Source organism: Thrips palmi, unplaced genomic scaffold, assembly GCF_012932325.1.
Source record: "Thrips palmi isolate BJ-2018 unplaced genomic scaffold, TpBJ-2018v1 HiC_scaffold_7, whole genome shotgun sequence".
NCBI lineage: Eukaryota > Metazoa > Arthropoda > Insecta > Thysanoptera > Thripidae > Thrips > Thrips palmi.
In genome coordinates, this window is record NW_023144634.1 from 11,184,020 (window position 1) to 11,317,896 (window position 133,877).

At 48.7% G+C, this 133,877-nt stretch overlaps 14 protein-coding genes across 28 annotated transcripts in view; 8 read left to right on the forward strand and 6 right to left on the reverse strand.

Moving 5' to 3' along the window:
* The first annotated feature begins 33,471 nt into the window (after positions 1-33,471).
* On the forward strand, positions 33,472-35,676 carry LOC117652226 (chromatin modification-related protein eaf-1-like). The gene is made up of 2 exons (XM_034396966.1): positions 33,472-34,050; positions 34,153-35,676. The coding sequence occupies exons 1-2, from the start codon at positions 33,472-33,474 to the stop codon at positions 35,674-35,676; spliced, it is 2,103 nt and encodes a 700-aa protein (XP_034252857.1).
* A 1,293-nt stretch (positions 35,677-36,969) lies between these two features.
* On the forward strand, positions 36,970-49,101 carry LOC117652334 (serine/threonine-protein kinase atr-like). Its single transcript, XM_034397168.1, is given in 46 exon segments — positions 36,970-37,168; positions 37,406-37,623; positions 37,706-37,873; positions 37,966-38,136; positions 38,209-38,369; positions 38,450-38,672; positions 38,751-38,866; positions 38,939-39,057; positions 39,139-39,295; positions 39,385-39,416; positions 39,418-39,478; positions 39,599-39,872; positions 39,962-40,271; positions 40,345-40,599; positions 40,684-40,965; positions 41,047-41,218; positions 41,318-41,557; positions 41,654-41,770; positions 41,851-41,988; positions 42,077-42,238; positions 42,331-42,419; positions 42,487-42,732; positions 42,806-42,968; positions 43,044-43,170; positions 43,240-43,364; positions 43,443-43,609; positions 43,696-43,856; positions 43,937-44,260; positions 44,345-44,490; positions 44,590-44,706; positions 44,821-44,972; positions 45,069-45,344; positions 45,419-45,712; positions 45,805-46,027; positions 46,118-46,296; positions 46,366-46,583; positions 46,663-46,835; positions 46,919-47,065; positions 47,159-47,319; positions 47,391-47,514; positions 47,621-47,728; positions 47,853-47,991; positions 48,069-48,183; positions 48,270-48,423; positions 48,494-48,746; positions 48,749-49,101. Coding segments are annotated over 45 exon segments (8,001 nt in total). The 5' UTR covers positions 36,970-37,168; position 37,406; the 3' UTR covers positions 48,994-49,101.
* Positions 49,102-49,442: 341 nt separating this feature from the next.
* LOC117652333 (dynein light chain Tctex-type) lies at positions 49,443-50,827 on the reverse strand. Its single transcript, XM_034397167.1, has 3 exons — positions 50,667-50,827; positions 50,200-50,365; positions 49,443-50,117 (listed from the first exon to the last, which is right to left on the reverse strand). The coding sequence occupies exons 1-3, from the start codon at positions 50,685-50,687 to the stop codon at positions 49,969-49,971; spliced, it is 336 nt and encodes a 111-aa protein (XP_034253058.1). The 5' UTR covers positions 50,688-50,827; the 3' UTR covers positions 49,443-49,968.
* Positions 50,828-52,422: 1,595 nt separating this feature from the next.
* LOC117652227 (fibroblast growth factor 1-like) lies at positions 52,423-54,581 on the forward strand. Its single transcript, XM_034396967.1, has 4 exons — positions 52,423-52,550; positions 53,951-54,108; positions 54,195-54,298; positions 54,372-54,581. The coding sequence occupies exons 1-4, from the start codon at positions 52,423-52,425 to the stop codon at positions 54,561-54,563; spliced, it is 582 nt and encodes a 193-aa protein (XP_034252858.1). The 3' UTR covers positions 54,564-54,581.
* Positions 54,582-54,690: 109 nt separating this feature from the next.
* LOC117652208 (short coiled-coil protein B) lies at positions 54,691-57,205 on the reverse strand. Its single transcript, XM_034396942.1, has 4 exons — positions 56,703-57,205; positions 56,435-56,560; positions 56,259-56,345; positions 54,691-56,154 (listed from the first exon to the last, which is right to left on the reverse strand). The coding sequence occupies exons 1-4, from the start codon at positions 56,776-56,778 to the stop codon at positions 56,012-56,014; spliced, it is 432 nt and encodes a 143-aa protein (XP_034252833.1). The 5' UTR covers positions 56,779-57,205; the 3' UTR covers positions 54,691-56,011.
* A 32-nt stretch (positions 57,206-57,237) lies between these two features.
* On the forward strand, positions 57,238-60,659 carry LOC117652207 (cysteine-rich hydrophobic domain-containing protein 2). Its single transcript, XM_034396941.1, has 4 exons — positions 57,238-57,394; positions 57,867-58,077; positions 58,160-58,276; positions 58,414-60,659. Exons 1-4 carry the CDS (start codon positions 57,276-57,278, stop codon positions 58,462-58,464), a joined length of 498 nt encoding a protein of 165 aa, XP_034252832.1. The 5' UTR covers positions 57,238-57,275; the 3' UTR covers positions 58,465-60,659.
* Positions 60,660-63,050: 2,391 nt separating this feature from the next.
* Positions 63,051-68,986, reverse strand: LOC117652206 (annexin B9-like). The gene is made up of 8 exons (XM_034396939.1): positions 68,830-68,986; positions 65,003-65,034; positions 64,510-64,891; positions 64,350-64,429; positions 64,191-64,263; positions 63,932-64,105; positions 63,672-63,853; positions 63,051-63,584 (listed from the first exon to the last, which is right to left on the reverse strand). Exons 2-8 carry the CDS (start codon positions 65,027-65,029, stop codon positions 63,534-63,536), a joined length of 969 nt encoding a protein of 322 aa, XP_034252830.1. The 5' UTR covers positions 65,030-65,034; positions 68,830-68,986; the 3' UTR covers positions 63,051-63,533.
* A 260-nt stretch (positions 68,987-69,246) lies between these two features.
* Positions 69,247-75,916, forward strand: LOC117652203 (palmitoyltransferase ZDHHC15B-like). Of its 2 annotated transcripts, XM_034396936.1 has the most exons (9): positions 69,247-69,599; positions 69,758-69,784; positions 69,873-69,967; positions 70,052-70,172; positions 70,253-70,476; positions 70,551-70,680; positions 70,805-70,931; positions 71,526-71,606; positions 75,179-75,916. In XM_034396936.1, exons 1-9 carry the CDS (start codon positions 69,461-69,463, stop codon positions 75,381-75,383), a joined length of 1,149 nt encoding a protein of 382 aa, XP_034252827.1. In that variant the 5' UTR covers positions 69,247-69,460; the 3' UTR covers positions 75,384-75,916. The 2 variants fall into 2 exon arrangements, with proteins under 2 accessions (XP_034252827.1, XP_034252828.1); XM_034396937.1 differs by lacking the exon at positions 71,526-71,606 and having other exon boundaries at positions 69,249-69,599.
* Positions 75,915-77,853, reverse strand: LOC117652205 (DNA repair protein RAD51 homolog 3). The gene is made up of 9 exons (XM_034396938.1): positions 77,780-77,853; positions 77,555-77,699; positions 77,326-77,438; positions 77,112-77,239; positions 76,903-77,009; positions 76,607-76,797; positions 76,391-76,525; positions 76,107-76,301; positions 75,915-76,035 (listed from the first exon to the last, which is right to left on the reverse strand). Exons 2-9 carry the CDS (start codon positions 77,652-77,654, stop codon positions 76,006-76,008), a joined length of 999 nt encoding a protein of 332 aa, XP_034252829.1. The 5' UTR covers positions 77,655-77,699; positions 77,780-77,853; the 3' UTR covers positions 75,915-76,005.
* A 454-nt stretch (positions 77,854-78,307) lies between these two features.
* On the reverse strand, positions 78,308-99,099 carry LOC117652202 (midasin). The gene is made up of 48 exons (XM_034396935.1): positions 98,846-99,099; positions 98,404-98,645; positions 98,075-98,326; positions 97,840-97,994; positions 97,668-97,768; positions 97,286-97,576; positions 97,042-97,205; positions 96,521-96,930; positions 95,639-96,409; positions 95,317-95,530; positions 94,906-95,238; positions 94,660-94,801; positions 94,330-94,570; positions 94,033-94,241; positions 93,798-93,944; positions 93,563-93,713; positions 93,374-93,484; positions 93,167-93,286; positions 92,874-93,055; positions 92,660-92,792; positions 92,242-92,569; positions 90,073-92,169; positions 89,811-89,983; positions 88,935-89,717; positions 88,539-88,845; positions 88,289-88,450; positions 88,058-88,212; positions 87,561-87,976; positions 87,282-87,478; positions 86,934-87,198; positions 86,735-86,848; positions 86,444-86,641; positions 86,134-86,361; positions 85,788-86,056; positions 84,156-85,707; positions 83,880-84,071; positions 83,573-83,802; positions 83,291-83,453; positions 82,938-83,182; positions 82,300-82,852; positions 82,022-82,209; positions 81,755-81,896; positions 81,472-81,672; positions 81,226-81,393; positions 80,903-81,137; positions 79,045-80,803; positions 78,706-78,952; positions 78,308-78,614 (listed from the first exon to the last, which is right to left on the reverse strand). Exons 1-48 carry the CDS (start codon positions 98,945-98,947, stop codon positions 78,435-78,437), a joined length of 16,218 nt encoding a protein of 5,405 aa, XP_034252826.1. The 5' UTR covers positions 98,948-99,099; the 3' UTR covers positions 78,308-78,434.
* Positions 99,100-99,219: 120 nt separating this feature from the next.
* LOC117652144 (death-inducer obliterator 1-like) lies at positions 99,220-115,717 on the forward strand. 9 transcript variants are annotated; one of them, XM_034396819.1, is made up of 27 exons: positions 99,222-99,517; positions 100,127-100,265; positions 100,391-100,534; positions 100,614-100,843; positions 100,926-101,108; positions 101,190-101,369; positions 103,670-103,748; positions 103,958-104,050; positions 104,274-104,467; positions 104,557-104,715; positions 104,807-105,437; positions 105,537-105,682; positions 106,035-106,085; positions 106,838-106,927; positions 107,009-107,274; positions 107,364-107,498; positions 107,574-107,644; positions 107,718-108,679; positions 108,769-108,975; positions 109,067-109,162; positions 109,237-109,383; positions 109,474-109,580; positions 109,670-109,940; positions 110,028-111,043; positions 111,136-111,387; positions 111,473-111,581; positions 111,690-114,191. In XM_034396819.1, exons 2-27 carry the CDS (start codon positions 100,145-100,147, stop codon positions 114,189-114,191), a joined length of 8,442 nt encoding a protein of 2,813 aa, XP_034252710.1. In that variant the 5' UTR covers positions 99,222-99,517; positions 100,127-100,144. The 9 variants fall into 9 exon arrangements, with proteins under 9 accessions (XP_034252707.1, XP_034252710.1, XP_034252706.1 ...); XM_034396816.1 differs by having other exon boundaries at positions 99,220-99,517; positions 100,932-101,369; XM_034396815.1 differs by having other exon boundaries at positions 100,926-101,369; positions 111,690-115,717.
* A 255-nt stretch (positions 115,718-115,972) lies between these two features.
* Positions 115,973-119,367, forward strand: LOC117652145 (activator of 90 kDa heat shock protein ATPase homolog 1). Of its 2 annotated transcripts, none has more exons than XM_034396825.1 (9): positions 115,973-116,189; positions 116,586-116,680; positions 116,878-117,154; positions 117,236-117,356; positions 117,447-117,550; positions 117,635-117,766; positions 117,851-117,952; positions 118,028-118,164; positions 118,275-119,367. In XM_034396825.1, the coding sequence occupies exons 2-9, from the start codon at positions 116,601-116,603 to the stop codon at positions 118,360-118,362; spliced, it is 1,041 nt and encodes a 346-aa protein (XP_034252716.1). In that variant the 5' UTR covers positions 115,973-116,189; positions 116,586-116,600; the 3' UTR covers positions 118,363-119,367. The 2 variants fall into 2 exon arrangements, with proteins under 2 accessions (XP_034252716.1, XP_034252717.1); XM_034396826.1 differs by having other exon boundaries at positions 115,973-116,137.
* A 5,875-nt stretch (positions 119,368-125,242) lies between these two features.
* LOC117652228 lies at positions 125,243-127,540 on the forward strand. The gene is made up of 4 exons (XM_034396968.1): positions 125,243-125,510; positions 125,644-125,840; positions 127,077-127,208; positions 127,291-127,540. Exons 1-4 carry the CDS (start codon positions 125,243-125,245, stop codon positions 127,339-127,341), a joined length of 648 nt encoding a protein of 215 aa, XP_034252859.1. The 3' UTR covers positions 127,342-127,540.
* Positions 127,541-127,679: 139 nt separating this feature from the next.
* LOC117652389 (muscarinic acetylcholine receptor DM1) overlaps positions 127,680-133,877 on the reverse strand; it is a 56,225-nt gene continuing 50,027 nt past the window's right edge. For 2 of the 5 annotated variants that reach the window (XM_034397251.1, XM_034397249.1), the window contains exons 6-9: positions 133,362-133,673; positions 132,486-132,521; positions 131,976-132,220; positions 127,680-131,887 (exon numbers count right to left, since the gene is read on the reverse strand). In XM_034397251.1, coding sequence (XP_034253142.1) covers positions 131,521-131,887; positions 131,976-132,220; positions 132,486-132,521; positions 133,362-133,673 — 960 coding nt within the window. In that variant the 3' untranslated portion in view covers positions 127,680-131,520. The remainder of the gene's footprint in view (positions 131,888-131,975; positions 132,221-132,485; positions 132,522-133,361; positions 133,674-133,877) is intronic. The other 3 variants (XM_034397254.1, XM_034397253.1, XM_034397250.1) reach the window with 2 other exon arrangements.

The following is a 133,877-nucleotide window of genomic DNA, read 5'->3' on the forward strand; positions in this document are numbered from 1 at the left end:
GATAATGCACAGCGCGGCGGTGATTCGAAGCCAACGCCTTGCAATTAATAATTTAATTGGTGGACCGGGAAGGCGCGGCCATTCAAACAGGTGGAAGGGGCGGGGCAGAGCGGGGCGGGTTGGTGGTCGACCGCTGTCATCCGAGGCACGCTGACCCCGACCGGGCGGGCCAGCCCGGCCAGCCCCCCGGAGTGCTGCCGCTCTCCGCGGCCACCCGCTATTTGGCATTCCGTTTCAGTGTGCGGTGTGTGTGTGTGTGTGTGTGTGTGTGTGTGTCGCTATGTCCTTGATGCACTATCGGCAGCGTTCCCACTCCGTTTTCTGAAGCTCGCGACCAGTCTCGCGCTGGAGTACAGTCCGTGACGAGAAGCGAGGTATCTGGGACGCGCACTCCCCTGGGGAAAGGCATGGCCTGTCGATACCCCGTGCTCTCAGGCCCCTTGAGGTCCGGTATTAAAATTCACTGGGGCGAGGAGTATCTACGGTTGAGTTGTTCTGGCCCGAGGGACGAGGCTGCAGCCGCTGCTAATGAAGTTGTTCCCGTTTTCTCGGTACCGAGGGCGAAACGGTTCACGAGGTTCTTGCAGTGCAGGAGTGCTCCCCCGGGAGCGAGTCAGGGCGCGGATCGGTACGGGGCACGCCGTGCGCGGGGCGGCGGGGCTGGGGCGAGTGCACCGCCTCACCGTCTCGGTACTCTCTATCTCGGCGGCCCAATCTCACGTCGAGCCAAAGCAGGGCAGCAAGCGGCACAGCAGCGACAGCGGGCCCCCGAGGCCTCGGCCATGCCACCAGGGCCGCCGGGGCCGCCGGGGCCACCAAACGAGGCGGATACCCCGTCATCGCCGAGCCTCGCGCCTCGCCGTCGTCCAGAAATATCCGGCGAATGGAAAGTGGAATGTGACGCCAGCGATTCGGCGCGTCGCTCCGTCTCTCTCGCACCCCTGCGGGACGCCCTGTGAGTGCGAGAGAGACGGAGCGGGGCTTGCTTGGCGTTGGCGGCGCGGCGCGCGGCGAGGAGGTCGAGCCTTTCGTCTCGGTGACACGGGAAAAGGGGTGCAGAGGGTTCCTGGAGGAGAGGGGTCCAGGGGGCTCCAGGGGGTGGGGGAGGGGGCTTGGCCGCGTGGAAGTCGGCCGATCCGGGGGCCCAATGGCGTGGAAGATCCTTGCTCAGCGGGGCGTAAGCGGAGATAGGCCCCTTTCGCCCCCTTTGGCTGCCCCCCGTGGGGCCCACCCCGCCCCGCCGATGCAAGGGCGGACGCGCGGTGTATTGTGTTTACCGGAAAACACGCCGGAATGTCTTGATTCTCGGACCGGTCAGGCCAGCCAGGCCAGGCCACGGCCACCTGGGCAAGAAGCAAGGCGACGCTGGGGCCAGCAGAAGCAAGAGCAATGGCGGCCGATCGGAGCGACCCCCTGGGGTTTTGCGCCGAAAATTTGTGTCTTGCTTTCAACAAGAGGAACAACACTTTTTGTGTGTTTCGTACCAGTTCGGTTTTTGCGCGGTACCTGCTGGACTTTGCTCGCAACCTAATCTTTCGGCCTTAGTGTTGCACATCGTGTGATTATCATTGTAATTTTAGACTGGCACCTCAAGGCATGAATAACAGTGTACCCGGGCACGCCCACGGGACGAGGGCCGTGCCGTGACAAGGTGCACTTATCCGCGCGAGTATCACGATGCGACAAACGAGGGTTCATGGCAGCGAGGCGCCCGCGACCCCCCCCCCCTCTCTCTCTCCTCCCAAGAAGGGCGCACTGCGTAATTACAGGTGGGTCGCGATTAAAATCACTCTAGGAGCGCACGCAGTACAAATCATGGGGCGTTTAGGCTCCGCCTTGCAAGCAGCCTAGAAAAAGGAAGAAAACTGTTTGCAACGCGCTTCGCGCTTATCAAAATAAAAAATATATTAATGAGAACCGAAAGTACGGCGTGAGCAGATAAGGGAAAACATGGAATGACGTCAGGGCGCGACAGTGTGCTCGCCGGCCGAGGAGGAATGGGACCGCAAGGCCGCCGTTATGCAACCCCTTTCAAAGGCAGTTTGAAGTTTTATCTTGTACCGAGGCCTTCTCTTTTCTCAGTCTCCCTCTCTCGCTCCCCCGCGCTGCTGCTGCGTCTCTCTCTCTCTCTCTCTCTCTGTCTCTCTCTGTCTCTCACTCTCTCTCGCAGCACCCGCAGCCATTAACGCTGCTGTGACATCATTTTACAGGCGCCGTAAAATAAGATATTCCCGCGGCGATACTCCGCGCTTGTCTGACCACTACGTCTTCCGCAGACAACAGGGAGAACGACCGGGTCCGTATAACGCTCAAGTGCCCGTGAAAATTCGCCGGCCGCTGTTCCGCGTTCCGCTGCACTGCACGGCACTGCACTGCAAAGGCACTGCACTGCAAGGCGGCCTGCCGAGGCGAGGGCGGGAGGAAGGAAAAATTGCCGCGACTTTCAGCCGGCGACGTTTTTAAAACAATGCGGCTTTCGCTTCCTTTACGACGGACTTCTTGTCCGCCGCTCCGCCGCGGGGTCGGCTGGAAGAAACGGCTCCTTTCTAGCTGCGGAAGAAAGGCCGTAATGCGCCATTAGCAATTTAAACAATATTTTCCCCTGCGTTTGCGAAACTGCAATTTGCATGTCATAACCATATCCGTGCCAAAGGATGATACATCCGCCCGGCCAAAAGAGGGGGCCCCGCCAGATTACCCGCAGAGCAAATGGCAAAGAAACACAAAGGAAAAGGTCGGACGTGGCATTTAACTGGGGTCTGGAGGAGAGAGAGGAGCCTTTTCTGTCAGGGCCCTGGAACATTCCTGTCTTTCTTTTCTTTGAAGCGCGCTGCATGTGCGCGAAGGGCGGCCACGTCTCGCCCGCGGCGGCCCGGGCTCGGAGCACCTCGCCGAGGAGGGCACGGCGGGGCACGGCGACGGGGGGCGGGGCAGTGCGGGAACCATTGCGACTACGACCACGGCGGTGAGGACCACGACGACGAGAACCTCGGCGATGAAGGCCACGGTGACGAGGACCTCGGTGATCAGGACAACGGCGACGAAGACCACGGTGAGCCGCGCCGAGCGGCAGGGTCTCAAAAGGACATTCGTCCAAATGGGCGCCTGTTTCATTGCACAAGTACCGCGCGCCATGCCACCGCGCCATGCCACTTGGCCGGCATCAACATGCAGACGGCGCCGTAACTTTGCGGGGTGACTGTACCGCCGCAACTCCGCGGCCGGGCTCGGCACTTGCAGTGGTCTAGCGGGGCAGGTGCACTGCGATATGTCCCCGGGGCGGGGCCATGGCGGCGGCGCGCCGCGCAGCCTGGCAGCGCTGAGCATTGCTGGACCGGACTGTGGGACTCGGGGACTCCCCGGTGAGGGGGGGGGGGGCACCTCTGGCCGAGGATAAATATTCAAATGTGATTCAACACAGATTCCTTGGGGTAGTGATAATCAGCCTCCACGGCCCGCCGCCCTCTGGCCAGGCCCTGGCCACCCTGGCCGCCCTGGAGGTCCCCGAAAGTCGGTTTGCGGCTCTCGAGGCCAACTCCGACTCAGGCGGTGTGTCGAAGGCACAGCCAAAAAATACCTTCGGAACGCAAAACCGCAGAACACTCCTTCTTTTACAGCTGTTTGCATGGTGGTTCCCGTCCTTGGCCGTACCGCGTAGACATGCTGGACTTGTCAACGTAGAGCGAACGAGGACGTGCTGAGACAGGGCCACGTAGTCGTGCCTGCCTTTCTGGTGAGGGCCTGTCAGCGACTTCGCCTGGCTAGGCCCCATCACACAGTCGGGCAGGCAGGCGGGCAGGCGGGCAGGCCACCACGGGGAAGGCCTCCGCCCCAGACGTATCCATGGCCTGCTGTCACCGCTGTCGGTGACATAATCGGATCTCGGAGGCCAAGACCCTCATGCTGCTCATGCTAACCGGCCGGGCCGAGCGGAGGCGAGGCGGGACAGGGCGTGGCACACGCTGACGAGGTGCCCGCAGCCCGCCCCGCCCCGCCCCACCCGTAAGGCTTCCAGACAAAGTGGCACCTCCGAAGACCGCGCCGAGACACGCCTTACACTGTCGTCGCATTGTCAAGCGAAGCCCGGCGAGGCGATGGAGCCCCTCCGCAAACACGTGACGGGGCGTTGGCCGGGCCGAGCACCCCTCCAGGCACTTGCACTTTCTTCCCAGCGAACAGTGCCGCCGCCGCCGCCTCCCCCGCCCAGCCTCGGACAACCTTTGGCATGTAAATGCAGCTCGAATAACTGAGAAGTGGGCGCCCCACGGCCCACGCCCCCACGCCCCCACGGCCAGGGCCCTGTCCTGCGAGTCCTGCGAGTCCTGGGTGGCCGACAATCAGGCGAAAGCGGCTGAGGACGACGGCAAGGACGACGGGTGGGGCGGGGCGTGGCGGGGCGGGGGATGGGTGCAAGTCATTTACATGCTAAGCAGAGGTTCACGCACCGTGAGATGTTTCGGGTTTACCGCCCGTGTTTGTAATTTGAAAGGGTGCGAAGGCGAAGAGTGCGGCCCGTAAGAAAATGCGCCCCCCCCCTCCCCCTGGGCAGCCACCCTAATCCGCCGCGAGACCCGCGCCCCCCATTACCGGACACGCACGGCCTGAGAAACAAAGTGGCTCGCCTCTTTTTCGCAATTTTTTCCACAATTTATTCAGAGGGGAGGCAGGGGGGCGAAAGCCTCTGAAGATGAGTTTGCCGCCGCCAAGAAGGCCCCCTCGGCGGATGACTGAGGCGCGCGCCGCCGTGCCGCGGCCGTGCCGCCCCCTCCACCAGTGCAGGCGCGTGGCAGCACGCCAAGGAACACATTCCGCGCCGAGCGCTCAGCGAGAGGGATCGAATCCCGACCCGGCGCTCTATTTGGCCGTGCGGTCCCATTTCCGGGAAAGCTTTCCGCTGTCCGCTTCAATCCGCACCGAGCTGGCCGCGTCCAGTGTGCTGGCACTGGCTGGCACCTGCGGGCGGGGCGGCGATACCCCGCGCTGTGGTCCACGCGGTGCGCCCGCATTCGGGGAGGGGAGTTCTCCCGCGCGCGGGGTAGTGACGAAAAAAACTACTTGTTTTGCACTCATCTGCAAAACAAAGCTCGGGATTCGAACCCGCGTCCGTCGCGCTGTGTCGGACCTTAAGCACGGGGCGGGCAGGCTGGCAGCGGCGGGTAGCGAGCGTGGCCGTGTGTACAGTGCCGCGACGTACACGCGTTAACACCGGGTACGGTGTGTTCAGTCACGCCTGCCCCGCGGCGTCCGACGGCGTCGCTGTCCGCGAGGTCCGCGAACATGCATTCGCCATTAGGGTGGCCGGCCTGGCACCGCGACACGCCGCCCGCTATTTTTTCGCGGTGTCACCCCCTCGCCCCCCACCCCACTGGAAATCCCTGTCCTGTCTCGTGGATTATTGTTGTATTTTTATCTCGCTTTTGTGGGAACGCGCCGCACCTGTTGTGATATTGACATCGGCATTCGATGGATGCGGTGAGTGCTGTGTTTGGTCGCGCCGACTGCCGACACAAGTAGGGCCGGAGTGTGTTGTTGGGGCGGAAAAATGAGGGGGAATAGAGCGGCCGGGATCGGGGAACCAGTGCAACCCCCGCGCAGCGCTGGAGGGATAAAATTGCGACCAAAATAAGGTGTTCTCTTTTTTGCGCTTCGCAGAAAACTCGCAGTAAAAAATATCCAAACGTGAGCAATTTTTCCCATGAAGTGGATTCGCCGACGTTCGACCGAGAAATTGAAGCGAACTGTTCTTCCCCCGTTTGCACCGAGGACGCGCTGAACGCGCTGAATGCTGAATCCGTGTGGGTCCGGCTAGCCGCGGCCGGGTCGGGCGGGCCAAGCCTGGGCCAAGCCCGGGCCAAGCGACCCACCTGGATCCCCGCCTGTTTGTGTGCACAGGGGTGAGCGCTAATTCGCTTTAGAGAGCCTTACATGCAGGGCTTGTGCAGGGCCGGGTGGGGCGAGCGTGAAACTAACGCGTGAACCGCCACCCTTTTCACCCGGAGCTGTTACCCGCGCGGTCGGGCTCTCGTGCTTTCGTTCGCCAGGTCACAGGTTCAAATCTCGACAAACTTTTTCCTCCTCTTTTTTTTCGACAAAAATCCGGAAGCCGCCCGGAATTCTGCAGAGCCGGAAATAAACCACGGTCCCGTGCGTTTGAAGGCGCGGCCTCGTTTTCCCGCGTTTTCCACCGACCATTTTTCTCTCGCTCTCTCATCCTCGGCCAAGGCGTGAGATCTGAGTCATCGGAAAGAACTAGACGTCGGCTGCAGCGCGGTGGGCCGGCGCGGCGAGGAGGCCAGAGCTAGTGAGTGAGTAGGAGAGAGAGAGAGAGAGAGAGAGAGAGAGAGAGAGAGAGAGAGAGAGAGAGAGAGAGAGAGAGCGACGGCAGGCTCTCCACTAACCTCCACCGCGTCCAAATTTAGTGAGGGAGGGAAGGGGTGGCGCACCGCACTGTAAGACGGAGAGGACTCAGCTAAGGCAGCCGGCAGCGAAGTTGTCCCGTATATTGCTTTATAAATCAACGACCGGGCTGAACAGTTCGCCACGGCTGTTGTAGCAATAGAGCGGGGGCGGTGGAGCGCGGCCGGGCGTGGCGCGGCGCGGCGTGGCGAGGCGCGGCTCGGCGTAGAGCGCTCAAGTGGTGCTTCTAAGAGTGAACCTCCCCACCGTTCAATAGGCCTTGCACCTTGGAGATTGCCTCTACAGTTTCCGGAAAGCAGCGCACACACACACACACGAGCACAGGAACACGCGCCAAGGGGGCCCCCTCGCACCCCCACGCCCCGCCCCACTTCTGAGAGCAACTTCAACAGGTCATTCATTGGGGGCGATGCTGAGATAGCGCCAATGCGACTTCGGCTCCACTCGGCAAACACTCTCCAATACAACCTGTTGCAAATTGGCTCTCCGAGTCTCCGAGTCCTGGAGGCGACCAGGGCGGCGACGAGGATTAGGGCGAACCGGACCGGCCGCCGATTCCGAGGTCGCTGCTCTCGCCATTATAGTGAAAGAGCGGTAGAAGGACACACTGTTCAAAATAAAAAAAAAACGAAAAAATTTATGGTTTTGGTTGACTAAGTTGACTGTTTACAACTCTGTGAATTTGCTAATTAAGAAGATCATGTGAAGAAAAAAAATATCATTCAACGAACGTTAATGAAAGCAGATGATCCATCGCGTTTCACAACAGCTGTTATAGCCGAGAGGTTAGAGACGTGGGATCGAGTTACCGCAGGCGGGCGTTCGAATACCAGCGTCACAAACGTTTTTTCGACTTACTATCCTAAGGGTGGTGGTTCGAGGCCATCCGAGCGGAGCCGTGTGCAACAGACCCACATGCCGGAGGTTCGACTCCTAACAAATGTTTCCATTTAATTTTACTGCCTCACCCAGTGCGGTTCAAAGCCGTAAACGTGAGCCCACTCCGTACATGGGACGTGGTGGTCCAGGGAGTAGAGGCGTCGGTTCCCAGTGCTAGGGTCGGCGGTTCGACTCCCCCAACTTCTTGCGAAATTTTGACCGGGTCGGTCGAGTCCTGTTGCGTCAAGAACCCACCTCACGCCGATTCCCTCATCATGGGCCGTGGTGGCCGAGAGCGTAAAGTCGTGTGACTCCGATGGCGGGGTCCGGGGATCGAATCCCATCATTTCATTACATTTTTCGACCGCCTTCCTCCCAGTGCAACTCAAACCCGTCGTCCAACACGCAGCCAGACGTACAAGCGTGATAGCGTAGTGGTCAGAGTCACATTCACCTGGCCACTCCGCTGTGGGTGTCTAAAAAGCAATCCGCTTCGGCGGGTTGGCCTCGGCACTGGAGCGATGGAGTATTTGATCCATCAATCCAGACCATCCGGTGTGTGGTTGCGGGTGGTGCCTCCTTGACTCGTCGGGGAGGCGATGATAAGTCCTTTGAAGCTGGCCTAAAACGCTGTATGTTCGGTACGGGAGCGCCGGACAGTGGGGGTACCATGGGGTACACAACCAACCCTACGAAAACAAGAAGCTCCCACCAAACCTCTTCTCTGTCTGAGTCTCTCTCTGTCTCTCTGTCGTCTCACTCTACGTCCCGCCCCTCAAAGAGCTTCGTACTGGGTGCTCTCACCCTACTGCCTGAGCTTTGGGGTCCTACTGGGTCCCCCGGCGAACGCTTGGGTCGCTGACGGGATTAACCCCAGGTACCTGATAGCACCGGTTCCCATCCCGAACACCGAAGTAAAGCAGGAGGCCTCCCCATTAAGACTGGGGAGGGGGTGTAGAGTTCAAATTTTTTCTTTTTCCTTTCAAATTTCTCGGTTAATACTCGTTTGGTTTCCTTATACGGGGTAGTATGCGGGCTCATTCCAAAGATAGTAGTTGTTTCAAGTGTGAAGGTATCATCTGCTAAAAAGCATGAGCGATGATTTTGACACAATAAAAATTTGAACGTTTCAAAAAGTATCTTTTGACGATCCATTGTTTTCAGCCGTCGAGCTTCTGTCGGCAATCACACCTAATTAAAACGGGCGTTCGGGGCGCGGGAGTGTGGCCATCGCGCACCACCGTACCGATGGAATTGAATTTAACTTTGGAGCAGGGCGCCCTTTTGTGAGAGCGACCCGCGTGACCTTCACTCTCCACTCCACGCCATGCCGCCGCGGTGGCCGGCGGCGTGACAGCCATGCGTGACACGGCCGGTTCACGACCCGCGCGTCAAACGCCGTGAATCACCGTGAATCACGGACCCTGAAAATAAGGACTTGGCATCGGGGGTTGATGAAGGCCGCTGGCTGGCCGCTGGCTGGCTGGCCCACTGGGGCGGCTCCCCTTTGTCTCGCACCGCGGTTTCAGGGGGTGGGGGGGCTCTGGGGCGGCGGGAATGGCACTTTCGGACCGTTTTCTTCCTGCCTCCTCCTTGGCGGCCCTGGCTGGCCGGGCTGGCCGGGCTGGCCGGGCTGGCCGAGCTGGCGTCCAGGCTGCGGGCGAGGCGGCAAGTTGGCACGGAGCTCTGGGCGCCGCGCCCCGCCCTGCCCCAACGCCAGCCGTTCGTTATGGGGCGCGGCCAGCTGGACGTTCAAACCCCGCGCCGGCGTGCCGTCGCTCTGTCTCTCTCGCACCCTTGCAGGCGTCCTCATGAGTGCGAGGGAGACGGACGACGAGCCGCTGTTTCACTTTTCACTCGTTCTGCTCATGCTTAAAACCTTGCGAAGAATTTTGGGGCATGTTGAAACCGTTTTTAGTGAGGTACGAAGAATAAGTTATCCCGAATTCCGAAGTATTCTTATTGTTAGCTAATGCAAGCTCAAAGTACTTTTCCAATATCTAACTTTTCTCGTTGAGAGGATCGAAATACGAAGGTTTTGAGAGTGCTCGCGTCCACGACACCAGCGCGTCAGCGTGTCCCTGTTCCGCCGCGGGCGGGTCGCGGCGGGTCGCGGTACACGACATCGGCGGCTTGAAGCGTCCGCTGCGTCCGAGGGCGGCGTGGCAGTGTGGCGCCTCGAACGCGGCCGTCGCCGGGGGCGCCTCGGACCACAACAACTACACTGGGGGTACATCAGAGGCAGGCGGGCAGGCACCCCGCGCGGCCAGCAAGGGCTCGCAGGGCACAGTGGGCCAGACGACCGGTGGAGGCGGACAAAACTCGAGACGCGTTTTGAGCTCCAGAGTTGCTGAAAAGGACTCAAACCGACCGCGTGACCCCACCAATGGATTCCTCGTTCCGAGAGCAATCCATTGGTGGGGTTACACGTTCGGTTCGAGTCCCATTTAGCGACTCTAAAGCTCAAAACGCGTCTCGAATTTCGGCCGCTCCACCGGTCTTCTGGCCCACTGTGCAGGGGTTCCTCTTTGCGGCCCTTCGCCCTACGGCCCGGAGGGTCTCCAGGGCGGGGCCTGAGTGGCCCTAAAAGGGCTCCAAGTCACAGTGTCAGCGCGGTTCGGCCGGTCAGCCTTGGCGTTTCCCGCGCTTTAAGTCGGCAGTGCCGCAGCCGGCGCAGCCAGCGCCATCTAGCGGGGGGCGGGCGAACCTGTTCCGCGGCCCGCCCCGGCGAGCCTGTCACGCGCCGCAGCCCAGTGCACTGGAGGCCGGCTAACCGGAAACTCGGCAGCAGACTCACTCCGCGAGTCGCTTTCGTCGCTGTCTCTCTGAACTCATGGGGCGTCCTGCATATGGGTGCGAGAGGTGCCTCACCGCCCTCCGTCAAAACCCAAACGGGTCGCAGCGGATTACGCCTGTTGTTTGGGGAAGGCGGTGCCGATAAACGAGTCCGCGGATCGCCCCTGTTGTTTGAGGAGGGCGGCGAAAAGAACAACAACAACAGGATATGCAAATGAGCAGGCGGACAAGGTTGACCCGGAACGGCCTACTTTTTAGCCGCGCCATATTTCTCGGGGGCTGTTTCCCATTTTGCAGTGCCGAGGCGGCGGGGCCGGCGAGGCCATACAGCCGCAATGGCTTCTGGAGAAGGACGGGGAGCGAAGGACACAAGGCGCCGGCGACGCCCGTTTCTCCTCACTTTGTGTCGCTGCTTCGCGTTGGTGTACGTGGTTCGCGCCTTGGTGCGCGCGGCGCGTCCTTCGGGCCTCCAGGGCCTGGAGTCCAGGCCTTCGGGGCGGCCGCAGCGGACCGTGTAGTGTGAGCAAGCGGCCAAGGCTCGGCTGGAGCGGCTGGAGCGACTGGGGCCCATTACGGTTTAATTATGGGTTGTTGCTGAGCACCGTAAAAGCTTCATTAGAATGTCTGGCCGTGGGCTGGGCATAGGCCGTCCTATGGGCCGCTGGAGTGGCTGGAGCCTGGAGCGACTGGAGCCCCATGGGCCGAGGGCAGCCGGGGGATAGCGCCCCGCGAGAGCCCGGCAGGCCCGGCAGCACACCGCAATGAGCACTCAGCGGCACCCACTCACATGATGGCCAAACGGTATGTGTCTGCTAGGCCCGGGACGCCCCCAGGGTGGCCCCGGGATGCCTCCAGAACGCCACCAGCAGAAAAAACACGCTCCCGACCTCTGTCGTGTAACGGGCATTGGGCCATCGGCACAGTCCGAAACCTATTTGCACGTGTTTTTCGTTGTGTTGCTTTTTTTTTCCACCGCGGACACGCGGTCCACTCTTTTATTTGCTTCGTTAACCGCGATGTTGTTTATTGGAACTTGTTTTCCCTCCATTGGCATGCGTGGGCCGCGCGGCGGTGTGGCTCCCTGCCCGGGCCACAAGGACGTGGGGCGGGTGGGCCAAAACTCCAGACGCGTTTTGAGCTCCAGAGTCGCTAAACAGTACTCCAACCGAGCGTGTGACCCCACCAATGGACTCCTCGTTCGGAGAGCAATCCACTGGTGGGGTTACACGTTCGGTTCGAGTCCAATTTAGCGACTCTGGAGTTCAAAACGCGTCCGGGGTTTGGACCGCCTCCACGGGTCTTCTGGCCCACTGTGGGGCGGCTGGTCCCAGGCGGCTTCAAAGATGATACCCAATGCGAGCGCGCCGAATTTCTCATCTCGGGGAAGCCCTCATTCCGTCAGGTCGCGTCCTGTTTGCGTCGTGTTATGAGGAGCTTACTCCACGAGACTCTGAGAGACATGCTCCCGCGTCGCTGCTGCGCGCTCCTGCGGCAGGCAGAGACACGCTGAGGCAGTCATTACGTCGAGGCTTGCGCCCCTGCGTCAGCAGCGCAAAATGCAGGGCCCAACATGCCCCTCAAGACGTCGATGCCACGCCAGGTTATTTATCGCCGGGGTGTCTCTCGCCAGCGTCTCTTGTTTTGTTCTTGTTGTTTTTTCACGGGGTTTTTTTCTGTTGAGAGTGTTTACTTTTCCCGCATCTTATTTTCAATGGCCGCGGCGCCTGCATCGCCATCGCCCCGTGACGAAGCACGTCATCACCAACAGAGGGTCGGTCATCAGGGCCGCAAATCCACCCCGGGGCTCAGCGGGCTGCTCATTCCGTCGGTCTGTCTCTCTCGCACCCCCATGACTAAGTGAGAGAGAGAGAGAGAGGAGAAGTCGGAGTAGAGGGACGAGAGAGAGAGCACCAGCCGCGCCTGTGGCGGCATACGGCGAAGAGGCGGCGCCCGCGACGCGGGAAAATGCAGGGCGCTACTCCACCACAAAAAAAACACACAATAAAAACACAGATGGAAACGCGCGGGAAAAAAACATCTGGCGACGAATTTGCTCGCGAAGATGAAGACAGCGCGCGCTGTGGCGACGCATAATGCGCCGGGCTTTGCCGCGGTCCGGCCGGTCCGGCCAGGGCCATGCACGTCGGGACGTCGAGGGAGTGAGTCAACCCAAGAAGACCGTTGCCGGGTCTCTGGGCCGTCTGTCCGCCTGTCTGTCGCGGCTGCTCTGTCGTCTGTCCTGGGTCTGTCTGCTCGCGCTGTCTGTCTGTTGTCGTCTGTCTGTCTGTCTGGCTGTCGCGTCGTCGTCGGGATCTGCGCGTCTGTCTGTCTGTCTGCTGCTGTCTGCTGCTGTCGTCTGTCTGTCTGTCTGTCTGTCCTGTCTGTCTGTCTGTCTGTCGTTGTCGTCTGTCTGTCTGTCTGTCTGTCTGTCTGTCTGTCTGCTGTCTGTCTGTCTGTCTGTCTGTCTGTCTGTCTGTCTGTCTGTCTGTCTGTCTGTCTGTCTGTCTGTCTGTCTGTCTGTCTGTCTGCTGTCTCGTCGTCTGTCTGTCTGGCGGTCTGTTGTCGTCTGTCTGTTGTCTGTCTGTCTGTCTGTCGCTGTCTGGCTGTCTGTCTGTCTGTCTGTCGTCTGTCTGTCTGTCTGTCTGTCTGTCTGTCTGTCTGTCTGTCTGTCTGTCTGTCTGTCTGTCTGTCTGTCTGTCTGTCTGTCTGTCTGTCTGTCTGTCCTGTCTGTCTGTCTGTCTGTCTGTCTGTCTGTCTGTCTGTCTGTCTGTTGTCTGTCTGTCTGTCTGTCTGTCTGTTGTCTATCTGTTGTATGTCTGTCTGTCTGTTGTCTATCTGTTGTCTGTCTGTCCCGTGTCTGTCTGTCTGTCTGTCTGTCTGTCTGTCTGTCTGTCTGCTGTCTGTCTGTCTGTCTGTCTGTCTGTCTGTCTGTCTGTCTGTCTGTCTGTCTGTCTGTCTGTCTGTCTGTCTGTCTGTCTGTCTGTCTGTCTGTCTGTCTGTCTGTCTGTCTGTCTGTCTGTCTGTCTGTCTGTCTGTCTGTCTGTCTGTCTGTCTGTCTGTCTGTCTGTCTGTCTGTCTGCGTGAGTCCGTCCGGACCGCGCCCCTGCGGTCCGCGGGGCGGGCCAGCCCGCCAGACGCCCCTACTGTGCGGGACAGCCTACCTTGCAGGCGTCCCGCCACGCGAGAGCGAGAGAGACGGACACTGCTACGTCACAAACGCAGCTGGATTTTTTCCTCCTTCTCGCTCTCCCTGCCGGCAGGCCGGGCTGACAAGGCTCTCGGGTTGCGCCGCGTTGTTCTCGCGGAGACAGAGCAGCCGGCAGCACGCGGCAGGATTATAGGATTCCTAGCGTGGCGGAGCGGGCGAGGCTGCAAACGAAATCTCGGTGATTTCTTGTATTTCCCTGGCGGATAGCCCCGGGGCACGCGCGCGCGGGTGTGTGTGTGTGTGTGCGCGTGTTACGTGCGTGCGCACTGCGTATTGGATTGCCTCGGGCACTCACGTATGCGCCGTATAGCCCTTCCCGTTCGATTCCAGAGACGCAACAACAAAGGCAGGGAAAAGGAGTGTCTCTTTGCATCGGCGTGCATTCTCCAGTGGCCCGGTTAGTTAGTCAGTGTCAGTATCGCTCCCCACGTGTGCGAGAGAGACAGAGCGACGGCGAGGTGGTCGCGCACCGCACAGGGGAAGCTGGGCGCAGCTCGGCGTCTTTGGCCTTGATTACATGAGCATGGTCACCGGAGAAGAGAGGCGGGCTATTCAGGCTGGCGGAAGGGGCCACGGCAAGGCGGCAAGCCAGGCAGCCAGCCAGCCAGCCAGCCAGCCAGCCAGCCGTCAGGGCGTTGCAGGGCGGGGCGGACGAGTAATCAGCTTCAAAGGCAAGCGCTTGTAGTTTGCGTATGGCCCTCACCACGCGGCCGCGCCGTGCCGCCGCGCACCTCGTCAGGGTCCCAGATACCTTGTCGTCGGCCAGAACTAGGTCGCACACACCCGGAGGTGCACACACGCATAAAAAGATAAACAAGGAAACCAGGACGAAAATTCGCGCTGCGAAACTAATATCCTTTTTTTGTGTTGGTTCATTTCCGATTCACTTTTAATTCATTACACACAGCGGCCGCCATTTTGGCCGCTCCGCCATTTTGGTGATGCGGCGGCATTCGCGTTAACGACCCTCCCGTTAAATGAACGCATTCTCTTGAAAACGGAGCCGGGAAATGAATGCGAGCAGCGCACACACCTACACACTCACACACACATACACACAGAGTGCCGGCAGTATGCCAGTATTTATTCGCATTTTGTTTGCCGTCTGCTAATTACATGTTTGTCACTTATTTCCAGTGCGAGCGCCGAGCAGGGGCCTCCAGCTACAAGGGCTACACGGCCTGCTGGAGCCACAAGGGCGTACACTGTGACGACGGCAAGGCCTTCCTGCCGCCGCCGCGCCGCCTCCACTGCCGGAGTCGGGCGGGGCACTCCACTGCAAGCTGAGTCGAAGCGCAACTGCCGCCCAGGTTGTGCTGGAACGCTGGAACAGGTACCGATACAGTGCAGGCACTGCAGTGAACGCCCCTGACTACGTTTCAGAGAGAGAGAGAGAGAGAGAGAGAGAGAGAGAGAGAGAGAGAGAGAGAGCAGGAAGCAGGCTTCGGAAGCAGTCCCCGGCTGCGTTCTGGCCGGGGCGGACCGGTCCTGATTGCTTGCGTTTCCCGTTCCGACACACGTTACCTCCCTCTGCTTATTATGACCCACGTCCAGTCTGGCTTCCAGTGCCGTGCCGGCCGTGCCTGTCGGTGTGCTTGTGCAGCAAGCGGAGCACCCGCCCCGCCCCACCCCGCTGTGACGTGCTGTTAGCTCGCAAACATGCAGCGGGCCGCACTTACGCCCACTGCCCCGCTCTTTCCGTCCCTCCGGCAGTACTAAATAATTAACGACGGCGACAATGAAGGACAATGAAGGCGTCGTCAACTTTAGCACCAATCAAAAGGCGAGTGCTGCCGCCGCTGCCCTGCTTGTCATCCACTCGTTGTCGTCCTCGTCGTCACCGACCTCGTCGTCCGTCGTCCTCGTCGTCGTCGTCCCCGTCCGCCTGGCATCCGCCGGGCGTCCGCCCCTCCCTAAGCCCCGCAACAAATCCGCTTCGCGCTCGCGAACTTGTCGCGCGGAAAAACACGCCTGCGCGCCAAAGAGGGCCAAAGAGGGCCTCTCCATGGCCGCCTTTTTACGGCGCCCCGCCTCGCCCTGTCTCGCTCGCGCTGCAGCGTCGGCCGCCACCTCCGTCTCACCCTTGTTCTAAAATGATGTGACGACGGCGCGGGGCTAACAATGACGAATCCCGTTACACTGTTACACCGGCTCTCTTTGCTTCTGCCCCATTTTGACGGTGGATCCCCGCAGAGTGGCAAAGGGCAGAACAACGCGACACACTGCGAGGCGGGCGCGGCGGGCGGGGAGAGGAGGCCGAGGTAAATCACTGGAGTAACAAGCCGGTCGCTAAGGGCCGCGACTTGCTCTGTTGCTCTCGTAATTGGACAGACATACAAGGCACTCTTTCTCTCTCCATCTTTTTCTCTATCCGCCCCCAATGACCCCGGGGCCGCGTCTGTGCCGTCGCCGTCCCGGCTATCTTAGCGCGGCCCAACAAGTCACTCATCAGTCTCTTCCAGCGTGCAGCAGCAGCCTCCTCGAATTAAAAGCGCCCTGCACGCGCTGCGCCGCAGTGTCTCCCTTCCTTGTCTTTCCTCCTTGCCCACAAGCCGAGGTCCACGGCCGTCTGTGAGGTAGCGATGAAACTGTCCTTCGGAGTCAGCCTGCCACCGAGGCCGGCCGAGGCTCCCGCCCACGCAGGCCCACCCAGGCCGGCGCGCAGTTTGTCATTCGCCTTGTTTGTCTCTCTTTATTTTAGTATTATTTTCCTCGGCCGTCGTCAGCGTCATCTCTGTTCCATCTGGCCGCTCTGACCGACCGAGGGGCTTTTATGCTCCCTGTGTGTCCGCGCGTGCGTGCTCTATTCGTGTGTGTGTGTGTGTGTGTGTGTGGTCGCGCGCGTTTGGCCATCCCTTCGGTAAATAATGTGAGCCGCTCCTTTGCGTGCCTCGCGGTGCCTGGCGTCCCCGTTTGGCCAGACGTCTGGCCGGCGCTGCCGCGCTCGCTATCGGTATCCAAACAGTGCAGCGCCGCCCCCGCGTCGGTCCCCGTCGGTCCGCAAAGGCACCACGTCCTTTCCATTATCCACCCGCCTCCAAAAACCACAAAACCGGAAAAAAAAAAGCACTGCACAAACAAACGAAAAATGGATGCGAAATGTGTTTGTTGTCATTCCATTGCCGGCGCCAGTTTGCGACCCTCGTCGGTGCGGTCTGGTGGTCGGCAGAGACTGGGCAGAGATGGATTCGCGCGGACCCCAGCCCAGCGCCCAGCGCCCCGACCGTGGCGACCGAAAACGGGAGCGATGAGACAAAGGACGCCGGTCGCCCAACTAGGCAGGCACAAGTGGATCGCAATCGCCCACTCCGCGATTCAAACAAAACTAAAAGCAAACCGAGCTCGTGTGTGCCGAGCCGCGCGCGCCCGCCGCTGTTTCCCGATTTTATTTTGATTTCATTCGATTTTTTTAAGGGGAAATAAAAAGAAACAAAACAAACAGAAAATTCGTCGTGCGCGGCCGTCCAGCCTGATTCGTTGGACTGCACTCCCCTCGCCACCCACGCGGCTCAGGGAAGTCCACCTGCATTTCGCGCGAGGCGCGGCGAAGCGTCTATTTGCTTGGAGTCTGTTTCAATGCGCGCCACTCTCTCTCTCTTTCTCTCTCTCTCTCTCTCTCTCTCTCTCTCTCTCTCTCTCTCTCTCTCTCTCTCTCTCTCTCTCTCTCTCTCTCTCTCTCTCTCTCTCTCTCTCTCTCTCCATTCACATTCACATTCACGCTGGCCGCCTTCGCGGCTGACCGGCGCGCGGGACCGAGCAGGACGGAGGCGGCCGAGTGAGTCCGAATCGCAATATGGTGCTAACCCAATGGCAATCCTTGCCGTCCTTTGTTCAAAAAGGGCCGTCCAGCTTCGGAACGTTAATGGAAAAACGGAGCGGCGTCATTCAGCCGTCAGAGTGGGACAGGAATGACAAGCGGACGGACAGGCAGACGGACGGACGGAGGCACACAAAAATAGACCTCAAGTGCGCCATTGTGATAGAACAACGCCAGGTCAGGTCAAGCGTTTCACTTTACGTTTTCGGTGTATTTATATGTTTCCAGCCCACTTTGTTTTCCTTTCCCTTCCAGTCGAGTTGCCAGAGCACGGCCAGGGCACCGCCAAGGCCGGCCGCACCGCTCCGCTCGCTCGTCCGCTCCGATTCGTCTCTCTCTTTCTCTTCCCCGACCGAGCTTAAGGAAATGAGAGTCGAGGAAGGGCCGCCGAATATGGAAGGTCAACATTCACGAGAAGATCAGGGTCAGGGTGCTCCCCCACTTTTTTCCGGTCGAGCCAAAAGGTCCGGCCCGCAATCCAATCTCTTAGTAAAACCCTTTCTATCGAAGGCCTGCCTTTGGCTGCCTCTGGCTGCCTTTGGCCTGCCTCGCCCGCCTTGCCTGCCTTCAGATCTCTGGCGAAAGCGAACAAGAGCGCCCCAGACGGCCGCGGTCCCTGCCAAAGGACACCCATCCGCGCCAAACCTTGAACCCGACACTGCAAAACCGACTGGAGGAGACTTGCCTCGACAAACCTTGCAGGTTTGGCAGGGTATGCTTTGTCGCAGCGCTGATTTTGTTCTCCCCTCTGTAAAGCCGCCTGCGCGCGAAGCGTTTCAAATGCTTGCTTTTTCAAGGCCAATCCGTCCCGATCCAGCCGATTCGCGCGTCACTATTGATTGTTCGCCACCCCTTCGCAGCGAAGCTCGCCTTTCGCGTTGACTCGTTCACTCTGTGCGGGATTGCCGCGCTCCCTGCACTGTAAAGACAGTTTGGTCAACAAATCGACCGGAACTTCGGCTTACAAAGGCGTAGTAAGGCACTCTATCAGTCAAACAAGGTTCCGTAAAAATATGAACCGAATTTGAGTCGATTTGACTTTTTTTTTCACAGTGTGGCCCTCGCCGAGCTGCGCCGCCCTCCCTGCAGCAGACGCGGCCGGCAGCCCGTCGCGCTGCATCGCATATTTGCCGAACGGTTAATCAGCAAATCCGGCAGGCAAACAAATCGGTGTGCGCCTCCTCGCCTGGGGCTGGGCGCTGGGCCTGCTGGGCTCGCTGGGCGGGCCCCGTCTCTACTCGGCCCGGTGCAGCCACGCATTGTGTCTATGGCTGCAGTGAGGGGCGGAAGCCACTCGCAAATGCAGTCGTTGGGCCGGTTTAGGTGCATGCCCAAAATACTTTGTTATGATAAGCTGATTTTCTTTGTAAGGCCTTAAATAGTTTGTAAGGTTTCCTCAATGCAAGTTGGCCGTGGCATGACGAAAAATGCTCAAATTCGCTCCCTTACCGCTGACGTGCGGTCTCTGACTGACCGAAGAAATTCGCTCTTCTGGACTGAAACCGGAACTCGGTTTGACCCCAGGGCTTCGTTGAAAGACCTCCGTTTAAAATGTATTTTTAGAGAGTGTACAATGTTTTTTGTGTGTTGCGTGTCTTGAAAACGACGCGGCGCCGATGCCTGCCAATTACATGCTGCCCCCTCCCTTTTCTTTTTGGCCGGCGAGTCGCGCTGTCGCCGCCCCATTTACATCCCCGGCGCAAACAAGCAGCGCGTCGTCGTCGCCGTCGTCGCCCCCGCGGCGGCCCTCCCCTGCCTCCGCGGTAATGGACATGGTGTTGCTGACGAGATAACCTGATGTCGGCCCGAGCCGCGCCGCGCGCCGCCGCCTTTGAGGCTCTGATTGGGATGCATGGAGGGGTGGCTGCGTGGCGCCGAGGCTCGCAGTGGCGTGCCGCCGCGGAGGGGAACACGTGCGAAGCTCGGCGTCGCGGACACGTGGCGCCAAGGCGAAGGCCGTGGCGGGCTCACTCCTTGTCTCTCTCGCACCCACACGAGACGCGCCATGAGTGGGAGAGAGAGTGACGTCAACGGTCCTGGTTCACGGATTCGAAGACCGACACTTAACCGGTGTTCAATTATGTGTTAGGTTAGGTTAGGTGTTCAGTTAGGGGTTCCGACTTGGGGTTGGCTTCACATCCGTGACTCGGACAGTACATTCTCTGTGATTAGTAAAGCGGGGTGCTGCCGCCTCGTAGTGCACTGTGCGCTGCAGTGTTGACTGCTCGCGAGCGCGTCTGTTGTTCGCCGTAATTTCGTCTCGAGAGGTGGCCGTTGATTGCGGATGCAATGATTGCAAAGCTGGTCCCCCACTCTGTGCGGACGGGCTCACCGCCCCGCGCCCCTGAGGCGTCGCGACAGATCCCTTCGTTTACGGTTTTTTGTGCTCCACTTTCCAATTAAAATTATTTGCAAGTAAATTACAAGGGCGAGGGTGTCCCGGGATGTCCGCGGCGAGGGCCCGTGTGCTGCGCGCTCCAGCCGTGCCCGCAGCCTGGTGTCGCTCTGTCTCTCTCGCGCCGACGCGGCACGCCCCATGAGTGCGAGAGAGACAGAGCGACAGGCCGCGGCACACTCAAGATGCAGATGAAGGGCGCGGGCTGCACGCTGCACGCGCACGCCATATTTTCCAGTGTGCTGCGCTTCGCCAGCGTGGCGTGGTCGTCGGTGCGGACATCGGGACCCGCCTCGTGCCCAAACACGAGCCCGCCGCGTGACAGTCACTCTCGGAGACAATGAGCTCGTCGGCGATACTCCTTGCGCGAGGGACCGCCCTCGCGCTCAGCATTGACAGTCGGTCGCTGGCTCTCGCGCGCGGAGTATCGCCACAGACAAGCGTCCCGGCGGCGGCGTGCGTGGGAGAGCGGCATCTGCGTGAACGGCATCTGCGCTCCTGTCCTTTTATTGCCCAATCTAACTTTCTCTTTCATTCGAGCCGCCCCGCCCATCCCCGAATTTCGGAAAGACGGGGTGGAATTAACAAGTTTATAGGGTGGTGGCGAACACCGGCCGGCCCGAGCCTCTCCCAATCAGCTGTGCAGGCCGCGGCGCGGAGGCAGTGGTAAAAAGAAAGGGCAGAGGAAGAAAAAATCGAAGCCCTAAGCAGCCTCCTTTGAAGTTGCTGCAGGTGGTTTGGGATGGTACTAGAAATTTGAAAAAAATTGCTTTGCCGATTTTTTTGTTCTGCGTGTTTTAAAACTAAGTTCCTTGCAAGGTTTTTGTCCTGTTTCCAGCACAGCGGCAGCGGGTTGCTCGCTGCGCCAACCGAAGTAACCGCCTTATTTACCCGGCGTGGCGGTGCAGCTCACTGTAAACAAGTGGCAGCATTTTCCGCCCCGGGAACCTCCGACAACTTTACGCGCGCCAATTTTATGAATGGCACTCGAGGTGGGAGGCAATTGGGCGACCTGTTCGCCGTGACTGCGGTGGCGAAGGGCTGCTGAGGGCGCGGAGGGGAGCATCGCGCGTGTGCCGGGTGGCATCATCGCCGTGGCCGCCGCGGCCGTGGCGCGCGCATAAACAGATGGGATGGGACTGCGCGTCAACCTAACGCAAAGAGACTGCCGCGCTCCACCCTGCATCCGCCGCCATCCGGCCTGCATGTTATTATTAGCCCTGTTTGTGCTCGCCGGGCGAGGCGCGGCGAGGCGGGCAAGGCCGTGGTCCTGGAGGCCCGCGTTGCGCGGGATGCGCCACTGCAAGCACCTCGCAATATGTGGGTCGCTGTATCGGGGCGCCCCCAACTTCGCCGTGCTTGCGCGTCCTTCTTCACTACACTGTCAAGAGGAACGGCGCGTTTATTCCGCCGCAGACGCTAACGGTGTTTACGGTGGCGGGGCACGGCGGACCGGGATTTAAAATCCGCGCACCGAGTTTCCGCAGCGTGCCGGCCTACACGGTGCACAGTGGGCCAGAAGACCGGTGGAGGCGGTCAAACTAGACCAGTTTTGAGCTCCAGAGGCGCTAAGCGGGACTCAAACTGAGCGTGTGACCCCACCAATGGATTGCTCTCCGAACGAGGAATCCACTGGTGAGGTCAAACCTTCGGTTCGAGTCCTGTTTTGCGACGCTGGAGCTCAAAACGCGTCCGGGATTTTGACCTCCACCGGTCTTCTGGCGCACTGTGTGGTGGAGCCCGGCGAAGCATGGCGATGAGGGACGCGGCGGGGCGGCCCTTCGGCGGGGCGGCCCTTCGGCGGGGCCAGGGCTGTGTGGGGCCGCGCGCCGCCACCGCCGAGTGGGAGTCTAGGGCAGTCAATGGGCATTACCGGACCGCAGACCCTGTAAATCTGCCCCGAGAAAGGCAAGGCCAGCGAGGGGCGGGCGAGGCAGGGCTAACCGCTCGGACGGCGGCCGAACACGCGCCCCCTCTCTCTCGCTCTGTCATCGGCACCGCAGCGAGTGCGACGAGGACGCCGTCGTCACGGCGCTCCGGACGCAGCCCGAGTGTTGGGGCTCGGCGGGCTCTGCTTCGCCGCTTCGCCCTTCTGCCACGCGGCCGCGCGGCAGTGCGTAGAGCATCCGAAGCGTTATCGTCCCGACCGCACGGCGGACAACGCGGCGAGCTCGAGGGGTTGCCTACCCCGCAGGTGCGAGGGGCGGGGCGGGGCGGTGAGGGCCACCGCACAGTGGGCCAGAAGACCAGTGCAGGCGGCCAAAACTCCAGACGCGCTTCGAGCTCCAGAGTCACTAAATAGGACTCGAACCGAACGTGTGACCCCATCAATGGATTGCTTTCCGAACGAGGAATCCATTGATGGGGTCACATTTACGATTCGAGTCCAGCTTAGCGACTCTGGAGCTCAAAACGCGTCTAGAGTTTTGGCCGCCTCCACCGGTCCTCTGGCCCACTGTGCACCGCTCTGGCGGCCGCTGGCGGCAGCCAAGCCTCCCCCACCACTCCGAATCCTCGCCGTCTAACTCCTGGATGAGCAGCAAGCAGCACTCTCCTTAAATTGGAAGCAGCCTCCTTTTATTTTTACTCCCCGAGTTAATTCGTTCCGCGGTTCGCAAACAAACCGAGCCGGGCCGCTTTCTCATTATTTCGTCTACTTCATTACACGCCGAGGGCGCGAGACGCTAATCTGCAGTCCCCGCACCGCCGCCATCACGATCACCATGACCACCACGGCGAACACCGCCAACATCATGGCCATCGCGACCATGGTGACGCTTATCTTCTGGCAGTGTGCCGGCCCTTGGCATGCGGGCCGCGGCGCCGCGGCAGGCAAGAGTGACGCGCTTAGCATGCACTTGAGGAGTCGCTCTCTCGCTCTCTCACTCTCACGCGAGGTCCGCGTCATACAAATTTCATTGTCCACCCCCCTGGCTGGCGCTCCGAGAGGGGGCCCACCCGGCCGGGAAGGGGGAGGGGGCATCGGCGTGTTCGGTAACGCTGTTTGAAATGTTAAGCAGCAGGGCCCTGCGCCGCCCTGCCCCGCCGCCCTGCGTGCAGTGCCCCCGCCGAGGCCCCCGCGCCCCCGCACGGTCTGCCGGACTGCGGGAACAAGACAGCAGCCCCCTCGTCCAGCCTCGGCAGCTACTCGACAGCCAGCCGGCCGCTGGTCGCTGGCTTTGCATGCCTCTCTCACATACGTGCGACAAACACACGCGCACACACAATACACAATACACGCACTCGAGAAGAACACACTCGTTTCCCAGCGCGCTTTGTTTCCGAGGCACTTGATAGGCAAAGCCGACACACCTGGAGCGCGCGGCGCACACACACTCAGAGGGGCTGCCACCGCCACCTGCACCGACCGCGGGAAGGATGTCCTCTATTTATTTCTCATCGAATCGCTGGCGGTGTTTCGATTTCCCCGGGGGACCGGCGGCCGGGACGGGGATGGCTGGGGACCGCTGCATGCACTGGCGACGGAATGGAGCAACAAACTCCAGCCTGGCTCCAGCCTGGCTCCAGCCTGGCTCCAGCCCCGGCAGGGCGGAGCTGCTGGCAAATGGAAGCTGAGAGTCTTATCAATTCCTTGTCGCCGCCAATTTCAAACGAGGCGGCGCCCTCTCCAGCCTTCTGGAGGCACGCTGGAGGCTGCTGCAAGGCGGGACGCACAGGTGTAGTGGCCGGGGTCGGAGTCCGCCCCGCCCCGCCCCGCCCCGCCCCGCCCCGCCCGCAGCGAGGCAGCCGGGCGAGGGGGCAAAGGCGAAACCAAAGCAGATTGTTTTGGTATCGGAAAGTGCGTGTGCCGCTGCCGAGGCCGAGGGGTGAGCGAGGCGAAACGCACAACGGTTCCTCGGCAGACTGATTCCGAGAGTCGCTTTCGTCTCTCTCGCGTCCATGGGGTATCGCTCACGGGTGCGCGAGAGACAGAGCGACGAAAGCGACTCTCGGAATCAGTCTGCTGCGGTCGGTGCGGGTCGGCGGCGCGGCGGCCAAGCCGCGATGCCCAGCGGCGGCACTGCATTGTTCAGTGTCGATTTACGTGGCGGAACGAGCAACGCCAGCCTCGCCAGCTACCAGCCGAACACGCCACGGCCAGCCACGGCCAGCCACGGCCAGCCACGGCCAGCCACTGCATCTCGAGGCGCCACTGGTAGTCGCCGCCATCGCGGATAAGGAGGTTAACGACCGCACGATAAAGGCAAATACAAAAGGGGCGTGAGCGCGATTGCGATTGCGAGTGTGTGTGTGTGTGTGTGTGTGTGTGTGTGTGTGTGTGTGTGTGTGTGTGTGCGCGCGCTATCGCTCTCGGGATTAATTGATTCTATTGCTTCTGGTCCAGCCAGTGCAGCCCTGCTGCCGGCCAGGCCATCACTTCCTTAAGGACCAGAGCACACCCCCGCCGTTCATTCTGGCTCGACTCGCCCGGCCCGGTGGCCGGGACGGCCGGGGTGGCTCAGTGGACCAGAAGACCGGCGCCGGCGGTCTAGACGCGTTTTGAGCTCCAGAGTCGCTAAACAGGACTCGAACCGAGCATGTGACCCTACCATTGGATTCCTCGCGTTCGGGAAGCAATCCATTGGTGGGGTCACACGCTCGGTTCGAGCCCCATTCAGCGACTCTGGAGCTCAAAACGCGTCCGGGGTTTTGACCGCCTCCACCGGTCTTCTGGCCCACTGTGGATGGCCGGGGAGGGTCGCCCTTGGCGCGCTCTTGGGAATGACACTCCACACGGCCGGGGAGGCGAGGCAGGCCGGGGCAGCCCGGGGATTAGCAGTTTGGAAAGAGAAAGACATTCCGGAGGCCAGAGAGATAAGGAGGGGAAAATAATTAATCCCCAGGCTGGCTACAACGGGGCACGGACGGCACTGCCGGCACGAGGAGACGCCACGCCAAGACTCACTCCCCCGGGGCGATACCCCGCGCTACAGGAGCAACACCAAACTTCGTAAAGGTGTTCTTTTTTGTTTGTTTCATCGCTTTTTTTAAAAAGAGATTGTTTGTGAGATAAGAATTTTTGCTTTATTCCAGGGTCGAGGAAGAGAAATAACTTTGGCACGCACATCTCGAGTCCGGCTGGGCGGCGCTGTCCAGGGTACGTCGCGACACGCGCATTGGCAACACAGCGGAGGAGAAAAGCAACAACAACAAAACTGAGAGAAAGTGATTCGAACTGGGCGAACTGGCCGGCCACGCACGCACACTGCTTGCTTGACAGTCTCATCACGGCCGGGCGGCCGCATTCGGAGTCCTTCCGACTGTCCGACTGTTCGTCATCCTCGCCGAGGGACGACGCCGACGCCCTGCTCGGCCTGCTCGGCGGGGGTGAAAGGATCCGTGCGGTCAGCAGCGCGATCGGGGAGGACGCGCACAACGCGCAGGACTCGCAGAGGGAGGGGTGGGGGAGTCGCCGATTAGTAGTCGGATCGCGTGGCCGGCCTGGCCGCGTCGCGAGATTTAAACGAACCGCCACTGGAGGGGGCTGTTCCTGTTCCGACGGTGTAAAGCCACTCAGCCTATCAGGGCGTGCGGGCGGGCGGGCGGTGCGGGCCTTGGTGCGGGCCGCGGCCCCTCGGCGGGCTGCACTAAATTGAAGTGCCACAAAGCGAGAAGAAGGAGGGCAAGGCGCGGAGAAAGAAGGCTTAATTCTGTGGCCGGGGGCTGGGCCTCGACGGGAGGGACTTGGCAAACACCGCGCCCGGGAAACGTTTTCGGATCGAGTTGTCGGGCCGGCGGTTGGCCCCGATCCGATGGCGATCCGGATTCGGGCCATTGGCTGCCGCGGCGCCCGGGAGCCGTCACACGGCGTGCAGGCGCGGCGCGCACGGCTGCGGCGGGGCCGCGGCCCCTCGCTGCCGAGGCCACAAGCGAGCGAGGGGGCACGCGAGAAAGAAGGCTTAATTCTGTGGCCGGGGCTGGCTCTCACGGAGCTTGGCAAACAGCGCCCGAAACCAAGTTTGATCGGCTCCCGCGGATTTGGCCGCTCGTGGCCCGCTGATCTGCCTCGTGCTCGCCGGGCGGCCGGAGCCGTGGCGGCGAGCCTGGACGGCGAGTCTAGCCGCTCGAAGGCGCGGCAGCCTGCTAGACGCGACCGAGCGAGCGCGCCGGGGCCGCCCGCCTGCTCCGAGAGTGCCGGCGACCAGGCTCCCGTCCGGCCCCCGCTTCTCGCCCGCGCTCGCCGGGCCGAGCCGAGCCTTGGCGGCCGAGCCGAGACGGCCGAGTTAGCCGTTTGAGGCAGGTCTTGGCACTGCCTTGGTTAGACAAGTCCTGAACACAAAGGTCCACCGCCCGCTGCCCGAAAGGCCCGCAGCGTGCCGCCCGCTCCTGCCCTCGTGCCTCCCTGGGCGCCGCCGTCGCGGCCCCGCGTCGGGAAACGCCTGCCGGGTAGGCAGTCCCGGACGCAGCCCTGTCGGCGCGCTGCCTACCCGCAAGGCGCTCCTCGCCGGGGCGGCTGCTGCTGTTGCTGGTGGTGCCTCGACCGTGGAGAATTCAGCATTCTTGTCGTCAACTTGTCCCCTGGCCGGGCGGGCCGCGCGGGCCGTGCCCTGGCCTCGGCGCAGGAGGGCGCCGGGAAGGTGGTGGCACGGTGCCACGGCCTTGGGGCGCGCGGTACGGAATTGCAGCCGGTCAGGCAGGCAATAAGGACACGCCATTCATTGAGGAGGGTGAGGGTGGCCGGCCGTGGCGGTGCACGCGGTGCGGGCCGTCCCCGTGGCCACCACCGTGAAAGTATCGCCATTATCCGGACACCAGGGCCCACCCGCCGTCCGGCCCGCCCTCCTGGGGCACGGCATGCTCCGCCTGCTCCGGCTTCCCCGGCCAGGCCGCCAGGCCGGTGAGCGTCGGGGCAGTCGGCCACTTCTCGGCCTCCTCGGCCTCCTCGGGAAGTCATTGAAAGAGATAGGCAGGGCGGTGCGTGGCGTGGGCGAGGAGGGCGTGTGTGTTGATTGCTTGGCCCTGCCGGCCTGCCGCCCTGCCGGCCCTTGCCGCCGCAGCCTCGGCCAGCCTCGGCCACAGCGGGATTTGCCAGCTTAGCGAGGGGCGGGCCTGGCGGTCCGCGCGGAGCATTGCGGGGCCGGAACGCTTCCCGGAACGGAACGACGCGCAGGCCGCAGCGACGGAACCAGCCCCGGAAAAGTTACTTCCCACTTTATTCGAGTCCTTTCCTTTTTTCTGTTTCGCGCCGCTGTTTTTTCCTTGCTTGTTTATTGCGTTTGTCGAGACGCATGGCCGTGTTTGTCTGCTTTTAGTTTTATTTATCATCAACTCGGCGGCGGGCGCTGCTGCTGCGCGGGTTTGGCAGTGTACTCGCTTCAAGAGCCACACATACATTGTTAATTACCACGCCGAGCCACAAAACACCCCCCGTCCGGCGGCCAGGGCGGCAGTCCGGCGGGCCGTGGTCGTTGCGCATGCAAGCCGCGCCGGCCGCGCCTAGCCAGGGCCGCCAGGGCCGCCAGGGCCGCCAGGGCACTGCAAGGAGGCCGACCTGCCGGCCGGGGCCTCGGCCGGGGCCATTTGTACCTGGAGATGTATGGACCCCGCAGAGCATGCATTGGTAAAGGGGGAAGGGTGTTTGCGGCTCCAACGTCGCCTCATTTTGTTGTTGTTGTTGTTTTAGGAAAGCAAACCTGCAAAAGTCTCAAAAAGCGGGAAAGAAAAGCTTGAAAAATGCACTAGACTCGAACCCGCGATTATCCCCTCGGAAATCGGCTGCTTAGCCCACGCAGCCACGCGCGGTATACAGCGGTTGTGGCAAAACCGGTCTTCTGAGAACTGCGGCGCGGGGTTTCGGCTGCTCTGGGGCGTAACTTCCGGTCCTTGCCGGCAAGTCGGAGGCCGAGTCGAGTCGCGGATCCGAAGGCATGTCGTACAAGGTGGTGCTTGGGGCTAGGCGGGGGGGGGGGGGGGGGGGGGGGGAGGTTCCGATCGGACATGACACGGAGGGCTCCCCGGCAGCTGCCCTGCACCGGGCCGGCCGGCCAGCAGACTGATTCCGAGAGTCGTTTCCGTCGCCCTGTCTCTCTCGCACTCATGGAGCGTCCGCTATAGGTGCGAGAGAGACAGAGCGACGGAAAGGACTCTCGGAAGCAGCCTGCAGCTCAGCATTGCAGCAGCGGCTCTCCGGCTGGGAGGAGGAGGATTTGATTGGGACAAACTGGACAAGAACTGACAGCCCGCGCACGATCTTGGGGGCGATCCTTGGGTAATGAGGCTTAGCAGACCCCGAAGGGGGGGGGGGAGGGGGAGGGGATGGGGGTCCGGCCGCCCCGATGAGCCAGCTTGGCCTAAGTCTAAACATCGGCAGCAGATGTTGTCTGGAATTACGTTTCCTTGGCAGAACGCAGGACGCCCCTGGCAACGCGTAGCAACGCGGGGCGTGTACAGCCAGCAGCAGCGCTGGTGTCCCTTGTACACTGGCAAAAGCAGTAAGATGGAGAGCAGTGCGGTGGCACCAATGGAGTGGAAAGCGTGGCGGGGAAGTGCGTTGACCGCAGCGCTCAGAACGCGATACGCTTGTGGCTGCTGCTGAGTTATTTCTTCATTTTTTTCCACTCTCGCTCCATCTTATCTTGCTCCAGATGCGACCGCCACGGGGGAGCTTAGGCAACCCAACGTACCCGTGTGTCTGAGGGGTAGTAGCTCTTTTCTCGTTTCATCGTTGTTGTCATTGGAAACCGTTTTATAAACGAGTAAGTAAAAAGTATTTTAGAGGAGATTCGAACCCGCGAACTTAGCAGCTGCTTAGCGCAAGCAGCCCTGTAAAAGCAGCGCAAAAACGGCGCGAATCTCACAGGTGTCTGGCGCCTCACACGCCGTGCTGCGCCGCGCCGCTGCGACTGCCGCACGTCAGCCTGACGACAATTTGGCGGGTAATTCCTGCATTCATTAAAAGTTGGTCGCCAAGTTTTCGCGGGTGGGTGCGGGCGGCGCCGGGCGGCGCTTGCACTCGGGCGCAAAGTAGCCGCAAGGCAAGACTCGTCAACAAGCCTAACTCCAGGGGACGCGTCGGCACGGCGGCATGGCGGCACGGCACTGCAAGGCAAGGCGCCGGCGACGTGCAACACAAGAGTGAAGCGCCAGGCGCGTCGTGGCGGCGTATCCGGTAGCCTCCAGAACTTGAGACCGCCACCCCGCGCGGCCCTGCAGGCCCTCCTCCAGGCGGCAGGCGGGCGGGCCCTTCCAGAAGGGTGTCCTGGAACGCGTCCAAACCGAAGCCACCACCCCTCTCTCCCTCCCCGAGCTGCGTTCGGGATGGTTCGGGATGGTTCGGGATGGTTCGGCGGCGCGAGGTCCTTCCGCCGGATACGGCCATATTCCCCGAGGGAGACACGAAGCGAGATGGAGCCCCGGACGGCCTGGACGACGTGGACGACGTGCTGGGGGCGTGGCGACGGCGACGGCGCCGCGCCCGGGGAATGTGTTTACTGCCGGCCGCTCAAAACAAACGAAAATGTTGGAAACCGCGGGGACGCTATGGGGACGCCATGCGGACGCTATGGGGACGGCTTGGCGCTCCCTTCGGCCCGTCCGGAGTGAGGGAAGATCGCAGGACAAGTTGGGCCTGTTTCCCCTCAACTCACTAACTAGCGCCCTCCGCCCTCCGCCCGGGCGCGCCCCCTGGGAGTGAAGGGCCAGGGCAGGGCAAGCCGGGTACGGCGGCACGGCCAAGCAGGGCTGCTTCGGGGAGCAATTCAAGACGAACACAAAGACAGCGATCGGGGAGATATATGTGACCGGCCGGCCCGGCCGGCCCGCCCAACCCCGAGCCCCACGAGCACTCGCCCTCCGCCCTCCACGTCCCGAGCGCAAGTTTGGGAGCCGGGGTGGGGTGGGGTGGGTCGCCGCCACCGCCGCCTGGAAGCGCTGCGAGCGCAGCAACCCGCCGTCTGCTGCACTGGCCGAAAGCTGCACCGATAATTCCGTCGGTTGGCAATGCCCCTCCCGCTGCCGCCCCCGCTGCCGCGCCCCCGCTGCCGCCCCCGCTGCCCGCTTTACGCCCCCCGAGCGGCCCTATTCACTGCCGCGCCACTCCATATCCTTTCCCTTCTGGTAATTCTATCTCGATCTCGCCACCTGTTACCCCTTTGTTTGAGCCCGCCGCACAAATCTGCGGAGACTGGGGGGCCGACCGGATTCGGCGCCGTGGCTGGCTGCTGGCTGGCTGGCTGGCTGGCAGGCCGGCTGGCTGGCTGGCTGGCTGGCTGCTGGCTGGCTGGCTGGCTGGCGGCTGTTGGTTGGGGCGCGTGAATGGCCTGCGGCACTGTGGCGCACCAGAAAATTGCCCCTCCAATCCATTTACGCCTTGCAGGGGCCTGGGGCCGCACTGCTGCGCAGCACTGCGCACTACTGCACCGCAAAGGCCGTTCTGTTCCATTCTGTCCCCGCTCTCCATCAAGCAGTGCGTCGCGTCGGACTGCGCCCCGTTCTGCGATTCTGCGGGGCCTTTTATTATTTTAGTGTCGTCCCGGCGGCGCGGCGGCGCGGCCAAAGCCAGCCAAGCCGAGGACGCCGCCGGTCCCCTTGCCAGGCTATGCCAGTCCCCGGGGGCCGGTCGCGAAGAGGGCGGCGAGTCGTTCATTGACGGGCTTCCGGCACGCAAACAGTCCGAGATGATCCTGCAGCCGCACTGCCAAAAACAAAAACCCTCACACTGGAGAAAAGGCAAGGGAATCCCACAGGGTACCGGCGTGCTCCCCTTTTCGCTCCAGGACCGCGCGTGAGGGCAGTGAAAAACAAAAACAGTTTAAAGACTCGACGTCGTTTCGAGCCGGCAGGTCCTGCCCCGCCACGCCCCGCCCGCGGCCGGTGGGCAGAATACATAAACAAGGCGACAAACGTGGAAATGGCACGAATGAATGGCGTCGACTCGTCGGCTCGCCCCGAGCAGCCCGAAGGTGCACGCTGGTGCGGCTGGCTGCACCGGATGGCATCGGACCGCTGGAGGGTCACTTGGCGGAGGCGGGGCTATGGTAATTGCCCCGATAGGGGGAATGCCAAAGAACAGCGAGACGGAATACGCAGATGGCAGGAGGGGAAGTGGTCGAAGCGTCCCGCTCAGAGTTGCCACACGAGTGGGCGAAAATTCACCTCAGTAGTATAGACGCCCCATTCGGACATACCGCCATCCTGGATGGGGCATCTATACTATGTACCTCAGCCTGCACTTTGCAATATCAGGGCTTTGCCGTCGAAAAGTTTCAGCCTGGTAGGCGGGCTGAGGTTGGCAACCCTTTCGACACTGTTGCATCGTGGGAATTTTCGCTCACGTGTGTGGCAACACTGCGTCGAATCAACACAGACGGCGGGCCTGGCGAGACGAGCAGATTGCCACAACAACACCGCCGAAATGAAAGCAAAGACAACAGCGGCCTTAAGTGAGCCGCTCGCGGTGTTTATCCTCGATTTGTATTCGGCGTGCAATGGCGGCAATGGTGCGGAAGCGACGCTGGGGCACGCCTGAAACGCCACGGCGGCCGTTAGTCTCGGACCGCGTTGTCGCTCTTTCTGTCTTTCGAGGGCCGGCCGGGAATCGATCCCGGGCCGTGTCTAAATTGTCGTGCCGCTGAATATGCATGAGTCGCGCGGCGCGAAGCGAGAACGCGAACCAAGTTCGGTTATTAACATGTTTGATAAATGATGGTGTCCGCCGCGGCCACACTTTTGCCAATCTTTCACCGCCCCGAATGACAAACAAAAGAGGGGGGGCCTTTTCAATTTGCAGTTCGGATCCGCGACGGTACCGCTCGGGGTGTTTTGTGTGTCAGTGTTGCCCAACTGGGTAGGCGGAATGGCCGCTCGGTGCGCGTCTGTGTTGTGCGTAGGTTACCGTTGGTAGGCAACCCGTTTGGCTCGGATGCGCCGTAGTTTTGCCCGCCCAGTTGTGCGTAGCACTGCGTAGCGGCGGTGTCCGTCCAGCGCCGCGCGGTGACCAGGGCCACCAGGGCCACCAGGGCGTGCCGAGGGTGCGCGCAGAATGTACGACCATTGTTTATGACAGGCTAAACTATGCAGGGCTCATGTACTCAAAGATGCGGCCGCCTCGCTGGAGCGACGCAGGAGCAAAGCAAGGCAGAGCGGTGGGTGCGGTGCTGGGAGGAGCAGGGCGGAGCAGGGCGGAGACCGCCACGACCACACCGCAGCAAGGCAAGCAAGGCAAGCAAGGCAAGCAAGGCAAGCAAGGCAAGCGCAAGGGTCGCCGCCGCCGGCTGGACTGGACCAACCCCGGACAGCCCGGCCAGCCCGGCCATCCCCTGCCGGCAGAAGCAAGGCAAGAATGTCCCGACATTCATCGCAGCCGAAAAACGTCCCGCGGGGGAGCTCAAGTTGTGTCCGGCTAGGCGGGCGCGGCGTTTCGAGGAATGTGCGCCAAGTTTCTGGATTCTTCAGCGTTGGCCTTGGCGTGGTGCGCCGGCCTCGTGAGCCTCGTGAGGCGTCTCTAGTCTCTAGTTTCTAGTGCGAGGGGTATTGGCGGCGGGTCGTTGATGGCACTCTGCTCCCTCTGCTGGTTGGCGTCGTGCTCGCGCCGCGCAACGCCACGCCGCGACCCCGTAACTTGGAACATGCCGGCAGGTTGATTCCAAACTTGGTCGCCCCGTCTCCCTCGCACCCTCCGGGACGGCCCGTGAGTGCGAAAGAGACGGAGCGACGAACGCATTGTTCGGAATCGGCCTGCTGGCCGCCATTACGTGGACGTGAAATATTTGCGCAGGAGCAGGCGGCCAAATAGGTCACAGGCGCCGCCCTCTCCCGCCCCGCCTCGCCCGCCGCGCCCGCCGCGCCCTGTCCATATCCAAATTATGTGCAGTCTCCTTCACGGACGAGATACGATTCCTTCGTCCAGCGAATCTGTCCAGTCCACGGGGCCCAGGGTCCAGGGCCCAGGGCTCGGGGTCCGGGGTCGCACTTACTCCGATCGAGTCCGCTGGAGCCCGCTGGAGTCCGCTGGAGTCTCGAGACGACTGCGTGCTTGGCCTGCTGCCACACACTGCCTCCAGCGCCTCCAGCAATGGCCTCCAGCGCCGCTGGCTCCATATGCACATTAGCAAACGAGACTGCTGCCAGCGGAGGCGGAACGGCGGAACGGCGCGGTGAAGCGCGCACAGCGCGCCCGCCGGAGAGAAGCCTCCAAATCTTCTTCCCCGGACCCAAAGTCTCTCCCCCCCCCCCTCGATCTTGCCCGACGGGCCTCTGTCTCCAAAATATTGCTAAATGATATTTTATAAAAGGAAATTGAGCAATTTCCGACGGGCAAGTTGAACCGCCGCGGGCTGTTCCGGCGCCCCAAGAGGGGTAGCCTGACCCCACCACCCTCACACTGCTCCGCCGCGCCCCGCCGCGCCCCGACCGGGCAGACCGTCTTGTTTATTTGGACAAATCTCGCGCAGAGTTTGGCTTTTTCCGCCGTCCGTTCAGCCGCAGGAATGGATGTGGCTCGGTGTAGCCGCACGCGTCTGTTCATGCGGCGAGGTGCGCACAATGGACGGAACTCCAACTTTCGGGAGATGACGTCACAACGCTGCACTTTTCCGCGCGATAATCCAGCCAGCCAGCCGCAGAGTCGTCACGCCGTCGGGGCAGCGCGTGCGGGCCGTGCCACCGGTGCCGGCTATATCGGACGGCCAAAATGATAAAAGGGTACATTCGGACGTGAGTGTGGTTTCAAGTCGATTCGGGCGCTCACTTTCAAAAAAAACTACACTCGTGTTTTCTAACTGTGCGCTGTGCACGAAACAACCTCTGTCTCTCTTTCTTTCGGTGGTCAATTGCGTCACCGGCGACCATGTGAATGGCGGAACTAGCTAAAACTGTCCATGCAGATTTAGAAAGGGTCATCAATGCGCCTTGATAGCCGCAGCAGGGAGGGCTAACGACCGAAATGGTCGGCTTGGCCGTTATAAAACGCGGCGGCGCGCGCATAGCGCGACACACGGTGACACACCGCCCGCCGCCACCATGCGCCACACCGTCTTGGCGCTGAGCACGGCCCTGTGCCTCACGGCGGCCCTCGCCGTGCCGCTGGAGGTCGTCCACCCCGGCGCCCAGGACGCCGTCATCCCCGCCGCCCAGCAGGCCGTCACCGCTGCGGATGACACCACGCGGCAACAAACCGGCGCCGAGACCACGGCAGCCGCCATCGAGGCCGTCCAGCACGAAGAGGTCGCCGCCATGGAGCCGCAAGGCTTCGTAAAGCGCGCCGCAGTCCCTCTCCAGGACCAAGGCCTTGTCGACCTGGCACAGCTTGGCGCCCATGCCGTGGGACAGGGTGTGGAGAACGGGGCTCACAAGTTCAACGCGGTGTTCGACGAGGGCATCATCAAGAATCAAGCGTCGCGGCGCGGCCTGATCGACGTGCTGGACCTCGAGGCCACCGCCATTGGTAGCGGAGTCCTCAGCGGGATCAATACCTTCAACAATGTGATCAACAATGGCATCAACAAGCGGAAGCACCACCCAGTCCAGGCCATGATCCAGCCCCAGGGTGTTCAGCAGCCCGAGATCCAACCTGACGTTGTTCAGCAGCACTCTCAGTTTGTCCAGCAGCAGCCTCAGATCATACAGCAGCAGCAGCCTCAGATCATACGGCAGCAGCAGCCTCAGTTCATACAGCAGCAGCAGCAGCCTCAGATCATACAGCAGCAGCAGCCTCAGTTCATGCAGCAGCCTCAGTTCATGCAGCAGCAGCCTCAGTTCATGCCGCAACAGCCTCAGATCGTTCGGCAGCCCGTGTTCCAGCCTCAGATCATTCCACAGGGTGGCATCCCCTACGAGGTGGTGCAGCAGCCCGCAATTCAGCGGTACGCGTTCCAGCCAGAGGTCACCCCTCAGGTCCCTCAGATCCAGACTGAGGTCTATCCTGAAGCGGGCACACACCTCGCCCTCGCTGACCCCAGGAACCAGCGCGGCCTTTTCGACGTGTTTGACATCGGGGCCGCCATAGGCTCGGGCGTGCTCAGCGGAATCAACACCTTCGGCAACGTGATCGGGGCTGGGCTCAACAAGCGTCCGGTCCAGCAGACTGTGGTGCAGCCTCAGGTAGTTCCACAGGCCGCTTATCACCCTGAGATTGCTCAGCAGCAAACCACATTCCAGACTCAAAACTTCCCGCAGTCCCAACCTCAGTATTTCCAACAGTCCGGGTTCCAGCCTCAGAACTTCCAACAGTCAGCGATACAGTCTCAGATTACTCCAGGGAGCACCTTCTACGAGACGACTCAGCAGTCCGGACTCCAGCCGACCACGGTTCAGCATGTCACGACGTTTCAGCCTCAGATGATTAGCCAGCCTGAGGTCCAGCCTGAGGTTCTCCAACCACAGGGGCAGCCACAGATGCCTCAGATCCATCCTGAGGCCCATCCTGAGGCCCATCCTGAAGCAGCCGATCAGATCGGAGACCCCCGGACCCAGCGAGGACTGCTCGACGTGTTCAACGTTGGGGCCAACGCTGTTGGAACAAGCGTTCTCAGCGGGATCAACTCCATCAACGCTGTGCTCGGGAATGGTCTCAACAAGCGCCCGGAGACGGTTCAGCAGTCTGCGTTCCATCCCGAAATCATTCAGAGTCAGCAGACCTCGTTTCAGTCTCAGAATTTTCAACAGCCCGGATCCCAGCCCCAGGATTTCCAACAGTCAACAATCCAGACTCAGACTCCGGAGAACGGATTCAGCTATGAGATGGTTCAGCAGCAGCAGCCCGGACAGAAACCGACTACAGTTCAGCAGTTCACGACGCTCCATCCCGAGATGGTTCAGCACCCTGAGGTCCAGCATCAGATTCCCCAAGGACAGACTGATGCCCATCCCGAAGTTCAGCACCCTGAGGAGGAGCATCCGATTGAAGTCCAGCACCCAGAGATCCAGTCCCCGATTCCCCAGGCCCAGACTGACGTCCAGCCCGAGATGGTTCAGCACCCCGAGGCCTCCCACGTCAAGTCCGAGCCTGAGACGATGCAGGACCTTGTGCGGCCTGACATCTCCCAGGACGAGGCCCATCCCGAAGCAACTCGTGAACTGCCCGATGCCGCCAGGCCAGACCGCAGCTTGGTCGAGGGCCTCGACAAGGAGGCTGCAAAGGCCCAGGTTGAAGCGGCCGAGGCGGCTGAAGCTGCCGTCGAGAACGTCCAGCCCGCTGGAAAAAGCGAAGAGGCCATCAAGGCCTGAGTGAGCGAGAAGAACATCAACCCACCCCTAAGAATACGAAATGCACAACATGACCTCACTGGACGAAAAACCACTTTGTTTTTGACTTCTTTGACTGCTACTTCATGAGTGTTTCGTGTCCTTGGGGCTTTGGGGCCAGCCGCCTCCGAACCTCTCCTCGGTTTGGCGATTCCGGTTTTTAGGATATGTCTAGTAGGGTCTGTACTGCGTCAAAATAAACTGTACAATATTTCCCCGCGTTTCGTTTGGGCGTGCTTTCTTTCCCCTGGCCGGCATTACCTCTTTACATCGGCGGAGACGAAGCCACGCTCGCCAGATAGCAGTAACGACTTGGCATGATAGCGGGAATGGACGTCGTAGAGCTTCAGTTCGACTGTTCGTCTACTTTCACCTCAGCTACCATGCCGCTACAAATTGTGATAATTTTCAGAAAAGAAAACAACATGACTCTGAACTTGGCGTTTATTTTCTCGTATCTGATAAACTGGCACAGAAACAGTGCAAGTAGCTTCCTCTAGAGTTTTCTCCAATCTGTCACACGACCGCTCACTAGGCGGAGCGGTATTCCGTCGGCTCGTCGTCCACGTCGGCCTGGGCCTTGATGGAGTCGACGGGGTAGGGCGGCACTTCGCCCTCCAGGGCGTCGGCGCTCATCGCGAACCTCGCGGCGCCCTGGAGGAGGTGATGCAGGTCTTCGTCCTGCACGTCCACGCCCGCCTCCTCCTTGAAGCGGCTGCGTAAGAAGCTGATCTCGTCCGGGTGCGCGGGGTCCACGGCGGCCTCTGCCGGGGTCTTCTCGGCCTTTGTGGCGAGGGAGTCAACGTCGTCGAGAGGCGCGGCGAGGGCCGCCGCGAGGCACAGGGCGCCCAGGGCGGCGGACAGCGCGAAGACAGCGGGGCGCATGGTGGCGAAGGCGGCTGGCGGGTCTGGCGGTGCGCAGACCGCCCCTGTGTTTATATACCGAACCGTGTGCCACTTTGAACTGACTCATGCTGTCGTCGCTCCGTCTCTCTCGCACTCACGCGCGAGACAGCAGACTGATTCCGAGAGTCGTTTTCGTCGCTCTATCTCTTTCGTACTCATGCAGTGTATCGTATAGGTGCGAGAGAGACAGAGCGACGAAAACGACTCTGGGAATCAGTCTACAGAGCGGCCCGCTGATTAAGCCAGCCACCGCAAAATGCAGCGATCAGCTCGAGGCTGCGATGACACGAATGCAAAGAGGGTGCCTATGGAAAAGTGAGGGCTGGGAGCAGGAGCACGCTCAGCGAGCGCAAATGATAGAAAAAGCGTCGAGAATACGGCAGAGCGAGAGCGGCCCATCTTGAATCCCGCGCGAGTCGCCGTACGACTTCGGGTGGCGTGATTTCTCATAGTGTGTTTGTCACCGATGACAGTATGAGAAATAAAACGTCAGGCGCATAGCCGCAGCGCGCGAAACCCGAGCGTTTGTGTTGGTGTTCATTGTGATGGGGTAAACTTGTGACTCGACGTAAGTGATTAATTGTTGTTTACCTTTAGCTCATTGCGTGATTCACGTCCTCTTTACGGAGTGGAAGTGCGACGCATTAGAAGCACTGGCCCAAGGTTGCCTGTGCTTTTGTGTATTACCGTAGGGAACATAACCTACCGCAACTGAAAGCGGAGTGCCCTCTGGTTTGAAGTCGTTTAAATATATTATACCACTATTGTCACGATGTCATCCCGGGTTTTATGTTTGAATTTATAGAATGGAATCCGGTTCAAAACCACCTCTTGAAGTATGGGAACTTCTGAGGGACCCTATTCTTACCTTTTATCAAGAGGGTATGGAGAGCAGGAAGAAAATAGAGGGGTTCATTGCTGTTATTAACAACAGCTGCAGATTCAAAAAGAATTGGTACATCCCTGCACCGAAAGCCAGCTGTGACCAAGAATCATATACATTGTTAGAAGAGCAGTACACTGGTGAGTTGCTGTTCGAGTGTTCTAAGTGTGTTGAGTGTCCTTTAAATCGCTTTCCATGTTTCAATCTGTTGCTTTCTTTCAGCATTTTGCACCTGGCTATTAGGACGTCTTTTTTGTATTCTTGGAAGAGACTCTCTGATGGATATTCATCCATCATGTGTCAAAGCTCAGATTGAAATACTAGATGTTTGTGCTGAAAATCGATTCATGACTCGGTTCTTCTTCATGGAATATGTATCATGCATAACTGGTAAAAGCTCAAAACTAGTCTGTCTGGCCAACCAATCATTTAAACAAAGAGATATGTTTTGAGATAACTTTACCTCGCTACTCTGTCCACAGACCTGTTAACTCTACAAACTTCTGAACCTTTGCTGAATAATAGATCTCATCTACTTAAGAGATTCACTCCATTGCCAGAGAAACTAGACAAACTAAACCTGACAGCTAAGTATATTCTGCTTCAGTCACAATCTATGATAAACAATTTACAGAAATATTCAGTGCAGGTAAGAGTTACTCCTCCAATTTTGAGATAATTTCCAATAATTTCATTTATACTTCAAGAGAAAATATTCACAGATTTTAGACTCATGGTTCCCAATGTACAAATGTATGAAGATCTATTAAATGAATATTGGTTGGTCCTTTGTAAGTTGTTGCAAGTTGCAAAACTTCCTCTAAAACTAGATGTCCTCAAATCGTTGTCTAAAATAATTTCTATTGATGGTTGCTACAACAGAATGGTGAGTATGAAAAGAGGTATTGATTTATGAATGCCAATTGCTTTATTCATTTCAACCCTTTATTTTTTTGCTGCCTCTAGGCCTTAGCAGAATTGTGCAATACGCTAAAGTGTGTGACCAAGTCTGTGTCCACTCAACTCAAAGTTGACAATGATTCTGAAATTATGCATAATGTGTTAAGTAGTGTTGTGGATCTCGTCAATCAAGTATCAAGTAAATGTTGTCTACGTGATGTTTTTAGAAGCAAAGACTTACTAACGAGCCTACTCTCTGTGATATGTCATTTGAGTGCAGATAATGGAGGCAAGCTTTTCAAATTTTCTTTTTAATACCTGTAGACAGAATTTTGGTTGTGACATTATTTTTTAATTTGTGGTAAAGGAACCTGCCTGGAAACTGCTTGTAAAAATGTTGTCCTGCTGCTGGATACTCTACCTCATGACTCAATGAACCCTGAAAATTTCTGCTTCTTAATAAACAAATATGAAACACAGGAGGTATGTTCTTAGGCACATTTACTCTGATATCATTTTTCTTCTATATAATATCTCAGATGTCTCTTCCTGTAGTTTGCTGTGAAGTTTTTAGCAAAATATCTCTGTGATAAATTAGTAGCTTATGTTGAGACAACTCAAGAATACCAAACATCATTGAAATTTGAGAAGATAGATAGGACAGAGAACACAATGTAAGTTATCTTTTTATTTCTTTATCTTGTGACTCCTATGCTATTATTTTATTGTCATTGTACTCTTATTTTATTTTTCAGTCCACCTCTTAATATTGATGCAGTTGCCAAGCTACCACTCTGGACTGCTCTTCACTGTCAGGTGTTAGAAGAAATAAATTCAATTCAATCCAATTTCCCTTCGGAGCCAACCAAACAAATTCTTCAAGAAATAAACGACATAGTTGCAAAGTTAAAGGTTTTCAAATTTTAACCTTTTCGACCATTTTGTTCTGTTGCATGTCTCAGTAATTACTAATTCTAATTTACCTTTTCTTTGTCACTCAGTCATTAGTGGAGTGTGCAGTGAAAGTGAATATGATGTATTCAAAAAGCAGAAGCAAAAAAGCTTCCAATTGGGATTGTTTTCTTTCCAGAAGAGGTCTGTTTTATTTTTTTATCTAAAATAACCCATTAAAGTTCTGCTCATTTTTTTTTTATTGAAACAATTTTACAGTATGCTCTTTTGTTCTGCTGAAGATGAACACTCTGATTGTTGCAGGTTGAGCTATTGGTCTCATTCCTATACTTCCTGATTCAACAGCTTGTTTCCATAAAATCTTCTGGGTCAACAGTGTTTTTTTCTGACACAATTTTCAAGTCTGTGATTTTGACTGTGAGATACCTGTTTCTGCTGCCAGAAGTTTATTCAAAAGAGTTGACTTGTGCAGATCAAGCCTTTTCTGTATTAGCTCTGCCATGGATTGAAAATAATGATGAAAGTGTTGTGGGCAAAACCCTGGCCCAGGTCCCTGAGTTGTTTCCAGAGGTTACATGTGAGTACTCTAGTCAAATCACCCCATTGACAATACTAAAAGTGGAAAAAGAAGAGGTAAAGGTTGAGTTGACACTGATCTGTTTCTAGCTAATGAAATGAAAATCAAAAGCTTGCATGCTTTGGCTAATATTCCTTGCTCATTTCAAGCAAATGATTGGAAACATTCAATTTTTAGTGGAATCATTCATACATTTCAAGAGCACAGCAATACGCAATTAGTGGTTGAAGTTATTCAATCGGTGCCAGCACTGCTTTTAGACTCAAGCCAGCCTTCATCCATCCTACAAAGTATCCTTTTGCCCTCTCTTGAATCCAATAGTGAAGAAATTTTAACAGCAGTCTCTGAGGTGTTTGCAACAATTGTTTGCGTTTTATCAGGGGATGTAGCAGTAACAAGGTATAAATCTAGTCTCTAAAAATCAAATTATTTGTTTTTGTGGAAGTTCTGACCTTGGTTGGTGTTAATTCAGCTTGGAGAGACCTGGAAACAACATACAGAGAAGTTATGTTTGCTTGACATGCTGCAAAGATTTCTTAGGGCCTTCAGTCAATTCAGGAAATATTCTACCTGGATCTCAAACTGTTGTCAACAAATTTATGTCTTTATTGACTTGTCCTGTGATCGCTGTGAGAAGAAACATGGCTGCTTCACTTGGCTCTTTAGTCTTACATCTCCCTTCAATGTACAAATCAGACACCGTTCAGACACTGATGAAATATGCTGAGTATGTGCAGTGTATTTTGTTTGTTTTTTATCTGTGTAGTACCTTTAGTGCTTTGTAATAAAAAATGAATTTTCTTTTTAACAGAGATGATGACCGTCAAGTGAGGATAATCTTTTCTGGAATGGTGAAATTTTTAATATTTTCACGGGACTGGATGGAAGGAAAAGGTGTTGAATCTGAGGTTTTGCGCGAGGAGCACATACCTTTAACTCAAGCTGATCGAGTAGAACTGTCACATTCTCGACCGAGGATGGAGCTTGTACTTCAAATGCTATTTAAGTCAATATATTCAAGATTGAATGACAAATGTAACCCAGACTCAGATGTACAGGGGACTTTATTGTCAACAATTGTTGATATTGGCTGGTAAGTTTTAAATCAGGTAAAATTTACTTACCTTAAATGTAGGATTTTACCGATGTATTCCTTGTTTCTTTTATTTGGTAGTGTACCGTTAGATTGTGTCTTGCTGCCTGTTTTGAAATTATTGTTGGCATGTGTGGGACATCCAGCATGTAGTCAACCCTCATTGGGCGAGGTGTATTTGAAACAAATTGCTGTTGCCCACAATACCAATGTGGGTAAATTGTACTTTCGGTTTCAGTCTGATATATGCCAAGTAAGTTTTTATTATGATTATCAATACATAAATGTTCAATAACTTATAAAAAGGTTTCAGTATTTTTTTTTTATTTTTTTTTCAAATAATGTTTTCCAGGTTTTGATAAATATGATGGGAATGAATCTTCATGCCTCACGTTCATGGATAAAAGTTATGGATAAAGTTGTGTATGGCTTTGGTTTTGAGTCAACTATTGCTTGGTTAAGACAGTCCATGAAATGTGTGTTACCGAGCCTTTTGGTGTTAGTTGTGAAATTCAAAGATCAAGGCTTCCTTGCAAAAATTGTTGAACTTTTGTCATGCAATGCAGCTTCTTTGATCAAGGACTCCTTCCAAGTGATTATTTAATTTTTATTGTCTTTTTAACTTAAAGCTTTAATACTGCAATTCTCCTCTTTTTCTTTTATTTATGTTTTTGTGTTTGTTTTTCAGTATATATATCCTTATGCTTTTCTGAATGAATCTGATCAAGTTGTTGACGAATGTGTCAGAATGATGGAAGAAATGTCTGGAACAAGTGCTCAAGAGCTTGTAATTGTGTCATTCAAGGTATGAAGAGAAGTCAGTTTGTTTTAAAATTGTAATAAAGTAGTAGCTTTTAAAGGAAAAAGATCATTTTCCCTTTTCAGACTTTGCACAATCAACTGCTTCTTCATTATGATTGCAAGCCAGAGCGTGTTGAGGAAGGAATATGCCAATTAATTGATGTCCTAGAAAATAAGAGCAAACCAAAAAAGTTGGAGAAACCACCAAGCAAAGCTGACATTGTGAGAGATTTCATTTAAATGCAGCTCATTTATCGAGCTATTGGTGTTACTGGACTTCAATTGATTATCTACAATTCTTTACTTATAGGCAAAACACTTGGAAAAACGTTTTCTCGGAGTTCTTGTACATTTTGACTCTCTGCTTGAATGTTCAAGTTCTGAAGAGAGTGATAAAATTAAAGCTCTCCAATCATTACCCAGAATTATTCGCCTGATGGGGTCGAAGTACATCACCCCAGTTCGGCTCAAGGTGATTCTTTTCTTTTCCACAACCATTAATCAAGGGGAATGCACATCTCACACCTTTCCTTGATGAATTTTCTTGTCTCTTGTTCTTATTAGGTTCTTTCTACATTAAGAACAGCACTTCGCCTCACACATTGTGATTTTCCCCATTTGAGTTGTGGGGCTTGGGAGGCTTTCACTCAAAGGTACTTCCATAATTCAATTTGTGTTAGCTGCTTTAGGAATTCTTCTCTGATTCGTCTTGTTTTTCAGTGTTGATATTCCTGAGCTGGGACCTCTTCTTGGAACAGTAGCAGCATCACTTTTACCTCTGCTGGATCAGTTTCCAGATAAGATTTCTTCAATGCTTGAGTGGGTCGTTTTAAGACATGAGCGTGAGCTTGCAGAACATATACCTGATCTTTTTTTTCTACCAAATATTCCAGCTCTACAGAAACTCTATCAAGTAGTTCAACGTCATGTTAAAAACAAAAGAAGCACATTCAAAGACAGTCTGAGGTATGTTGAAAATTACACTGAGATACACTAGCTGGTCCGTCCCAATGTCTAAAGTCTAAATGTGTTGTTGCAGTCTAGCAGACTACCTTCAACAGCCATTACGTTTCATAAAGCATGACAATGTAGATGTGCGTCTGCATGGATTGCAATATCTTCTGTCCCTCCTTAAGGAAAAGCAAATTCAGTTTACCAAGTCGTTGCTTCTAGAGGAAGTTGTTCATGAAGATGTTGCAAAGGTGTGCCTTATCTGTGGTTTGCAAGTTGTGTCTTTGTTTTGATGGAAAGGTAACTTATTTTTCTGTCTATATTAGCTTTTAAACCTTTTAGTTGAGGGCTGTCGAGATACTGACCAAAGTATTCAGTTGCTTTGTGTTGAAAACCTGGGCATGCTTGGAGCCTTGGATCCAGGCCATCTACCCCACAAGAAGCCTGAAGAAGGTAGTGTAACAGTTTGTATCTCCGCTTAAAGTAACAGCATCACTTTGGCTTACCACCCTGTATGTATAGGTATACCCCAAATCTTTTCGGTGGACGATGATCAGTTTGCTGTTCAAGCATTGACTACTCTGGCAAAGGCATACCAAGCAGCAAGAAATACTCGTTACCTTGATTCTTTTGCTGTTGCAATTCAAGTAGGTTTCACTGTTAAAGTCAGTTCCTTTTATTTTTTAAGGTAATCTATATCACTGATTTTTAAAATTTTATTCTAGGATTTCTTATGTCGATACAAGATATCTTCTCAACCTAGCCCAGGTCAAAAAAATTTGTGGGATCTCTTTCCAGTTAATATTCAACAAGTAATGGCTCCACTAGAAGATTCATCATATTACATGACTTCTCTGCAAGCAAATCTTGTGTGGCCACATCCTGTGTTCGGGTGTGTAAATTTTGTTGGGATGATCAAAATCAATTCTTAATCTGCCTCAGTGCGCGAAACTTTTGTCCTTGATTTTTTTTTTACAGTACCCGACATGCTTCAACTTTGTCAAACTGGGCTCATACCTGGGCTTGTCGTCTTGTTACATTCATTACTGATACAAATGCCAAGGATCTGTTTACATTATGTATTCCAAGCTTGAAGAGAGATATCAACTGTGTCCTTTTCTTTCTTCCATTTATATTGTGTTCGTATGTTTTTATGTATTTTGGCAAAGAGTATTGTTCTTCAAACATGCCCTAAATTATTATTATTATTTGTTTACAGTGTATGCTGTTACTTCAGGAAATGAGGAACAGCACAAAATGATGATAGAGGAGATGATTTACATAATACAGCAGCGTTCACTTCAAGAAAAAGACATTGAGGAAAGGGATGTTCCTAGAACATATGAAAAGTATCAAGTTGGTTTCAATCGGTCTGTTGATCTTCCTGGAGCCACTGATTCAGATAGCACCACACATGCTCTCTGTGCCAAAACTGTGTTCTCTCTGCTTGATTTTTTGGAGAAGTGGGTGGGATGTTCAAGAAAGAAGAAGGAAGAACCACATAATGAAAATTACCAGCCTATGAATGTGCCAAATGTGCGAAGTAAGTTTCATTGTAATTTGTCTATGATTGGTCCTTTCTTCAATTTGCCATCTTTAACCATTTTCTTCCTCCCAACTTCCTCAGAATTTTTGAGCCAGTTTTCAAAATTGGATTTAGCATATGGAAATTATGGGGTAAATGAATATGCTAGAGCATTAATGTATTTGGAAGACTTCTTAATGGATCAGAAGGATATAATGAAAAATGAAGACCACCTTGGCTTCTTAGAGGTTCAATTTACTCTTACAAACTGATGCTTAAGTTTTAGTGTCCTCTTTTTATTATTTACACCAGTTGTAATCCTTCCTTTTCCTACTGTCTGTTTTTAGAATATCTATTGTCAGCTGAAGGAACCTGATGGAATCAAGGGAGTACTTGCTATCCAATGCACTCAACCAAAACTACTGGACACTCTAGTTTACCACGAAGTTGCTGGACAGCACCAGGTTAGTTCTTTCATATGCTGTAAATGTAATTTACTATCTTGTTTTCATTTTACTACACAAATGTGTTCAATATGTTAATAAACTTGTGTTTTCTTTTATTATCTTTTCATTTAGGAAGCTCTTGCTTGCTATGAACTTCTCGCAAAAGAGTTCAGCAATGATGATCTGGGCTCTGAATTGGTCCAAATGAGTATGATACGATGCTGCCTGAGCCTTGATCAACCATGTGCAGCTCTACACATTGCAGAAGGCGCCATTTTTAAGAAGTAATATGTCCTTTTACTACATGTTGTACGCTATGATGTAGGTCTCCTTCGTGTTGGAACAGCTTCTCTAAATCAGATTTGCCTTTTGTATTTTAGGGCTAAATATTCCTCAACTTTTTTAGAGGCTCAAGCTGAATGCTTTTGGAGATTAAATAACTTTGAGAGTTTAGAGGCTGCCCTCCAAAATCCTCAGTTTCAAGATTCTACTGCATGGGGTGTCAGCATTGGAAGAGGTCTTGTAGACATTCGCCATGATAACAAAGACTCACTTAAAGAGGCCCTGTACTCTACTAGAAGCTACTTAAGTAAAGTCCTAAGCTCTGCTAGTCTTGAAAATGGAAGCTATTTACAGGGATACCCTCATGTTATCAAGTAAGCCTTTGTACTTTTTAACTGTACTGTTGTAACTTATTTTTATTCTTGCTATTACAATACCATTTATTCAGGCTTCATATGCTGCAAGAGTTAGAAGAAGCCAGTAAAGTAATTTCTATGTTGCGTTCTTCGAATGCATCCGAGGTACCGTGCATCAATGCAATGAACAATCTAGTCCAAGTGTGGGACAATCGTTTAGAACTTGTCCAAGCCTCTTCTTCATTTCAAGAACCCCTCTTAAGATTGCGCCGCTGCTTATTACAACTAGCCTCTTCCTTTGTCAGAGAAAGTCATTACACTCTAGCTCAATTGTTACGTCAGGAACTAGGAACAAGCTGGCTCAAGAGTGCAGAAGTTGCTCGCATGTGAGTGCACCCTTAAAAAAACCTTCCTGAGGATATCCCAAATAGATGGTACAACTTTCAAAATTAATTCCTGTTTTGGTTTTTCCTTGTAGAGGGAAACAATACCAACAATCCTACATTTACCTTCTGAATGCTGAAAAGTATAAACCTAAAAGACACTTCATTGAGTTAGCAAAGTTACATTGGGCAAAGAATGAACAAGACCATGCTTTGGCTACTCTTCGCAGAGGTTTGGATGAACATTTTCCTAAAAGCAAAGAATATAAAAAGATGGGTCCAGAGTGTCAGGTAGAAGACCGTAAAATATGTGCTGAGGTTTGTTAATAGATTTTTCCACTGATTTAGTGTAAGTTTTGTTTCTGTTCTCAGGAAGACTAAATTCATTTTGTACTCTTACCCTTTCAGGCAAAACTGTTGGTCGCAGTTTATAATGACGAAAGTATGAATGTAGATGTTGATGTGAATGTTTATAACTATAAAGATGCTGTGGAGGTCTATGCTCAGTGGGAAAATAGTCATGCCTCATTAGCAAAGTATTATGATACTATTTCACTCAAGAAAAATACAAGTAGTCACTCTGCTGGGTAAGGATGGCATCGGACTTAAGGTATGTTGCTTTTTATGCAACTTTCTGACTCATTGTTTGTGTTTAGTGAGTTCCAGATGTGGGCGATCCGCTCATACACCAAATCCTTAAGATACGGATGTAATAAGATTTATCATAGTATGTCACGGATGTTGACATTATGGTTGGACTATGGGAAAAGATATCATAGTGCATCTTTGCTTTGTGCCAGGACAAAGCCATCAAATGAGTCATCTGAGATGGCTGAACAGAGAAATTTTCTAGCCAAAATGAATCAGTTCATAGGTTTGCATTAATGTGCAATTTAACTTGACAGTATTAATAACGACTCTTTTCTTATTGACACTCTTTTGTTTTTCGGCAGAGGGACATGTAAATGTGCTCCCATCCTACATGTTTATGACAGGGTTTTCACAACTGGTTTCTCGACTTTGTCATCCTGTGTTAGAAGTCTATTGTGTAATCAAGACAATTATTGTTCAGCTTCTTATATCTTTTCCTCAACAAACGTTATGGATGCTGGTGGCCCTAAAAAGAGTATGCATATTTTGATTTAAATTAAAGAATGTGTACTTTTTGAAAAGAAATGTTATGTGTTGCTGCGAATGATTTTGTTCTAGTCTTCATATGCCCAAAGGCGGACTCGCTGTGAGCAAGTATTCGGGGACTCACAAGTAAGCCGCAATCCTTCCCTGGTGCGTTTGACATCAGATTTTGATAAATTAGGCCAACTGCTTGCAGATCTGTGTCAAAAACCTGTTGGTAAGGTAAGTAAAATTTTAATGAACCTTAGTTCAGACATGACCTGGGTTGAGGCCTAAAAAGTGATGCATTACAATTTATATCTCTTGCATTTGCAGAACGTCCGTCAGACAAGTGTGAACGCTTTATGTAAGCTTTTGCCAAAGCTCTTGGCCGCTCCTTCTTTCAGTGAGATCATGATGCCTTTGCAGCACTGCCGCACATTAACACTACCACAAAAAGAACTAAGTTCTGTGGGGAACCATCTTCCTTTTCCATTGTAAGTTTTCTCACTTTTGTGGAATTTTTTTGACCTGTACTTATTATTTGTAAGACTCATTTCTTTTATAGAAATGTACCCACCATCACTGGAATCAGAAATGAAGTGATCATTCTTCAATCATTACAAAAACCCAAAAAAGTAACCTTAAGGGGATCAGATGGAAAGGACTACGATATGATGTGTAAAGACAAGGTATATTTTTTAGGAGTCCATTACCTTTTGCAAATTATGCTTTAAAATCAAGTTCCAGTATTTTATATCTTATCTACATTTATGTACCTCTATGGTTGCTTTAAAGGATGATCTGAGATTAGATGCTCGAGTTATGGAGTTCAACAGCCTCATCAATAAGTGCTTGCAGAAAGACCCTGCATCACGTTCACGGGGGCTTAACATAAGAACATATGTAAGGAAGTTTGACTTAAAAATGTACTTTTATTGCAGCTACAGCAGTACAGTGACGACATGCATTGTTTAGTATTCTTTGATTAACTAATTTGTTTTTTTTCTTTTTTGTTTTTCTTTCTTAGAGTGTTGTTCCCTTGAATGAGGAAACAGGACTAATTGAATGGGTACCAAATCTGTGTACATTCCGAACGATAGTTTCAAATCTGTACAAAGAATTAGGGTGTAACGTACCACAAGCAGAATTACGGAAGTTCGTAGTTGGTCGGTGTTTGTTTCTTACAGTTCGTGTTATCCTCTTTTGAATTTATTTGTTGCTTATATGTTCTTCCATTTGACAGAGAAGGATGCCAGACTCCAAGAATTTAAAAATATGTTTGTAAATCATTTGTTACCCATGCATCCTCCCGTCTTCAGACTCTGGTTTAGGAATAGTTTCACTGACAGCCGCAGCTGGTAATAAACGAAAACTATGACAATACCGTAGTTATTTTGTTGCAAATATTTTATGGGTGTAGACACTAATAATTTTGTTTTTGTAGGTTTGAAGCCAGAAATTCCTATGTTCATACAACTGCTGTAATGAGCATAGTTGGTTATATTTTAGGTCTCGGAGACCGACATGGTGAAAATATTCTCCTTGATACAACATGTGGTGATGTTGTACATGTGGATTTTAACTGCCTTTTCAATAAGGTTTGTGTTTCTAAGTAAGTGAAATTAATTGATTTATGTGTAGTTACTTTCCCTTTGTTATTTCTTGTAGGGTGAACGATTTGATTACCCAGAGAGAGTACCATTCCGATTAACACACAACATGGTTTCTGCAATGGGACCCACAAAAGTAGAGGGATCATTCCGCACCACTTGTGAAATAACTCTTCACATGTTGAGAGAAATGAGGGAAACTCTTTTATCTGTGTTGCAACCATTTGTGTACGACCCAAAGGTGGATGATGTGATTCATAAAAGAAATATTAAGCATAATGCCAATCAACCTGAAGTAACAAATGACTTAGTAAGTTAAATTGTACCATGTGGTTATCTCTAGATGTTTTTCAGCCTGGTTTTCATATTCTATTCTTTTAATAATTGCAGGCAGTTGAAAATGTCAAGAACATTGAACACCGTCTGAATGGAATTATGAAACAACAGAAATGCACACTTCAGTTGTCTGTTGAAGGACAAACTCACCTTCTCATACAAGAGGCTACGAGTATTGACAACTTGAGCCAAATGTACATTGGCTGGGGAGCATACATCTAACTTTGTTCCATCCTGTATGTATTTTATTCATTTTGTTTGTTAGTTTTATCAACAAGTAGACAAATCTGATTTCAGGAGAACAGTAAAGAAGACTAATTAATCAGTTCATTTTTCTTTCTTTTTTTTTTTGTGCGTTTAAAATTTTTATTTATTTAACAAGGAGCTTATTGTGGTTGTTAGGGGAAACAGTTAAGTTTTACTTCAAAAGGCACTACAGCATTTCTTACAGGTGCATTTAACAAGTGTAGTAGTTTAGGGGTCTTGGAGGGAAGTCGTCACGCGGGCCAAGAGGGATCTCTCCTTGCTTGCACTTTGCACTCCTCCTAACATCATCTCTTTGCCGCTGGAGGTGATCCGGCCCGCCTGAGTCGTGTTGTTGAAATCCCTGCACTATTTCATGAATTACAACAAAACATAAAAAATGAATTTGTGAATCAAATAGCCACATAGATAGCAAAGCAAGAGCTTTACATTTATTAAATAAATAAAACATTACACTTAAACAACCATGTCTTAATCCACTTGCACTTGGGTAACAAAATACATATCACATAAACTTCTGTTTTTAAAACAAAAAGAGTTAGCAGAACATAATTTTTAAAAATCTTTAAGGCCAAACAATACAAACCAGACTGCCACGAGAAACATAGGTATGAAATTAATTACGTAAATTTGAGACATGTTTCTGTGGGTGGCATCATGCAGTGAAATAATTACAGGTCTGTACTGGAGGCCCTTCATTCAAAACAGTTGCTTTTAAAAAAATTGGTTAGAGGAAAGGATTAAGCTTAAAAATTGGTTCTCATTTAGTTCCCATTACAATGTTACACAGCACAACCTGTTAATTTAGAATCATTTGCAAGGACTCTGTTTCTGCTAAATTCAAATAAGAAACAACGGTACTCAATTTCAGACCCGACCAAAAACAAAACAGTCAGTGACCAAGTCCATGGAATGCCTTGAAAAAATTGTGCATTAAATTGCCAAACCAAACACAGACACAATACAATACATGCTTTTATTCTCCCAGCGAACTGTGCAGCTTCCATCTGATGTGTTGTCCCAGTAGCAGGATGAAGCAGTGTGTAGACCTGCCCCATTCTTCTGCATTATTGTGCAAGTAACTGCAATTAAGAAGAAAAATAAATTAGTTCATAAATTTTTCCAATCAAATTCACAAAAGGAAATAAAACCAAAAGAAATTACCGATATATTTGAAAGGCTTTTGCTGTTTTGTGAGGGTGCCCAACAATGTTTCAACTACAGATGATGTCCATTGATTCACTTTGTTATGTTGATAAGCATTGCCACCAATGGTGCTTTCCACAGCTTCCTTTATTATCGTGCTAACTTCATCGACAACAAACTGGCTCTGAAAAAGAAATGAATGATTTAAAAAACAGCATTGTTCATTCCCAACAATGGGGAAAGTAGTGTCGTAGTTACAGCTGTAGGGTAATATAAACATACAGCGGTGATCAAGAATGATGGTTCCAAAATTACGGACACTTAAGAAACAGTTTGGCGTGCAGGGGCAAGAAACTTTTGAAACAAAATAATTATGTCATTTAATGAATGGAACCTTGGTTGAAACTAACCTCTTGATATGTAACAACAACACACAAGAAACACCCACATATTCTATGTACATAAAAAGTTAATTACATTCTTACCTCTTCACCGACGTCATCCATATTGGTTACGAGATTAAATACACAGCAGCGCGCAGAAGACGACAAAAGAGAAGGGCTGAAGGGACTTCACCAGGAAAAATCAACAAACTGTCACTGGTTGGTTTGGAAACGAACGTTATCCGCCCCCTCAGATTCTCATACTCCCCACCCCACCACTGTTGTCGACCTTCAATTGTCGACTTCCCTCCGCTGTCCGCTGGGGGCGGGGAGTTGCCCGGCTTCGAAATGGGGCGCGCAATGAGCTTTGCCGGTACTCCGGCAACCTTTGTTGGCCGCGCCGCTGAACCGGGCTGAACGGGAGAGCAGCTTTACGGTGTGGGTGCGGTCGAGTAGGATGGCGGGGCGATGGCGCTGGACCCGCAGCTTTTCCGCCTCAAGTTGACGGTGAAGGAGCTCCGCCGCGAGCGCGCGCTGTGCGCGGCCGAGGAGGCGGCCGCCAGGGCGCGCTGCCGCGCCAGTCTGCGGGCCGGCGACGACGCCGAGGCCCGCTGCCACGCGGAGGCCGCCGTCCGGAGTCGAACCCGGGCCGACGAGCTGCGCAGGTGGATGTTTGCGAGTGTTGCGGGTACGGGGCTCAGGGAAGTTGGCAGGGCTGCGTCCCAGAGTGCCCACATTGACGGCAAGGGAGGGTGGAGGGTGGTTCCGGACGCAGTGCAAGTCCAGGCCAGGACATCGCCAACCTCCTCGCTGCACTCGGTCCAGGCTTTGCTGCGGCCTCGACGCCGTGGCGCGCTCCATGCAGAGCGCGCTGGCGCTGGGCCGCGTCTGCCCGTCCATGGAGGGGCTAGCGCAGGCCCTGGACACGGCGGCGCAGCGGCGCGACGCGACCGGCGTGCAGGCCATGCAGGCCCTCGTGGACAGGTACGCGGTGGCCTTCCCTCGGCACGACCTCGACAACCACACCCCCGGGTCGGGCCTGGCCGGCCTGGCCCCGTCTCCGAACGCCAACGCAAGCCACAGCCAAGACCAGAGCCCCGAAGGCGGCCGTCGAGGCCCGGAAGTGCCCCCAGACCGAGTCACGTCCCTCCTGCAGCACGAGGAGGACGGAGAGGATGCGCGGACGCCAAGCAGAGAGTCGTGCTAAAGCCGACCCTGATGAGACACAATTAATAAAGACAAAAGCCCAATTATATTCCATAAAATTTGGACTGTTTCATTCATCATCCTGCCAAGCCAAGAGGGACTTCTAACGGTGTGCATGCCCACGTGCTCACATCGAGACAAGGAGTCGGATACACCCTCGCGCGCGCACGCTCATTCTGCGACCACCTTATTGCTGTCAAGCCACGTATAACAAGGAGGTCAGGAATAGAACCGCTTCATAGACCAACCAGCAGAGCGATTCCGAACATCGCGTTGTCTCACTCGCACTCGTGGGGCATTCCGTGTCGGTGCGAGAGGGACAGAGCGACGAGACGCCGAGCGGAGTCAGTGTCAGAAAGCACGTGTGGGAACGGGATTAGGCTGATGCGGAGGAGGGGAGGGGGCTGTCGCAGCTGATCGTCGCGCTTGTCAACTTACGAGCGGGCCCGCCGAGATTTCGTTCGGAAGGGGGATGGTGACCCGAGACCGCGCCGCGGGGTCGGCGGCGGCGGCGCCTGTCTGGGCGGGGCAGCACCGCGGCGGGCGGGGTGTGGCGTACACTGCGACCGGCGTGCTCTGCCAGTGCGTGCTCGCGCCCGCACGCCAACACACGCCAGGGAGTGCCGGCTCCACTTCACGCGCGGCGCGGGCTATGGACGACGCGGACCCCCGTCGCGAAGAGGAAGACGACCAGGACGAGGACGACGAGGACAGCGACGATGACTACGACTTCGGCGGCGGCGACGACGACGTGGACGACGTGGGACCGGCCGTGGACGGGTACGGTGGGTGGCTTTGCCTCCAGACGGTGTAGCGGCCGAGAAGCCCCTGGACGCGGACAGTGCTGCCACACTCCAGTGCCGAGCGGGACTGCCTATCCCGCCGTTGGCAGGCTGATTGCTCCCAGAGCGTCAAACTATCTTTGCGTTCGCCCCCAATTCACGTATTTCCGCAATTCTTCAATGCATACGTGCCGCCAAACAGGGCAGCCAATAAATGGCAGCGGACAGCCAATTAATTTTCTGTCGCGGCCGCACCTCCAGACGTCAAAGCAGTGACTTGGCCAAGCCCGATTTCGAGGGATCCGCGCCGGTAAATGGTAAACAAACAAAGGGCGGCGTTTGCGGTGACGCGCGGGGTCGTGCCAAGACTGCGCGGGGAGGCAAGCTGTGGACAGTGTAGGCGGAGAGAAAAGAGTAGAACCCTTGCTACCGTGCGCCGTGTGTCTGCCAGAGTGCCAGCGGCACTCCACTGGGCACTCTTGAGTCTCAGCAGAGCCTGCTGTGCTCTTGGACGACCAAATCGGTCCACTCAAGAGCTATGAAACACCGGACATAAGGTTCAAAGCCATCATTCCCCGTGCCTCACCCTCACGGGCGACAGAGAAGCTGGGAGGGGAATGCAAGCTGCAGGCGGCGTGGCGGCATGCTGCAGGAGCCGGAAGGGAAGGTGTGGATGAATGGACGATGGGTGTGCCGTGCCGGCGTGCCGCGCCTGCCACCCCCACCGCTATTTCGGTCGCTGAGGCTGAGAGGAAGGGAGCGGAGGGAGTGGAGCCGAGGTGCCGGCGAAGACGGCGAAGCAAAGCAGGAACCGGGACAGCTCGTCGGCCGCGCGGCCAAGGCCTCGGGGAAGTCCATCATCGACACTTTCGGTGCCGGGGCGGGGTAGCGGGGTAGACGTGCCGGGCGGGGCGAGGGTGGGGGCGGCGGCCAGCCTGGTCCCGGACGTTGACTTTGATGTCAGAGGATCAAAACCATACTCCGATCGTAAATTTTCTTTTTTAAAAAATGGCACAGCAAAAAAAGAAGAGGGAAGGACGCAGGGAAGGTAAACAACGCGCAATGCAGCGTCCACTGACAGAGTTAAGCCCGCCCCGGCGTTTCGTGAATGGACGTCGAATCCAAGTGATGCTGTCATGCTTGGCGCTTGCTGGCCGTTTTCTGAGGCAACGTATGTTGTTTTCGCAGCCCGTCCTCGAGAGTGCGGCGCGCGCCGTGCTGGCCCCCGCCGCCTACACAACAGCGCCCCGGCGGCGGTCCGGTGTGGTCGCCCCTGTTCCGGGTGCAGCCTCCTGCCGGGCGAGCCGCCGCGAGGCAGCCCCAGCCGGGGCCTCCTGGGCCGTCTGGCCCCGCGAGACAGCCGCAGCCTCCGCGGCCAGCACGAGGGCCAGCACCACCTCGCGCGGCGCCACCGCCACCCCGCCTGGGGCCGTGGACAGCCACGCCCAACCCGGTGTACGGCCACCGCATGAAGCTCTTCTGCCGCACAGGCTTCCACCTGGCCATCGGGCCCAAGGGGCGGGTCACGGGCACCGAGAACCCCAACGACAAGTACGGTGAGTACCGCACCCCCTCGTTTGGGCTTGACAGGAATGAGATTCTTCTCTACGAGCCGGTGATCTAAGTTGTCGATATGTTCCAGCTGTGCTGGAGTTCAGTTCAGTGACTAATGGAGAAGTGCGAATCCGTGGTGTTGAGGCCAACCTTTTCCTTGCCATGAATCGGCAAGGTAAACTCTACGGTCAGGTGAGTGCTGTGTACAGCAGATGGACCGCTTATTAAATTATTTGAAAAACATTTTTCGTTTCTTTCTTTGTAGGCAAACATTCGTCAAGAAGGGACAGTGTTTGTTGAGATGATGTTGGGTCGGTATAATACATATCTCTCGCGGAAATTCGCTCACATCGGCTGGTACGTGGGCATAAAAAAGAATGGCAAACAGAAACCAGGCCAGAAGACAGCATGGGGACAAAAGGCTATCCAGTTCCTGCCCATCAGGGTGGCTAGGTGAACTGTTGTTCTCAGTATTTTGGAATCAAAACCAAGATATGTTCATGGAGACTCCGGTAATCAGAAGGCTCTCGATTCTGCAGTCACATTCATGGAGAAAAAACGGGGCAAAGATCAGAAAAAAATGATCAGTATAAGAAGCTTCCTTTTATCATTGTCAACTAAGCATACAGATATTTTACGAAGAAGCAAATTAATACTTGAGATTAAAAAACAAGGACTGTTAACAGATAATTTCTAGTGCATACCTTAGCAACAATCATAGATGAATACATAAATACAACATTCAATAACCTCTTGGGGTAGTTAAAAAGGGAACAAGGGGAAAGTGCAAATTATTTATATCACAAGAAAATAATAAAGTACAAGTGTAAAGTTTAAGATAACCGCTAACAACAAATCCTTTCATTGTTGGTGTGCTTCTTTACTTCCCAACATTCAATTTAAAATGCCTCACCCAGAGCAGAGTATCTCAACTACAGTATTTCACTAGAATTTTTTCCCTGGACTAAGAAAGAGAAGTCTGAAAGCACCACCTACAAAGTATATCATTACAGAAGAAAAAAAATGCAGCAAGGTGCGTTGTGTGCCGGCCCGGGACACCACAGGGTCCCTCCACATAATCCCTCATTCACCTGAGGCTGTGTCCTGTGACAGTCCACATAAATGGAAGACTGTTGTCTCATGGGAATAATTTATCCATGTAACTTGTGAAGCAAATAAACTAGCACAAAGCAAAACACTGGAAATGGAATGTATGTCCTAAGATAGATTTTACTGTTCAGACTTTTTGTTTTGTCACTCTCCACAAATTAAATTTCATTATTGCACCTTAATGTTCATTTAAGACATGCCTATTCTGCTGTTGTCATGGAAGAAAAGAATCATATCTCCAAATGGCAATTGGTGGCTAACTAATAATAAAAATCAATCAAAAGTTCTCTTCTTGTCTTCAGATTCAGAGGAGCAATCAACCATTATTCTGCTTCTGATATGCTGGGATAAAAAACAGCACACTAAGATAGCTTTAGTTGCCTTGATGTGCCACATTAATTAATTAATTAATTAATCAATTTTATAATTATTATTATGACCAAAAGAAATCAAAAACATTGCAAGTGTAAGATAAACTGCACTTATTTTTATCTTTCCAAGGTTATTATTGAAGGCACAATGCTATCTGCTCCAAAAGTAATGGTCCACAATAAGGCTTCTCTACCAAAACTACCACCACAATACAAGCAAAATGAGAAGAATAGAATAAGAAACATCCAAAGCAAAATTTAGGGTCCTCTTCTTGGGGCTGACAAAGCAAACCAAAGCAAAAGGAAAAATGGCTTAGCATTAGGATTGTGGTTAAGCAATCGTCATGGATTTCCAAATAAGGAGAGAACAGAATTAACCAAGTATGTAGAACACAATTATGCCTGGTGGTGATCTCCGTTTAAATCACTTCTTACTTCCTTTTGGTTCCGCAGATTGGAAAACACTAGATGCAGCCATTAAATTTTCAATGTACTGTCCAAGAACTTGATTTTCAGATCGTAGTTTTAAATTTTCTTCTTTTACACTATCTACTCTCTGAGAAAGATCTGTAAAATAAAAAGCACTGCAGTCAGTCCAAAATACATAACATTTGTTGGTTAAAATGAAAGGGGTGCAGAGTGATAGATTGTTACTCTAATTTTTTACTAACCATCCAGTGTATTTTGGAGTTCCAGAACCTGCGAGATAAGACGAGCCTTCTCTTCCTGTTCATCAGGGCTAACGTCTGGATCTAGACCTAAAAGATACAAGTAAAAGGCAGTGATTAAGCAATAAATCAGGCCCTCTTTGGTTTCGGGCTTTACTTTTTTAGAAGTAATAACTTACTGTTGGGCCCTGGACTGCTACTGCCGTTGGTGAAAGTGGAGGGGATAGAATCCATACTTCGGCCTCGCATGAAAGCATCAGAACTCTGGGACATGTCTCCTACTTCACTCTCGTCTTGAATAATGTCTGCAACAAAATAACAGAGAGATTGATAAAGGGTATGGAGTAGAGCAGTAAAGTCTTAAATTAAGAGGTTATGCAAACACACAGCTGAGTTAAGTTTAAAGGGATGTCAAAAGTTCCACAAACTAAAAATTAAGTAAAGTACCTTGCGGATCGCCATCTGCCAAAGGGATACTATTCATTTCTTCCTGAATGTTCCCAGAAACAGGTTTCAGAGCCATTTTCACTAACTTAAGGTACTTCTTGAAAGAACGTTTTAAGTACAACTATTATTACGGAAATGCATGCGAATTCACAACGCTCTAGACGAGAACTAAATGTTCGGTTGCTAATAAATGTAGAGATCAACTGCAGAATCGCGTCAAATACTTAGTTTGCAAATGACATTTTAAGCAATTTAAGGTTAGAGACGCCCTCATAAACCCACCAAAGACCGAGTGATTTTCTTTTGTTTCTTAAAAGGCTGCACAACATTCAACTAAAAAATAACTATTTTATCTAAAGTTTAAACGCGTCCTTTCTGTTATGTCTTTCAATCTATTAAAGGATCCTCTTTTAACTTTATAGCCAACATTATTCCGTCAAACAGACTACGATTTGATATAAAAGTATGTACATTTGAATTGTTTTGATCACTCAGCTGAGCCAAGCAGCCGAAACTGCAGACGACAGTGGGGGTGAGGGGGAAGCGGGTAGGTAGGGGGTTCTATATGTCAACATGGCTGACTTCGATGCGATCTACGAAGAGGGAGAGGAAAATGAAGAGCAAATCCCAGACTCATTTGTATCGTTGGTCCCAGACCCGATTGTTATTAGAGGAGCAGGAAACATGACTATGTGAGAAAACTCATCATTTGCCCGTGTGATCGTCTGACTTGGTGTTTAGGCTGTCGACTTAGTAGCCCCCCCTCTCGCCTTCGCTTTGCTAAACAAAGACTTTGTGTAGTCTTCCCTAATCTACAATTTCGCTGCCTTTCATACATTTGACCACCACAGTTTTCTATTCTTTGACTCTGAGATTTTATGGCAATTTCATGTTGTCAATCCTGTTTTCATATCTCCCTCCCAAGTCTTTGTATTTGTCACTGTGACTTCTGTAACCTCTACAATTAAAGCAGTTTTCATTTATTAAACCTGCTATTTCTCTTGCATTTTATTCCATTGTTTTGTGGTTTTGCACTTGCATTCAATGGGACCTCTATATTTGCATCATATTCAGAAGCTTTTAGTGCTTCTTCAACATTTGTGCGGTCAAAGTTTCTAGTATAAAAGTCTGCAGCGTCGTTAATTATTGCCTTTCTTTTAACAGATTTGGTTTAAGTAATCGGTTTGAATGTGATTTTCCAAATGGCCTTGTTTCTCGTGTTGCTCCAGAAGAGTACAAAGCAACAATAATGAGAGCAAATAGTGTACTCAAGAAAACACTCCCCGTTAATGTTAAATGGCTATTCTGCGGATGTGTTTGCTGCTGTTGCACACTTGGATGTTCACTGTGGCCTGTCATTTGTCTCAGTAAAAGGGTAAGATTGCAAAGTTGACCAGCTCTGTTGAATTTTTCAAAACATATACATGAGTGGTGCTAATTTAAAAATTCTTTTTCAGACGCAGCACTCAATAAATAAACTTCTGGAGTGGGAAAACAGCAGACTCTATCACAAACTTGGCCTTCATTGGAGACTCACAAAGCAGAGATGTGATTCGTCTTCCATGATGGAATATGTGAGTTCATTATATATGTATATATATATATATATTGCACATGTTTGGATGTGGTTGCAGGGTACTATCGGACCTATACCATGCAGATATCATTAAGTCTTTATGTCTAAATATATTTTTTCTATTTCTCCTTTCAGGTTTTGCAAGTTGAGTTCATTCCCAAGATACCAATATATAAACCAGATTGAGATCAATAGCAAGCAGGTGGTTTTCACTGGATGCCACTCAATTTGAGTGTCTGGCAGCTGAGAAGCTTTGTGTTGGGTCCACTTATTCCATAGTCACAAAGTAGGATATAATGAATTTTATGAATTGTTATTTTATCGCTTGTGAAAGATGGATTTTTGGAAAGGATCTATTTTGATTTAGAGCTGGGGATGCAGTTATAAATTGACTCTATAACTGTTCCCCTTAGTGTAAAATTGTGAAAGGGAAATGGTTGTTTGGAAGATGATTGTGTGATGTAACTTCTTCAATCTTAGTGTGTGTCTGCCAAGTCATGTGTTCCAGCATAAGGGTTCAGCTGACTTTGATAAAAGACGACACTATGATGTATTAGACTGTTACCAATGTTTGTAAGAAGGAGTTTAAGTGATGATTGTTCGTACTGGTGCTGATGTAGACTAGAATTTGGAAATATTCCAAATGAAATGAAAGTTGACTGATTCTTAAATGTTTGGGCTGTATGCTTGTTTATTTTGTGGATGTATGCTCATTGTAGTTATGCTGTTAAATATCTTTCGCAAATTTAAATGTAAAGTAAGCACAAGCTGATCCCCCCTCCCCCGCCCCCTTTTTCTTTTAGTAAGTAAGCATGATTGATGTATCACTTGAGTTATATATTCTCCTATAAACCAGAGAGGCCTTATTTCAGTGTCATCTAAAATTGATTTCTTAGTGTAACTTATGGAAATGCCGCAGCTCACCTGTTTTCCGTTTTTTTGTTTTTTTTTTGGGAGCCACTTAAATTGTTTTTACAGAACAAATTTCTTTGACCTTTTCTTCCTGGTGATTGAATCCTCTTGTACAGTATTTAGCCGTATCATAAAACAAAAGTGGTTTGTAGACCCAGACCCTATTGTTTGAAAGGAGCTTTCACTGTATACGCCGCATGTTTCATTTGATGAGGGATGAGTATTAATGAGTTGTAGCTGTTTTAAATCAAGCAAGATAAATTTGTGTAAATTTTAATCTTTTATGAGCACTTATTCAGTGCATATCGTGTTGGTGTGATAAGGATGTATTCATCAGTAGATGTGCAAGAATTATTTATCAAATATACCTATGGATAAGTTAAAAGCTCTAGAGTAAGCTTTTAAGTTCTCTGTTTGAAGGCAGGACAGTTTGAAATTATCCAGTGACACAAGTACTGTCTCATGATTTAATCTTGTTATTACGGAAGTATCTCTACCACTGTACTAAAAAATGTCCGTCCTGACAGGACATGAGGTGCCCCCCAGAAGGGTACGAGAGCTGCAGGTTGTGACCTGTGAGCTTGCTCTCTCACAGCATCTCCATTTAATATATCCTACCTCTCTCGCACACTTCTGGGTTCATTTGCACCTGTACATATTAGTTAACTATGATTGCAGTGGCAAATAGCTTAAAGTCTTAGTGTCATAACATGATTTTGGGATGTTAAGATCACAATACCTCATATTGATTAAAATTTGAGACCAACCATTGTGCTGTGGTGTAAGATTTTCTGGGACCAGTGTTGGATCAGAAACAAGGAAAATCTGAGGTCAAGTTCTGCTACTTTACCAAAATTTTTTGTTTCATCTGGTGAAGAGAATGGCTTATTTTTAGGACAAAATTGTATTCTAGTTATTTATCTTCTCAGCCATGGTTGAAATGCTTAAGGTAAGGATACTAGCAAATCCCTTGTGAGTGGATAATTTCAAATTATGATCAAGAGAGTCTTCAATGCTCACATTTATTGTATTTATCTGCCCTGGCTATCGAGCTATGACAGTGCAGGGACAGGTTGTTATGTGATTGTATCTGTTACTCAGATAATTAACACAATTCTGAAATTTTAGTACTTGTTGATAATTTTAGAAAGCTGGGAATTTGATTGTTGTGTCTGAATGAACTCTTGATTATGTATTTTAATTTCCATTTTCCAAAACATAAATTCAGGCTGGTTTTTTTAATTAGTCAAAATAGGGACTTAATTGTGTTAGTTTCTGCAAGAAGTCCCCCTCTACAGAAGTATTCTTCTGTCTTCAATTTAAAAGACATGATTTGAAAGTAAGTGGGCAGCCTCATTAGTGCTATTATTATGTACTTCCATATCCGTGGTTAAAGAAACATGTTGTTCTTGCCTCTTCTTTCTCACTCATGAGCTTTCTTCTACAACCAGTTTTGTTTCATTTCCTTTCACTGTTTTCTTCTTTCACCGTAAATCAATGCTCAGTCACATTTCTGTAGCTTTCACTGTAGATTTCCTGCCTTTAATATTTCAAACCATTATTATGTCACTCAATTGGAATTCAATTCTATGCAAGATAAGGGGACTGATGTGCACACTCAATTTTGCTCATGCTCTGTGAGGGTGACTATTAATAGGATTGCTCCTTGCGGCTCTTCTCTGGACCCACCACACCTCAGAACTCATTGTTCATTTTTTCATTTAAAATGAGAGGAAGGAAGCAAATGAAATCTGCCATCTAAGCATTTAGAATGAGTGGAGAGAATTAGAAATTAGTGAAAAGAAGAGCATGAATTATTTCATCAGAAAATTAGAGAATTTTACTGTGCATACCGGCTTTGTAACTGTACAAAACTGTTTTTCTTTATAATTTTTCAATTAATAGGCACACTCTTGTTCATTTTTTAGCGTGAATGGTTAGTTCAGTTTCTGTCTCAAGTTGAGGGTGGTTACACTTCATTCTTTGCACTTTACTCTTAACGGATAGGTCCAGGGGGTGAGGTAGGGAACTGTTTAGAGTGAAGAATGAATGACTTCTCCCCTCATCCCGAGTTCCAAGTGTGAAGTGTAAAGATCCTAACTTGATACTGCCAGTTATTTTATGAAAGTAGAGTAGTTAAGTGTTAGGTCGTTGATCTAATGCACTAACTCATATTTTTGACACAAAATATCTTTTGTAAGGAAGAAACTTAAAGCTATGTGATATTCGTTAAGCAAGCCACCTTAGAAGCTTTAGTTTGCTGTGTGATAGGGTTAGATCTGCTAATTCATTCTTTGCTGTGTTAAGGATAAGTCGTTCTGCCTTCTAAAACATACACACATATGTGTCACCAATTAAGAGAAACAAAAGTGAGAAAACAAAGTTGAATCTCTTGATACTCTCAGTGTGTCTGTCTACTTGAATGGATGGTTTTGAAATCTTGCTGTTGTTGCTATTACACTGTTAATATATGGCAACAACCCAAATTGATCCTTAGTAACAGTACCTTCTTCAGAGTGCTTTAATTAAAATATCAGTCATTTTTTTCTCTGAACAGTTGTTGTTCCTCTCAATAAGGCTATTATTTTTCATTTTTTTAGTATACAATAAATATACTATACGAATTTTTTGAAGCTTTAAACCTAGATTGTGACTAAAGTTGTATGCTTGGGTTTCGATGTGGTCTGGATTGGTATATCTGAATCTATGTTGGTAAGCCTTCAGCTGTTTTCAGACTTTATTAGAAATGCTATTTTTTTCCTTTTCTAAGCAGACTTCTCTTGTCAACAACCCCCTAAGAATAGAAAAAACAAAAACAAAAAGAAACTGATTTCTCACTGCATGGATTGAAAAATTTCTACCACCCATACCAAAATGATTGTCTTGTTTCACGATCAGGATGAATCCTAGTAAATGGGTTGACTTTGGAGGGCAATGGGACCTTTTGGGTGCCTTTGGGCTTCAACAGTTTTTGTCTGCCTTACTAAATCAATCCCAGCCCCTCCCCTTTTTAAAACTTTCATGTAGCATAATTAATGATCTTTCAAATCATAATTCTATCAACCTATCCAAGGCATGAAATCTACTAGTCATCTTGTAATTACCAATCAAGCTACTATGACTGAAAAATGCTGTTAGCTTAGATATTTTGATTACTGTTTCACTTTGCGGTTTATGCAAGAGGACATGTCTGATCTATCTATCACTAAGCCTTCACAGGAAAATAAAAATTGTTTTATAAGTTTGAAGGTATTTAATTTCTCTTTAAAATACATGTTGAGTTTTGTCTTTGACGATAATACATTTGGGTAAATTTTAAAACCATAATATTAAAATTTTACTCATGACACTAATGGAATAAGGGACACATCTTAACTGAACATGCAGCCTTAACATCAAACGCTGATGCAATAAATAGCACTCTAATTCACTATGGGAAATAAAAAAATTCAAAACCTGGTCAGATCTTTGACTTAAGTCTGACAATTATAGCACCACACATTACTTTCTCCACTCAAAGGATGGCAGCATAAAACCTAATTCAGACCCGTATGAGTGAGGAATTCAGACCTACTACAATGTGGATTACATCAGTAATTCAACACGTTTCCTAAGAAAAGGAAAAAAAAACAATGGTGCAAGATGCTTAAGTACTGGGGAAACAGCACAAGGAAAGCAACAAAGTATGCGGAGAGCTGCCCACAAAACTTTGTTTTAGAGCACAATGCCGTTGCAGAGTTAATCCATATGATCCTTTTGTTTCCTTTCCATGAACATTGAACCATTTACAAAGGTCTTGTAAATTTCTGATGTTCATACGAGATCTGAACACTTGACATGAAACAACTAAGTGGTCCAAGTGGGCGTAGTATAGAAGCATCTTTTTTTTTTTTCTATCAATACAGAACTAAACGAAACAAAAATGTGACTGCAGAAATGTCACATATACATGCAAATTCTTCGAAGGGTATAAAAATGCTCAAAATACAATTCAAAAATATTTCTTCATCAGGCAAGGGACTTCATTTAACAATAATAGTACAAAAACAGTAAAAGAACTTGTGCAAAAAGCAAATCACAGCACATAACATAGACCATACACACAAATTATGTTAGCAACAACCATATTTTACCTAAAGCATTTGCAGACCAAATGTGTAAGGCACAAGTTAGTGAAATTCATGTTTTCAAATGAGAGGGCACAAGCCAATACACAGATCATTTGTAAATAATTGAACAAGTGAATGTATTCTAATGTCCACAAAAGATATCATTCAGAGAGCAAAAAGCTCAATGGACCTCAGAAGCATTAAAAAAGGGGAGGTGGGTGATGCATAAGAAACTTATGACACCAAGGCGAGGAGGACCTTTTTGTAGTCTCCAGAGGTATCAGCCTGTAAAGAACAAATCAGTTTACATCTGCATCATATCGCCACAAGAATGAGTATTAAAAATCAAATAAAAAAACAGGTGTTACTTACAGCAATGAAATCTTCCAGAGACTTTCCATACTTGTCCTGGAAAGCATTTTTGATGTCACCAAGGTCAATTTCAGAACGTGAAACCACAATACGAATCAAGGTCTTGTCTTTAGTTCCAAGCCCCTTCATACTAGCATGGAGACGTTCCGCAAAGAAGCCAACTTTGCTTTTCACACACTTTGCTGCAAAGATTATAAAAATAATTAGGAGTTTAGCTTACAACACATTACTTAGTGTTTTCGACAACATGCAGTATTTACCAATAGCAAGAAGACCCTTCTCGATGTTTCCAGAGAATTCCTTCTTGATAGCTGTTTCAATGTCATGTCCAGCCAGTTGTTCATACTCAGCAAAAGTTTGACGGAGCTGCTGGTAGCTGCGTGAAATCAGAATTGAGTTGAACACTGATTCCTCAGTGCCCCACTGCTTTTCTCCTAGATAACAAGATGTTTGTTTTAAAAATACACAAAAGCACCCACATTATCCCCCAATTACGTGTTGCCTACTCTTGCAGCATACCTGCATTGTACAGTGCTTCAGCTTCCTGTCTAGCCAATGCCTGGTCAACATTGGGATTCTCATCGCGGTTGCCCTGAGGGAATTTTTCGATTATAGGTTACTTGTATTAAGACAATACCTTAACAAGATAACAATATTCAGACCAAAAGTGCTATTTACCTGGCACAGGGAGACACAAAGCCGCTTGAAATGTCCTGAGGTGTCTCCTTTCAGGTCACTCTCCAGCTTCTTCCCATATACTGCCAGGAACAGTTTATAAATCAGTACGCATACGGCACGGAAAATAAGATGAAATAGAAGAAGCAGAAAAATTACTCACAGTCCTCGTAGAATTTAGCAATAGTCTTGATGCCGTAGTTACTTAAAGTGCACAAGATCTCAATGATTGCAGACTCGTCAGTGCCAAGCCCACTCACGGCATCATGCAGCTCCTTGGCGTAGAACTGGGGCAGTGGGGTCATCAAGGCCACAATCACATCCTCCAGCTTCCCACTAAGTTCTCCCTTGAGATCAGAGGTCAAGTCTTTTCCATACTGAGTCTTGTAAGAATCAGCAATCTCCAAACGCTGAACGATACCCCTCCTTGCGAGCACGTCAATAATTGCCTTCTCATCGGTTCCAAAGCCTTTCATGGCTTTCCTGAGGGTTTCCGCATCCTTGAGAGCATCGAAAGGCTCTGCGGGGAACACGGTGGGTGTGCACTGAAATAAACAAAAGCACCTGTTGAACAGACTGAAAGAATGATAGAGGGGCAGAAGTGGTCAGGAAGGGACGATCATGATTATGGCTCCTTGAAGAAAATGAGCATTTACCTTGAATGGGTAGTATTGGGTAGACATGGTTTCTGAAATCAAAGGAAACAGAAGTGAGAAAACATTTAACTCAGACAACAGAAGCTGTTGTTTGAAACAGGGAATTCCCTCAAAGATCTGCACCTCAGCCTGCCGACTAGGCAACCGCTGCAACCGCACAACAGGTGTGACAAGAAGTTGCCTGGTGGCAGACACTAGAAAGGCTCGAGGCAGGAAGAGGCAGACTGAGGCGCCACGGTAGGCGTGTAGGACTATTTACGCGTTCCGCCTATTTCTCGCAACATTGGAAGTAGTCTACGCCGCCCCTCTCCTCCCCGGGGAATGCCATGCCCCCTTTTCCGGCATAAAAACTCCACTTATTCACATGCACCACGGAGACCTTGGCGGCCAGGCCGGCCAGGCGGCCGGGCTGGCTAGGGCCCGTCGGTCAAGGACGCTCGGCGTCGCCGCGGCGCCACCGCGGCGCCAATCGTAAAGCCCCCCCCCCCCTTCCGCCTCCCCTTGACCAGTCCCACCGGCCGCCCCACCCCTTCCAACCCCCGTGACCTGGGCGTAGCAGGCGTAGCGTGGCGAGCCGCACTAGAAGCGCGGTGGAGGTAGGTAACTCGGGCAGGTGCGGCCTGCAGTGGCCCGGTTCGTCGCAAGCCCGAGTGATCGTCACACAGTCTGTGTCTCACTCACGGGGCGCTCCGTAAGGGTGCGACAGAGGCAGAGCGAGAACCGATCACGCACCGCCAGCTGAACGGGCCGTGATCGTCGGCGTGGAGACGATCGCGCTTTGACACCGAGCCCCGATATACGACCCCGGCAGACCTCACTCGAACGCCATTCTCCGGAAAACATGTGATAAAGCAGCCCTCAGGGCGAAGCAAGCCATCTCGAAACTGGGGCTGGAGACTGGGGCCACGACGGGCCACGCCACGCCACGCCGAGGCTAACTAATCCAAGTAGACGACAAAGCGGTGATCGGGGCCGGCTCTAGCCATGGCTTCAGCCTCGATGGGAATGAGCGCCCCAAGGCCTCCCCCCCCCCTCCCCTCCCTCGCGTCTACACTGTCTACACCGGCCGCGCCCCTTCCAGCCTTCCAGGTTCGCGGCCCCGCGGTGGGCCCCGCGGTGGGCCTGTGCGTCGCCCCATTAAAAGTGTGCCAAGGATAGCCAAGGATGAGATCATCGTCCAGAGCCCGCAGGATGCAGGATCCCGCAGGGTCTGCATCGAGTCGTTTGACGAGCCGGGAGCATGTCGCGGTCGCGCTGACTCACCCGTCTCACTTGCTCTTTATCGGCATACCCTCTGTCACCCGGCTAATCTTTCTTTGCCTGATGCTGCGGGCCGATTCGGGACAGTAACTCGTCGCCGCCTCTCTCGCACTTCAGCGAAGCGCCTCGCGTGTGCGAGAGAGGCAGAGCGACGAAGCCCTTCTCGTCGCTTCTTATTTTTGACTAACTACAGACGGGCGCGGAGGGCGGACAGGCCAGAACAGATTCGACATCAGAGGGACCGGGACCGGTCTGAGACTAGAACCAATTTGGACTCCCCCTCTCGGCCGCGCCATGGGGCCATGGGGCCGCGCACGCCCCCGACTGCCCCCACCGACGCGGAGCACGCCAAGCACGCCTTGGTTCTCGTCCTTCGCTTTCCGGGCCGGCTCAGCCTGCGCCGCGGCGTCGCGGACAGGCCGACACCTCGGTACCCGCAGACCGGGCCTCCGGTTCGGGTCCGGGCCGAACGCGCTAGAGTGGGCGGGGCCCCGCGCCCCCCGCCAGGTCGAGCAGAGCGAGCAGAGCCAGCGTGCCACAGGTGAGGCGCGGGGCCCACCAAGGATGCGCGGAAGGACGCCGGAAGCACCCGCCTCTCATCGCGCAAGTGTCGGGCATGGCGCCAGCGTGCTCGTGGTTATTGTTTTCGTTACCGCCGGGTACCTGCCAGGTGCTCGCCTGGCACCCGCTGCCGGCGAAGCGTGGCGGTACAGTCGCAGTACAGTGTGTCGAACGTGACTCAATGCAGTGGTTGCCAACTGCCGGCAAAGGCATGCTCGCACTGCGACCGTAAAACTGTGAAGCCACCACACTGCACCTACGCTATCCTGCATCCTGGCGCCCCTCCCCCCACGCGCATCTACACCGCACACGGTGTCAAGGTGGGGCAGGGCAGGCGGCCTGGCGTGGCTTGGCGGGGCGCGCGAGGGAAGGACTCATCTCCACGCCCAGATACCGCGAGGCGTTTCGTTCACTTGCCCCGTGAGAGTTGAGAAGCGGGTCGATTCCGAGCAGTTCGTTCGTCGCGCTGTCTCTCTCGCGCCCCTGTGGGCTGCCGCCCGCTGATGGTACGCAGACAACCTCAGGGAATGCCGGGCCGGGCATAACGTCTGGCGCCAACGCGTTCGACCCGCCGCAGCGGGCCAGAGGCTCTGAGTGGGAAGCGAAGCGGACGGCAGAGCCTGGCCTGGCCAGTCGTCTCGTCTCAGCGGCGGCTCGGCTACGGCTTGGCGTACCGCAACGAGACGGACGAGACGCTAACCCGAAGCCCTTGAAGCCGGCAGCGGCCGGCAGCGCCTTTAGCAGCGCCGCACCGCACCGAGCGAGCACCACCACGTCTGCGTGTGCCGGGACGTCGCGTCCGCGTCGCGGCGGCCTGGGCTGGGCTTGAGTCTAGGCTGCCGGGCCCCAAACCGCCGCACACATCCGCGTAGCGTCCACGCCGCGCCGGTCCGCCACTATAACGCCGCGGCCGTGTGCGAATCCTTCCGCCATCTCCGTCGCACCTCCGCGACTTGGCGGTCCGCGAGGCTGAGGCGGCGACAAGGACGGAACACGGAGCCGCGCGGAGCCCACACCGAAACGCAACGCACGGCCGCCAGGGCCGCCGCAGCCATGGACACGGAGGAGAAGGGGAACAGAAAGGGAAGGGGAGCCCAAGGACCGCGTCCAGGACGACGTGACGGGAGGAAGGGGGCTGTCTGTCCTTTTCTCACGCGTCGCGGGAAGGGATGAGGGAAGGAAGGGGCGCGATCGTAAAGTACTTGGTTTCTCAAGGTCTCCCCCCCCCCTTTCCGCGCTTCTGCTGCCAGTCCGTCCTCTTCCGCAGGGCAGGCCGGACGGCCGGACCCGCACCGCGGTAGACAGACTGGCGGGCCGTGCCGCCGTGCCGTGGCCTGCCTCGCGGACCTCGCGGTGACGTCATGTCAAATAAAGGAGCTGACCAGGCGGCACCGCGGCACCAGGCGGCCTCTGACTGCACTGAATCACTCATAGGCGATGGCATTCCACGCAGGCACGCAGGATGACATCACTGGCCGCGGCCACCAGGCTGGCTGGAGGCTGGTGACAGTCAGCGGGGCAGCCGCACAGCAACAGTTGCTGGATCGGCCAGCTGGCCCTACTCCGGGCCTCCGGGAACACGCCCTGCCCCTGTCCGGGAAGGAAAGCGGCAAGCCGACTCGCGAGCGACACGGGAGCGACACGGCAACGGCAGCATGTTTGCCGATGTCTCCCCTCGGCCTTCCCGCCGGCAGCGACAGCCAACGCGCTAACGCGTAGCTAAAGCACCCTAAGGTCCCTAGGGCAGACAGGCCTGGCTTCTTTCTGTACTGCGAGTCGAGTCCGTTTACCCAAGATAAGCAAACGGTGCGGAGAGAGGCCACACGGCGGAGACAAAACGGGAGGCGGCCGAGGCGGCTCGACACGACACGCCCACCAGGGAACCCGCTCAGCTCCAAGTACCCCGAGTTCCGAGTGGACAGGCACGCGTCCGGGCGCAACGAAGACACACCACACGACGGACACGCGTGGTGCGCGCGTGTCTGCGTATGTCAGTGACACTTTACCTGTTTTCGGCTAGTCGGCGAGCGCGGAGGAACGTAAAGAGCCCTGGTGCACGTCTGCTGCAAGTGGGTCCGGGACTGCGAGTGAGCAGGAGCAGAGCAGAGCAGGGGCAGGGCGAGTGAAACAGCAGACAGGCGACTTGGACGCGATGACGAAAGCATCCGAAAAATGCGGGGCGTAGTCCACCGCCCGCAACAAAACGCGCAGGCCGTTTCCGGCCAGTACACGCGCTGCCACGCGGCCGGTAATGAACGCTCCGACTTCTTGACAGCGATTCGCTTGCGTAAAATTCATCGACGATGCGAGAATATTCCTTGCTAGGAGCCGTTGACTTGCTCTGAAAAGAAAAACGACCAAATATTTCCCTCTTTGTCACAAAAGTCAGCCGTTTGAGGGACATGTCAGCCCACACAAGGTGGTATGCTTGCGCTCTGACAAGAAGAACACAAATAAGCAGAAGCATCATGATGATGGAAGTGCGAGCGAGGACTTAGCGTTAAGATACGACGAAGACATCAAGACATGAAAGATTTTCCTTGAAACTGACTGTTTCTGTTTACTCACAACATGCGTTAATGCTGATCTTTCTGTAGGAAACGTAGAAACGTAGTTGTCTTTAACACTCACGCCAAGATGCCGTCGCCACACGAGAAGCTGGGCAGGGGAAGGTCCTGGATGTGGTGTGTCAAGACTGTGAAATGGTTCCCAGTCATCTTTATAGTGTCTGTGATTCTGTGGTCTTACTACGCTTATGTCATCCAGTTATGTTTTTGTAAGTATTTTGTTCTTTAGCCATTGGCAAAGTACCTTAATGGTGTTGATTTCTGGCTATATAGTGATGGGGTTAGCTTAGGTGGGCCATAATGGTTTCATTTGAATTTACAGTTTGTTGATGTACTTATTCATTTTGTATCTTCTTTCTTTCCCCAGTCGTTATTCCATTTGGTCTCCAGAAAGGTGAATAGAATTAAAATTAAATCTGTTAGTTTCAATTTGTTTATCTAATCAATCAATCAATCTAAATTTGGTTTCATTTAATTCCCAGCTCTTTACATAATCCTGTATCATGGTTTCCTCTTCTTCTTCTTGTGGTCATATTTTCAAACCATCTTTACATCGAACGGGAGAGTTCCAGTGCAGGTAGGCAATGCTGTCAGTTCCAGTGTTCCTGAATTTAAAACATTCCACACAATTGTTAATCTGTTTGATTGTTGCTCATTTCAGTTTCGTCTTCCTGCCACAGAGCTTGATAGATTAATGCAGGCTGAAAGTGATGAAGCCAAGATCCAAGTCGTCAAAAGATTCGCTCAGAACCTGCCTGTCAGCAACAGAACTACCACTGGTGGTACGTTTTATGAAATATTTATGCTTGAAAATAATGTTGAAATATAAACCACATTAAGATTTTCATAATATTTATTTCAGCCATACGCTTTTGTGAAGTATGTCAACATGTAAAGCCGGATCGAGCTCATCATTGCAGTGTTTGTGGTGATTGTGTTCTGAAGATGGATCATCATTGTCCTTGGGTTAACAATTGTGTATCTTTCAGCAATTACAAGTTTTTCATACTATTTCTTGGCTATGCCTTGATTTATTGCCTTTTCATAGCTTTAACAACGCTCCAGTTCTTCATTAAGTTTTGGAAGGTGGGTTGTGCACTTTAAACAAGAATAAAGATTTAGCCCTGCATTTATTGATATTGGTATTTGCTCTTTTACAGGGTGAGATGGATGGAGTAAGTCACTTCCACATCCTCTTACTGTTCTTTGTATCGATCATGTTTGCATTGAGTTTGGTGTCTCTGTTTGGATATCATCTGTACCTTGTTGCCCACAACAGAACTACTCTTGGTATGTACTCTGAAACAAATTGCCTGTTGACCCTTGTTAGCCTGTATGCCATGTTCAGTTTTATTGCTAGCACTAGTTTAAAGTTTCAATGCTCCTGTTAATCTTATTAAATATTTTTTTCCAGAATCATTCCGTCCACCTGTTTTCCAAATTGGACCAGACAAAAATGGATTTAGCTTGGGCAAGTTCAACAACTTCCAAGAAGTGTTTGGAGACAATAAGAAGACCTGGCTTCTTCCTGTCTATTCGAGGTAAGATTTGGATGATGAAGTATTACCATTGCTGGAGACCACATTGCTTCACTTGAAAAGGGTAGGGGATTCGTAAAAGGACCTTTTGTTCAAAAGCTTTGTAGTATTGATTTATTTCTTCATTGCTTGTATATTTGTTTACTTCTGGAGATGTTTTAATTTGTGTATTTTCATCATTTAGTCTTTATGGCATGGTTTTTAAAAGTTAATTTAGGTAATGCTGCTCTGGTTCATGTGAGATTTGCATCCTGTTTTCTGTTGTAACTTCGAAATCCTTTTGTTGTTTTTTTTCAGCAAGTGAACACAAGGACAACAATTAATTTATCTGTTTCAGCTTGTTCCTCACCTTTCTTAGCTGTGTTGGTAAATGCAGATGAAAGCTACAGTATATACACCATAATTAATTCAGTCAAAGATAGAAGCTGCTTTGAACACATTTTCTTGTTTTCCCTTTGTATTTTATAGGTGCAGACAAATCTTGTGGACCGAACTGTGCTACTGATGTTCTGCTTTTGGTTACAATTTTCTATCTCCTGCATAACATACTTTACTTAATTACAACTCTGAACAAGCTGTTGCATATTTTGTTCTCAGTTTGGGCGACGGTGTGGTGTTTCCCGCGAGGGCGCAGCACCAGTCTAACTTGTACAGCTCAATGGGCAGTACCCACAACAGGTCAGATGAGTTCAAGGTTGTGCCCTTAGAACCACCTGAGCAGGACTCAATCGTACAGGTTGTCTAACATGCATGTTGTGCTACGAGTACATCATCTAACAGACACTAGCACTAAAACTGGTACCATAATGTATGTTGTCTAAAAATGTAACATCAGCCATTGTCCTGATTTTCTTAGTGTTACTTGACGTGGACTGTCAAGAATCTTTTAATTTGACAGTCAACTTTGGAAAATTTTCTCTGAATAGATTTTTAGGAGAAAAAAAATGCTCAAAATTTACCACAGTATTCTAGAATATGTTTTTCTACCCCTTTTTTAAGCATTGAATGGTGGGGACTTGGTTGATCTTGAAAGATTTATTTTGTATCTGAGTTACTGTCACTTTTTCCTACTACCACCACAAGCCAGTATATTAAAGTTGATTTAGAAAGAAGCTTCTTATCTTTGGCCTCTTTAGTTACTAGCTTCTAGTTAAAATCAATGCTTTACGGTGAGCCAAATTATGAGCTAGATCATTCAATTGAGATTTTCTGGAGAAATGTGGAGTGACGGAATAGCATCAAAAACAGTGAAATATACTGCACCTCTTATTCGGGGTGCAGTCGGGCCTACTGTAACTTCTTCTAGACAATTTTTCTTTTCTGAATTTGGAAATATTTGTTTGGAAAACAAATATTTTATCTGTCCTTTAATTTTTTAAATAAGTAACTGTCATAACTTAAGTTTGAAACTGAATGTCCCTTGTTTTCATGCACAACTTGTGCTCTTTACCCCATTGACATCCCCAGACTTTGCTCCATCTGACAAAAATGAGCTTGTGCAAAGTAATTGCCCACATTTTACTGACCTTGTGCAGGTAAAGTGCTTGTTAATATGTTATTTTAGTGTATCTTACAATTTTTTAAGGAAGTATTTATCAATTGCTTGTTGTTTTATGAATTAAGTGTGCTGTGTTGTCATAAAATTTAAATCTAACAAATTTTTATTTTAAAAAAGGAGATGATAAAAAGATTTGGAATGGGACCACTTGAATCTGTGTTGTGTTCTCTAAATTTCTATCAGATCTTGTTTGAATTCCTTGCCTGTTTTCTTGTTTTTTATGTTTTATTTGTGAGAACACTGCCTCTGAAAAGTATTGAAGTTTTATGGTACTGGAGTATGAAATTGACTTTAGCCTCCTAACATATTCATTAGCATTTCCATCTTTTTGGAAACGTAATTACTTTAGTGCCTTCAAACTTCAAGTGAAAATCTAGTCGCAAGTAGTCACCTTAATCTGGCAGGACAATATTAATGAAAACATTCTTTTTACTTAAGATTATAGTTTAGCCTTAGCCGCATATGTTAGCCACCCTCCTCTGCTACGTTTTCTCCTTCTCCTAGCTCTCTGACGCCTACATCTGCTTACACACACTCCATAAATATTCTTGATTAGAATTCATGTTGAATTTGATACATTGGCGCTCACAAGTACTTACCGAATAATAGAAACTTAAAATTAACTTCCAGTATTCAACATTTTCTCCGTGCCGAAGCAGGCAGTTTGGAAATAAACAGTCAGTTGAGAGAGTTTCTTTGGGGGTATTTAAATGCTTGCTTGGTGATTGACTTATTGATTAGACTGAGAAACAATATTCCTTCAGTCTTTCAGTTTAGGTTGCATTTGATATTGTATCTTTTTAACTGCATAATTTGAGAGTAAGACTGTGAAATAATTCTTAGTTATCATCACTCCGACTTAATTTTGTGTTTAATGGCATCTAGTGCATCTTGCATCCATGTTTGTTTATAGGGCGCCTACATGACTAGGGGAGGACATGGCTCATGTCATATCTCCAAATAAATGGTGATGTGAATCATTTATTAGTGATAACTTTAATTATTCAGCTTTGTTCCCTGTGATAAACTTTATTCATTTAGAAGTAGAAGTTTTGATCAACTTAATGCCGGCATTCGAATTATTCCATCTTTGGACGTAAACCGTCTTTAGTTTTGAGTGTGCTTTACCAAACAGTGTTATGACATTGGTAGCACTTTCATTGAATTTCTAATCAGTGTTGGAGTTTAAAAATAATAAATTTAGGTGTTACTTGCTGTGTGGGCAGTGCAAGCAAGCCAGCCCTGTGACAGACACTCATCAAAGCTAAGTTAGGCATGGATTCATTGAGCCCTCCAGTGAAAAGGCAACTTTTTTTTATCTATTGCACAGCTGCTTCTGGATCCACACCTTGTTCCTTGTGTGGAATATGTAAGCCCTACATTGTAAATTGTTCCCACAATAGAATGCTCATCCATTTCCAAGTTGTTTTAACTTATACATAGTATTAAGCATAGTACCAAGTGTTATTGTCTGCCTTTTTTTAACATGGGAATTCATTTTTAATCTATGTGGTTGCCATGCATTTAAAGTTGTTTGTTATTACTGATTAGCAAAGAAGATAATATTAAATGTCTTGTCATTTCAATCTTTTTCACTTGACAAGTGTTCAGGGGGAAAAAGATGGGCCCTAACTGTCTTCTAATAGTAACAGAAGTGATTGTCTCTTAATCAACTCTTTCTATTATAGAAAAACATTCAGTGGATAAACTCTGTTTGTTTTATGTGCACTTTTGTACGCTTCTTTTTTGTTATTTTTTATGATTTTGTGAGTATTACAGAAAATAGCCTTATTGCCTGGTGGTGTTGGTGAACTGACAAGAGATTAAAACAGTCTCATGTTATATAAAATTATTAAGTCCTTTCTCCTTGTTTTTCCTCTTCTCGTCTTGGTGTGCCTATTATTGAAGTGTTGTAGGTAGACTATTTGATGTAACATCACTTACATAATGAATCTTCCATTGGACTTCCAATGCAGTATTTGTTTCAGAGGAAGTCTTATGTACCTAAGAAGGATGGGAAATAAATTTACAAATCTACTTTAATGCTTTGTCTTAGTTGTGCTTATGTTCACTTCCAACCTTTTTCCTTTAATCAAAATAAAGCATACCACATCCCAGTCTACACTTTAATGGATTGGATTACCTCTCACCAATCAGATGCCATTATCCTCTCCATGCACCGCAAAAGCATGTAGCTTCTTTACAGCTAAGTAGTGTTAGTCTGTTGGTGCGCTTTCAGTACCCTTCTTGATTTAAGCAGTATAAACTGGAAATTTTGGCATCCTATGCCTCAATTCCAACATACAAATATAAAATGTAGCTTACATACATTGTACAGTTTATCAATTAAAAAGAATTTTGAAAAGGAACAGAAGTCAAAAAATTGATTCGGTTACAGAGCTTACTTTGATTCAATGATTTTCCCCTTGGTTGATATTGTTAGATAAGAGGAACAGAAAAATCAAATCGAGTGATGAACCAAAATTTAGGGGGTATATTCTTCCAGTTACTTCTAATTTTTACCATTCCCAAGACAATTAATTTTTCTACCTAACTTCAAGGCATCAAGACGAGATTGCGCAGTTACTAAAAGACAAAGTTTGGCTGGCTATGCCTACATGAACAGAATGAACCCCTGCCTTCAAAATTTCTTGGTAATATTTAAAATTTTGATTTTCTTTTATGTTAACAGCCTAGGTGATGGTGTGACATATCCCCAGCGCTGCATTGATGAAGACACAGATACACTTCTTGGAGGGTGCCAGAGATGGGATGATCAGGAAAATGGCTGCTCAAGATGGAATGATCCAGAAGAAGCATTCAGCAGAATAGCATTCAGTGAGCATGCTGATTCTGATTCATCAACGGTCCATCCAGAGATTATGATTGTGGATTGAAACTTTGTCATCTTATGAGTGCATTACTTATCTCCAATGGAGATGAAGAGTATCTTCCCATTACTTTATGCGACCACCTTATTGGGTTAACGAGGACAAAATTGAGTTAAATATTTTTCAGTTCTGTTGTGACTAACAATGTTGCATCTAAGGTTTCCAATGCTTTAGATCAAAGATTTTTTTTGGTAAACTATCTAAAATAGATGCCCATTGCCTGATCTCTTCCCACAAACATTAGAATACTATGGGATCATTTCCCTGTATTTTAGAATCTCACAACAGAACCAGAATGACATACTGAGGCTGCACAGTATGATTTTCTTGTACCTTATAACACAGCTAAATATGCAGGCCTTTCACAGTTTAAGTTATGTGTTATTTTTCACCTCAGCCTGATGCAAGCAAATCAGGCTGCCACCCACCAATAGACTAGTCTAGCCACAGACAATACACAAAGACTGATAAAAATTGTGTGCATTGCCTAAAATTATCCTAAACAATATTTATCTTGATTAAAAAAACGTGCGCATATACCACTGACTTCTTACTTTACCTCCTTAAAAGAAATGTATTTTGCATCAGTTTGGACTTGTTGAAGCACTGAACACTTCTGCACCAAACACTAGAGGTCTCTAATGCCTTCTTTGGTGATCTGCAAAATGTAAATTTTCAATTAGCATCCATAGACAAACACAAGAGAGGTTGGAACCATTTTTCTACAACCTTAAATTTTGCACTTGCACAATGTTGGTTATTTCCTTTTAACAATACTGCAGCAATAACATTGCCTGGAATGCGTCCGAGCAACAGCCTTTGGGTGACTCTGTGGCCCATACTTTCACCAAGTGCAGGAGATAACTCACTTTTGACAGAATTCATTTTGATCAAACGCGTTGTAAGCTGATTGGTTACTACAACCTGAAAAAACAAAGCAAAAAAAAAACAAAACACAAGATTAACCAAATTAATTTATTTAAACAAAAATAAAGTGATTCCGAAGTACTTACAGCAAGGCTTCTCTCTAAGGCAAGCTTTTGCATATCTGACAAAATGCGATACACATAACTTGTGCGATCAATGGTGGAGCATGAATCTCCAGAATTGAAAGGAAATGCTAGATTATCAATCACAATTAATCGAACCTGAGAAGTAGGAAAAACAGGCTTGATCCAAGATATATAATTGCTGGCTCATGGACTAACAACAAAAATCACACAAATCACCTTTGGATTTTTTTCAAGGGTTTTTGGTAATAGTTTTATTGCTGCAAGTAATTGGGTGATCCCATGGGTAGATACACAATGAATACCTTTTAGTACAGAATCTGAGCAAAAATCTTCTGAAATATCACTTTGGTTTTTCATAGATGAATTTAATAGCTGATGACAATGTATGCAATATGCATCAGCCATTTCTGCAAAGGAGAAAAAGAATAAAACAAACACTATTAATGTTGAAAAAGAAGAATTGTACTAAAATAATTAAAACATGCAATTAAAACTTTCTATGAATCACGTGCCTCTTACTCGGTGAGGTGAAAAGTTGCTTGCAGTATCGATAAAAACAGCTTGTCCACTTAGGCCTCCAAGACCAACAGGTATCTGCACATCTACACACAACTGAAGGCTAAATAGTGGGCAAACACAAAATGAAAAGACAATTGATACTGAGATTGTGTCTGATAATTGGTATTTTGGCGCGAAAGAAGCTATTAGACAGAAAACTTACCACAACTGAGTTTTCCCTGAACCAGGAGCACCGCAAAATTCAGTAATAGCATGAAGAGGAATTCCACCCCCTAGCATGGAGTCAACCTGCTCACTCCAAGTGACGATTCCAGGAGTGGTGCATTCTTCCTAAAGGAACAAAACATGTGATCAGAAAGCAAAATTGCTCTCTGATTTTGCTAACTATTAACTTTTTTATCAAGTGAGACACATACCTGCCACATGTCAAGGGAATTCTGAGTTGTAGGAATAGAAGTAAGGGAATGCCAAGACTCATTACTATGAAGATTCCACTGGTGTAGTAAATTGCGAGCTTCTGGATTGACCCCTGCAAATAAAATGGTTGAGGCAAATATGGACACATATTCCTAAACAAAAGAGATGATGTGAGTAGTATTGATTCACAAATTGACATCAACAATGTCAAAATGGGGGAATTATTACCTCTATGACTCAATACATCTTCACAATAGACAAACCCATTTTCTTTCAGACAATGTTGAGCAGTAGCTGGAAGAGGAACTGTCGACAATGGTCGGAACATGACTTCTACGACAACGTAATCAAACCTTTAAAAAGTTAATACAGCCTAGAATGTAGCAGGGAGTGACATTAGTTCAGAAGAGTAAAATCGACAGAGGAATTGGACGATAATGCAAATAACCTAACAGTATAATAATTGAAACCCGTTCGAATTGAGCGCGAAGTGGTAGTTGGGGGTTTGCGAGACAATCTAGAAGGCAGTAATTTATCCAACCTTGATTAAAAAAAAACCATTCTCTTGTACCGCGAATGTCTTTAGACAGCAATAAATGCTATAAAAGTCAATTCAGTTTGAAAAATCAATAAACTCGCAGTAAATATATTTTATGATGCAATTGTTTTTGGAAGCCACTACTTTGCGTATCTTATTTGTGTTGGTTGGTCAAACTGGTTTTGGTTGTTGCCTGGTCTGGCGCGCAATTCAACCTGGGCTTGATGGGTCTCAGTGTTTTTGTGCCTTGGAAAGTCATTACCGATGATGTATAGAGCCCTATAGGCCCCTTGGGCATTGGTATTAAGGACTCTAATGATGTACAAAGGTTTCCTCAATGTGTTATACTCCTCCAGAAAATAAAGTCCAACTCAGCATTTGTTCTGAGATTTGATTCAAATGTGTCAGCACCTCAGGTGCTTCTGTCAAAATGAAACAATTTATAACAATTACTAGAAATATTTATTGGGTTTCCTTTTTCGTTGCTCTTTAAAGGACATAGCAGAATCAATTAAATTACTCTAAAACAATGTCAGCTCATTTCTAAAACTCAAAGAAATAATTTTAGATTTATTCCTTGCTGGAAACTAGTTCAAACCACTGTCTTAAAGCATCACTTAAAACAGCTGGCAGATTAGCAATATCACGCAAGATAAGATAAAATGGGAAAGGGAAAGTATCCATGTAAGATGAAATCCCCAAAAGTTTTCCTCCACTAAATATAGGGGTGCGGATGTCTAATATGGAATCCTGAAAAAAGACAAATACAAAAAAGTTAGTAAGATAAGATGCATTATTATTATTTATCCATAATACCACTCCAGCATAATCATTGACTTACTTTAGTTTCAGGGTTATCTATGATAACAAATATCATAAAAATGCCAGCTAGCCTTGCTCTTCTCACACAATCGCACACCTTTTCTTGCCCTTCACTGAAAACACCTCGGCCGTCCGATATGACGACCAAAAGCTGTGCATGCTCAGCAGATGTTTGAGCTTTACTGGTTGAAAATAGGGCTGTAGCATATTCAACAAGTACACCAATTTGTGTTTTTCTTTGATCAAAAGAAAACTGTTGCAAAAGCCTAGAACAAGCAATTCGGATGAAATAAATATACAATATACATCAGTAATAAGAACACAGCAGAAAATGATAAGCAATCCAAAGTCAGCTTACCTTGCACCACTGTGCTGTGTGAAAGGTTCACCCAATCTATGCAACACTTTGACAGCCTCTCCAAAGCTTAAGACACCTAATTCACCTGCCTCCAACAAGGTCAGAGCTTGACTAACTAAAGCAAGAGACTCAAACGCTAATTCTTTTGATCTATTGTCTGCCATACTCGAAGAGTCATCAATTGCAAGCATAATCTGATACTCTCTTTTAGATGGCTTTGTGCGCCTCATCCATATTTTATCTTTACGGAATTGACTAGCTATGTATGGTATTACTTTTCTCATATTAATTCTTCGGCCAGTTCGGAAATCACCCTTCATTTGAGTGGCCTGAGTAGGCTCAAGGACCAATCGTAGCTGTTCACTTAGGTTGCGGGCAAGGGAATTTGTCAAGGAACTAAGGGCCTGCCATCCTTGAGTTGCTTCTTCACCAGCGTGTTCCAAGTTCCAGGAAGTAAGTTGGTTTTGGATGTCCTTGCGGACAGCCTCAGACTGTTCCTCAACATCAGCAAGAGTAACGACAGTTGGTAAGGACAAATCATCGAAACGAGTGTGGAATGTTGTTTCAGGAGCACGAGAAACACCAAGTGTGTCTACTCTCTCCCCGTCTATCTCAACATCTTGTCTTTCTGCATCAGCTTCATTTTGAAGTGGCAGCTTTCCCTTTTCTTTCTTTTGCTTTTCATTTTTGCTTCCCGACACAGCTTCTTCCTTCTGCTTTTCACTTTCCACATCATCCACTGGCATTTCTTCAACTTCCATAACATCATCATCATCAGGTGGTGATGCTCCTTCCTCCTCCTTGTTGGGGATTGGTTGCTCCTCAGCCTGTTCTTTGGTTGCAGCATCCAGAGTTTGTGTTGATGACTGCTCCTTCACGTCCTTGATATGCTGGTATAAATCAGCCATGGCTTCAGCTTCATTAGGCTCATCCTCTGGCTGTCCCTCATCTTTCTCCTCCTGTGTCTCTTTCACATCAACTGTCTTAAGTCGTTTTCTCATGGGCTCATTCACATCTCCCAATGATCGCTGGCTGTCACTATGTCCAGGAGGCTGTTGCTTTTCTTCTGATTCTGGCTGGTCCTTGAACTGGTCTTGCTGCGGACGTTTTCCTGATCGATCTGAATGATGGCCTCTGAGCTCCTGATTGGGTGCCTGCCCAACAGAATCCTTCTCCTCTCCACCAGGATCACCATCAGCTTCTTGTGGAGGCTGTTCACCAGAAACATCTTCAGTGTCTTTAGGTAGTGCAGCCACCTGGTCTTTAGATCCCTGTTGATTGTCTTCTGATGCCTCGGTTTGTGCAGCAGAAGGATCATCTTTGGAGGGGTTCCTTTCATCTGCATCGGGCTTCTCTTCCTCAGGTTTTTCATCTTCAGGTGCATCATTTTCGTCTTCAATATCTTCTTGTTTCTGACCACTTTTTCTCTCATCTGCCTGAGGTGGTTCTTCTAGCTCCTCTTCAGTTGGAGTTGGTTCTTCAAAGGGATTTTCCTCCACTTTGTCACCGTCTGCATCGTCATTTTCGTCATCGTCACTTGCATCGCCATCAGCTTTGTCCTCTTCAGTTTTCTTATCATCCTCATTTTCGCCCTCTTTATCTTCCTCTTGAGGTTCTGGAGGCATTGTCTCTTTCATTTGGTCAATATCAAACGGATCCTCTTCTCCCTTTTCTTCTTGATCTTTACCTTCTCCATCATCGAGCTGTAGGTCATCAGGCAAATCCATAGCCTCGGGTTCAGCTTCTGGCTGCTGTTTACCTGAGGTTGGATGGATTTAACAAATATATTAACTTTTGACAAACAAAATAAAAGCCACAGAAAACAAAATAAAAACATTAATTATTTAAAATTACATACCATGGTAAGGGTCAACCTGATCGTCATCAACCTCTGGCTCATCCATTTCATTGATCTCCGGTTTATTTTCCTGCTTTCTTTCATCACTTTTGTCATCAGATTCCTTGTCATTAGGATCTCCTTCACGCTCTCGAGCGCCAACTTCCTTTTCTCCACTCTCTTCTCGAGACTGGCCTTCTTCTTCCTTTTTGTTGTCTTCTTCATCACCTTCTTCCTCAGAATCACTTCCCCAAATCTAAGCAGAAGATTAAGATAAAATATTTAACATACTCAACAGTATTTCATGGATGAGTGACTGAATGTGTCACTAAAAGGTGACAAACCTGTTGATCTAATTGCTCTGCTTCCTTTTCTGTGTCGCCCATTTCTTTCTCAGCGTCGTCATTATCATCATCCTCCTTATCTGAATCATCTTCGTCATCACCTTTGGGATCTACATCCTGAAGCTTTCCATCAAAGTTGTCAGACATTTCAATACCTTTTTCCTCTTCCTACATGAGAAACATTTTGAAAAAGTTAGTTTGGCACTTGAGTACTTACAAATTAGTCCCAAGGAGTGAGTCACTTACCTTGCAATCTTTGTCCTCATCCTTCTTCTCCTCACCAGCTGGGCGAGCATCATCCAATTGATCCTCAGTTTCAATACGTTCTGACATGTCTTTCTCTCCTTCACCATCTCCAAGCCCCATGGCTCCTTCCCCTTTGCTCTCAGACTCCTCACCTTCACCCGCTTCTTCTTCAGACAACAAGCCTTCTGGTGTGCAGAACCCCTGTAGTTTAGAAAGTAACAGCAAGTTCTATAAAAAATCTATTTATGATTTAGGAATGATGAGAAAATAAAGTGATACTAACCTTCACAGCTAAATCACCAAAGACAGCTAATACAGTTGAAGCAAGTTTACAAGTAGCTCGATATGCAGCTACTTGTTGCTGCACAACAAATTGGAATAGGAGTAGCCATTGTTGAAGCAAAGGAAGTGAATGCAAGGCAATCCTGAAATAATAATAATAAAATAACAACAAAATTGCATAGTAGTTCTAGCATTTGATACTAGAAAATTAACCACAAGAATGATTTTTTTAAAAAAGGAAACACAAAAAAAAAACTGTTCACCACACCTGATACTTCTCTCTGCTTGAGAGGAGAGGCAATTTCCATTGATTGTAGACATTAAGTTGTTCAGAAGGCTTTCAAGACATTGGCTAATTTCCACAGCATTCAAATTAGACAAATCGGAAGCAAGTGACTTGAGAATACCATCAGTTAAATGTTTATCTTGGATGAGATCATCATCAGTTTCCTCAACCTGAAAAAGAAAAACATAGTTAAAAAATAAGAATTCCTCAAATGGTATATAAAGAAACAAAACAGACAAGTCATTGGTTCTCAAGAATACCTTCTGGTCTCCTTCAATTGTATCCATCTCAAGTGTTGACTGATCTGGTTCTGGCTCATCCAGAGTTGTGTGGTCTTTGTATAGCTTTTGAATTGCCAGCAATATGTTTTGCACCAAATCAATGACTTGGATCGAGGGTTGAGTACATGAAGCCCCATCTTCAGCTGTAGTTTCTGCGCTCACTAGGTTATCTTTGCAGATATCAGAGAATGAGTGGTATTCAGAAACCATATGGTCCCTCAGCCACTTCAGACTTCGAATGCATGGATTCAGGCAGGAGTCATCACCAAAGATGGTCAAGATTTCAGAGATTCTACTTGTGACAACTGAAATGTCACTGAAACACTGGGCCATCTTCTTGTAATAGCTTATGGTAATAACGTTCGGACAGACAGAGGAAAAACTGTTATCTGTGAAAATATTTTTCTTGCACTTATTGAATGTTGAAAGAGCTTCATCAATGATGAGGATTGCTTTCTGCCATGTACCATCTCCTTTGATAAGGCCTGATAAACCAGATAATTGTGTTCCTTCATATGCAACCACAGGTATGCTATAAAAAAATGATGAAACAAGATTATTAAGGTTTTGCTTCCGCAAACAATTTTGACACAGAACTCAGCACAGATGTAACATACTTGTCTTCAATGTTCTCTCCACTCTCGGGGCAACAGTTAAGTAGTATCCGGGACTGTTGCAAAGTGGCCAATGCAGACACAAGCAAAGATTCAAGCCTTTTTTTCCACTCACAAAGAGTTGATTGAGATGGCATCTGATTAGTAAGAATTTCTTGAAGTGACTTCAGCTGGAATAACTGTATACGCACTTTTGCCATTAGGGTTGTATTCCTCTCAACACATCTTTGTTGGCTGTGTGCAAGGGTCTGAAAATTAAGTTTAAAAAAAAAATAAAAACAACATAATTCTCAAAAAATTATAAATTTTGATGCTTAACATAAAGTTGAAGAAAAAGGCAATAATTTGAAAATTACCAGAAGATGTGTAGGGAACCCTTTAAGTCTGTCTATGTTAGGTGGACCATGGTCCTTGTGGGGACTGCGGAGAGCTATACTCAATTGAGCATAGCGGACCCATGATCGCATCAAGTATGCGTCACATCCATCCCATGAACTGAGAATCTCTTTATCGGCAGCACTGCAAGGAGAATTAATGAAAATGTGAGCATATTTTTTAAAATTATTACAATAGTTTAAAAAAAAATTAATTCATTAACTTCTTGTTTCAAATTTATCCATTTAGAGTACATATTATACCTTGTAGGTTCACTAGCATTGCTCAGGGCCTCAAAGTAAGCATTTAAATCTAACGGAGGCAGCTGAGTGAACTCATGTTTTACATCTTTCTCCTCGTAAGTTAAGCCTGTGTGGTGTGATAAACCAACACGTTGCAACATGCGGAACAGGTCAGCTAATGCCTTGCGCTTCATCTGAAGTTGGTTCTTTGCTTGGGATTTCTGCTTGGCTTTAGGTGCAGTTTGATCCACCTGACAAAAATTTGACATTAAAATAAATCTTACAATTATATTATGCACTTAAAACTTACAAAATGCACGGTAATTACATCAAGAGACGCAAGTTGTTGCACAGATTCAGCAATGTCATTTGAAAGCTCATTCAAAGCGGCAACTAGGCCAGGACATGTAGAAGACAAGATAATTTCTTTTGACAATTTCTTTGAGCGGCTGAATAGTGATCCAGCACGATACAGCACTGATGTGGGATCCAGATCCAGCTCAGATAGATCTTTAAATATCTGGCAGAGAAGAAAGGACCATAAGCAAACAAAAATAATTTAACGATAAGTCAATAGCTGCAATGTCAACAGAAAATCTCTTACCTCAGGATCAGCATTTGCAATGTACAATTTAGGATTGAGCTGTGTGGGCATTTTACGTTGTGATTTGCCTTCAAGGCGAGAAGAAAGCATAGTCATTTTGGCAGCCAGCCGAAGGGCCTTCTCAAACTCCTTCACATGCTTGTGTAAGGTTCGTTGAGTCTTGGCAACTGTTGCTTTCACAGACCAGTAATTAATGTCATTCCAACGAGCTATTTTAACATAGTCCTTCAGTTTTTTTTCAATTGGTTTTTTCAGGTCAATGATTCTGTTAGCTATCAAATCTTTAAATTGATGGTAGAAGTTGTACAAATTCCACAAAACTGAAAGCAGTTCGTTCCTTTGACGAGAAGCAGGAAGGTTTATGACATGGCAATGGAAGGCCAAAATCATGTCTAGTCTTACATGGAATTCACCCAGAGGGGCATCCTCCATAAACTTCTCAAGTGAGGATACTATTTCCTTCTCACTCATGGATTCCTTTTCAGATGGATGTATATAAGAATCAATCAGTGAGAAAATATAAAACCACCAGCGAGAAGCTCTCTTCTCCATTCGGATAGCTGCAGCATGAAGGCATCCTTTCCACCCTGACAACTCAAGCCGCCTCCATTGAATAACAAGATTTGTGACAACACCTGATTGGTGTAATAGACTAACACCTGAGTGAGCATTGTCTTCCCATTCTTTCATCTTGGTCAAGAGTATTTCAAGTCCTGTGAGAAATCTTGCCAGAGGACTTTCAATAGGAAAAGAATTGATACGATTAATCACAACAGCAATTTGATTTAGAGTTGGATGTTCCGGCCATTCACTCAACAATTCACTGATTCTTTTGAAAACTCCATCAAGAACTGGTTTACACTGTCTTGCTTCACTCATACAAGGGCTTCGATAAAAATCAAATGTAGGATCCTCTGGGTTAGTACCAGCATCATCAGAAACTGACAAGTTTGGAGATGCTTGAAATGAGGCTAAGATCCAGCTTGGCAGAAGATGATTGTCCACAGTCTCATCAAACATGTACCCACAAGATGAAATGAGACGGGCTGCAACAGCAGATCGCTGTAGCCATGGAGTCAAGTAATCAGTGCTGATGGAAGAAGAGTTACTTGGAGAGCAGCTTATCCAGGAAGATTTGGTGAATGCCAAGGCCAGAGAAACATGAATCGAGCTCACAAGAGCCATATCTTCTTCATCTAACATTCCATTCAATGCCATTCCATTCAGGTTGTCAGATACTTTAAGAGGTTCGTCATCCAAACTATTTTGGGGCTCTAAGTCTCCAAAATCTTTCTCCCTATTGGATGGGAACATTTCAGCTATCTCCTTCAGCGCTTCTTCATCATCGGTAACATCCTCACACCTCAAAGCTCCACGGGACTTGTAAAGGCTCTCATTATCCTGCTCCATTTCACGCCGCTCAGCTTCCTGCTTCTCCCAGATGTGCATGAAGGATCTCAGCACTTGAACCAGAGCATCCCATTCTTCATTCTTCACAGATTGAGATACACATATAGCATTTTTTAACTCCAGAACCGAACTTTTCAACAACCTGGAAAATAAAAACAGCATGACATGTGAACCAAATGGAGGTAAGAATTAATTGTGTTACATTATGTTTTGATAACTCACCAATACGCTTCCAGTTGTGATTGCACAGCAACAGGTAGATCCTCATTATCACCAACAAGAGCAAGCAACATCTTCTCAATAATAGATGGCATATGTCTATTTGCCAGATGAGAAATAAGATTCAGCAAAGAGGGTTGTTCAGAATGCAGGGTGGGGAAAATGCCAATTGAGCACACAAGTTTGCCAAGGTTAACATGATCAGGACCATTCAAACCCTTGAGGAAGATTTTCCTTGAAACACCAATCATCAGTTCTACTCCACGGATGAGCTGAAAATTTATCATTCTAGTTTCAAGAGACTATTGTAAAATATTGGACAGAATAGCAATCAAGATAAGATACCCACCTTTGCACTTGCAGCCAGAAGAGGTCCCACTATGTCTGGGTACCATAAACCAAACCTTCTTTCCAGCATGGTTGAAAAGCTGCGCTGAGATCGCAACCAAGTCTGAGCCTCATTCAAAACTGTTTGATAATCTTGAGTGGATGTACTAGTATGAATGGACAATAAACGTTTTGTTACTTTAGTAACAACAGCTTCTGAGCTAAGGCTTCTTGCAAGGTGCTCTAGTTCCTAAACAAAGTAAAATAGGGATATAAGCACTATAACAGGGTGTGTTATTTTACCTACAGTTCACTTTGTTCCAAAACCTTACCTTGGTCAGTGCAGTGTACAAAGGGGGATCAGGTCTTGTGGCCACTTGCCGATTCAGCACACTTAATTCATGTTCCAAAGAAACAGTGTGACTGCTAAGAACTTTAAGATGTGGATGAGTAGGCAAGGCATCAGATTTGTTACCCTTGACAGATCCAACAATTTTAGCTGAAAGTAGTTCACTCCTTGTCAAGAGAAGCTGAAAGAGTAAAAGACAAATAATTATTAGATGGTACACACTACCAAATTACTTCCACAAAATGAATAATGAATTGGTGCAAAAACAACTTACGTCATCTTTTGTGTACTTGCGCTTGATCGCTTCTTTTGAGGTGGGGTCAATCTTGGGGAAAGCGGAGAAGAGCTGAGACTCCAGACATCCCAATAGAGCCCAAGCCAAGCCAACCTGCAAAGATAAAATTCATTTTGAATTCAGAAAATAGCTATGATGATTGAAAACAATCACATTGTCCGTAAGTTGAGCAACAAACCTGAGCCAATGTTTCACTTTCCACCACTTCACTGCTTCTGTATTGATGTTCTATAGCATTAAGTACCATAATGAACTCTAGAAGCAAAGAGTAGAAACTTGACAGTACAAATGCCTTGTCTCCAAGTCTTTCTTGGAGTTGTTCAATTATTAAAGTAGCTCTTTCCTGCAAGTTGGATTGATGCATTGGAACTGAGGAACAGCTCTTTTCTAAACTGTTTATAAAATGTTGTGAAGCAGCTAAAATGCTGTTTACTTCAGTATACCTGTAGTTGGAAAAAATAATTTATTAATTGATCTAATATCTTAATTTTGAACCATCTCACCTCTGCAGCAGACTCATACAAACCTAAACGAGAATCGAGAGGTGAAGAGGGTTTGTGAGTTTCGCCAAAGTAAACAGCGCAATCTTGCAAGCAATTTCACATGTTGAGCATGGCGATCGAGTGTCAGCTGAGACAATTGCTGTTTGCTTGATGGGTTGTGACAAAATAGGAGATTGGCTGCTAAGTGAGAGAACACTGGACAGTGTTGGGGTAGAAATTCCTGCAAATGTAAATAATACTTATTATCAGGTCCTAAAATGTGGTACAATAAGATTTGCTAGAAAAATCATGAAATACTCTACCATGTTCATTTCCTTATCACATACTGAGTTCAAATCCAATATGGAATTTGAAATTGCCAAAGAACGGTTGCAGAATTGGAACAACCAGGAAATTCCTTTGCATAACTCTTGGCTTTTGCCTTCTGTTTGAAAGGCTTCAAAATAGCCAATAAGAGCTGCAGGTATGGATGGTGTTATTTTCATTGCTTGTAATAAGACTGAAGCTTCCTCCATGAAACTCAACATCGTCTGCTCTTGGAACAGTTTCAGTAATAAAGGACCAGTCGCGTGCAGGCAAACTGCTTCCATGAAGGGCCACAGCAAGATTTGGAGGCTTATTGGGTTGGGTGGATGTTCAGATTGCTCACTAATTAAAGGGTTTGCCAAGAGACCAGCTTCAGAACAACATTTTTCAGCTTGATCCAGTCTTTCCTCCACTGTAATCAATTAAGTACAATAGAAAAAAAAGCAGCATATGACGAAGGAAAAAATAAGTTACAGTAACACTTTAGTCCTACCTTTGCTTAAATCAGATGCTAAAATAAGGTCCTTCACAGCCACTGTTAATGTTGCCTTTGCTGTTTGCCCCGCAGGGGTGGTGAGAAAGTTAGCCACTTGAGCAAAGTTGTTCTTGTCATTATCACGTTTCCACATATTAATAACACTTCCGACCCTGGAATGGATATAATTTTAGGAAATGCCTTAACAATTATATAAATAAATGAAAATTGATTATAAGGATTTCTTACTGCTGGGCCTTTGATGTCAATGTAGCCTGAAGGTCAGAGGCTATTGGCAATGGCTGTCCAATTTCTTGTCTCAATTTTTTTGCTACTTGCCACATAACACTAATGTTGGAAAAGACAGAGGCATTCATCCTCAGCATTATTTCAGTGAGGAGAGAGGCATCCCTGAAAGTCCAAACACATTTTGCCTTCATAAATAATAATCAGAACAATAATAAGTGAAAATCTGAAAGTACATTCTCAAGTTACTTACAATGCAGCTTCACCAGCCAGGTGAATTAATACAGGAATCGCATATTTAGAAAACCAACGATAATGGACTGCCAACAAATTTGAAATTTCCTCACATGCAGCCTTGTCTGAATTAATAAACACAGATGCCGCCTGGCTCTGGAAGCGCTGTATCCAAAGGAATGCTTTACGAACAGACCACCAGAGCTCATCGCTAATAGAAACCCCAATGGTATTGAGTGCATCACACAAAATACCAAAGGCTGCATCCAAAAATGGACCAATGTCAGTTATAATAGGGTCTGAGGATAGTGTATCAGCCAAAACACCTAACACGGGCAAGAAAAAGAAATTAAGAGGCATACTTTATCAGATATAAGCCACACTAGAAAATAAAAAAAATTAAATTAAATCTTACCTTTGGAAACAGCATGGGAATATTCTAACACAGATATACGTTTATGCTTCTTTATGCTTTTGAAGTCAAAAGAATATTTAGTCCTGAAGCTGTGTGCTGTTATGTACAAAAGCAATGCCACTCGGTTTTCCACACCCTGGTCATCGTCTCCACTCAGCACTGTGAGGGCAGATGAAACATCTGGGAGCCACCTACGGTCCCACATCAAATGGCACTGGGCCAAGTCATCAACATTCACAATCACATTGTGTAAGGCTTTTGACAGCTGAATGATGGTTTCCTCATGACAGGAACCTTCAACAACTTTTTCCAGCCATTTACTTGCAAGGCCGACATCAGCTACTGAACATGTTTGGTAGAACAAGATAGTGAGATTGGCAATGACTGTTTCGAGGTCCACCTTCATCTTCGAAATGCCCAAAAATTCAAGAAGTTCCCATAGATCATGCTCTTGTGCATTGGTGAGTGCAGATAGAACACTAAATCTCTGCTTAACTATAGCAAATGCTGAATCCTGCTGCACTTCTCCAGTTTTCAAAGTACTGTGAGAAATCAATCTATCAAGAGCAAGGGAAGCACTGCCATGAACCCCTACTTTCACTGCTTCTTCAAGAATAGAGAGGTTGCGACGTTTAGTGTCTATGTTGTCATGTAGACGAGATTGTATGTAGACTTTAGTAAATGATGAAACCAAGGAAGGAATGGGGGGCATTCCTCTATGCACTTGCTGAACAAATAAATATGAAGCATGAAGAAGTTCTGTGAGTCCAGGTGGATCTGGGCCTAAGAGAGTTAGGGTAAAATCAGTCAGTTAATTTCTATGAGAAATCGGTACAAAAACTAACACATTTGGTAAAAGTTTACAAGAAATAATACCTTGAACAACATTCGACATCGCCTCATGTACACTGAGAAGCATCTGTTGATCATGTTGACTGTAGATACCTACATCATACATTAAAGAGGCAAGATCTAATGGACTCAAGGAAGTTGCCATATCTTCCTCAGATGTGGTAATGAATATTTCTACTCCTCTATTCCGCATAGCCCTGAAAAATTAATTTCAGGTCAAGTAAAATTGCTGAGTGTAAAACTTACTAGAACTTTGACAAAACATGTACGTGAGAAAGTTGCTTACCTTGAAATTTCTCCATTTCTTGGGTCCATAGTCAGAAATAGACGAAACTCTGGGTGAGGTTGAATGGTGACTAATTCACCATTAGAATTAACTCCTCTTTCACTGACAGTGAGAACACCCTGTGGTTCGAGAAGACCATTAAGCCTGTCGAGTACTGCAGCACTGCAGAGATTAACATTGTCAACCAGCAGCCAGCATCCATCAATCAAACTTTTGATCAGAATACTATCAATCCATTCAAATTTGCCTCCTGCATTGAGACTATTATCGCGTGTGGCAGAATCCTTGAGGCGAGACAACAACATTCTAAGATTTTGGACCTCTTCTTGAGCTTCTACTGAGATGGAATCTTCTGGAATCGACATCAACACATTCAAAAGGATGTCAATTTTCTTTGTGAATGATATTACTTCTGATGCCATTGGTTTGTAACCACCTAATGTGCGGTTTTCTGTGTGGAAACTTTCCCAGAGACACAAAAGACGATTTGATTCTTTCTCTTTTCCTTGCAGAGTGGAATGTTGGATACTTTGGAGCACAATTTTGTGAGCTTTCACTGCTAACTCATCGAAGTGGCGTTTGTAATCTGCCTGCTCAAATCCACCAAGAATTTCAGTAGTATCCATTGCAGAGTTCACAGAAAGGGTTCGCAGTTCATGACCTGTCAACTGGGATAGGAGCTGAATCAAACTAGTTTTGCCACAACCTGCAGGGCCAACTAAAATTGAGAGCCATCCCATAGACACACATCGGGCTATAGATTGTAACATAGGCAGTTGATGCCTCAGAACAAGTTTTGATTTAGAGGTGTTTCCAAAGGCTCCCCTTTGCAAGGTAACATCTCCTAAGTACACTACATCTGGAGTAATGTAGATTTGAGGCACATCACAGGGAAGAGGGTAATCACTGCCAAATGACTGGGTATAGAGCAACATCATTTCTTCTTTATCTCTTGCTGTGCGCATGCGGTCAATATATAAAAGTTGAACAAATCTTCCTGGATTAAGAGCTCCATTTGAAGCTCCCCACACAGTAACTTCACACCACCTAGTCAGGTCTCGTAAATTCATTTCCCAAGGAGCGCCTCTTTGGCCCCAAGTGCCTCCTGGCGCAGTTTGCATTGATGCAAGTTGATTGAAATTCACCATGGACTTTATTAAATTGGGAGGCAAGTTTGGGAAGAGATTTTGGCAAATATACTCCAAATCGTCTGAGGTGAGCGTCTCCATATGAACTTGAGTGAATCGGTTGAGGAATGACTGCGGGAGACCTTTCCTAGCACCACCTTGGTTGAGTGGGTTCTGACAGGCAAATAAGCGAGTTTTGTCAGACTGAATGTGGAATGTGCGTCCGAGCTCCGGTATGAACAGGTCACCTCTATGATCAAGGACAGCATTTAGCCCTTCTAATACTGACTGAGAGGCAAGGTTCAACTCATCCAACAAAATCCAGTGCCCACTTCGAAGGGCCCGCAGAAAAGGACCGTCACGCCATGCAAACTCTCCACCAGACCCACCTTCAACTGGCAAATCAGCTCCAAAGAGGTCTGACACATCAGTTTGGTCTGATAGATTGATTCTTGTTAATTTATATCCTGCGGCTTGAGCTAAAGCAGAGACCAAGCTAGTCTTTCCAACGCCTGGACTTCCCTCCAAGAGAAGTGCTTTGCTTAACTGCAAACCACGAAGAACACGCATGGCATTGATACGAGTTGTTGGTGCACAAAGCAGGAAATCTGCATTGTCCACTATGTCTGGACAGCCTCGAGGTATGTAAAAAGGCTTCATTCCAAATTTCTCCATTGTTGATGTAACTTCAAAATCCTGTGAATTTACAGATAAAAATGATTCTAGGCTTGGCATTTCAGCTCCCATTGACTCCTTCACTTGCTGCATTAACAATTTCAGAGCAGAAACTCGCACACTCTGAACAACTTCTCTGGTCGAGAAACTTGTCAGTCCTGTCCCTAGGCTATCCAGGAAAGTTAGGCAGGCTCCATGAATATATGCTTCACCTAAACTCAAATTGACATTCTCTTTGGTGCAAACATTTATAAAATCAATCCATGTCATAATGTCTCTTATACTTTTGACACACCTGAAAGCACACAGAAAAGAATGAGAAAACAAATTTCAAACATATGATTCAAAGTAAAATTGTAAGTCATACCTATTTCCTAAATCAGTTTGTGAAAACCAATCCAAAAAGTCAACAAGAGCAGCTCCTACACTGGAGGATTCATTTCTCTCATTTCTGAAAACTAGTTCTGGTCTTAAGTTGTGTTCTATCACAGCAATCAAATCTGATCTTTGTGAGCATCCTTCACACCAAATTTCAGTGAACCGATTCCTCAAAGCTGGCGAAAGTTCTTTCTTGCCGTAGTCACCACCAGGGTTCATGGTTCCCACAAAGATGAAACCATCCTTAGCAGTGATTTCACAAGGTTCACCACCAATACCACTGCCTTTCTCAGCTAGCAGCAGCTTTCTTTCAGGCTCTAAAATAAAATGATGATAATGATGATTATTGAATATTATGATAAGTATTATCATTACGGTATATTTTGATTAGGCAATGCATGACTTACCAAGTAGGGAATTAAGTCTTTCCAAGACACTGTCATCTGCCAATGATATTTCATCTGCTAGAAATACTCCACCATTCTGCATAGCTTCGATCAAAGGGCCATCAACCCATTCAAATAACTTTCCCTTAGTCTCCTACAATGAAAAGTTTTCCATGTGCACATAATTTTTTAAAGAACATTTGAAAGGTAAAGTAATTTTAGAATAACTACAAACCTCAGTATGTTCACGAACTGGGCGCAGGCCTCCCAAAAAGTCCGCACTCTCTGAGTGCATGTGACAGTTAACAGCTGCTAAAACTTGACTTCTACTAGCTGCTAAAAGTTGGCAGAGTGTTGTTTTACCACACCCAGTTTCTCCAACGAGTAATATGGGCTCTTTGAATTCACAGGCTTTACCTAAGGAAAATAAAAACAGGACAAGCATTTGAAAAAAGAGTGAAGAATATTGTCTGCACACATTATAAAGTCGCAAGATGCAACAAAACTACTCAATCTATCCACAATTACCAAGAAGAACAGCAAGACGCCGCATATTGAAAGTCCATACTATATGACTGAAACCAGGAGGGGTCTGGTGAATAATAGATTCTAAAATTGACCGTGTAACTGGTGAAGTGTCAGCATTCACTGAAATGTAAAGAATAAGAGAATATGTACTGAAAAGGCTATACAAAACAACAGCAATGGTATAGGTTCAAAGTATGAGGAGCGTACAAGTAAAAAGTTTCTCAGGGCTCACTGAACGTTTGATGTACTTCTTAAGAGATTCCTGGATAATGATCCTCTCTTCTTCTTTTCTGACTCTCCCTGCCAAAATGAGATATCCTGGAAAAGTAGAAAAAAAAATCTTTGAAAATAATGTTTACAAAAATTGTTATTAATAAAGGATTGGAAAAAAAGTACCTTCATCTGCAATATGCTGATCCCAATCATAAAATTTCCCTGCTACTGTCTGTTGTTGAGCAAGGCGATACCTTTCTCCCCATCGGAACAAATCTCTCAGGGTAATAAAACCTTGCTTGCCAGCAAATGCTGCACTTCCTTTTCTACGCACCTAAAATTGTGAAAAATAATCAAAGTGAATCATTATAAAAAACAGGGTGGCTATTGTCAGAGAACAGCTGTTAAAGGAACCTACTTGCAAATCAGACATAACAGCTACCATCTTCTTGCAATAGGAAGGTGGCATATCACAGCGTAAATGCATAATGGTTTCCAATTCAACAGAGGGTATTTCATCAAAATGGAGTTCAATGAAACGGTTCCGGAAAGCTCGTGATAAAACCTGGAGTAAATGGAGAGGAAGGGAAAATTTTTACTTGAGTGACATCTATGAAGATAAGTCTAATGTATCATATAGTGGTTATTTGTACCTTTCTGCCACCATACAGGCCAGGAGGGTTCTGTGTAGCAAAGAGCATAAAATTTGGGTGTGCCTTCACAACTTTCTGTGTTTCAGGAATAAAGAGTTCACGATTGTCGTCCAAAACTCTGTTGAGAGCTTCCAAAACATCACTTGGAGCCAAATTAAGTTCATCAAGAATAACCCAATGTCCAAATCGCATAGCTTCCACGAGTACCCCTGAAGAATAAACACAGGTTCATTAGATGTCTATTCGGAACCAACCAGATCTTTAAATCGAATTGATTGAATTTTGGTAAAGGATTACCTTCTTTGAATACTAAATTTCCATGCTCATCAGCAGCATAGCAGCCAATGTATTCTTGAAGATCAGTATGCTCATGGTTGTTGATACGGAGGCACCGATTGCCTGACACTTGAGCCAGATATGTGATGAGACTGGTTTTGCCCACAGATGTTTCACCCTGCAGAAGTACAGGTAGCCTCGCCAGAGACACCACTCTGACCAAATCTCGCAGATTTTGACGAACAGTTTGTGTCATAATGTACTGTAGAGAAAGGAGAATGCAGTGTTGACAGGTTCATGGTTTCACATGGAGTTAAATGAAACAATAGGCTCTTAAAACATTACCCTTACCTTGTCAGGTGTAATGGGATCAAGAGGTCCCTGGGTAACCCAATAGCCTTCTATCTGAACAAAATTTTTCCCTGTTGCAACAGGAGCAGGGATTGGTTGTTTCATCAGAGACTTTAAATCAGTTGAGTTTCCTGTAATTGCTCTGGAAATAAAACAAAACAAAGGAAAGCAAAAGAAGATTAGTGAAGTGGTATTTTCAGTATATAAAATTCAAAATTACAAGAAGGGAACAGATTGAAGCCATACTTGGACACCAGGTCTTCAACAATAGGATGGGATGAGCGGTCTAGCTGAGTCAAAAAACTCAGTAAAATCCCTTCATACATGGAGCGTGGGACTGACCCACAAGGATTAACTGCTGCTACTGAAAGGGCACGACACAGTGTTCTAAGGCTGTAATGAGGTTTGTGCCCAGTACCATCAGAGAGATGTAACACAGCCTCTTTGCAAATTGTTAGATAAAATTTTACTAGTGCATCCAGCTTAGGTGCAGGTAAAGAGAGGGGTTCCAAATATGAACCACACAATAAGAGAAGATCTTGTCGGTCCACAAGTTCATCTACAAAGAATTCTGAAAACCTGGAATTGCATTACAAATTAATATATCATTATTTCACATCATGCCACATTTGAGATAAAAGGAAAATAAGGTTTTACCTATTTCTGATTCCAGCAGGCAGTTCTTTTTTGCCAACATCTGTTGCAGGATTCATAGCAGCAAATATTCTAAAGTTTGGATGTCTTTTTAATGAATGTTCATCTCCACGTTCCAGAAGATACAGAGATCCAGAGGATCCCTCTAGAAGACTTGACAAGCATTCAAGAGTTTGAGCACTTGCCAGATTAATTTCATCCAAAAGAACCCATTGGCCTAGAACAGCATGAATTTTGAGTAAGGCAGGAAGACAGCAGTAGTGAGAGTATTGAATAAATTAATTAGATTAATTAGAGATTAATAAATTATTAAACCCTAACCCACCTTCTTGCAAAGCTCTTACGAGGCTTCCTTCAACAAATGCAAAGGCAAGAGCATTTTGGGACTTCTTAAGTTGTTCTTCCACTTTGGACAGTTTACGGGATAGTTGCTGCCAAGCATCTTTGAAGGCGGGGGTATACAGTTCATCAGATTTTGTATCTCTATTGGTAACTTTCTTTTTTGATTTGTTGGTATCAAACCGCTTTAGTGCAGCAGTGGTAGTGTGCTTCATTAAGCCTACCAGAGTGGTCCATTTTTTGCGAGAAAAGCAGTTTGCTATGTGACCAAGATATTTTGCATTTTCATTAACAGAGAAGAACTTTCGAAACAAAGTTTCAAACTCATTTCTTAGAGGCGAAATGACAAATTTGAGTTCCACTGGTTTGTATCCGCCCAAGAGATCAGCGCTATCTGATTGTTGATTCATGTTAATGACAGACAGAGTCTGGCCCATTTGTTGGGCTAGGTACTGAATGCTTGAAGTTTTACCAACTCCTGTCTCACCGACCAACAGAACTGGTTCACTATGATAGATACAGGACGCAATCCGTTCTAGAAGAGCAGCAGCTGGACGAGTAAATGAGTAAGTAGATTTAACTCGGCTGGTCAATACTACAGCTTCAGCGATCTTCCTAGGCAAACTAACTCTACCAGCAGTTACATGTGACAAGGAACAAGATATGACAGGTTTATGAATATTGCAGAAATATTCTGCCTTAGTATGAATGATACCCAGTTTGCCAGCCACACTTGAAGCAAGGCTAAGTCTTGTCTCTAAAAACAGGAAAAAGAAGAAACATTAGGGTAGGTCAGACATAGTGTTTTACTGCCAGAAAAATTAGGGTAGGTGAGACACAGTGTTTAAAATTATAATATAGTACAAACCTGGGTTACTGACATTACAGCAAAATATGTCCACAGCATCTTGAAATAATTTAAGCGCAGATTCAGGTGACTTGACATCAAAAGCCTCTTTTGATCTGTTGCACCATTTGATGAAGTCTCTTGTAGAAGGAAGTCTAGTGCCAGCTGCCTGAATCTGAACAGTCTTGGTTTGCAAGTCTGATGTATCTTCATTTCTAGACAATGAAGAGTGGTGGTTTCCGGCCGAGAAGAGCAAAAATACATTCACCATGCGTGAAGCCACAGTGCTTAAAGTGGGGTACAAAGTCTGCACTATTTCAACGAGCTCAGATTCAGACAGAGGCTCCATTTGCACAGTTAACCAGTGCCTTTGAAGCATACTAGTCACTCCAGAGTGGAGTTTGTGAAGACCACTTGCACCTGACACCAACCTAGACAAAATATTCAGATGAATAACTCTTTCTTGTAACAGGAGTTTTAGTTTCACGACAAGGACTCTAAGTAAGCCAAACAGGAAGAGAAATGGAACCTTTCTGTCTCACCTTTGGGTGAAAAATAGTTGAAAGCCAGGAGCAGCATGCACACAATCCTTGAAACCAGGTACACTTAGAGTACCAGTTTCCAGCAAAGATGCAAGAACAGCTGCCACATCAGTGGTGCAGCTATCAATATCTTCAAGAAGCAACCAGTAACCCCCAACAACAGCCTGATAAAAAATTAAAAAAAATAAAAAGTTGGAAACTTTAATTCCTTTTTTTTTTTAATCTAACTTTTAGATAAACAGACCTGCGTCAAGACACCAGGCTTCCAAACAAATTCACCAGGAATGTCAGTACATTGGTATGTACCGAGCAACATCTTGCTGTCTGTTTGGTCACCCAGCTGAACCGAAAGGTATACAGGGGGACTATCATGGCCTGTCAGTTTCGCAAGGTGCTCCACAAGAGCAGTTTTACCACAACCTACTGGGCCCTGAAGACACAAGGTTTTCCCTGTAGCAATGCCAAGGGCAATGGCATGCATATTTGCTAAGGTAGAATTGACCATCACCAAACTTGATTCCAAATTTAGTGGAATCTGAAAAATTACAGATGGGAATTATTGTTTTGCACATTCAATAAAACAATTAAAAAGAGAAGGCTTTGAAATCTGGGCTGCAATAATTAACCTTCGAAAGTGATGGAAGAGTAATGCCAGCAACTGACACAACAGATTCACGATTGTGGTGAGGAAGACCAGAATCAATTGTAGGCACAGAAGTGTCAAAACCTGTTTTGAAAAAAAGGCAAATTTAAGTGAAGATGACTTTAAAAACTTAACAAAATAAATAAAATACTCACATAGGTGTTTGTACTTGTCAAAAATTTTCTTCTCATCTTCTGTACACTTGATTGAAAAATTTACTATTTCTTCATTTGTCAATTTGGTACTGAGAAGCGTTTCCTTCTCTTTACATCCCATTTCAAACAGCAGAGCACAACATTGACAAGAAATCCTAAAGTTCGTGAACATACAATGTAATTATAACTTTTTTAGACACTTCAATGCAATAAGAGTACTTGTTGTGCTACCCACCAACGGATGTATGGTTCAGCATGACTTAAAAATTCTTTTAAAAACAATGACCAATCCCACATGTCTTTAAAGTAGTCTGTTTTAATTTTAAGGAAAGTGTAAGAACATAAAGCAATGTCTTCGTCACTTATTGGTTCCAGGACAGCTGAAGATTGAACTTTCCTTCTTTTGACTTTGGGTCCATCTTCTGCTTCCATCATTTTCCAGTAATGAAATGGTGATGGGTTGGAATTAAAATATTTCAATGCAAATCTGAAAGGCAAAACCAATTTTAAAAATAAATTGATTTAATAATTTAACGCAAATTTAGGCAGTCTCCAAACACTCACGTCATCACGTCCGGATGAATGGGAGCAAGTTTGCCGAGAGCAGCACAGCGTTTCTCATGCAATAATTTGGGGCTGATGTTTTGAGAAAAAGACTTGTTCTGATCATTGTCGCTCAGTGCAACAGCAAGAATTTGGGGGAGCGAATCGGACATATGATCAGCAATGAGTAATGTATGCCTCTGGTTCAAGAGCAACCCAGCCAGAACATTGAGCAAGCTCTGCACATCACGGTCACGGAGCACCTGAAAAAGCAATTATGAAAAAATCAGGGAACTTAAAGAAATCAACTGTGACAGTGAGATAACCTAACAGGTGGACATAGCGCACGTTTAATGGCAATTAACAGTGACTCTCCTGGTTCTTATTATCTTCGTGGATTTGAAGGCACAAAATGAAGGATTTTATTTAGTATAAATAACATGACATCTTTTAAAATACTTACATCGAGGCGAATAAACTTGGAGCATGCATCTCTGCATACTTTGTCATTTGCGCATAAGTCCCGTAAGGTAGATATGACACCAACACAGCCGTTTTCGGCCATGATGATCAAGATATGTTAGCTACTATATGTCAAAATATTAGGTAAAATAACATTCATTGCATATCGCCGCTCCGACCACATGGACTTCACAACCTAAACACGTGCTGACATGTATACATGGATACTAAACAAAGAAGGAAGAAAGAAAAGAAAGAGTGGGAGAGAGAGAGGAAAGGAGACGGCAAGCTTTCGGCAGCTCCGGGTAGAGGGCAGCACCGGGGCATTCGGTCAATGCGGTCTAGCTTCCTCTTCGTCTATTTTTTATTTCGTCTATATTTTCAGAGAAAATGCGTAAACCCCCAAATCTCAGACCGATTTAAGTCATTTTTACTGAATTCAATTAGTTGTTTTAGCCTACAGAAGCAGTTTCCGCGAACACCGGAATTTATGCCGGAGGCGCGGCGTTCTGGAACGCACCCGTACTCAGCAAAACAGTAATGGATCAAGGAATGTTGATGGTGCGCATTTATTATCAAAGTTCGTCAACGTTTCGCTGAATTTCGTGTCATGTTCGTGTCCCAACAGCTTCAATAATGTATTCTTCACGTGTGAAACAATAATTGCACCCTAGTAAGTGCTCTCTTCGAAGTAATCAACGTGCGGTAGGACGGGTGGGCTTGCTGGTAACCAAGATGGCTACACGATGCATACTTATTTGTTTCCCTCTAATCGGCTTTAAATTACTTTTTTGTGCTACTCGCGTTCCCCTTTCGAATTCGTTTCTTCTTTGAAATTTATCGAGCACTGGTTTTGAGCGATCTCTCATTCACTTTCTGTTTGGAAGCAAGTAATTCTCGTGAAGTCTCCATGGTGTCCGTCTATGTACAGTAGCCTCATCCTTGTTTGTGTACATTTGATGTTTGGCTTGTCGTTCCTTGCTGTGTACCGGCATCTATACTTGGTGTCTCGATCCTGTGTGCACATGCCTTTTTTATTTCGATGAATCTGATCCCGTCTCTATTTCTGCTAGAGTACCAACCCGGCCGTCTATGCTTTGTTTTTTTTTTCCACCACTCTTTGCATTTTTAGTTTTGTGTTTGTTATGCCTTGTTATCTCTGTCGTTTTCATTAATTTTGTCCAGTTTTAAGTTGTCTTTAAATTTTTCTCATGCCAATGAATAATGCTTATTTGTTTTGCGTATTATGTTACTAATATTTCCTGGGTTTCCATCTATTCAGAAATCATAAAGCGTCATTATGGCGAGCTCATTTGTGAAGGAGTATACACCAGAGAAATCCTCTGGAGGACCATTTATTGTTCTTGTTAATAATGATGGAACGCTCCTTCCTGACTATGAAATGCTCAATTCCGTTCTTGGTGAGTGTCCTGTGTTATCCATGTCTACTATAATTATTGTATGATAAATATAAATGCGTATCGTATAACATACTAATCATTTGTGTTTTTTTCTTTTCTCTTTCAATTTGTGTCTCTTTTTGTAGAGAGAGAGGCCACTGTTCTTAAAGTTGGTAAACCCATTAGAGGAGACTCTGATGATGATGTCCCTCGGGTCAATATGACAGTAGAGGGTTACTATATTCCATCAGCTGCTTCTTCACAGGATCTCACGGATGGCCAACTAGATGGTAAAGTATTAAGAAGCTATAATTTATTTTATTTAAGAAAAGTATTTTCCACTTTATCATCACACCGTTTTGTTTACAGATTTTGATGAAGATGATGACATTGATTTGAGTTCCCTAGTAATTGTTGACCCTGCATCAGATGCCATTCACATAGATCATTGTTACACTAATCGTCTACGGAACCAACAAATTCTTCAGCTCTCCGTTGGAGAACTCAAATCTGAGCTGCAGGCTCAATTAGAAGATAAAGATGGTGTTGAGAACTGCCCTGCATTCCGTCAAGATGCAGTTGATCGAGGAAAGCTCAAGGTAGCATTTTACTCGCAGCATTTACGTTAAATTTCTCGCTAAGCACAACATCCATATTTATCTTTTTATTAATTTTGTTTAGTTTCAGAATCGAGGAATTCGGCTTTCTAATAAAAAGGACCCTGGTGGCATCAGACGCATTGTTCTCAATGAGTCTCTGGACAGTAATGCCACAACTTTGCAACATATTGTGCTGAAACCTCCACCCAATAGTCCAGCATCGGCGACCCTGGTTCCGCTGGTAAAACCACTGGTGCTGAAGCAGGTAGCGAGGAAGGGAATGAGCAGGGGGGAAGGGAACTTCACAGTGTTGGGAAAGCACGTGTCAACATTAAATCTGTTAAAGCCGCCTCCAAACACTCCTGCCTCCGCATCACTAGTGCCTTTGGTACAGCCATTGGTTTTGAACTCTCATTGTAACCTAGAGGAGTCAACAGAACTCTCAGCTTCGCTTGAGGATCCCAATGAAACACGAGACACCAAGCCAGGCTTTTTATGCATCGATATTCCTGCTGGAGAGAAGCAGGTACAGAGCAGCACTTCTTTAGTGGGAACCATGAATTTGAAAGAAGCTGTCATTGAGGTCAGCAGATTATTTTTCTCTGTTCTGTCAATTAAAAGTAGAGTTCTTTTGACCATGCTACATAAGGCTCCAAAATTTGTCCAAATTTTGTGTCATTTTGTTTCAAGCATGTGATTTATTCATTTGTTGCCTTTTCCAAAATTTTGATAAGTTATATAACAATTCTCAATGACGTACTAGAAAGATTTTATGCATGGTAGATTCATAGCAAATTGAGTCTCTCATCTAATGAATCTATCTGCTGAACTCTTTGCTCAGTTATTATTTACATGATAATTAATTGGAGGGTAGTAAGGAGAAAAGCATAAACAAATAATGCCATTACTGACAATCGTGCATTAAAATCAAACTCCCCCTTCCATACTCAACTCGCTTGCCTTTATGTCCTCATAATTCAATTGTGTTTTATTGCTGTTTGTGCTTTTTTTTCCCTTGAATCCAGTGTTGATTAGTGTTGTCCATTCCCTTCCCAGAGTAGTATCCTTCACATTAACCCTTCTTTTGTATCTTGAAAGCAGGCTGTTTTAAGTTTTTGCGATTTTTCTGTTGTACTCTTTTAGTTTTCTGACATGATTTCAACAAATCAGTGACTAGTTTTATCACGAGTTTTTTTATGTAGTCCTGGATTCTTTCTGTTGACCTCAACTCGTGCTACCTCTGGTCAACTTTTAAAGTACATTTCCTTAAGAACTCTTTTGTAACTGAACAGAAGCTTTTTAAATAATGTATGTCCCCAGTTCTACATTACCTAGGTCACTTTTATAAATTTTGTAGCAACCTAGATTTTGCCTTCAACTGTAGGTTCATTCTTTTTTTTCCTTTTGTGTTTGAGTGTGTAGTGTTGAATATTAGGCATTTTAATTAGATGTAGTTGTAAAACAAAAACACAAAATTATCAATATAATATTTTTTTTTTTTTGCAGTTAGCCTTGAGTTTAGTGCAATGGCTAGTTTTTTTTATGTTTGTCTGATTGTGTGTGCTATTTACAACCTTTTTGAGCCATAGCAAGGTTATGCAGCTTAATCATCAATTTATAGGATAACTTGATAGTTTGCTCTGTTCACTCAGGAAGAAACCTACATGGTGTTCAATCACCCTCAGATTATCTATTTGCAGTTTATTAGCCTTTACTGAATTTATTTTATAAGTGTAACTTAATCCATCAAAATCAGTGTGGGCCCTATGTTGGAACAACCCATTGTAAATTATTTATACTAATTCTTATTTGTTAGTTCTTCACTTCTATATCCTTTGGTGTGGGTTGTTTATTTTACAATCTGTCCACATGGGCTAATCTTCTCCCTTGTTTCATCTTGGCTGGTTGGGGGCTTAGCTGAGTACATACTAAAAACTATGACTTTAAATTGCATTGAAGAAGAAAAAAAGGAATATCAGTGTCATTGAGATTAGAATAAGTTGATCTCCTGCTCTAATTCCACTAGCAGAATGGTAGTCAATCTCATACAGTTTGAAAAGTGAACACAAATAACTACCTCAGATCTATCCCCTTCCATTCTTTCCTTCCCTCCCAGAAAAGCACAAACACTACTTTCACATCCCTGTTCTGGATCATTCTATGTTTATGTTTTTCTGCATTGTGTTGATGGTTATGTACTTTGTACATTTTATTTTAAGGTGTTATGGTTTCACATTTCCAGTTGTAAACAATTTTTTTTTTTTTTAAGGTAGTACTGTTGGATGGGTGCATTTAATTGGGCTTTTTTTTTTTTTAACCTTACTCTTTTTATTACCTAATGTGGATTACCTGGAAGAGGCACTAACCCCACCTTTGCTTCACTCACCAAACTCAGAATTTTTTTTGAAATTTATTTTAGTATGAGTAGAGGTATTTTTGTTGGTCATGTTAAAACTTGAAACCAGCATGCGGCAGGAGAGGAGTTCAGGCCTTATCTATCATTTGATGTGAAGAACTAGCTTTCCTTTGAAACTGCAAAGTGACCCGTCTATAGGGTGTTCATCGTGTGAGCGTGTGGTGTCTTTAAAGCCAACCGGTCATGAAGCGCCGAAAGCGCGGACGCGAGGTGCCACACTATAGCGGGGTTCTAATGTAGCTATGTATGCTTTATTTTTCTTGTTCCATAAAGGACATTTGATATCACACTATTATATTCAAACTTGGTGTGGAATGTTTCTTATCTTTTCTGGAAAAAGTTGCAACATTCTGATTGTTTTTATTTGTTGTTGTCCAACTTTAATATGCTCATTGAACATTTGTTTGCAGTCTGTTGCCGTTCCATCCAGCAGCAGCAAACCCGGCATGATTCCTCCTGGAGCTTCTCAAATTAAGGGACCTGTTAAAGGTGAATTCTCTATGGCCATTTTCTTGTTTTATTTATGAGCTGCATTTCCCTCTACTTAACCATTTCACTGTGGGCTGTTGCTGGAGTAGGATCTCCATTTATTTAATTGATTATCTGTAATTTTGACTCAAGTTCAATTTTAAGAGTGCTGGTACTCCCCTAATATGTTGTAAAGACTTAGGTACATAATAATGATATTTTGGGAACAGTTCTGCTGTCATCTCTCTCAGGGGTCCCTTGCTCATCTGGCGGCGGAGTTGTTATAACTCGAATGGCACCCCTCAGCTTACGTCCCCACTCAGGTTAGCAAAGCTGGGAATTGTCTTTTTCTTATCTGGCTCTCAGCGACTGCTAACCTTCTGTAAATTTTTCTTTGAGGAAAACTAACACCTGCACTGATAATACAGTTAATTGACAGATATTGATGTTTAACCGTCACATTTTAAAATTTGTACTTTCTGTGTTCTCTGCTTGTTATTCTTTTATATACTTATACCACCTTTTTCTCTTCTTTTTAAAAAAAAGTGGTTGTAGCAGCAGAAAATGGCCAATTGCAACAGCAGAAACACATTATACGCATTAACCAAGATGGACAGGTGCTCTCCCAGTCCCAGCAAAGAGTGATGATGGTTGTTCAAGATGACAGAGATGCAACACCTTCATCCTTGACTGACCAACCTTCTCCTCCTCGAGTAAAAGTCACTTATCCCTCAGTTAGGGTAAGTTGCCGGTCCCAATTATGCCGTCTTCATGATGCTGTAGGTTTCTCTTGGTATTTATTAATTGATTTTATCTTTTTCTTATTCAGGCTCGTGGTGGTCTGAGAGGTCGTGGTGGTCTCAGAGCACGTGGTGGAAGAGGAAGAGGACTTATGTCTCGAGGTGGACGGGTAGCTGTGAAAATTCAGGCCCAACCACTGGATCAGGCAATGGAAGATGCTTTGAATGCCATGATGCCTGAAAAAGATGTGAGTTACCTGAATAAATTTGACAATTTCTTAAACGGTTAGGCTGTATCTTGAACTGTCAATTCTTATGCGCTCTTTAAATTATTTGTAGGCTGCCTCACCTTTAGATGAAGAACTAGAATCACCAACGCAACAAAGAAAATTAAAAGTTAAAGTTCAGAAAAACAAACCTGAAGAAAACTCGCTTTCTGCTCTGAAGTCACCTAGAACTTACAGCAAAAAGGCTCAAAATTTAGTACAGCAGACATCAACTGAGTCTTTGTCTGATGATGTTAGCTCATCCAAGCGACCGTCTCTGAAGAAAATGAGCTCTGTTTCGTCAACCAGTTCTATGGAAGTGGTTCCTTCAACTCCTTCCACTCCAACAACCAGTGTGCCTTCTGCTTCTCTGTCACCGACATCAGCACCCACAACCCCTGTGATATCCTCTCCAACCTCAGCTAGTTTACCTGGTTCTGCTTCATCAAAGAAGTACCCTAAAAGGGAGAATCGTAAACCACCGGCACATCTCGCTGATGCATTCAGTGCCGATTTGCTTTTCTCTACTCCTGATATTATCAAAAGAGTAGTGAAAACACCATCAGGTCAACTTCTTTCTTCACCTGGTGAAGTGCCCAGTGCTAACGATGTTGACATGTCAACTGAGTCTTTAAATATGACAGGCACTGTACCTGAAGAGTCACAACAACCTCAACAAACTTCAGGAAAGATTGACATCCTAGGTAACAAAACATTTCATTTAAATTGTCTGTGCTTCCATTTCCTTTTCTTCCCCCTACATTCTCCTTACTGTTTGTTTTATTTGTTGTAATGCATCATAGCAATCGAACCTACTTTGGATGATCAGACAATATTTGACACCATCCAAAGTCAAGTCTCTAAATCTGATGAGGAACTGCTAGATGACGCAGCATTATTCTTGGGGGATTTGGCAAGCAGTATTCCGGCTTTAGATCCAGCTCTAGAGGTAAGTTATGTATCATTATTTTGTACTGTATTGTTTATCCCTGATAGTTGAAGTCATATTTCTCACTCTCAATCCCTCATGGTTTGGGGCCTACTCCCCTTAATTTTCATGAAGTCCATAAAAAGCTGCTTCAGCTGCAAGTGATGTACCATTAGAACTCCTATGTGTGGATAACAGACAATGATATTCTTACCCCTTCAGATTTATACTAATAGGTCGCATTTTTCACCTGTCAAATTAGCTACTTAGACAATTAACAGCCAATGCCAGGCGTGTGCTAGGGTTTTATTGTTAAGAAAATGTGGTTGAATACCTGATGGAAAAAAATGTGTGTGTGTGTGTGTGTGTCCAGTTGATGCTGGTCGAATCGGAGAACGCCATGGATACTGGACACATTTTACAGGTGAACTTTATTTGTAGAATGGTATGCTTGAAGTGATTGTTGCATAGTTCCATGTTTAATATATAAGTAGATGGTGTGCTCCTTGGTTTGGTTTTTCTTCTCTGTGATACTTTATTTTCCTTTTGTGTTGTTGCCCTACTTCAGCGGCATTGACTGCCTGACTAAAAATACTGCTTAACATAATTTCCTTTTTGAGGGGGAGGGGGAGGAGGGGTGTCTAACTCTTGTTCACATGGTGTTTGACTTCGTCTGACAGCGGAATTTGTTGTATCCCTGCATGTATCTCATCTCAATATTTACTATTGCATGATACCTACATTGGGTCTGTTTGCACTTTGATAAAGGAGCTGTTCATGAACAGATGTGATAAAAATTATTTTCTGAATCCTTAAGCATGAATGCACTTTTCTATGATAGCTTTTTTTAAAGCTAAATAATGATCCCTTTCTTACTTTTTATTATTTTTTCCCTCACTATGCTCTCTTGTGTATTTTTTTTTCAACTGTCTTGCAAACTCCTCTTTTATTACATGGGTTCCTCACCAAATTATGTTTTCTTTGTCAATACTGTTGCTCCCTACAGTACTCACAGATCACCTTTAAGCTTTATCTCAAGAGCTAAATCGTTGAATGAAAATGTTTATTTTCAGCTGCCCTTTCTCATCCTATAGTTTCTTTTTCATGCTTTCATGTTTTGAACAAGTGGAATAACTTTTTGTTGACAACTTTTTAAATTTATTGTTATTCTTTTAGGATAATGCAATGGATCAATCTGCACCTGTGCCACAGCCATCTGTTGTCCAAACATCGCAGGGTCTACTAGATACTCCAATTAATGATTTAGTGAGTTCTATCTCATTCTTTTTTTTCACCCTTCTCTGTAATTGAATCTGGCTTATTGTTTGTGTTTTGTGAATTTTCCAGAATGATACCTCTATCAAGACTATCCCAGATATTGAGAAGCAGCAGGCACAAATCAAATCTGCAGAAGTACAGCAGCAAATGGCCATTGATAAGAAGGCATTGAAATTGGAGGAATCAGGTCGGCGCAAATCAAGTGACAAGGCAGAAACCAGTGGTAGACGAAAGTCCATAGAGAAATCACCAAAGAGCCCTCGGAGGAAGTCGGGTGATTCTCAAGCTGCCGAGTCTGGTAGAGGCTCCCCTGAGAAGAAGCTCACACCAACAAGGTTAATAAGCCACCTGTATTTCAGTGTATTTGAACTTGGACTTTCATTTAATATGCATTTGACATTCATCTGTGTGCCTTTTATCTCAGGAGGCGTTCTTCATCTACAAAAACTCCTCCAGAAGATGATTCTGAAGGTGAAACGGAAGGTGAAAATGATGATGATGATGAAGATGATGATCCCACCAAATTGTGGTGCATTTGCCGGAAGCCTCATAACAATAGGTAGAGACTTGACTCCTGGTTTCGCAAACTTTTTTGACTACAGCCACACATAACATTTGATTGTTTCTATTTCAGGTTTATGATATGCTGTGATGTGTGCGAAGAGTGGTTCCATGGCATCTGCGTGGGAGTTACTCAAGCGATGAGTAAGTTTGTGCAAATTTACTACACTTTTGAACCACTCCTTATTATTTCATTAACTTTGAATGTTCTCTCCAGGTGTAAGAATCCCTGAATACACTTGTCCCACATGCCAAGGAGACAAGCCAAATGAGAAGAAGCCTGTCTCTCCTAGAGGGGCAAAATCAGGCCGAAAAGGATCTGTGTCAGACACAAACACTCAAAAATCTATTTCTGTACCTAGCAGTAAAACAAAACAGCTTTCTATTAAAGCTCTCCTGCCCCTAACCAAACAATCAGAGCCCAGTGACTCAAGAGAACCTCTATCTCCTAGTAAATCTGTCAAATTTTCCAAAGATCTTGTATCCAAATCAGGGAGCAAAACTCCCTCTAAAGTGGTGTCATTTAAAGATGTACCAAAGTCTTCTAAAGAATCCTCTCACTCTGAGAAATCATCATTCACTGATAAAGATGCCAAGTCTTCAACCAAAGAACCTTCATCTAAAAGTTCTAAAGAAGCTGTAATTAAACAGTCAGTCTCAAAAGGCAGAACACACAAAGAGCCATCTGAAAAGGAATCCATATCATCTGCTTCATCATTCAAACCCTTACAACCTGGCCAAACAGCCTGTTTCAAATGCAAAAGGGCAGCTGCAAGATCTGGCCAGTTGTATTGTAGTGACAGTTGCATAAACCTATATGCAGAAGAGACTCTTAAGGCCATGACTAAACCCGGTGAACAACCCAAAGAAGGCCAGTGCATTCCTGTGATTGAGAAGAAAACTGGAAGAATATTTGCTGGTTCTAATGCACCCTTAGCCATTAACTTAGCAAAATGGCTTGTTGAGAATCCCACATTTGAAGTTGGTGCAGTTTCAGCAGCTGCAGGTTCAACACCTCAACGTTCTGGACATGTTTCCTCCAAAAAATCTAAATTAAAACTTGTGAAGAAACCCACCAGCACATCAGCTTTGAAGGCCCATCAAGCAGCTTTAGAGCAACAACATAACCTAGAGCAGAGTAAAGCTGCTGCTGTCAATGCTGAAATTCCTTCAAAAATAGTAAGTTTGGAATAATTTGCCACATTTTTGTTTCACAGTCCTATAATTTTAAATAAAGAACCTTTGACTCACACATTTTACTTTTGTAGGCTAAAGGTAAACTGGGCTTCCAGTTGCCAAAAGCTCAGCAAGGGCTTCAAGGGCCTCTTGCAAAGGCCCAACCTGTTGCCAAAACAGAAACCCCTCACAAATCTGCCAATAAGGCCAATGGGTCCAAACAATTGAAGCAGACACTCCTGGTGTTGACACCCAGTGCAGCTTCTGCTGGGTCTTCATCGCAATCTGCCAAATCCCAGGTACTGACCTCTTTGTGATTGCTTTATCTACTTGAATAAATTATTATTGTCTTTTACCAAGTTTAATGTTGTTGCTGTATCTTGTCCATAGACACCTCAGTTGCATCGACAGTCCTCTCAGAAAAATGAAAGCCATAAAACACCTGCCGCAACGTCTGCTACACCAACAACAAGCAAATCAAGTTCGGTCTGTATCTAGTCCATTGATTGATAATTGTGCCCTTTGCTTCATGATCTAACCCAGTTTTATTCTATCTGCAGTCTTCAAAGAAAATTGAAAGGAAGTCCAGCACGAGTGACTCAAGCAGTCGAAAGAGCAGTGTTGATGATACACCAAAGGAGAAAGAAAAAGATAGGGATAAGGATAAAGGGGAGCCTATTCGTCTAACTGTGAGCAAATCACTGCAGGTATGAAAAATTTCTTCTGACCTTTTCAGTAATATTTTAATTTGATGGAGCTCCGTTATGAACTTAAACATTTGTGCACTGGAATTTCAGGAAGCCTTATTAAATCGTTTAAAAGACTGCAAAGATGTCACTCCTAATGAGGAATCTCTTCAGAAAACAGCAGTTTTGATTGAAGAGGAAATGTTCTCCCTATTCAAGTAAGATTTTGTTGTATCTCCACATTTCTAATTAAGTCCAGTGTTTTCTTGGTCTTGTAAACTAAGCACACTTAATCATATTTTTGCAGGGATACTGGAACAAAATACAAGGCAAAGTACCGTTCATTAATGTTCAATATCAAAGACCCTAAAAATCCATCTCTGTACCGTCGCATAGTTGATGGATCTCTTTCTCCCAGTGAACTTGTACGCCTCTCTGCTGAAGAGCTTGCTTCTCAGGAGTTGGCTAAGTGGCGAGAACAGCAGGCACAGCACCAGTTGGAAATGATTCGCAAGAGTGAACTGGACTTACTTCAATTGCCCAAATCAGTGGTCATGAAAACTCATAAAGGAGAACAAGTATGATTTATTCTCTTCTTGTTACATTTTTATTGCAGGATTTGATGTGACAAACAGTGTTTCATCTCTTTTGTTTTTTTCCTGCAGGAAATTGAAACAAATACCTCCGAAAATGTTCTAGAGATTGATCCTAACACAACGGTAACTGATCTTGTCACTGCTCTCAATGATTCTGTAACATCAACAACTTTAGAAGAGACAGAAAAAGTAGAACAAAGAGAACTAACTCTGAAGGAGCGTGAACAAGCACGTCGTCAACGGGAAAAGGAGAAACAGCGAAAGGACGATGAAGAGCATGACGGCTCAAGGAGCTCCCATCACAAACACCACAAAGATAAAAGTGACAAACATCGTAGCAAACATCACAGTAAAAAGAGCAAAAGCAAGGACAGTGAACGAAGCAGGGATCGAGACCATGATTCCACCAAAGAGGGTAGAAGTCGAAGCCGAAGCAGAAGAGATTCAAAGACTATTGAAAAAGATAGAAGCCACAGGAGTAGTAAAGATCATAGCACTAGTAGCAGCAGCAGTAGCAAAAAAATTAGCGATGTCAAAACTGAAGCATATGATCCCTACGTTCCTGAATGTGTTCCTCTTGAGCCAAAAAAAGATGAAGTTGATGTGTCTGATCATGAGCCCAGCTCAACTGTAATAATCAAAACACCTGAAATTGGCCTGGAGGAAAGTACTTGGGTTGAAGAAACCAAAGCGGTTTGGCGAGGATCTGTTCAAATGTTGGATGTTGCTCGCTTCAATACAGCCTTGGAGTCAGTGTCGGGAGATACATCTGAGCTTCACAAAGATTTGACCAATGTCATTGATTGTGTTGGACGAATCTCAACTCAAATGGCATGGGAATATATTGCTAAAATAAAGAAGTCAAAAGATATTGCTGTATTGCGCTGCCTCTGTTCTGAAGACAATGAAGAACAGAAAAAAGCCTACATGAAACTATATTCCTACCTCAGTAATAGAAATCGTTTGGGCGTTGTTCAAACATCCTCTAAAAATATCAAAGATTTCTACATTTTACCACTTGACAAAGATGCTCCATTCCCACCTGTTTTAGGTCCTCTTGATTGTCCTACTTTCAATGAAAACAGGTGAGGTTCTATTCACACTTTTGCTACATTCATTTTTTCTAAAATAATGTCACTGATTTTTTTTATCTCACACCCACATTGTCCTCTTACAGACCACACCTTCTGCTTGCAATTGTTGTGTGGACCAAGAGGAAGCGAAATGCTGCTGAAGCTGGCCTGACCCCTCTGGCTCCCAAAGGAACTCCTCTTGCTGGCAAGGCGCTCCGATTAACTGGAGATAACTCCAAGAAGAGTTCTGTGACGCCTTCTTTGAAACCTTCTTTACTTATTTCTGAGTCAAAAGAGCGTAGTTACACTCCACCTCCTCAAATGAAAAAAACTCACACACCTCCTGGCTCACCAAGGTTTGTACTGTATTAGAACTAATTTATTTTTTCTGATATTTTTGACTTCACAGGGTAGCAAAAATGACTCATTCTTTTGTTGCAGTTTATCTCCCAAAGTCAGTATTCCTTTACTTGGTGATATTGATGATGACAACACTCCCTACTCTCCAGGCGATGGTGAAAGTGAAGATGAAGATGAACGTAGGAAAGCGGTAAGTACAGCACTGACAGACTGAAGACTGATTCATGCATGCCTTCTTACATGCCTTGATTCAAGATTTGAAACCAGTCAGTAACATGATTTCTCCCTTTCATCTCAGGAACTGGATCGTAAGATATTTGAAGAAACTCAGCGTATTAAGTCATTGGAGAGTGTCATCACCAGCTTAAATCCCAGCCTTCAAGTTGACAGTGAAGAAGATGATAGCAAGCCTTACAGCCCTTCAGGTTCTTTCACACCTCCAAGCTCGCCCCCTCCACCTCATCTTTTAAGCTCTAAATTGGTGAAAGGAGACAAGACATTGCTAAAAGCTGATCCCATCGTCCAGAACTACGCCGGTCTAGACCAGTCTCCTGAAGTAGATGAAGGCCCGTCCTTCGTGCCTTCCGGCTGCAGCGCGTCCTTCTTCGCCACGCCCATGGCCTCCATGGCCAGCAAGTCGCCGCCCTCCAGGTCGCAGACACCCCCCAGGCAGCCCTCCAAGCCGAGGGGCTTCCTGGAGCGGGCCTTCTCCAAGAACGCCATGAGCAGCTTCATGTCCGACGACATCTCGCAGCACTCGGACGACTCGAAGGACGCCCCGTTCTCCGCGTCAGACCACGTGCGCATCCCCGGCCTGTGCGAGCCGGCAGAGCCGCAGGCCTCGCCCGCCATGTCCCTCGACACGTCGAACGACACGTCGGACGAGTCGCAGCCCCTGCCGGACATGAGCCAGCCGCCGCCGCCCCTCCACCAGCCCCTCGGCCATCCTGGGCAGCAGGCGGTGCCGGAGCTGCTCTCCGAGCCTCTGCCCGACCTGACGCAGCCGCCGCCGAGCATGGCGCCGAGCATGGCGATGACGATGCCGCGGGCGTCGCACGTGCTGTCCCCCGGCATGCCATCATTCCCACCGCTGGCCAACCCGCCCGCGCCGCTCACCCCCGTGGCTCTGATGAACCCACCGCCACCTCACACGCCGTCGCCGTCCGCGCCGCTGCCGCTCATGTCGCAGCCGCCGCCCAGCCTCGTGCAGTCGCTGCCAGACATGTCTCTGCCGCCGCCGTCCACCCCCTTGAAGACGCCCTCCAAGGCGATGGCGCAGCCGCCGCCGCCAGGGATGGAGGACGACCCGTCGTTCTGCGACGAGCTGGACCTGGAGCCGCTGGGTGGCTACCCCACCAGCGCGACCAGCGCGGAGCCCAAGCAAGCCCCTGTCCCAGACTACCTGGCGTACCCCGCCAACCCGCCCATCCCCAGCGGCTCGCCGCCCATGCCCTCTGCGGCGCCGCCGCCCCCGGAGCCTGAGAGCAGACCACCAGAGCCGGCCTCGTCGCCGCCCCCAGACTCGCCTCCGCCGCCGAACTCGCCGCCGGCAAGGAGGTCGCCTCTCCTCGCCAGGAACCCATCGCCGCCGGCGCACCTTTTCCGCAATCGGTCGCCGTCCCAGTCGCCACCCCCTGCGAGGCGCTCTCGGTCCAGATCGAGATCCCGGTCAGCGTCGTCTGACTCCTCGTCGTCCGCGTCGTCCAGGTCGGCGTCCTCGCGCTCCGGCTCCTCCCGGCGCTCGCCCAGCGTGCGCAGAGGCCCACGCAGCCCGCGCAGTCCGCGCAGCCCGCGCAGCCCGCGAACGCCGAGGGGACCCAGGAGCCCCTTGAGTCCGCGCCTCTCCAGAAGCCCACGCAGCCCTCGCAGCCCTCGCAGCCCGCCGCCGTCATCGCGCAACCGCTCGCGGTCCAGGTCCAGGTCGAGGTCCTCGATGTCGCGCTCCCGGTCGCGGTCCAGGTCCATGTCGCCGCACGCTGCGCGGCTGGCCAGGCCGCCCACGCCGCCGCGGCGCAAGCGCAGACACTCGTCACCTGACGACGCCAGCGACGCGCCAGGCGGCAGCAGGAAGGGCCGGTGGAAGGACAGGCCGCCCTCTCCCGACGACTACTACAAGTCCAAGTCCAGGCGTTCGCGCAGCCGCAGCAGGAGCAGGAGCAGGAGTCGCAGCAGGAGCAGGAGCAGCAGAAGTCGCAGCCGCTCCAGGACGCCGTCGCGGGGCCGATCCTACGACCGCCGCGACAGGGACCGCGACCGAGATCGCGACCGGGATCGTGGCAGGGACCACCGCGGGCAGGGCCGGGACAGGGGCTGGGACTACAGGGAGAGGGAGCGCTGGGACCCGAGAGAACAGCACCCGCACCCGCACGGCCCGCCCCACGGACCACCTCACGGCCCGCCCCATGGCCCTCCTCACGGCCCACCCTACGGCCCACCGCATGGCCCACCACACGGCCCACCAGGCATGCGGGGCCGCGGCCGTGGCGGCTGGGACAGAGGCAGGGGCAGGGGCTTCCCCAGGGGAGGCTTCTTCCCGAGAGGCGGACCCGGGCGGGGTCATTTTAGAGGGAGGGGGCATGGCCCTCCCGGACATGGACCTCCCCCCCACGGCCCACCTGGACACGGCCCCGGAGGACCGCCTGGAGGGCCGCACGCGGCACCGTCGCACCACCAGTACCACGCCGACGTGCACGACCACTCTCAGTATGAAGGCGATATTCGCAACTTTGAAGAGAAGCAGAGGGAGAGAGCCTTGAAGATAAAGCGGAAAGAAATGAAGAACAAGAAACCATGGGATTGATGATGCTGAGGCAAAGTGTTTGTGCTCCTAGAGCGTTTGAGTTATGTCTCATCCTTAGGTTATGATATGGACTTTTTAAGCCTGACGTTTGTGTGATGTTCCTATGACACAGCATCTGTGCAAGGTAGTTCTGTGTTTCTGTTATGTGCAATACTAGCTTACTCACTTCAGCAGTCCCTCTTAATTTACAAGACACCATGTTGTAGGCATTTTTTTATGAGATTGTGAATTATTGTATGGGACCCATTTTATTCCAATTTTAAGTACCTTTCAAGAGCAGGTCTTTGCTTTTGTTCAACTTTGTTTTCATTTTGAATACCCATTCAATACTGTTAAAATCCATGGATGCTTTGGGGATGGTGCTGTTACGTTCATGTTTTGTATTTGTGGCACTTGGCTGAAGAAGTTACTTTTCTGACTGCTTCCTTTTCACCAGCTTCCTCTTTTATAACTGATTTGTTAAGACCTTAGGGTCATATTTTATTTTCTAGCATTACCCTTTTTATAATTATTATAATTATGCTTTGAACCAGTGTTATAATGCGGAGTATGAATAATTGTCACTCTTTTTCATTCACATTTATTTACCTTTCACTAATGGGTGTTGTTAAAATGGGCCTACTCCAGCACATTGTTTGCCAAGTTTGGTTCAGCACTACAAATTTTGCCATTACTAGTAATGGTTGAATCTCAATAGTGATATTGTGAGGACACAGTTTGATTTTGTAGTTCCTCCTCTTGGGATTGTAAACTTTCTCAGCCATTGAACTTTTTAGTTTGGTAATGTGTGATAATGAATGAACTTTGTGAACCAAATTTGGATTTGGCAGTTTGTAGTTTAGGTTGCTTTGAACCCACATTATTGTATTCAAAATTAACAGCCACTACATGTAACAAGCATGATAAGGTACCCATTTATTTGTATCTTCTTTGAATTAACTTTTGACTATGACAAGACTCAGAATTATTTCATTCCTTAGTATGCTAGTACCTGTGAATGAGTTTGATTGTGTATAGATATTAGTTCTGTATTTACTAGTGTATTATGTGTGTATGTATGTAAAATATGTATACTGGCACCGGATGAATGAATTTTCTTATTGTGATATGTAAGGAGGTGATTCTGAGTCTCTGTAGCAGTTCATTGTTATTTTCCTTTACTTTGTAGAGCTCTGTCTCATTGTTTGCTATACTTGGACAAGTAATTGTAAAAATTGTACATAAAGATGATTGCTGTACAGAATTTAGGCCCTGTAAAATGAAATCAGACATTGGTGAATAATATATATCATTCTTATTTACTGCATAAATCACAATATTTTGCGCTCTGACTTCTGTTTTGTTGATCTCCAGTTTTATGTGTAATAAAGCACAATCATCTGCTTTCAGATTTATTTGAGTATGATTATTTGGGATGTGCTTAAGCATGCTAGGCTTAATCCCTTAGTAGCACTGTTGATTCCTGGAATCTTGTGTCTTATTCAATAATGAATAGAACATGTAAATTATAGATTTTTTTAAATTAACCGGCTTTTGTTTTTATTTTATTATTGAAACCACCACCCAACAACTTGGATCGAAGTTTTCCTGAAACACATGCGTATATTCTCCACAAACACACGTTAATCAGGGGAACTACAATAATGCGTAAATACTCCAGGACTCAAGACTCACAATGAATTGCAATAGGAATGTGACGTTTTGTGTCTACTCGGGAGTGGCGAAGCACCTCTTCCGGTTTCCCGAGCGTCTTCGGGTTGCTTCGGGTTTTCTAGAACACTCTCATACGCTCACGACGGCGACGGCGCCGCGGCGCATCTCTGCTCGGGTCAAACCGTGCCGTGCCGTGCGTGCGGAGATTTGTGTTCTGCTGCGCCCGTTGTCCCAATTTTATCTGGTTACCTCCGTAAATAGCCACTGTACGTCGAGTGTTTGGAGTTTCTTTCGTAAGTCTGTCTGCTAACCATCATTCCTGTGGCAAATCGTCTCACGACCCTGGTGAGTTCCATGACAAATCCATCTCTTCTGCTCACGCTCTGGTTCTGCTTGTGGACCAAACAATCTGCATTTCCACTTCAACGCCAAATCTATGAATGGAAAACATCTTGACGTTTAGCGTCTTGGAGATCCATTTATTCTGCATTTAATAATGCCGTAGGCTCAAGCTTCCAATCGTTCAATACACGATTAAGTTTGTGCCGGTGATGACTTTTAGTAACCTCAACTACAAGAATTCCGAGGTCATGCTCTGTATTTTTATCCCTCTGAACCCCAATCCTGCATGTTGGTCATGGCAACCCGTCATATTCTTATCATTTGTCTCAAACATCCTTCCGTCTGCCCTATTAAAGGTCTGTGTAATCCCATTCAATCTAATTCTATGTTTGATTTCAGTCCTAATTTACTACCATGGCAAAGTGGGGCGAAGGTGATCCTCGCTGGATTGTTGAAGAACGTCCTGATGCTACAAATGTCAACAACTGGCATTGGTGTGTATTTTCATTAACTCTGCATCGCCATGGCATTTCGAGAACAATCACTTTTAAATTTGAGTACTGTTCTGTGCAGGGCTTGAACGAATGAACCATGTTCTGTCAAAAGTTTTAAAAGTGCAAACTATTGATGATCTTCATATTTCCTAAAATAAGCTCGGCTCACTTGTGTTTTTGCCTTTCTGCTGTCACAGGACGGAGAAAAATGCCTGTCAATGGTCGGAAGACAAATTAAAAGAACTACTGAAGAATTTAAAGATAGAAAATGACAACGCTAGCTGTGAAATCACTGAAGTGGAGAAATTAGAGGGAGAAGCTGTTGTCAATAACCGGAAAGGAAAATTGATATTTTTCTATGAATATGATATTACTCTGAAATGGCGAGGTTCCATGAATGATAATGATGAAGAAGCTGAGGGAAAGATAAATATACCAAACTTAAGTGAAGAGAACAGAGTAGATGAAATTGATGTGAGTTGCCCTTCTTTTTAAATTTATGTATTTGATAATTGTACTGTATCAAATGTATAAAAATGTGGGTTGTTCTTCCAGGTGAGTGTATCTTTAGACAAAAATACCGAGCAAGGCTACAGAGTAAAGGCTTTCATGCATAGTGTTGGCACTGTTAAAATAAAAGAGCAGCTTGGTAAATACATCAGCGCATTGAAAGAAGGTGAGTCAAAGTTTCCATAAACAGTTTTAATCAGGATCTCAATCTAGTTGTATTCTTATATCCCTTAATGATTCTTTGTTTTTATCATAGAGTTCTCAAGAGGAATGATTTTACCAAAGAAAGGTGGGGACTCTGGTACAATCAACACTAATGATTCCTCTGTCAATAATTTATCTGCTGGATTCAACATAAAGGTTTGTTTTCTTCAGTTAATTTTGTATTTGCACATGATGTACATGATCAAATGGATAACTATTTAAAATTTATTTCTTTAACAGATGCAAATGAATACTGTTGCGAAACCAACCACCAATACTGTAGGTTGCAAAATAGACACCACCACAATTACCTTCTCACATGCCTTCCAGTGCACAGCAAAAGAGTTCTACAATGTTCTCACTGTAATTGAGGTAAGCTTTCAAGTTACTTTTCTTTTTCTGATCCGTTTTTTAAAACTTAATTGCCTGAAGGAGGTAATATATTTTCGCTTTTAGATGGTACAAGCATTTACACAAGGACCAGCAAAACTTGAAGTTAAGAAAGGTGGAAAGTTTGAGCTATTTGGAGGAAATATTCATGGAGAGTTTCTTGAAATAGTGAGTATTTTGTATTCGACTCTAGTGTTTTTAATATATCTCAAGCATGTTACTTAAAATGCGTCTTCTTTACAGGTTCCTGATCAGAAGATTGTGCAGCGTTGGAGATCCAAGCGGTGGCCTGGAGAACATTATTCGAATGTTACAATTTTGATTGACCAAAAGGATGACCATACAAGTGTGAAAGTGACTCAGACAGGAGTACCTTCAAGGTAATAACCCTTATATTTGTCTTATTTCTCATAAAGCTACCAGATGTAAATCTGTCTACCTTCTGTAGTATTTTTCTCTGATATTGATAATGATCCTGTTTTTCTTTCAGTGAGGCGGATGGAACAAGAGAAAACTGGGACCGGTATTATATGGATGCCATTAAGCGAACGTTTGGGTTTGGATCATTTATTGGTTAAATAAATGTTTTTTTCTAACTTATGCTGAACCAGTAATCTTCCTCTTTTGTTGATTTATATTTGATGCCTCAGGTCACAGTGCATAATTGTTTTAACTTGTTTTCTGGGAAAAGGGGGAATTTGTAAAATCCTTACTTCTACCTGAAGGGTACATCCATCTTACTTCATTTTGTCAGTTGGATGTCTACTTAATTTATGTGTCCTAATTTAATTTGTGATTATGTTAGTTGTACCGTCAGCATGTGGTGTGATGGCTGAAGGGATTATGAACAAATGGAGCTTATTCTTAAAAGATGAATCCAATTGTTGCACATTAACTGAGATTTGAATATTAATTCATTCTATTGTTTTTGAAGCATTACCAGAAACTGCCAGTTGTCACGCCTTTAAGACAAAACTGTTATTTTACAATAATTTTTGTAAAGTCTTATTGTGATAATAAATTTCTTCAAGAGGTGAAACCTGTCTTGTGAAGATGAGCCTGCTTTAAACATGTCTGCTTGAAACATGTTTCATTCCATTCATTGATGTTTCCCATCCCACATATTTGTATGTTGTCAGAAAAATCAGCATTTTGGCTCAATTTCTTTCTCTCTTTTTTTGTTGTTTTTTTTTGTGAAATTGTGTATTCTGACTGTGTCAAATATAATGCCCCATGCTTTCTAGAATAATTTTTATATGTAAATTGTGATTCTGTAACTTTGTATCTTCTGTGTTTGAATGACTGAAAATTTGAAATAATAAGAAACAGTTCAATCATGATAAAATTGTAACCAACAGAATCCACACCAGTTTGGTTTGTAGTGATGTAGGAAAAAATGACTTCAGAGGCAGTAGTGCCAAGTGTCACAATTTTTTCTACTTTTATTAAGAAATAAACGATTTGATGCATTAAATGCACCAATCTTCTGTCACCCGGAGCACATGAAGTTGCTAACTGTAATAAGATTTCTCAGGTTGTATTTGTACCCTCCAAATCAAATCAATAAAACGCATCTAAAAGTTCATGCCGCTTTTTTTTCTTTTTTTCCTCAACAAAACCGGAACTATTGCCACATAGCGGACATTCGCTGAAGCAAAGCTAAGCAAGGGAAGGCCATCTGCCTCTCGAGGGTGGTTCAGTGAACTAACGGTGATTTGGGGATCATCCACGCATTGCAGGCATTGAATGAATGAACTCAGTACCGGCCCGTAGGGAACACGCCGATTTATGGGCCGGGAGCCCCGACGCACGGATGAGTGCCTGCCCAGACACTGGCATGGCATCGCTATGCTCAAAAACGCAAATAAAATATGACGTGGATACTGTCCTTTTTTGTGGGGACGGGGTCCAATGACCCGGTCCTCCACCTCTGGCCCCTCCGGCCAGCCCTGCGACGCAATGGGTACCATAGCCAACCCTGTCCGGCCTCAACCTGGAGGGGCGGGCTGGGGCTGGCGTTGGGGAGGGCAGGGGCTGACCAATCGAAGTGCCTGGGGCTGGAGGCACCTACGCCGCTACGCGGCACAGGAGGGCCCTGGCAGCCCGGCCCGGCCCAGCGTGTTGGCCGATACAGACATGGCCCCATGCCCGTGCCCCGCGGGCCCGGCCCAGCCCAGCCCGGCCATTCTGCCAGTCAGTCACCCCTCACCGCGCCAGGCGCCTCGCCTCGCCTAGAGGCTCCTGCCTCGCCCCGCCGCGCGACCTAGGCCCCGGACCCCACCTGGCGGACCCGGTGGACGCGCCGCGCTACCCCAGCATCTCCAGCAGCGCCAGCAACGGCACCGGCGCCCAGCGACCGGATCAAGATGCTCCGGCACGCCGCGCGCCCCGACTTGGAAATGAAGCTCTCCTTTGTGTGCGCCCGGCCCCGCTAGGCCCCACCAGGCCCCGCTATAGGCCCCCCCAGGCCCCGCAAGGCCCCGCAAGGCCCCGCAAGGCCCCGTCGACCGACAGGCCGACAGGTAGACGGACGGAGAAGCATTGTTCTTTCCAGCTCGCTCGGGCCGATTGGCCCGCCGGGCCGTCCCGTCGTACCGCCCCGCCACACCCCGCCACGCCACGCCACGCCACGCCACGCCACGCCACGCCACGCCCCGCCGGTCGCCACGTGATCTGCATGTCAGGCGGGGGCGGCGGCGGCAGCAGTTTCCCGCATCGCCGTGCCCGACGTGCTCGCCGTGCTCCGGGCTGGGGAATGCTGCAGGTGAGGATGGGCAAGAAGCTCGCCAAAAATAAGGGGTGGCTTACTTCGTTTAGTGCAAGGGGACGCGTGCTGGACGTTCTGGACCAGAACGCGATGCCAGCCTAGAGAGGCTTGCCCAGTTTTCTGGACGAGGAATGCCACATGCGGGCTGTCTTCGTTGTTGCGCCCCTCAGCACGAGAAAGTTGATGAAACTGGACGGTTGGAAATTGGATCTCCCAAATTGCTTCCCCTGTGCACCGCTCGGCACCGCTCCATGCCCTGCACCCAGCAATTACTACCCCCAGTACAGCCCGACAATAATCGAGAGATTGGAATTGAGAGGGGAGGGGTGGGTGGCTGCCGCGCTGGCTGCCGTGGTGCGGCGAGGATGGCGAGGATATTACCTGGATTGGCCCGGAAGCCCACGGAGGTGAGATAGACGCCGCTCCGCCACTGCTAAAGGCTACGAGTGGCGTAGTCGCGTAGCCATGGCGTAGCCCGGCCGGAACCAATGCCGTCTGCACGACGCGGCGCGCGGCTGCCTGGCCCGCCCGGCCCGGCCTGCCACGGGAAATTGCATAATTAGATTCCCTCCCCCTCCCCCTAGCCTTCCCGCTTCACCCACTTCGCCGGGGCGGCGTTGTGGAGTGAGCAACTCATTTAGCGCGTTAACGGAGAGAGCTGAAGGTTGAAGCGGAGGCTGGCGCTGTGCCGCGTAGGCAACACTGCCGTGTGACCTCCTTGCAAAGTCACCGTCGAGGTGAATCGAGAACAGTGAAGCTAGAAAAATAGGCGAAATAGAGCCCAAACACACGCTGTGGAGAGCTGCCTAGCGAGCAGGGTGAGATATACAGTCCGCCGCACACCGGCGCGGTGGGTTTACATGCATTTTAGCACCACCAATTAAGAATAAGTAAGTCAATAAAACGCCAGGGGCCATTCGCGTTGGGCAACCCACTCGCGAAACATCCCCGCACGACTCCGCGTCCTCACGGCGTGGGTCTGCCGTGCGAGGGCGCGTCCGCGTTGACGCGGTGCGGCGAGGGGAAAAGGGGGGGGGGGGCTCGTGGCGGCCGGGCGGTGCTCATGTCTAGATGAGGTAAATCAAGTCGGACAGCTGTCAAACGCGGCGGCCCGGCAGGCCCGAGGGTGCCCGAGGCCAGGCCGGGCCGAGCTCGGGTCGGGCGACCAAAGGGACGTATCCGCGGCCACGCCGCGCGCCGGTTGCGTGCTTCTGGCTTTGATGGCCCTCGCCGCCCTCACGGCCCTCGCGCGGCCCCCGCGGACTCGGGGGCGCATTTCGCCTGGAAGGCTGGAAGGAGGGCAGGACAGCCACTTCCGGTCCGCGGCAAGGCAAGCCAGCAACACCGGAAGCGAATTGATTTCCTCTCCGCGGCGTGACGCATGGCCACCACGCCACCCTGCCACCATGGCCAGCATGGCCAGTCACTGCAGACGCATTCCAAGAATCCGTATCCGTTGCTCCGTTTTTGCCGAAGACCGCGAAACACACCGATCCAGCCCAACGGTTTTCAACATTGGGGTCGTGAAAATCTATCAGGCCAAGAGCATTTCGCCGCGCGAAGAGCATTTCTCCACGCCAAGAGCATTGCTAGTCCAGAGTACTTTCTTCCTATTGAAGAGGGTTTCGAGATTTGCTGTACTTAGTCTCCACCATTCAGTCGCGTTTGCAACCGCTGACCTAGCCCACCTGGTCCAACCTCGGGCACCTCGGGCCGGGTGCGGCAACAGGCAGCAGGATGAAGCAGGGCGAGAACAGCCCTGGCTGCTTCGCTGCTTCGGCACCGCAGCGCGGCGGCAGCCGGATGTGCCGCACCGCGCCGCCACGCCGCCACGCCTGCCAACGTGGCGACACGACACGCGCCGCCGGATTACGTTGCGGACGCTGCGGCAACTTGAACACGGCCAGCATCGCTTTCGTCGCTCTGTCTCTCTCGCACTCATGGCGCGGTCCGAAGGGGTGCGAGAGAGACAGACAGCCTCAACCCGACAAGCGTGGACAATTTCACATTGTTGCGCCGTTTTTCTTCCCGTTTTTGGCGCGCTTTTTTCACGGTGCAGAATGCGCTGTTTGCACGTCCGTAAATAAATATTCTGTTATTTTGGTGCCTCAGTCTGTGGAGACGGCAATCACTGTTATCAGCTGGAGGATCGACGCGACACGATGCGGACACACGCACGGCCGCGTCTGTGCGTGTGTGTGTCGGTGTGTCTGTGACTGAGTGTGTGTGAGTGTGTGCGCGCGCGCATGCGATTCTTCCACCCCCACACTCCCACACTGTGTTTGGGGCTGGCCACTAGAGAGTTCATTGCCCGGCCTACTGACGACCCTTCCATTGGTCACTGCTGGTCAAAGAGTTGCGGTCGGGGAAAGGGGAGGGGGGGGGGGCTACTTTACGACTTGTTTCATTTCCCACCGAATATACTATGCTGCATAACTTTGTCGCCCCCCCAGACTTTTAGGAGTGCGTTGGGGTGAGTATATTGGTGGGGCACTTTTTCCTTTCCCCCCTTTTTTTACGAGAAAAACCAACAGCAGTGTGGCCGGTGGGTGGATCGGCGACTGGGGGTCAATACCTTTACAAAGCCGACACACGAATCGAACACTTTAGCGGGCGGGCCCTGCGGGTGGCGGCCGGGCTGGGGGTACGGCACGGCGGCACGGCGGCGCGGCAGTGCGGTGCGCCGCGAACGGGCGAACCCCGAACGCGAACGCGCCGCCAAGGGGAATCCGCAGACCGCGTCGTAAAAATACTGACCGCTTTACTGCACTGTTACGCTCGTGCTCATTGCAGGCAATGAATGGAATGCACGGGACAGACATAACTCCAGACGCTTTTTGAGCTCTAGAGTCGCTACACAGCACTCGAACCGAACGTGTGACCCCACCAATCGATTCCTCGTGCGGAGAGGAATCCATTGGTGGGGTCACACTTTCGGTTCGAGTCCCATTTGGCGAGTCTGAAGCTCAAAACGCGTCCGGGACTTTGACCGTCTCCTCCGGTCTTCTGGCCCAGGGCCCAGGTCCCAGGCTGGCGACGCTGCACGGCGTGCCGAGGCAGCGAGGCACCGAGGCGTGGGCCGGGCGGCAGCATTGCGCGGGGCAATAACTTGTCGCCCCCACTGCTGCCCCTCCCGCCGCCCCGGGCTTCACCCCCCACCCCCAATTCTTTGACTAAGTTTCAGCGCGCCGGGCACGCGTGCAGTGTCGCTCGGTTCGGCGAGGGGCTCAGGGGGGTGGGGAGCAAAAAACGACCAAGTCCTGGCCGGCCGATGACATAAAACGAAGATTGGGCCAGGATGTCTGTGATAAAAACAATACGACCGCTTTCCCGTGTAAAAAAAAGAAAAACGCAGCGATTCCGCGGTTAACCTGTGGAGTGGTACGCAGCGGTGAAGTGCTGCAGGTGTCGTTGGGCGGCGTCGCGGCACCCGGGGCACCGAGTAGCTGGGGCACATCGACCAGTGGATGTAGTCGGAGCCTCGCCCGCGCTCGCTCGCGCCGAGATCGAACTTTGCGTTTTGTTGCGTCGGCGGCGGGCCGGCAGACTTGATTCGGAACACCGCCTTTGTCGCGCCGTCTCTCTCTATCGCACGGAACGGCCCATGAGTGCGAGCGAGAGGGGCAGAGCCAAGGCAGAGCGACGCAATCGATGTTCGCAATGCTGATGACGACTTGTCACGCGGCCAATCTATGGCATGTAAACGGGCGTCGTCAACTGCACTGTCGTAACACGTGTCTATTTTTCGAATTTCAACTTACCTCAACTCGCTCCACAGGGCGCCAGTTTAATGTTAGCTGAGACGTCGTCAGCAAGAACAAAGAGCTTCAATTTTTTTTTAATTTAAAAGATAGCTTAGTTTTTAAATTTGAAAAAAAAAAAAATTAAAAAATTTGAAGCTCTTTGTTCTTGCTGACGACGTCTCAGCGAACATTAAACTGGCGCCCTATTTGTGGAGCCGCGTGGGATTTGGCGGCCGTTCCGGAACGAGGACGGGGCCGTCGAGGCCGTCGAGGCCGTCGAGGGCGACGAGACGAGGGCGGTGTTGGATTCGCCGGAATGGCTTTTCGAGTCGCGCGCCGCGCACGCCGCGCACGCCGAGCCGGCTGATGATATAGGACGTGGCGATATCAATAAATGTCAAAGATGACATGGACCCGACCGCCTGTCGCGCCAGTCTCCGATTTCCTGCACCGTTTATGGCGTCGTAAGGCCCCTCCCCCTTTCCCCCTCCCCTCCCCGCGTCCTTCCCACGCTCGTCCGTCGCCGTTACGCGCGGCGTTCTCTTATTTCTGGGAATGGATTATTATTGTATATTTTATTATTTTATCTGGCCGGTGGCGCGCGGGTTTTCCCTCGCGCTTGGCGGGCAATGCGCGCGTTCCGGAGAAATCTCACCGTCAGCAACAAGTTGGAGTTATGGGATTTGAGAATGTGTGTGTGTGTGAGTGTGTGTGCGTGTGTGAGTGCCCCTGTGTTGGTGTGAGTGGGCGTGGGCGCGTCCAAGGCGCGCCGATCGGTCGAAAGGTCAGGCCGTTCAGCCGGTTCAGTGGGAAACCCCCGCCGGCCGGCCTGGCCTGACTCACTATGTGGACTGCGAGCCAAGCGGCAGCCAGCCGTATTGTTTTTGTTTTTGTTCGGTTGCAGGAGCGGCGCCGCGGCTAGGCCGCGCTAGGCCGGGCTAGGCCGGCATGGGGTGCGGCTCGTCCAAGGGCTCGGTGGTGCCGCTGGAGGGGGGCTTGACCGGCAACGGCGTCGCCCCGCACGCCCCGCACGGCCCGCACGGCCTGCCCAGCGCGCGCGTCCCCGGTAGCGGCCAGTCCCGGGGCCCGTCGCGGGGCCCGTCGCGGGGCGCGGCCAGCCGCAGGGCCTCGCTGGCCCCCGCCATCGTGGGCAAGGACCCCCCGGAGGAGGACCTCCCCAAGGAGCTGCCCGAACTCAGAGAGATCGTCCGCGCTGGTGGGTGCACGCTCAGATTCGTACCTGGAAACGCGCCAACGCGCGTGGAATCCTGGAAAAACTTGTGCCAGCACGCGCTTTGGTGTGTGCGAGCGGTGGACTGGATGGCGCGTTTGCTGCCTTTGCGTTGCAGCGGGCGGCAAGGCCATGGCCTTCGAGGTGCCGCTGTCGGACCTCCCCGCCGACGGCGAGGACGGCGCGCCCCGAGAGTCGCGGCGGCCTCCGCGACGCCTGCAGCGCCTGGAGGACGCGCCGGTGCCGCCGTCGCAGCGGCTCACGCACCGCCTGCTGGACGAGCGGCAGGAAGCGGCGGAGGAGCGCCGCTCCCAGGTCAGTCTGCATTCACAGTGTGGCCAACGTGGAAGGGAAAAGGCACCACGAGCAGGTGCCGATAGGGTGGGGGGGCATTTGTCTTGAAAAGGAAGTGAAACTTTGCCTTGTAAGTAGGCAAAGAGTGCTGCTACTTTGCACTGGCGAGTGCCAGTGCAGGCGAGCTTGAGTCGCCCCCGAAACGGCATACGATCATGTGTGTCTGCCTTTGTGGTAATGGTGCATGCTGCCCGTATGTCTGTCCCCCTGCCTGCCGACAGCCTGCGGCCCGTGTTGCATGTCCCTCTTCTGTCCACTGCGCTCCCTCCCTGCGCCGCTCGGCGGCGGGGACTGTGAGTTTCCGCTTCGCTCTGTCCGAGCAGTCGGTCCGACTGTTTTGTCCGCTGTTCCGCCTGTCTGTCCGCCTGTCTGTCCGCCTGTCTGTCCGCCTGTCTGTCCGACTGCATGTCTGTCCGACTGCATGTCTGTCCGACTGCATGTCTGTCCGACTGCATGTCTGTCCGTCTCCAGTCCTACTCTGACCCCGCCCTATCTCACTCTCACACAGCAGCAGCGTCGGAGGGGGCTCGGGATAGTGCGTCTGAGAGATGAGCTGACTGCAGGCAAATACTGGTCTGTGTGTGTGTTTATGTGAGTGTGTCGCCCCGTCTCCACCTGCACGTGACGGGAGGGGGAAGGGGGTGGGGGTGGCCCAGGGACGCGGCAGAGGCCCCATCTCAAGAATAACGCGTACGCGCCTGGAGGTTCCGAGCCCCCCGAGCCCCCGAGCCCCCCGAAGTCGGCGCACACGTACGGGGCGGGGTGGGGCCCGCTCCGGGGCAAGGTGTTGGTGGAGTTTATGGCCGGGGCGTTGCGCGCGACACGGCGGCGCGGCAGGCGCGCCAACAGAGGGACTAAGACAGTGGGAATGCCGAGCTGAGGGAATAAAGCATTCTCCACTCAGACGGAAAATGATAATGGAGGAGGGGGGGGGGGCTGGAAAACTCGACTGCGGGGGCAAAAAAGGAGGAATTTTAGCGATGGTGTCCCCTTTCCCCCTCCGGCCCGCGCCAATCTCTGTCGGAATCTGGATGTAAAGTGCAAGACGGATGCACCGCACGCAGACAGTGTCTTTATCAACGTCTCCACGGCTTCTCCCCCTCCAACCAACCCGCCTCTTTTGCAGTGCAGGGGCACTCTAAAAAATTGACACGTTTGTTGGTGGTCTTCGACTTGTTTGTTTCTTTTTTTTTTCAGATCCTGTCGCAGCGAGTGCAGTCTGCGCAGCCGCGCGCCCCGAAGCGGCGGGGCCGCGACGCGGACGCGGACAACGGCCTCAACTCCAGCGGCTCCTACATCGACTCGCTGGCCAACAGCAGGGACAGCAGGGTGCGTCCGTCTCTCTCACACTCACGGGCGTGCAGTAGGGGTGCGGGAGAGACACGCTCTTCACTCACTTTTTCCTTTCCAGAACGGCGAGTTCCGAGAGATGCTGGCGGGCAGGCACTTCCCCGGAGCGTGAACCATGGCCGCGAGGCCACGGCCAGGACGTGCGTGCGAGGCACTGTAAGGTGCAGGGACCAAAAAAGAACCCAAGCTTTCCAAGTTTTACCTTATCTTTATTAGGACTCTCCATACTGATAGAAATATTTTTGTTATTTTGTAGAAGTTTGCTTTAGGAAGGAACTAGGAAGGAAGTGATAAAATAGCTTTGTTATTATTCTTGCCGTTTTGTCTTTGCACCGAAGGTTAGGTTAATTGGTCTGATGTGTTAGACCATTTTTTTCACGTCGAGTTGACGTAGTCTTAAAATCTTATAAAGAGTACAGGTGGTTTTAATTAAATTGATAATTAGTAAAGTCTATGTAAAAAACAACATTTTTATTCACATAATATTTAATACAAATGTCGGTTTACTTTCATGCACTGACTGCTTTAGTACTGCAAGGATTATCTTAAATAAAACTTTGGCAGCAGATCACACAACATTGATTTTCAAGTTACATGGTTCTCCATGGTCACAAAATAGTTTTGAGCCCCGATGAAACTTGAGCAAAAGTTGCACTTTTCATCGGGAGAAGAAGTCTCTTCCGCCTCATTCCACTTTAAGATGAATAAAAATGAGGACCTGTGGAGGAATCAAACTTACAATAGCGATTAAAAACGGGTGAAACAGATGAAATATTTAAATGGAAAAACACATCTTCAAATGAAAATAGACTATTTTAAATTCATGAAAGTTATTTTTGATTTAGGACAACATTAAGAATTATGTCAAGGGGTTCACTGGCTTAAAAGGTGGTACCTAATGACACATAACATCGAAACTTGTGCGACAACGCATTGTTTATCTTTAACACAATTCTCTTATATCTAATGGAAGTATAAGTGCTATGCTTTATCTCAGACCACTGCAGTAACATGTCACCACCACAACCATCTTAACAATATTCTTTAGTCTTACTAGTCTTGTGGATTCTTTGCGATGGAGCTCTGCACTCAAATCCCTCTACATTAGTCAATACTGGTGGTGACTCATCAATCGCCAGTCTCCATACTCAACGCTTTTCTACGGAGGAGCCACAGAGAAATTAAAGAACAAGTATTTAGTCGAGATCACATCATGATGAACATAGGAGAAAAGAGGTACTTAGAGGCTAAACACTTAGGAATCGCTTCCGTCGCCCAATTGGGAAAAGAAACTAAAATATTTAAATAAGTGTGGTTGTATCACAGTGCCAACTTAAGTCATTCTGAGAACTCAGTCACACAGGCAAGCTTCACGGCCACACGAAACAGAAACATTTTCACAGAAACACATTAAAAGCCCTCATCTTCGACTCTAGCTTTCGGGAGATAGGACTGAAACGGATAGAGATGAAAAACATTCTCAAATTAGAAAAATGCTATTATTTCCCCAATACAAAATTTGAAAGGCTAGCTAGATGTTTGGAGGAAGGAGGTAGTTTGGAGTGCCTAACGCTATAACGAAGAATGTAAACACGAGGCATCGACCTCGGCCTCGACACCGTGGTGACACCGTGGTGACACAGTAGCACGCACAGGCCTCGCCAGAAAGACCCAGCAGTGGACAAGGGGGTCTCTCCTAGGAACACTAGTCGCTACGGAGTGATGTGCCGCCACACACACACACACACACATTCACGCGCATTCACATACACAACAAACGCACTCACACAACGCAGGCACACGCACACTGACAGCGCACAAAGAAAGGGATTAACAAACACCGACTAGACGCATCTACACACTTAAATGCTGGCGGACAAGTCCTTTTTTCCATTTATTGTTCTTTGTTCATCGACAAGGCTTAAAGGAAGGGAGGGACGGCCCTGCCGGTCCCAAGGCCCAGGCCAAGGCCCAGGCCGCCCAGGCCTATGGCGCCTATGGCAGTTGAGCTGGAGGCGGCCCGCCGCCCTAGCCTCACTCCATTCAAACAAAAACAACAAGCCCGGGGGCGACTAAACTGTGCATTCCCTCCGAGCGTCAAAACATCCCCATCAAAGTAGATGGGGTCGCGGCCGTGTCCAGTAAGTTGGTTGCTCGGGCCTGCTGCCCCGGACTTTGCCCTGATCAACCCGCGGGGCCTTGAGGCGCCCCTTGCGGCGCGCCGTGGGCCTGCACACTGTGGAGCAGTCCGAGGCAGTCCGCCCGAGAACGCGCGCATCACCTGCAGAGTGACTCCGAACACCGATCCCGTTTCTCTGTCCCTCTTCGCACTCATGGGGCGTTCCGGGTGGGTGCGAGAGAGACAGAGCGACGGAACGTTGCGAAGAATCAGTCTGCTGGGATGGGTGGACCGTCATGGGCGCCGTGGGCCGGGACCAACGATCCAGCACTGGCCCGGCCGCCCGGCCCCGAAGCCACTCCACGCCTCGGCAAGCACAAGCAGAAACACACAGGTACAAATAATATAATTAAGTCTACGTCACATTGAATCCAAGTCTATGCCACAGTAAAAAACGCTAAAAATGTCGCGCCACTGCGTCGGTTAATGAAACTAGTCACACACTCATTATAATGGTATAATGCTATTTAAAGCGTACAGGAGCGGGTATCGACAAGTCTGAAAATTTGGAAGGGGGCACGCGTTAAAACACCGAAAGAAGTAAGATAAGTCTCTTCTATTACGATATCTGACTGCTGCACCTAATACCTTTATAAACATTAACACTAAGAAGGCATTAGTGTTTACCTACGCTACAAAATGCTTGCACAAATTTTGAGCGCAAGTTAAACCACCGCTTTATGTCAGACAGAATGCTATGACGAGGTACACTCCTGCATGAGAAGCTCTGAATAAGAAAAGCCACAGTCCAAACCAGACACCCCACAAGTTGGGTAACAGGCGAGAGGTGCCTTCAGTACCGTCCGCTTCCCCAAAAAAAGAAACTGAAATTTTTGAAACTTTTTTTAGATGCTAGGGTTTCGCCCTGAAGTAAAACAATTACAAAACATACATTATGTATGTTCACGTTCCGACAGTAAATACGCGAGTTTTTATCATGCGGCTTCTCAACGCCCCAGTAAAAATAGCGATATCTTTAATCAGTTAGTTATTAGTCATCATGAAATTGAAACAAAGGAAACAACAACATCAACAACAAAAACACAAGCGAATGACGTTTGGCATTGGTCAAATGTTTTCATTATTGTGCCAGTCAGGAAAACGCTCACAACCGCTGTATTGCTGAACAGACTTTTAAAGTGGTTGGTGCCGGCGCTGGGGTGCCCCGTCCCTCACAGGCCGCACAGGCGGGCTTCTTCAGTCAGCGACTAAGATCTCAACGGCGTCTCCCAGTCGGCCAGTCAGCCTCCGTGGCCGACGTGATTGTCAAGTTGAGCCGCGGAGGGACGCGGGGACACCCAGGCTCTCGTCGCAAGCACTCCCACGCCAAATAAAAACACGTAGTACCCTATGGTGCCCATGGGGCCGCCCCGTCCCGTCTCTCAATTTGAGCTCATGGATCTCTTTTCCATATATTAGAACTAGACACTTAGGATTACTGATAGGTAGATTACGTTTACATATATGTACGTATACATATACGAATAGCACACGTTGATTCATTTTTGCACTGTCGGGCAGCGTCTCTCTGGAAGCACACTTCACTGCAAGGGGTTTATTCGCTCTCGCCACACAAACAACAGGACGCAGGCCTTCCCGGCTCTGCTGCCTTCACTCATCGGGTTCGCTCCGTCGAGTTGATGTTTCAACTAACTCGGTGCCGCGGCGCGGCCGCCCGGGTATCCGCAGGGGTGGGGGGTTATCGTGAGAAAAGTCGTGAAAGAGTGGAAAAAAGAGAAAAAAGATTGAAAGCGACAATAAGGCCGGGCCGAGCCCGGCGTACAAGCATGGGCACTTCTAGAAAGAGCACAAACATTGTAACCCCTCCGAACCCCGAACGCCACCCACGCCGCGGAGAACGAACCCGCGCTCGAGGCGCGCGCGGTTCAAACCTTAAAACCCCGGCTCGATGAGAAAACTTGTACCAAGCTGAATCGGCGCGAGGTTTCTCACCGGGCCGGGGGTTCGACTCCCGCCGGAGTCACGCGCGCCGCCTCGGCCTACGCAACGCGCGGTCGACCTAACCTAGAAATCGTTGAGGTTGAGGTCGCCGTTGGCGCGCTGCGCTGAGTTGAAGGCCGCCCCGTTGTTGTTGCGGGCGAGAGCGGGACCTCAGTTGTAGAAGCCGCGGTTCATAGCAGTGCGGCTGCGGGTGTGCCACTTGCACTTGAGGATGCGCACGTAGGTCCTGCGGAAGGACGCGTTGCACAGCGCGTAGCACATGGGGTTGATGGTGCTGTTGATGTAGCACAGGTAGTAGAAGAAGTCCCACAGGCCGGGCGGGATGCAGTCCGTGCACGCCGTCAGCGGCTTGAGCAGCACCAAGATGTTGTACGGCGTCCAGGTGAGGATGAAGGTGAGCAGGATGGCGCACAGCGTCTTGGCGGCCTTCTTCTCGGCCTTCTTCTCCTGCGTCTTCTTCTTCTTCTTGACGGCCTGCGCCTTGCCCGCGCCCAGGTTGGACAGGATCGCCCGCGACCTGCCGAGCAAGAGTGAGCGGTTAAACCATGGACAGTCGGCCTGACGCGGACGTCGACGCGGTGTCGGCCAGACGGCAGGCGGCTTACCCTGAGGTGGCGCCCGAGCCCAGCTTGGGGACGCTCTTGGCGTTGAGCGGCATCCGGACGTCCGGGATGTGCGAGGGCCGGCGCACGGCCGAGTAGTACGAGTCGCGCTCCGACAGGCGGCCCGTGGTCGTCTGCATGGAGTGCGGCAGCAGGTCCGACAGCGGCACGTCCTCGGTGATCATCTTGATGGAGGGCGCCGAGTCCTCGGCCGTCTCGGGCGGCAGGCGGATCAGGATGGTGTACACCTGCGACACCAACACCAGGGGGCCGTTAGCCACGTCAGCGAGGGCCCGGGTTCGACTACCAGCACGTGCATCACGCACAATCATCAATCATTCTTTTTTCCCGTTCCCCCGCGCCCTGCAGGGCCCTGGCACTCCAAGCTCGTCGCAGAAAAATCAAGTTGTGCTTTTATTGTTTTTTTTTTGTGGCCGAATGAGTGCTACGCCACTGGCTACGCCCGCCCGCCTCGCGCTGGCCCGAAGGCTCGCCCGAAGGCGGGATACTTACCGACCCAGGGGCTGGATCATGGATCCGATGGCCAACCTGGAGGAAACAAGCAAACATTTCCACAGTTATGGAGATGGATTCCGCTGTGCGCGCGCTTGCACTGCCCTCGCATTCACAAATACTTGACAAAAGGTTAAAAAATAATTTCTGAACCGACAGAGAGAAACAAAAAGAGAGGCAGTGTTGTGTTGTGAAGCAGCAAATCCATTTCTCAGCCCTTCTCAAAAAGGCGCACCCAATTCCTTCCGCCTGTCAGGTTCGGAGAAACACCAGACGCAAGATCGCCATCGGCGTACCACACACTCAAAGGGTTTTTCATTCTGCCATGGTGTGAGAGGAAAGAAGAAGAAGAGGAATAAGAAGAAGAGGTAGAAGAGGAGGAAGAAGAAGAAGAAGCATGGAAAGTGAGTAATGAGAAAGAGAAAGGTCATTTTTAAGATTGCGAGACAGGAGCAAGCGGCGAAGCGAGGCGAAGCGAGGCCAAGCCTGCGGGGAGCGCGGGAAGCCTCGCCAGCACGTCACCAAAGCCATAACCGGGAAAGGGGGCGACAAGCCGCAAGCGCGGGGAGAGCGAAGTCAAGTTGAGCCAAAATGAGATCGCTCCTCCCCGAGCTTGCCGCTTATTGCGACTAGTAGTAGAAGGTGATGATGATGTCCATGACGCGAGGCGAGCATGCTGTGTGAGGCGGGGAACGTCCAGCCAGCCAGTGCCGAGGCGCCGAGGCCAGGGGGCGTCAAACCAGGTGGCAACCCTACACTGCGTCAGCCGAGGTGGCAACCCTGACTTGCGTCATCAGTGCCCTCGGTCGGCAGTAACCATGCGGCCAGTCCGGTGGCAACCTGTGGGCCGCGCGGTGGCAACCCTGCACTGCTCACCCCGCTCACCGAGTCCGTGGACAGCGACCGGTTGGCCAGCCTGGAGGCCGGCGGCAGCGAGCGCGTCTCCCGCTCCGCCACTGCCGAGATGGAGTTGACGGGGTGGTCTCGGCGCAGCGGGTCCCGGATCACGTTGAGCGAGGTGCAGCGCGACACGGAGCTCTGCAGCGGTGTCTCCACCGAGACGGGCGTGGCGTAGCCCATGTCGCTGGGCGTGTCCTCGCAGTCCTCGCCGGGGTCCTCGCGTCCGGAGTGCCACCACGTGATGCAGGCCTGGCGCAGCCACGCCCACGTCAGCGGCCGCGGCTTGGGCTGCAACACAGAGACACTGTAGTGCAGCGCAGCACACTGTAGGGCGGGCTGGAACACGGAGACACTGTAGGGCGAGCTGCAACACGGAGACACTGTAGGGCGAGCTGCAACACGGAGACACTGTAGGGCGAGCTGCAACACGGAGACACTGTAGGGCGAGCTGCAACACGAGACACTGTAGGGCGCGTTGTTGGCGGTGTCGCT

What these genes read in the sequence shown, in the direction of transcription:
- LOC117652227 (XM_034396967.1), top strand. Translation starts at nt 52,423, where the DNA reads ATGGACGACGCGGACCCCCGTCGCGAAGAGGAAGACGACCAGGACGAG. An exon ending in GTGGGACCGGCCGTGGACGG is followed by an intron (nt 52,551 to 53,950) that starts GTACGGTGGGTG and finishes GCCAGCACCACC; the next exon opens with TCGCGCGGCGCCACCGCCAC. An exon ending in AAGGTAAACTCTACGGTCAG is followed by an intron (nt 54,299 to 54,371) that starts GTGAGTGCTGTG and finishes CTTTCTTTGTAG; the next exon opens with GCAAACATTCGTCAAGAAGG.
- LOC117652228 (XM_034396968.1), top strand. Translation starts at nt 125,243, where the DNA reads ATGGGGTGCGGCTCGTCCAAGGGCTCGGTGGTGCCGCTGGAGGGGGGC. An exon ending in CAGAGAGATCGTCCGCGCTG is followed by an intron (nt 125,511 to 125,643) that starts GTGGGTGCACGC and finishes TTTGCGTTGCAG; the next exon opens with CGGGCGGCAAGGCCATGGCC. An exon ending in CGGAGGAGCGCCGCTCCCAG is followed by an intron (nt 125,841 to 127,076) that starts GTCAGTCTGCAT and finishes TTTTTTTTTCAG; the next exon opens with ATCCTGTCGCAGCGAGTGCA.
- LOC117652202 (XM_034396935.1), bottom strand. Translation starts at nt 98,947, where the DNA reads ATGGCCGAAAACGGCTGTGTTGGTGTCATATCTACCTTACGGGACTTA. An exon ending in CAAACTGATTTAGGAAATAG is followed by an intron (nt 92,170 to 92,241) that starts GTATGACTTACA and finishes GTGTGCTTTCAG; the next exon opens with GTGTGTCAAAAGTATAAGAG. An exon ending in TCACAACTGGAAGCGTATTG is followed by an intron (nt 85,708 to 85,787) that starts GTGAGTTATCAA and finishes TTTATTTTCCAG; the next exon opens with GTTGTTGAAAAGTTCGGTTC.
- LOC117652145 (XM_034396825.1), top strand. Translation starts at nt 116,601, where the DNA reads ATGGCAAAGTGGGGCGAAGGTGATCCTCGCTGGATTGTTGAAGAACGT. An exon ending in AATGTCAACAACTGGCATTG is followed by an intron (nt 116,681 to 116,877) that starts GTGTGTATTTTC and finishes CTGCTGTCACAG; the next exon opens with GACGGAGAAAAATGCCTGTC. An exon ending in CATCAGCGCATTGAAAGAAG is followed by an intron (nt 117,357 to 117,446) that starts GTGAGTCAAAGT and finishes TTTTTATCATAG; the next exon opens with AGTTCTCAAGAGGAATGATT.
- LOC117652226 (XM_034396966.1), top strand. Translation starts at nt 33,472, where the DNA reads ATGCGCCACACCGTCTTGGCGCTGAGCACGGCCCTGTGCCTCACGGCG. An exon ending in TTCAGCAGCACTCTCAGTTT is followed by an intron (nt 34,051 to 34,152) that starts GTCCAGCAGCAG and finishes CAGATCATACAG; the next exon opens with CAGCAGCAGCCTCAGTTCAT.
- LOC117652333 (XM_034397167.1), bottom strand. Translation starts at nt 50,687, where the DNA reads ATGGATGACGTCGGTGAAGAG. An exon ending in TGGATGACGTCGGTGAAGAG is followed by an intron (nt 50,366 to 50,666) that starts GTAAGAATGTAA and finishes TTTCTTTTTCAG; the next exon opens with AGCCAGTTTGTTGTCGATGA. An exon ending in AAAGCCTTTCAAATATATCG is followed by an intron (nt 50,118 to 50,199) that starts GTAATTTCTTTT and finishes TCTTAATTGCAG; the next exon opens with TTACTTGCACAATAATGCAG.
- LOC117652207 (XM_034396941.1), top strand. Translation starts at nt 57,276, where the DNA reads ATGGCTGACTTCGATGCGATCTACGAAGAGGGAGAGGAAAATGAAGAG. An exon ending in TCATTTGTCTCAGTAAAAGG is followed by an intron (nt 58,078 to 58,159) that starts GTAAGATTGCAA and finishes ATTCTTTTTCAG; the next exon opens with ACGCAGCACTCAATAAATAA. An exon ending in CGTCTTCCATGATGGAATAT is followed by an intron (nt 58,277 to 58,413) that starts GTGAGTTCATTA and finishes TTCTCCTTTCAG; the next exon opens with GTTTTGCAAGTTGAGTTCAT.
- LOC117652203 (XM_034396936.1), top strand. Translation starts at nt 69,461, where the DNA reads ATGCCGTCGCCACACGAGAAGCTGGGCAGGGGAAGGTCCTGGATGTGG. An exon ending in CTTCTTCCTGTCTATTCGAG is followed by an intron (nt 70,932 to 71,525) that starts GTAAGATTTGGA and finishes TTTTGTTCTCAG; the next exon opens with TTTGGGCGACGGTGTGGTGT. An exon ending in ATGGGCAGTACCCACAACAG is followed by an intron (nt 71,607 to 75,178) that starts GTCAGATGAGTT and finishes TTATGTTAACAG; the next exon opens with CCTAGGTGATGGTGTGACAT.
- LOC117652144 (XM_034396815.1), top strand. Translation starts at nt 100,145, where the DNA reads ATGGCGAGCTCATTTGTGAAGGAGTATACACCAGAGAAATCCTCTGGA. An exon ending in ATACTGGACACATTTTACAG is followed by an intron (nt 106,086 to 106,837) that starts GTGAACTTTATT and finishes TTATTCTTTTAG; the next exon opens with GATAATGCAATGGATCAATC. An exon ending in AAACTCATAAAGGAGAACAA is followed by an intron (nt 109,941 to 110,027) that starts GTATGATTTATT and finishes TTTTTCCTGCAG; the next exon opens with GAAATTGAAACAAATACCTC.
- LOC117652205 (XM_034396938.1), bottom strand. Translation starts at nt 77,654, where the DNA reads ATGTTCCGACCATTGTCGACAGTTCCTCTTCCAGCTACTGCTCAACAT. An exon ending in TCAGGGAAAACTCAGTTGTG is followed by an intron (nt 77,010 to 77,111) that starts GTAAGTTTTCTG and finishes CCCACTATTTAG; the next exon opens with CCTTCAGTTGTGTGTAGATG. An exon ending in TTCACCTCACCGAGTAAGAG is followed by an intron (nt 76,798 to 76,902) that starts GCACGTGATTCA and finishes TCTCCTTTGCAG; the next exon opens with AAATGGCTGATGCATATTGC.
- LOC117652208 (XM_034396942.1), bottom strand. Translation starts at nt 56,778, where the DNA reads ATGGCTCTGAAACCTGTTTCTGGGAACATTCAGGAAGAAATGAATAGT. An exon ending in GGCAGATGGCGATCCGCAAG is followed by an intron (nt 56,561 to 56,702) that starts GTACTTTACTTA and finishes ATTTTGTTGCAG; the next exon opens with ACATTATTCAAGACGAGAGT. An exon ending in ACTCCAAAATACACTGGATG is followed by an intron (nt 56,155 to 56,258) that starts GTTAGTAAAAAA and finishes TTTATTTTACAG; the next exon opens with ATCTTTCTCAGAGAGTAGAT.
- LOC117652206 (XM_034396939.1), bottom strand. Translation starts at nt 65,029, where the DNA reads ATGTCTACCCAATACTACCCATTCAAG. An exon ending in CCCAATACTACCCATTCAAG is followed by an intron (nt 64,892 to 65,002) that starts GTAAATGCTCAT and finishes TGTTTATTTCAG; the next exon opens with TGCACACCCACCGTGTTCCC. An exon ending in TTTGTGTCTCCCTGTGCCAG is followed by an intron (nt 64,264 to 64,349) that starts GTAAATAGCACT and finishes AAATTCCCTCAG; the next exon opens with GGCAACCGCGATGAGAATCC.